Here is a 144,179-nt window from a genome sequence, read left to right as displayed (position 1 = left end):
ATAGGATATTTTTATGCACACCCTTATATGCAGCTGTTATTAAGAATGCAGTCACATCATTTTTTATTCTAATAGTGGGAGTACATAATCAGTTGAAGTGCTGCACTAGTAAGGAGAATTCAAGATAAATTATAAGTCATAGATAATTACTATTAATAGAAAATTTGCCTCAAGGGGAATGGAGTTATTAGATAAACATCACTGCAGTGCTTAGTAGCTCAGGAGTGGATAAAAGAAAGGAGAAGGAGTTGCTTTGGGATTCCTCCACCCTGTCGTAGTTGAAGGGATTTTTTTTAGAATCCTTTCTGTTCCTAGCCATAACAGGTCACAAATTTAGATGTCATTTTAGAAAAAGCTTGAGAAACTAGGGAACGGTGCTGTTGTGAAACAGTGAGATATTTGGTGTTGTTGCAGGAGACACAATAGCTCCTCTGTCAAAGCAAAGCTCATTCTTTCTCTCATACACCTCTTTGCTTTGACCAGTAGTGGTCAAACCTCCTTGTTGGGTTACTGCTAAAAATGGGAATTAGTAATCAGAAACAAGTTTGTGTGTACATGACCTGTCTGCCATTTCATACAGAACTGACTAACTGACCAATGGTACATTAAGTTTTATGCACTGAAAAGGAAGAAATCTTTCCACAGAATCACACAGAATCACAGAATGACCCGGGTTGGAAGGGACCTCAAGGATCATGTAGTTCCAAATCTACTCTCCTTCCTCTCATCCCTATTTCTATTGGAAGGCTATCATTTTCCTAATGGCAGATACTTGATTCCATACTATAAACTATGACCAACTCACATTTCCTCTGAATATTCGGTATCTGATTTCCTCTGACAGTGCTTGAGGAAGGATTACCTTTAAAGTTTAATGGAGCAAAGACCCACCAAGCCAGTCTGCTCTCAGCCTCTAAGTGGCTGGCTGCTTTACCACACTTGGGGCACACCTAAGTTGTGAGCAGAGGTCAGAAGAGAAATGCTTTTGAGGACCTGAAAAATAAATCAATATCCTACTAACACATATCCTGAAGCACCTCAGTGCTAACAAAGAACAGATAATTAACCTGACATCAAAAGGTTTTTGAAATGAATGTCTCCATTATATTGTCCAAACTATAAAAAATTGGTTTAAAACCATTTTATAGAAAGCAATTGGGAAGACATCACAATAATATTTCTTTTCCTACATTCAACACGTCTGCCATTATTACGAATCCTTTCCCACCTTCTGTAACTAAACAAAAATAATATTTTCCCCATGTTTTTAAGATCGACCTCACGTTGCTTTGTTTGCTTGTTCAGTTGGAGCAGATAGTACAGGATTTTATATAAAACTCCTATTCTTAAAAAAAGGTCTTCTTAAGTTCTGTTCTTAAAATACTTCCAATATTTCTGGCAATGACATCACACTACAGTAATTGCTTGATAAATTAGCCTGATTTCACACTGCTTTGCATTCAAAGACTGCGAAGGAGAAATGTTATCTGGCATTTTCTCTTCTGCATGTCCACAGGCAATGTAAGGATATAGAGCATTTTTCACAGAAGTCATCCTTGGCTTACAACTATTTCACATCTCACAGAAGGCTGATGTATGACCAATTTACAACCTCAGTTCAGCGTGATTTTTGTAAAAGCAGAAGATTGGGTAATGAGGCATCCAGAGGCAACAGGAAAAGTAACATTACCAGTGTTTCTGCTTGGAAAAATGAAGCTGTTACTTATAACACTGCTGATCTGCAGATCACAAACAGTGATGCAATAGATGACCAAGAGCAGCTATCTTCTGCATCCTCATCCTACTGTTAAAATATAAGAGCAAGAATATAAGGTTTCCTTGAATCTCAAATAGTTACATTAAAAATTGTCTCATTTTCTCTTCATAAACTTTTTGCTCTTTCTTCCCACTTCATTTCCAAAGCTGAACAGAGCATTCAACCAAATCAGTTGGGGCAGCTGAGCCCTGTGGGACATGGGGATGTGCAGGGTGAGCCACTTGGGCAGCAGGGACATCAGTTTGCATAATCACTCTTTTCTCCATGTTTTATAAGAGAAAAACAGTCCCCAGGGAATTAGACCATAACTCACAATCCATATAACTGTCGTTTCTTCTGACACCCAAGATGCAGATATTTTGCTTTTTGTTTGTTTGTTTTTAAATCAGTACATCTACACCAACTCACTGACATGCAACTCCCCCTTTTGTACCAAACAGCAGTGCCAAGTCTGGCACTGTTTGATCACACTCTGTGCAAAGACATCTCAGGAGGGACATCTGTGAGCCCGCGTGGATGCAGGGCTGCAGCTCCCCTGCCAGCTGGCCGAGGGCAGCGGATCTCAGCTGCAGAACAGCTGCTCTTCCACCTGCAGAAGTCATGGAGGCAAGCTGCTGTCAGAGCAGTGGGGGAAGATACAAATGTATATTTTCTAATTATGCAATTGCACTCTCCTGCCCATTTTTCATTTGGGAAAGCTGAGCAAATTGGCACAACTAGAAGTCGCATTACAGAAACAAACCAGGAATCAAAAACTATTCACTGTGATGACAAGAGTTATGATCTATAGCAGTGATGAAAAGGAACTTTAACTGTGGCACATAAGAAATGAAGAAACTTTTACAGGCTAGATTCAATAATACATAAAGATTTTCCCTTTTCATAAAGTACAGCAGTTGGAAGTAACACGATTTTGTCTCCGAGGTACTTCACATAAGACATCATTCATTAATTGAAGAATTTATGGCAGCTTTATTTCCTTGCGCTATGCCAGAGTGGCCCCAGGATGTATACCTGTGTATTCACTTCATGGGCAACAAGAAACCTGGGCAGAACCACCACAGGGCTCTGCACAGTTCTGCACTTTGATTCTTCGTAGCTCAAGCTCTGTGTTGGTGTCAGTGAGGTACACAAAGAGCTACTCAATAGAAGACACGATAGCTGAGTTTGATCCCTGCAGAATAGGCATTGTCCACCAAAACACAGGGTACTAAAAATGCCATTATCATAGTTTCAGACCCCAAAGTAATTTTCTAGGGCAAGTATAAAATGGTAATATGTAAAATCAAGTCTAACTTCAGCCAGACTTCTTACCTGTAGCACTGCAGCCAGTATCACTGTCTGAATAGGAACTAAAACTGCTAGCTGGTTATGCCCTAAAAGCCTTCATGTGAAGCAAAACTCCACTTTGAAAAAGTTATGCAGTAATAGATTACCTACTTTATTCTATTATTATTTAAAAATAGAACAAAATCTAAACAGTCTTTAAAGAGAAGATACCTTAAGAAAACCAAAACTAGAAACTTGAGCAAATAAAACACAAAAGGAAAACATACCAGTGTCCTGCCAATGGTTAGTAGGCCAAAGCCCAAACAACGCACTCATGTAGAGAGTGGAAGTATTAGAGTTTAAAAAGCTGAGTGTAAGTCATTTGATAAGAGTGGAATGTTTCTGAATGAGCTCACTTTGAATCAGGGGGTATCTGCAGACAAAGACATCTTTGAAACTGAGCTTGCCAAGAGCTCTTATAACCAGTTTGTCAGGCTTCCAGTATTGGTGTTTGGAGCAGTATTTCCAAAGGAGGAGAGCTGACAATTAAGAGCTATCATTAAGACCAAAATACGAAACTTTTCTTCCAGGAAAAACAAGCAGTGTAACAAAAATAGTTACAAATATTCAGGATTGTTTTGCTGTTGTCCTATGTTTGTTTTGTTGGCTTTCTTAAGAAGAGAATCTCTTCCAAAACTCATCTTTGAAAAAGTATCTTCACAAGGCTGACTAAAATTAGAATGAATAGAACTAGAATAAACACAATTTCATTTTGGTTTTCATCTGTTATTATTTTCAGCTCTCCATTTAACTGTGAATGATCATGAAGAAAATTTGTTTCTCTTACTAATGATACAGCCCTCTTTCATGTGGGATCACTCAGATTGAAGCACACTAATGAGGCTTTCAGAGCTGAGCTCCTGCTTCCTACTTGGAGCAGAAAGCACAGATATGCTATTCATGGAAGCAAGGAAGAAACAGCAGCTTGAGGAATGAACCCACAGGATACCCAGGATAAGACCCTTAGGATGCACCACTGACTTATGAAGGGAGGATGCTGGGGTGGAGGAAGGAGCTTGAGCTACCTGCATCTAGCAGTACTTAATTAGTAGTCCTTTAAACATATGCATATCTCCCTGGTTTGAACTCAACAAGGCAGGCAACGAGCAGTACACGTCCATGCTACAAAAACTAGTTCCAAGCCCAGTTCCTGGGACAGACCAAGAAACAGAGATGCGATATGAGTAGACATGCTAATGACAAGAACATAAGCACGATATAACTGAAAATTGTAGGAGAAGAAACAACTTCTCAGCTATTTGCACATTAGAAATGCATTTAAACACTCAGAATATATGGTGTGATTAGAAATCAAGTCTACTGTTACAGGAAATATTTGAAATATCTGAAATTTACTCAGAAAAAAAAAAAAGACATTACAAGAATATAGTTCTAAAAAAGGAGAAAAAAAAAAAACCAACACCAACAACCACAACCCTCTGCAAATATTAGCAAGAAGACAGAAAAAAAAATATGAATACCAAACATCACTCCAAAGCTTTGAGAAGGTGATTTCAAAGGAAAGAAGGAGATAAATGGATGACAGCATACATATTAATGAGCCTGAAGCAGTTCTCAATTACAGTTCATTATCATTAACCATTTGAAAAGTAAAATCCAGATAAACAACTCAGCCTACTCTAAGCAGGAGCTGAAAATTGCCTGGCAAGAGATGCTTCCCTCTCAGGAATTCTGAGTAAAGGCAATGAGCCTCTGAAAGTAGCACTTAGGATTCAATTCAGATAATGAAAAAGACTTGGGAAAAGGGGAATTGAGCTGCATTATCCAGAAGGACAAAAAGTAAGACCCAAAGTCAACATGCTATTCACACTGTTATGAAGCCTCCATTAAATACATTCACCAGTGCTGGTTGCATCTGATCTTAGCATTTCTCCCTGACCTCTCTCCCTTCATTTAAGCTTATCTCACACCTAGCCCTGTTCATTCTGCAGTAATGCCCCATCAGCAGGTTTCAGGGGCTGCTGATTGGTTTTTTGGTGTTCACTACAATAGAAACATTCCCTGAAGAGTGCTGACTAAATGCAATTCCCATGACTGCATACATGCTGGGCATCCATTCACAGCATACACTGTATAAGTTCAATGTCAGGATTTGTTGCCTTGAAAGAACAACACGAGTCACCTGTCTTGTTTTAGATCCTAAATTGAGTTTTGGAAGGAACAAGGGTAGCACAAGGAGACAGGATTTGGAAACTGAACAAACAAACTAAAGCTGGTTGAGGAATTTTGGTAGGCAAAGACACAGACTCACTGTACAGAATGCAATGTACAGTGCAGGAGTTTTGGAAACTGCCCTTTCCCTCCCAGAGATGTGTCTAACTCCTGTGAGGCCCAGGCCTTCCCTCAGCATTTAGATGCTAGAGGAGGTATTTAGAAACCTGTAACATGCAAAGAGTTGAAGGTGTTTCATTGACCCTACAGAACCGTACATAAGCGTGAAGTGCGAACTGCTTTGCAGCTTCTCATCTATGCCATTCACCAAGAGGCAGGTTTTTCCATGGAGAGCATGGCACCCAGCATTTAATTCATGGATGAGATGAAGCACCAGAAGCAAGGTGCCAGAGCAGGAGATGGGCACCCAGAGGCAATCCCAGGGCACTACCTCAGAGCCAGCTCCCATGCTGATGGAGGGCTGTGGCCATGCACTGGGGGGTTGCCCTCCTGTAGGCCTTCACACCCAGTAAATGCTGCAGACCCCCCCATAGGCCACCAGGGCCAGCAGCAGGGAGCCAAAGGACCCCAGTGTGCTGTGGACAGCACCTCTGTGCTCCAAACTCCCACTTCATCTACACCAAGACCTTGTCTGTATTCATCCATTTTTCACTTCTATTCTAAACCTATTTCATCAGTATTCAAAAACAGCCTCATCTAGGTGAAAGCTTCTTCAGCAGCCAATTTATATGCTCTTTTCCATCAGCTAATCTCTCAGACCACTCAGAGGTGGGACTCATGACTAAACTACAGTTTCAGTTAGAACAAATGTATTTGTATGCTCTGGCTGTCCCCAACATCAAGAAAACAACTGGAGAAAGACAGGCAGAGAAACACTGCAATCGTTTCATATTAGAGCAAGACAGAGATTCAATAGTGTTCTTTCTTTCCCTCTTGTTCATTCCTATCTTCTCTGATTTTTCTAATTTTCAGACTTTTAACATTTGGCATATGTACGCACTCTTGGTATTTTCATCTTCTGACGTTACAAAGTCTGCTGCTTTCAAAGTTCCATCTCATACAAAGTGGGAAGCCATTTTGCAAGTCTCCACATTTTTAATAGACTTTTCTAATTGGAGCTTGGAACAAGTCACAGCCTGTCACTGGGTCAGCAGTAAATTACTCCCTTGATGTCAGAAATGTTCATTATAACTTCTCCAGAGTAGGCTGCATTAGGCTTTTATCACCATCATGCATCTAGTACACAGGCAATAAAGTATTTTTCCAACACTAGAGGATTATAATTTCCATGAAGACTGTATTTGTTAATAAAAAGGTTAGGAAAAAGCTAGGATTTTGCTCATACTGTCAGAAACATAGTTAGAAAACATAGTTGTTTAGTGCTATTTGGGTGTGCTGAATGTCACCATGTGATGAAATGAGCAGAAGGAATTGTTCAGAATTTCTATCTCCTTAAACAGAGCAATGCATTTCTTGCTCTTTGCAGTGAAATTAGGTGATCAATCTGTTCTATACAGTACGGTTGTTTCATACTGATTTTTTTCTTTTAAATCTTTTCTTCCCAAAGCAGGTGTTGTCTAGTCCTCATTAGCATTTCAATGCATAATACTAAAGCCTGGAACACAAATCCAGAACTGTGAAAACTTTTCCCTAATGAAATAAGCAGAACCATTGCTCAGTTCTACAGAAGTACTTCCAGCTACCTCTAAGTGAAAGAAATTTGATTTCTCACAACTTTAAGAATGGAAATGTTCATCTATGCAACACCTGTGTTATGTCACCAAAATCTGGGAATTACATCCTGACATTTTCTAACTAATCAAGTATATTTAATATCTTTTTGAGACATAATTGCACAGCAGCTCCTCTGATTCTGTTTTTTAATTCAATGTTGGAAGATGGCGGGATGCTTTCCCACAAGAATTACTGTTTTCCACAGCAATTATTATTATTATTAAAATCTATGCATTCTCTACAGGTGTTGGGAGAGCAGAGCAGACATCATTAATCTGGACAAACCTCCTGGTTTTGAGACATTCATTTTTGCAGACATTCTTCAAACACTAAAACCAGATTCTGCTTATCACAAACTCTGGCTGAGAACGTCTCTGACAATTGCAGGACCTATTCAGATAAGGCACATGGCCCACACACATCAATTCCAATGGAGTTTAGGTAAAGGGGGAGAAGGATGTTCAGAACTCAAACTTTCCCCAGCATAAATTTTTATATGGAGATATTACCCATGTTAATCAGTTTGTATTCCTTCATCGCACTATTTTCTGCTTATGTATAGGAGACTTAGCAACTTCCCTGGCATCTCAAATATTTATGAAGCTTCTATTTCTCTTTACAAAACAAAAACCCAAATTTGGTGTTTTTCTTCCCGCATCTTTGATTAGGAAGCTGATATCTATGCATTGTTATAGAGCATTTTCTGCCTTATTACTTAATATCACAACAATGTTGCATTATTTCATTTCAGAAAGGTACATCAAAGTAATATCTATTAACATAACTTCTTGTTGACTACTAAACCAAAAGTCTTCCCATTGATTTTCAAAAGCATAAGTTGTCAAATTCACATTAACATTTTTTAAACAATGTTTTCATGGGATATATTGCACATCTATCAGTTCACTGCACTGCTACTGCAACAAAGCATTGTTTCTAAATGCTTTGAAGTCATCAGCATCCATGAAGAAGAAGCATAATGAATGTCTGAATGGGAGACCTCTCCAATCCAGGAGTTAATTTGCATGACATTGTGACCTTGTTTGCATTGTAGAATATCAAAACATTCCTTCTAGAAAATACAGGCATTTTGAATACCCAGGAAATGCAGTGCTGAGATCTTACTTAATAGGTAAATATAAAGAAAATAACAGTTATTTCAGCTTCCCCATTCTTTTCCAGATGGGTGTAAACTAAAAGAAAATAAATTCTTAAGGTAGAAAGGGTGTACTTATATACGTATATATATACTTAAAACATCCAGAGAACAATGTTAAAACGTATTAAGAGCATTAAGCTATTCCAAGTCCTCCTTGTTAATATTACACTACATTTTAGAATAATACACCCACTATCATTTTCTCTAAGAATTTATTTTGCCCAGGATAAAATTATTACCTGTATTTTCAGCTTCCTAAAACACTGAATGTTGTTGTTATTATATTCATTAATGAATATAATGAAATAAGTTAGGATTCCACTTAACTTGTTTTCATCTAACAGCACAAAATCTTCAGCATTTACATCTTGCTTTGAGGGAGCGATAATAGTTGGTAATGCTCTGTACTGATTTGAGCTGGGAGAAAAAAAATTTCATAGCTGTTCATATGATGCTATGCTTCGAATTTGCAATGAACACAGTGTTGAGAGCACACCTGTATTTAAGCTGTTCCTGAGCAGTACTTAAACTGAGTCAAGGCTGTGGGCTTGAGGGCTGTGGGCACACAAGGAACTGGAAGGGACGTGGCCAAGGCAGCTGACCCAGACAGACCAAAGGGATGTCCCACACCACATGGCATCATGGTCAGCAAGAAGGGATGCTGAGAATATTAGCATTTGTCTTTCCAAGTAACAATCCTGTGTGTCAAAGCCCTGTTTTCCTGGAAATAGCTGAACACCTGCCTGCCACTGGGAAAGTGTGAATGAATTATTTGTGCTTTACCTAGAAATCTGTCTATCTCAGACCAGGATTTCTGACTTTTACCTTCTGAAGAAGTGAGTATGCAGTTATGTGGGGTCTCACTGCCTCCTGGGGTTACACCACAAGACTCTCAAAGACAGCTAAAAGGATAAAGGGAATTAGTTCTATCCCTTAGTTACTAGTTGCTTTTGCTTGGACTTCAACCAAGTCACATGTCCTATGAGATTCTCTGTTTGAGGAACTGTTTCATCTGTGAAATATATAGCTGCCTCCAAGAAAAGGGCCTTTCACTCAGAAATGCAGAGAACAAATTGGAGAAAACTGAGGCCCTTCTCAAAGTGGTCTTCTATGATGTGATAAGAGGGTAGTGGTCCTGCTCATCCACACTTGTGACAGAACTGCAGGGGGGCTCCAAGATGCACCAGTATTTCTCTGCTTGATGTCATCAACGCACAGAGTCCAGTCTACACATTGACCATAGACCTCGAGCATGAAACAAAAACACTCAAGATTAAGGAAAGTCTTTACTGAAAGAGGTGATAATTTCAGATTTGTTTAGTCTGAATTAATTGCTGTTGATATGTTTACCAATCCAGCCTTTCCTTTAACTCAACACATGATTTTATCAGTGTACTGAACAACACCTTCATTTATTTACTTATAGTTTTCTAAAGGGAAAATGTCTGTGTTTCTTTATTAACCTTTCATTATTTTATTCCAGAGAGTACTGAGGGTCCCTTCTCTAAGTACAAACCACTAGAGGAAATCCTTATGGATATATACTAGTTCTTCAAAGACTTGCAAAGCAAATTCATCTAGTAGTGATATGCAGGGAGGAAAGAGAGGTTATCTTGTATTGTAACATGGTATCACCTCTCACCATGGTGAGCTTCATAAAACTGGGAGACTCCATGCTTTGATTCAGAGGCCTTTGGGAAAACATTCACTTCACCAACTGGATTTTAGATAAGAAGGGTGGTTAAGCATGGGAAATGCAGAAGCATTAGTTACCTACAGCAAGTGCGTGTTACCTCAGACATGAATTATGTCCATGGCAGATAACATATCTAAAACTTAGATGCTCTATTGCCTTGATCAGCCAATTCTCCCATCCCCCTTGAGATTATATATAGCAGGAATTATTTGTGTGCTCTGAATCATTATTTTTCTTTGAAGCATCTAAAAATACCATTGCTGGAGGAAGCCAGCCATTTGAACTATGTATATTTAGTCTTCTCCAGCTGCTGGAAATGCTGATAGGATTTGAATTTATCAGAATTTTGGTTTAGGCTGCAGTTTTTTTCTTAGCAACAGTTGCTATGCAAATTATTCAGAGATTTCTTTTTTTTCTTTTCTTTTTTTTTCTTTTTTTTTTTCCTGCTGCAATGATGCTGGATGGAGATTTGGAATAGCAGATTCTTAAAAAGAAATCTTCTGTAAAACACCTCCAGTTCTTAACCTTTTGATGTGCTGAATCAATACAATCACTTACACTTGCCTACTACTGCTCTTCAGCAGTGCAGTCTTAACACTTGCCAGACCCAGAAAAAAAGAAAGGGATTTCTAATAACTCCCATAAAAGGCAGGAAAGCAACAGAATAGATAAAAAAAGTACTTTTCCGTACTCTTTCATTACACAGTGTTCAGTACTTTGTGGAAAGGAATCACTGTATGAGATTTCTCAGGTAAAATGGAGAAAAAACAGAACTCTCATCTGTTAATATCATTTAAAACCTTGGTTCAATTTGGCATCCATTGTACAGGTGGCTAAATCAAGCTATGATGGATTATATCAATTGTGTTGGGGTTGCACAGTACAGGTAGGAATAAAACTATTCTGAACTTCAGATTTCCAAAACTTGTTGCAGGTCTATAACAGTAAAATACACTGTACTGATCATCCTTCCTCAGTCACATCTTGAAGGTGTTGAATTTTCTGCTACTACACATTCATGCTAAAGCACCTCATATAACCTACCTTCTTCTACCAAAATCCTTAGTTGTGAAACAATTCAATTGCTGCCTTTTAGAGGTAGATACTAGATACAGGCTAACTTTTGATCATATTTCTGAATAGGTTATAGTAGGGCCCAGTATTTGGTATTCTCAATCAGTCTGACTGAGTAAACAACTTTAGTTCAAAGTTTCCTACTGCTACCAAAAAAACCTCATGATGTTAATACTCAGAGCTTTTGCACTCAGTCTGCAATGGGAATTAAGTCCACTGGTAGTACTGAACCACATTCATAAGCATATCTGAGCACCCCCTCAGTGAAGGAAAAAGCCAAACTTTATAGTCCTTGAGACTTTTTATATGTCAAACATCAGTGAATTTATCCTTCTGCTAATTTCGCTTATATGAAGGAAAGAGGGGAAATAATCAGTAGCCAAGAGGCATTTGGTTGACAACATCTGAACTTGTGCAAATATGAGCAGATGAGGGAACTCTAAGCCTGTTGTTACATTTTGCATGTTACTGCAGCATTGACTTGCTTAAGGGAAAACTTCAGTTTCTAGCTGTATTCAGTGGACATTAGATGACCAGCCTGAACCTCCAAGTGGCATCCATGGACAAGAAACAATAGGGGAAAATCAGCTAACTTGTCAGAGCAAAACTACAGGGTGAAAAGAATCAAGTCTATACAGATCTTCACAAAAACTAGAAGAGAAGCCACACTACTTAGGAAAATTCCCTCTGTTATATTCTTGTGTTTCCTCTGTCTGAAGTGATATTGTGTAATAACTTTGGAGTCTGAGCTCAGCCTTTGTGCATCCTTCTGTAATCAGTGATTACTTCTGCAAATGTCATCCTGATTAGTCAGATTCTCATTGTCAGAGAATTGTGCATTTCTGTTTTGTGTAAACAGCGAACAAGAAGTCCTCTTCCAAGGACAAGACAGACAAATACATTATGTAATATCCTACTTTAAAAAGTGGGAAGTATAACATTTGGGACCTTCTACATTCACTGGCTAAAACTGGTATTTCAGCAAAAAAACCAACAACTGTTGTGAAGAGGATCATCTAGATTTCAATTATTATGTAAAGTAGTATACAATAGAAACAAATACATGATTTACATGCTCCTATCCTCAAATGCTGGAAGTCACTATAGCTCCTCAAATGGACAACTTAACCCTCCTTGTCAGCTCTAAGTGGTGAGCATTTTGAAAGGCATGAAAGGCTCCATGAAAACCTTTTGCAGAAGTAGCTTTCTCCTGTAGAAGAAGAAAGCATTGGGGAAGTACTTCAGTCACTTCTCCATGAATCATTAAAAAACTTTAAAAATCAAATCTTTTCCCCCGCATCAACTGACGATTCACAAGAATATTTGTTATTATGGCTGTAGCTCAGCAATTAGGGAGAAAATTCCTACCTGGTACATCACAACCATTCAGTCCATAGTCTTTGTCTAGTGCATATCTGAAGCTACAGCATATGCAAGTAGTAATAGAACAGACCCAGAATAACTACTTTAACAGCCATTTCTGAACAAGGCAGATTACTGGACAGCTTCCATCATTCTTTCCTCTGCTTATTTCTACTACCAGTGAAAAAGGCTTTCTGACTAAAGAATTATCTTACATTGAGCTAGCAACTTTAGCTGTATTTGTGGTAACTAGCTTCTCCCAAGAATAAGCACATTCCTCTGAAACCTTTATTTTCTTTCTTTTATGTATGACATGCTTCAGAATCTGTCACAAACAAAAGCTTTGCAATAAGTAGTCTGCAGGACGGGGAGAAATATGCTGTTGTATGGATGTTTTAACCAAACAGCACCTTTTAAGGATTAATGTTCTTTGAGGGAAAACTAATGAAAAAACTGTTCCCTGATATAACAGGGTTATATCTTGTATTCATCTGGGGCAGTTAAGAAAAACAAATATTTTGTTATTAAATTTAAGTACCATTCTCAAAACTATTACATTATGCATTGTATGCCATGGGTATGCCATGGATATGTCATGGATATGCAATTTTGTCCTCATTATCATTCCTAGAAGTGCAGTACAAGAATCATGAAAATATTACAAGTCTAGGCATAAAGTGGTAGGATGGTCCCTTGCAAAAGTGAGGAAAGATAATCCTTTCTTTGCTTGAGTAGTTCAGCAAGACAACCCCTATTTATTTAAATATTTATGCATTTCTCAAGCAAGTGAAATATTACCATGAGTTAGATAAAATACTATGTAGAATAAGATGACATGGCAAATTTAGTGTTCTTTTATGACTTTGTTATAAGACTATAAAATACTAAGATTCATCAGGAGATTTGAAAGCTGAAGAAGGATTTTCTCTCTCTCTTTATTTTTTTTTTTTTCCTTCTCATGCTGTGAAAGACCCTTGTTCCTTCTCCTTTTCAGCTCACTGCTAAGGTATATCTTGCATTTTATTTTTCATTTTACATAGCCTCAGCAAACCCAAAGTAACAAAACTAATTGCTTCGCTGTTTCTGAAATTTCTGTGAGCATTCCACTGTAGAGAAGGTGCTTTTCTAAATCAAACATACATGAATTTCTGAGATAGAAAGGCTTCAACTGATATCAGAAGGCTTAAGAATTGCTTCTTACTGTTTACATACTTTTTAACAAGTCTGAATTCCCTTTGTAGAAATCATTAGTGCAGAACTCTTTAGCAGACTGCATTCACTTCAGTCATCTCAGCTTTTATTTATTCTGAAATGATTTAACATTCAAAGCAAATGAAGGTCTGGTGCAGTAAAAAGATGACTACTTGCTGTGCAACTCTATGCCACTGCATGTAATAAATACAGAGCAGACAGTTTAACAGAATTATAGCAAGAGTGATTTGAACTGTAGCCACTTTTCCAATATGTTTACTACTGACCACTATAGCTTGTTACACTGATTTAAGTCAGTGTTGCAGGATATTTATGGCTTAGATTTTCTGTAGAAGTCCAGTCAACTGAATTCTGAATTCTCAAAGCACAATCAAAAGCCCAACTCCTACATCCAGTTAAGGAGTAGAAATTATTCTTTTCTATGACTCTGTCTCCAGTGACAACCCCTTCCCCACAGTTTACAAATGCGTAAGGAAGGTTTGGGTCTGTTTACTATCTGACTTCACTTCAACTTTCACAATTTCATTCAATGCAACTTTGACTTGATGCTGTCCTTGTAGTTCTTACAAAGATGAGTAACTAAGTCACCAAATCTGTTAATAGAGATACTTTCTGACAATGAGAAAGCCAGACACTTGGCTTTGAAAGTTATAATGGAATAAACCATCAGTCTTAAGTCTCATGCAGAGTTTCAAAAATCTAAGACAAAGGAGAAGAATTGCTTTCAGTCTTTTGTCTCTGTACAAGCACATGCTCATGCCAGCCATCAGGTACTAAATTAGCATCAAACCTGAACAAACCATGGTCTAACACAGGAGATTAAATCACATTATATGTAAAAAAGCATACAAGGCATAAAACCAAAAAGGTTTTTAGGTCTTCTTCATATGGACTAAGTCCCTACAGAAAAATGCTCCTATACAAGTCAAGCACCAGCCCACAGATCAGAATTTAATGTTTTCACTGACTGAAAATCATATTACTGCATATGAGAACTAGACACTGGGAATTAACTATAGCACTTCAACACAGAAGAAAGAGAGAGCTGAAAAGCCTGTTCTCATCAACATTCCCCCAGAACTATCTTCAGTTACCTGGAGACAGATTGTGTGGTCACACATAGCCCACCATGGCATTGTAGCTAATGGAGGAAATCAGTGCTGCCATTTTGAGAGGGAAGGGACTGCTTACTGGGGAGGACAATGTTTTCAAACAGAAGAACAGGACCCTAAAAAATGGATGTAGTGTAAGAAATTATCTTTCTTTTAATCTTCAGTTTCTTTGATGTGAATGAAGAAAACAGGGAAAAAGACTCGCCTTGGAAATTTTCATTCTTCAATAAATGTACCCAAAACTAAGGAGGAAAAAAGTCTCTGAACTGTATTTCAAAAATCTCTAAATGCAGCTGTTCCTGTTATTTCTCAACTCCTTTAACTGCTTTGCTACAGCGGCTGTCCTGAGCTTGATAAATACCACTTTAATCAGCAGGTGTCTCTCTCTATTTATGACTGAGAATAATAATAATAATAAAAATTGGTCAATCAGTCTAAAAATGTATATAAACAAATACAGAAAAACTTAAAGAAACACCATAAGACAGTGACTAAAATTGATTAATAATTAACATTCCCATTTTCAAAAGGAAGTTTTACTTTCAGAGGAGACTGATTTTCCAGTTTGAGATTCCACATAGATACTGACTGCTCCCCATCCAATACTGATTACTGATATCCTATCAGAGCAACACAAGTGCTCTTCCCAAAAATTCATAACTTTCAAATAAAACTCAAACTTACTTTAATAGTAAATTTGCTTGCTTCCCTGAGGGTAATGTGGAAACTGTTCTTTGTTTCATTTATTTCAAGGGAGATTAGATGGCTACTGTATAGGATGAATACAACCCAGGAGTGCACAAATCACTTAACTATCAATTATTAGAAGCATTATACAAACATACTGTATCTTTGCTTGTTGCAGTGCCTTCCATCTTAAAACAGCACCCATAACAAAATGTGCCGTAATTTCATTATCTCGCTTTTCATGCAGAAATATTTGGAGAACTGAGATTGGAGAATAGAGGCTTTCTTCAATTCAGAAATTAAAGAGCAGTGAAGGTAAGAAATACTTGCTATAGAGTATATAAGAGAAGGAGCTGCAGTATTTTTCCTGCAAACTGACTGACAGAATTGCCTTAAACAACTTTCATGATCTTTCTGTCCCCCTGAAAAGAAGAATCCAGTTCACATTTTTTAGTGGACCACCGTCAGTAGAAATTAATTGTATTTTCACCATCCAGAACACTTAAACACTTAAAAATCTATGACTGACTGCAAAGCACAGCATAACCTTCAGCAGTAAACCTCTTTCAAAAAGAACTCATGTGCTCAGACTGCCAAGTGAATTTAAATACCTTACTAACAGTGGGGAGAAGCAGAAATCTCCATACTGGTGTGAGCAGGCATTAGCTACGTTAAGTATCCTCCAGTCCAGTTCTTACACCACATCTGCCCGAAGGCTCTCTCTGGGGCTCTCAGAAGCCCTTTGTTAAAATACCACCACCAAATTGAAGGTAGGATTGATTTTCCCATTTCTGATAGAGTTCACCCCTCTCTGGATACTGCTTAATCATCCCTGCTAGAAATAACTTCTCCCCGGGGCTTAAGGAAAGACTTCTGAAGAGAAAATCTTTTGCTTTCAGAATGTATCAGGCTACCCAAAATGGCAGGTATTTTCAAAGGAGATGTTCCCATAGGAAGATAACCTCTTCCCACAAGGTCTTTACTCTTCTGCTTCCCCAGCTCCAGCAGCTGAGCAGCGTGCTGACATATTAGCATGCACAGCATCCCTTTATGAAAAAGCAAAAACATCTCCAGCAAGGGCATTCTGTGCAAGTTTGTCTGCTAAGAGGCTTTGCCTTCTCCTTAAGATTAAAATAAAGCAGTTCTCAGCAAAATAGATTCCCTGTTATTCCTTCCCAGTGTACATTATATAGGGCCAGAACATTTTCAGACCCTCTCTCTTATTTCCAATGAGTTTGCAACCAGTTCCTCAACCTTCTTACAGAGGAAAGATCTTGTTAGAGGCTAATGACTGCCCTATAACTGCACTTCATAGAAGCAGTGGCAGCAGAACCATCACCCTTGACTTTAAGTGGGTTTTGTATACTACAGGTAAAAGTAAGTCCTGGGAGCAGACATATTCATTGTCTCAAAGCTGCTATAGAAGATACAGGTGATCTGATGGTTATACATGACACTGTAGATCAAAGGTTCTGCAGAGAAGACATTCTCTCTATTTTTAAAAGAGAAAAAAAACTGACCTGTAGATACAAACAAGTGCACATTCCTGATAATTTTATTTTTATTATTCAGTATTGATGGCCACAGGTCAGATAACCACACTTGTTTGCTTTTAATGAATAATATAAAAAGGGCAGAACACGTATGTATACCTTACATAAGTATATACACACACGTATGTATAGACATCCTGCCATGCTGCCAGTCTATGTTGGCTTCAAAGAACAAACAGTGACATTCTGAATGTCATGTCATTGCCTTTATGTGCAGTAACACAACAGAGTCTGGTTTCATTCAATGATAAAACAGATTTGAACTACTAGAATTTAATCCCAGCAGAAATAGGCATTTATTTGCCATAAAGTCACCAAGAAAGAGCTACAGAAGAGGGCTTGGTCCTCCTACTGCACAGCCTGCCTTACTGTCCCAGAGCAGAGTAGAAACAATGAGACACAGCAGGTGTCTGCTCAACTACTCATAACTGCTTATCCTTGATTATACTAAACAGTGAATAAGAATGAGAATAGAAGGGAAAAGAAAAGAAGCTTAATGAAATCTACTCTTTAAAATACCAACTGATATCTCCTTTTAAATGTATAAATATAGACAATACAACCTCTGGCACTCCCCCCAGACCTTCAGATCTATAGTTAGCTCAGAAAGCGAACACGAGTAGAAGAGGAACCAAAAGTGACGATATATATTTTAAGAGAACTAATAAATCATTCATCAGCCTTTAATTATCACACTCTATAATCACAAAATCAAGCAATAAGCATTTCATCTCCAAATTGAACACTTCTACCTGGCCATTGACTAAAATTGGGAAGCACTTAAATACTTCTGTTTTGTTTTAATTATAAGCAGCTCAATTTCAGTCTATCCTTTTATTATATCATTTGCATCTCATCCTGAAAAAAATACATATGCATTTCATCATCTTTAATTGTGTGATTAAACCAATGACACTGCCATCAGAAAAATGTTTCTTTTATTTTTTAGTAATATTATTCAGGAAACAGAATGGATTCATTTTCATAGAACTGAATCACATTTTACCATATTTTAGGAATGCCCTTCAGTATTCAAATTTAAGGAAAAAAATGCAGTAAAATCCCACTACCTTTATTGACCTCTCCTCCTTTTGATTACGTATTCTCTGAAATGTGTTATTTCTTCTACAACTCAAAAACTATCTGGGACTCCAAAGAATTTATTCTGCTACCATGCTTGGAATAAACTATCAGCTAACAAACCTGCACATCCAAGAACTAGATAGACGGACCTACAGATTATTACCCACTACACTTGGGTGCCACAATCTACACACATGGTTTTTAATGTGGGCAAAACTACATAAAGAACTGAGTAATTAACATGTAATTTTGTTATATTTTACTAATACTTATAAAAACCTAATTCAGAGATAATGGAGAAGTGTTTTAAACAAACAACTGTGTTTCATTACCACTATTGCTACTCAAGAGCAAACCCCAATCTGAGCAATTTCTCCTACAAACATGTAAGTCTGATACCTTAGAGGTTATTTTTCATTCATTATTGTCACGCTCTGCTGCTGTAAATAAATGTTTATGTAAAAGGTCATTCAATTCTAAGCTTAAAAAAAAGAGACCAGGATTTTACTCTAGAAGGAGGAAGTATATGCGCAAAATTGCCTTTTATTATGTTAATTTAACCTCCTAGAAATTGAAAGGTTTTACTGGCACAGAACTTGAATGTGTATTTTTGATTGCTTGCTGTGTGCAGCATGGCACACAGCCTCAATTAAGATACAATCTTAATATTCTTTTTGAAGTGTAACTATGAGCAACTTTTGATATACTGTTTATACAATCACAATGAAAACCACTACAACTTCTGCAGTTTATGTAGTCAAAGTACACAAGAACTCTTTATTACAAGGTCTATCAAGACTTAAAAATTTAAGATCATTTGCAAACAGGCATCTCCTTTAACAGGAATTTTTTTTTTCCCAGGATCTTTGTTATGAATACCTTCTGCACCTCAGAATTATCTGCATTACAATACCCTCACACATTATCTCAGCTACCTTTGTTTTAAAGAAAGCTAAAGAAGTCATCCAAACCTATCAGCCTTTGATATCTACGAACATTGCTCCTCTTGGCTTCCGTTATGCTGGTGAAACAATTGGCTGGGAAGCCTTCAAGACCTATGGAGTTGTGATACTACTATAAGTTTTACCAGTCTGTACTCAGGGATACCACTGATGTAGGCCTCAGCATAAAGCTGAGGCATCCACTGCCAAAAAAAAACTTAAGAAATTTGGACCTCATCTCTAAGCATCGTATTTTTTATTCATCTGATTCTTACCATATGCCTAGAAAACAGTGTTTCCCTCTGAACACGTCTAAATATGCCAGTTAAAAAGAGAAGCACCCCACAGAGAATGACATTTTTCACAAAAGCCTAATATTAATATATTCCTTAAGTCTGATACAGAAGCAAGCACAGAAACACCATAAACTATAGACTTCTACAGATTATTTTATAGAAAACAATAACGAAGTTAAGTCAGGAACCATATATTTCATTATATCAAAACGTTCTGTTCTCAGGTTCTGTTTATCACTGCCAAATTTCAAATAAAATATGGCCTTGGGAGTTAAACCGGAAGGTGACCTGGGACTTAATGTTCACCACTTAGATCTTTCTGTTTAAAAGATGAAAAAGCTCCAGGACAGGGTCTACTATGTAGCTGTGCAACACTTGTCCACTGTTTAAACTCCTTAGGCATCTCCAAGAGTGTTAATACTAAGGACGTACTCGTCCTTCAGACTTCAGTGAACCCTGAACACGTATTCCAGATCCAGATACAATAAAGCACCAATTTGCAAAGGTGGTTTTTTTCCAGCTTTGTTTGTTTGTTTGTTTTTCCCCCCAGTAGGCAACAGGCCAATCTCATCAAAGAATACCAAACAGATATCAGGTTCTCATATTTTCTAAAGGGCGGAGAGTTGACATTACTTCCTTCCTACTGAAATACCACTCATATTATCTTTAGAATATAGTTCTTGTTCATAAAATTGATCAATAAATAACACTCTCAAAGTAGCTTGCTGATCTATGCAAGATTTCTATCCTGACATGTTAATCAGTTATTGACAATCAATATTTTCAATTACATATCAAGGTTTTTCCCTGATCTTGACAGAAATACGGCTATCACATGAAAAGCTAAGGCCATAAAAAATAAAGGTCAAGCAACATCATTTACATCTAAGTATAAATTGGGATGGTGTTGGAATAGAAATGAAGTTTCATGTTTCCTGTTGGTTCCTGTGCTTTAGTCCTGACTACCGGCTTACTGGAACTTTATCGGCTGGACCTCATGCATTAGGATCTTAATGTCAAGAAATTTCCTGGTCCCAGTGGGAAGAGTTAACCAAATTTATAAGTGCTGGATGGGTTTTAAGGTCCCTTCCAATCTGTGATTCTATGATAGAATTTACTGAGCTCCCTGAGCTTTGGTTCAGGAAGACCCTAAGTTACCCAAGACATGAGATAAAAGCAACTCCAGTTGCATCAAAAAAACTATAGATAAAAGTCTTGATCTTTTGTAATGGTTAAGTATAAAATGACTTTCATTATACAACATTGACTTTCTAAAACCTATGATCTTCTGGATAGTTCTAGTAACCTCTTGAAAAGTGAGCTGATGAAAATATTCATAGTACAAATGTTTGGAATATTCAACTGCTCCTGCAAGTAATTTGCGGTATATGGTTACTAGGTATCTATCCCTCTATAAAAAGCTAATTAACTGAATGCATTAATAGTTGAATAAAGGCACTGAGAGATTAAAACTAAGCATTGAGAATATAGCGCATATATTAAACTTATATAATGCTATCAATTTTTGTACAGTTTTTGTGGATGACTATAACAAACATTATGCCTTACAAAGATGATGGATACAAAGTCAAAGACCAGACTTGCTAACAGTTCTGAAATTCTTTTCATAACACAAATTTGGCATCGTTTCACAGTTTTGACTTGCAGTTCTCTGTGTTTGTTATGTCAAGATACAGAAGAAATTGTGCTGGTTAGATGTACTCACGGTTTAGCTTAATTCAAAAGCACACCCGTTAATCAATGGTCCTTAGACACCATTGTTAAGATTCCTGCGTTATTTTTCAGATCATTTTTCAAAGAAACAACCTCAATGCTGTGCTTGACCTTGGTTCTCCAGCTGCTGTCATACACCTCTACTTCGTGCGTAAAAGCATTGTCTTCCTTTTCCCTGGTACACATTTTACTATAATGTTTCTTTAAGTTGGCAAATCCTCATCTTATGATTGCATGCTTTAAAACATAAGAAGTTAAAGCATGTTCTCTCAGCTGTCAGAAAGTTATTTCCACAACTGTTATGGCAAGTTCAAGTCTAAAGTGTCCTTCTTTGTCAAAACAAATCCACTTGCACAGACTACTCTGCAACCAAGTCCTGAGGGTTTTGCCAGTTGGTAAAGCAAAAACAAAAAAACCCATAAATAATAATAATAAAACTTCTTCTCAGTCCAATACAGAGAGTTGAGTTACTTGCTCACTATACTAGAAAATCCTATAGAATTATTAAGAAGTAAGGTATACATCAGTTCTGATTCATGGGCAGATCAAAAGGATGTCCAAGAGATAGTTATAGCTTTGAGTGACTTAAAATTTCAATGGCAGTTAGCTTGTGCTAAATCAAGATGAAAGGACTTTGCCTATTGTACATTCTCATTGCCTAACCCACATAAAATGGATGTCTAAGCTGTCTTGTGCTGTATAGGAATGGAAAAATCCAGCAAATTATCAGTTACAAAATAAATTTAATTCTTCTGTAATTTGTTTCCTTCTAACTTTTAATACAGACTAAACGCAGCTATGTAAAATGCCTGTTCAGGTCTGATACTTAGTGCTGGCTTCCCTACCTATTGTAAAGCACAGTTTCCAAATTACTGCACATAAAAAGCCTTCCAAGCTGTTTTTACTGTATGAGTGATGCAACATCATCTGTTGTTGATGTTTAATTCTTACCTTAATTATATAATTATTACTATCATATAAACATTTGCTTACTACTCAACATCAGGGCACTATCTTTGTGTATCTTTGTGTTTTATGCTAAATTCGGTAACATGAATTCCATAAGGATGAGACATTTTTTAAACATATTTCATGTTCCTTCTCAGTACCTAAAGACCTGCTTGGATTTCAGCTGCAGCAGTTGTGTTATAGGTGAAGACACGGTTTTTATAACAAAGTCCTTGTTACACTGGCTGACTACTGCCCTCTGAAAGCTTTAGGTTTCATATTTCTCTCACCTATAAAAAAAATTAATGAGGTCTTTCCTGTACTGCTCCATATTGTCAGTCATTTTTCATTCAGTGGCCCTTTTAGGAGCTTTTCTTTCAGTGATGTTGCTCTAAAGGCGTTAACATGGCATTCTGAAATAAAAGCATACATTCACCTAATTAAAAAAAAATATTTTCCTAAGATCAAAACCTATTTGGTTGGAAGAAAATCTAAGTCACAATTTCATTTCAGCACACAGATTTTTCCAATCGATGTTCTTCTCTGCTCATTGTTAGCAGCAACATTGTTCACTTTAAAACATTAATTATTTTGTGTATGTGTTGTTTTCCATTCTTGTATAATATTTCTAATAACTCAATACTTGCAAAAGGAAAAAAAAAAATAGACTAACAGTTCTAAGAATACATTTGTTCCATCACTGAAGACACTGAAACTAAACTATGAAACTATTCTGAACTTTTCATACCTGCTACTTTACAAAAACCAATAGCTCTCTCACATAATCAAGTCTTTCAAAGTTTGCTTTTGAAGTATATTTTCTTTTTAAGCAGTATTCAGCATGTACATTGTAATAATTCCTACGTTATCTGTTCCTGATACAGTACCTCGATAACAAAAACCTACAATCCCTAATGGAAAAATCCAAATTCCTCTGCATGTATACAACAAAATATTTGTGGAAAAGAAGTTTTAGCATTAAGTGGCAGAAGTGATCATCAAAGGGAAAAGTATCTGAGTTGCTTACAGATGACCTCTCCCCCCCCCAATGTAAATTAATCAATATCAAGAACAACAAAGAAGACAATAAGAAGTTCATTAGAAAACTGGTGGCATGGGGAAGCATTCATATTTTGTTCTTTGAAGTAAAAAATTAATAGTAGAAAGACATAGAATAGGTTATATACAGAATTATGGACATAAACACCAGATATTTCTTTATTTTGTTTTTCACTTCAGGTTACTTCTTCCTTCAATCCAAGGCTAAGCCCATGCTAGTTGCTGCCTGCTAAGGATGTAAATTGTAAGAAGTTCCAGTAACTACCACGTGGCTCACGAAGCAGTTCTACCAGCAGCCACATGGTGGACTGCTTCCCACCTGGGCAGCTGCATCACCGTCCTCAGAGTGGGACTTAACTTTATACCTTGACTTGAAACACACCGATAGATCTCAGCTATCAGAGCAAATCACTGCTTCTAACACTACCAGCACTTGTGCAGTCACGAGGCTATTGACATCCCTGACAGATGAGAAGCTTGTGACACTGCTGCGCAGTAATTAAACATTTCGCTGCATGGTACTGATAGGACAAACACATCTCATACCAATTGTTTTATGATATAGACTTAACTGCTTCAACGTGGCTTCTCATTTTCTTGCTAAAATTATGTATGTTAGTAAATAACGCTGCATCTATTTTTCTACATAGAAAATATTTTGATAGTTGGCAAATGACCTCACATGTCAGTGTTCCCCCCCTTCCCTTGAAAATAAAACACAGTGGATACAGTCACAGCAGCATACCTGGCCCAGCATCAAAATACCGTTCTGCTGGATATTACTCTTTATTTTACCTTGAACTCTCAACTGATTAGATATAAATAAACTGTAGAAAAGAACTACGGAACTGTTACGAAACTGCAGCAATATTCTATAGACCTGACTCCTCAAGAAGTGAAGAATCATGACTTCCATGTAACTAAGTTTTCATTAATGTGTAGCAACATAGCGTGGAACCTCAATTGCTCATTTTATTAAAAAGACAACGATGAGAACTACAGCATTTCATAGGGCTAAACACTTCTGTGCTTTGCCTATAATTATGCACAGACTTATAGATCCCATTTTACTTTTAAATAATTATGTACAGAAAAAATATACCCAAAGAAATGGAAAGCAGACTCCTTAGCCTCTTAAGGTATCTGTTAGGAGAATAAGTGCTTGTCTGCTACCCTTAATGCTGAAATTGAGTGTCTTCTAAGGCTTTCAAATCTTTCAGCAACTTCAACAAGGACTTTAGAGCCACTTTAATTCCATTGCATAGATACTCTGCTAAATTGTAACTAAATAGCATATTTCACATTTAATTCAGTTCAGGTAGCATCTCATCGAATCACCATCTAGAAATTTGGAGTTGCACTTCTCAGATTCCTCTGTAGTCATTAGGAAGTGATACAACTTTATATTAAAAAAATGTTTCATTTCATTCCAACAATCTCATAAATAAATAAATAAATAAACAAACTGAGTCATCACTCTGCTGATGAAAGCTTACAGATCTAATTAATTAGTCATGGCTGAAGACGTGTGAGATGAACTCTGCCTTTAACAACCTGCAAGGCAGAGTTTTACTTACAAATTTGACTCCTTTTCTCACTCCTTTGCCATGATATGAGAATCAGACAATTTTCTCAGCATCATTCTCTGTGTAATTTTCCTAACAATGTATTTTTTTGCTCACAGCCTGACCCTGTTAATATTGTGCCCTCACATTCCCTTCAGTATGGGCACATGGTGGTAATTAGGGAGGTAGTTAGTTCTACAACCAGGCACTAAGTTGCTCATGAAAATACAGAAATTCTTTCCCCCCATCAGAACTGACAGGAGTGGGGAAAAAAGTGAACCTTCCCTTCCTTCACACCTTTGACTATTGCCAGTGCTCTAATATTTTCTCTTGATAGGTGGCATTAAAAAAGGAAAAAGAGCTGATAATTCTTTTTAGAGAACCACTAAAGAGTTACTGGCTAAACTCTAAAGCAAAGACAAATTAATAGTGGTACACAAAACCTCAGAAGAGGCAGGAGTACACATCAATATCCATACCAAAAGATTAAAGAAATATTAATACTTTAATGAAAGAAGCAAGTAATACTATAAAACTAAAAAATACCTTCATATTAAACTAACCACCTTTCCACATACTACCTGAGCAAGGACAGATCTTTACAGCAATTACTTCATTTGCTTAAACAGAATCATTTAAACGGATCTGGGCAAGAACCAGATCCACAGCTGCTGCGACAACCAAGATGAACTGAGCACAGCTGTGCCAGCTTGTCTGCTGGGGAACTGATCCTCACACCTACAGAGCTGTTTACTGTAGTCAACCTCAGAACTTATTAGTTTCATTCTAAAATATCACTTGGATTAGCTTGGATTACCAAAAGCCTTGAAAAGGTATTGATACAGCTTTCCCTTAGGAAAATAAGGTTTTTTATTTATTATAACAGTTTCAATTCTAACATTGACAATGTCTGTGAATAAAGAAACACTCTTGATTTTTTTGTTCGTTTCTACAGCCCAGAAATTACTTCAAGCAGCACTTGAATGAAAACAGTGATTTCCTAAAGTAACCACATATACAGTCTATTAAAAACAATTTCAGATAGTAAAATACTGGCATATAAATATAACAATTGCAGATATATTTACAGGAACTAAACGTGAAAGAGACAACATCACAATAATTAAACAACATAAACTTCACCGGGCAACATCCTAGCTTACATAAAAACTTAAGTTCTGCCCACAGGCCTCCAAGAAAGTTATATGTATACACATATATCTATGTTCTAATCCACAAGACTACAAACAAAAAAGCAGTAAGAAACCATCATAAACCAAATAAATGAGAAAGAACTCACCTTGGAAGCCAAATGCATAGGAAGTGGGAGACTTGAGCCAGAGGAGAGCTGCCTCCAGCCTCACCTGCTTACTCTGCTGGTAAACGGCTGCCACCAACACCTGAGCCTTCAATCAGTCCCACATGGCAGTTCTTATGTTTTCCTCTGTGTAATTTTCCATAGATATAAAAATAAACATGGATAATTTTAAAGTATAAGGAAAACGTGGGAAAGCAGTGTTACTGTCATTTGGATAAGGACTTTAGAAGGGAGAAATGCAAAAAATAAGCATGAAACCACATGGTTACATTGACATCAGTTTGCTAATGGCTGTCCCAGCACAGTCCCCATCTGTATTTCTGATGCCTGATTAAGATTGAAATTTTAGCACTAAGCAGGTCACATAAAAATGAAGTCTGAAATTCTAAATATCACTTAAACATTTGATCTACTGCTCCTATAGGAGGCTTCCAACTTGAGGTGAGGACGGTGCATGCAAGAGTGTTTTCACTACATATTGCCCTTAAGCACAGATATCTCCCTATAACAGCAGTAGTCAGGATGCACATGGTGTGTTCTGCTGGAAGATAAAGTCATCTGTGGATCCTCAGTGGAGTAAAGGAATTGGTGAATCAAATATGATGGGTTTCTAGATGGTCGAAGCCAGCACCTGACAAGCCAATGCGTGCATTATATTCTCTTTATATACTTTTCTATGCTCTCTAAACAGCATTTGTAGGAAAACTTCAGTTTAGCCCTAAATGCACTGAAAAAAATCCCACTGAAATCTACAAGAATTTTGGCTAATTAAACTTCACAAGTTGCAATGTTGTCATTTCAGATAAAAGCAGCAAGAGAGGGAGAGGAATTAAATGTGTCCAAGGTCACCTATGAAGTCAGCAGGGCATTTGGCTTCCAAAGTGCAAAGCAGCAAAATTCATCCCAGTATCATGCAATTTGGTTTAAGAATTCTTATGACCCGTTGGCATTAACTGCATTCTTAACTGCTGGAGTGAATAGGGATGGATTTAAGCACATTTTAAGCATATCTCTGAATTCAGGCTGAATTATTCTAACTGCATCTTTTAGTTGAATCAAAGGTAAATTTATGTACTAGGAAAATGGTGAAATTAATTTTTCCGGATGTGTGTTGTTTTGTTTTTTTTTTTTTCTTCTTCTAAATTTAGTGATGTATTTCACTGTTTCTTATCTCTGGAAGTATTTTTCTTTATATATTCACTCATTTTCCTTACCAGTAAATAATAAGTCACAAAATTCTATTAATGGACTAAACGATTTATCTCTAGATGAATTCTTAAAATAAAAAGAACTTTCATGTTCATCTGTTTACTTAGATTTTACCTAATCTAATTTTAGTAGAAATCTACATTATGAATCAATTTTATTCCTTAAGTCAATACAAAACTACAGTGCAACTCATTAGTCCACAGGGATATGATCTGCTGTTTAGGGTACCAAACCACCAGGAGTAATTCCAACGTTTGATCACCAAATAAATATTTTCTTTCAAATGTTTAGCAAAAAAAGACCAATGAGTCACAAAATCACTCATTGCTGAAGTGCAGCTGAATGATATACACACTACATTGACAAGACTGCACTCCTTCCTCTGTGGGAGAGATGTCTTGACGTAGGTTTGCTACATTTATACTAGAAGTGCGATGAAAGCTTCGGGAAGTTGTAGATATACAGCAAATACTTCGCCTCATCAGAGTTACAGCACAGGGAATGAACACATATGGTGTTTGTATTCCAGTACAGATAAATCCAGCTGTTGCAGGGAAAGCTCCCTGAAAAAGATCTCATCAATGATCTCCACTGCATTTACCAAGCTTTTGTAATCCCTGCAAGCTCTTTGATTTTGACCTTTATTCTTTTTGATAGCTCTTGTGAATTCCCCAGTGGATGCTGTTGCTTGTTTGTTTGTTTTATAAAACAGATTATTATTCAAATTCTTCCTTTCTGATGTCAGACAAAGAAATCCTACTGTCTAGGAAAGGATCCTTCATTCCTGACTTCATGGGTTGAACTTTGTGGTGATGTGGTGATGCAGCAGCATGGTTAGGCATAATCAGTGGCTGTCTCAGTGGATTAGAAAGTCTGAGAATGTTATCAGTAACTGGGCCTCCTGTTTGAAATATCACATCTGGGGACATTAAATTCAAGAGACAAACACCATCTCTCAGTTTCTGGGCACCAGCTACTTTACATCTTTATTCCATTTTTAATAGATAATGGATTCAAAGAAGTGCCACTTCCAATTTTCAACACAGCCCTAGAAACACCACTCATATTTCTTTAATGGGCGTTGTATCTCAGATGAACTCTTTGAAAGTAGTGCAACACGGTTTTGAAGATTCTCATCTTTACTTCCCTGGAAGTTCTTCTCTTTCTACTCCTTTTTTGAAAAGGAAAGTGGCGATAGATAGAATCCTACTGGGAACTAAAAGGGGCATAATGAGGGTGATGTTTAATTGAGATCATCAAGTGTGTTTTGTACCAACATTAGTTGACAATGACATGTCCTGTTTTTTTTACTGTGGTTGTAAATTAATGATAATAATAATAAAAAAAGTTAAGCAGCATTTTTTTATGACTACTTAAGAAGCAATAGCAATTGTTTGATATATTTTTGAAACACAATGAATTAGAAATCAGATCATATATTAGACAAAATATTTCTGTTTAATCACACGAGCAAGACTTGTAAATAACAGAGTTCAAAGCTCTGGAGCAGATGGGCTTTCGGTTTTAATTCTTCATCGGATCTGCTGTATGCCAGTAAATCTCTGAGTTTCATTTGCTTTATTCAAATCCCTCAGCTATTCAGGACACTTTGTGTCAAAGCATTCTGCTGTGGAACTTCAGCTGTTTTATATAGACTCAAGCTAAAACAGAACATATGTATATTTTGCACACACAAAGAACAATATTAAAAGTGAACAAATGACAAACAAACTTCTGCCTTGGTGACTTGTATAAATACCCCACATAAGCAAAGAGGAATGATGTAGGCACTTCAGTAATAGGCCCAAATTCAAGAAGTGCTTACTGGAAATTCAAAAGGAAAAGACAGCAGCAAGTTAGGGGTTAAATACTTAAAACTTTTTTTCTACTATAAAAACCTTTATCTATGCCAATTTTAGTTTGATTTAATTCATGTATTCTACCGAAATAGGATTCAACTGCTTTAACAACAGTGCTAGTAATCACTTGCATTAACATTAGGGCTCAAAGCAACACATGTAGTAGCAGTGCCAAGTTAGTTCTGGCTGACTGTTTAGGTTTAATAACATCGTTTTCAAAGGATTTAGCTCCACACTATCATGTAACATGAAAGACATCATAGCGTCTTTGTGAGAACTTTCTGGAGTCTTAAATCAGGCCAGGAAAGAAAGAGATCTTGACCTCTTCTTTTTCCAAATGGAACTACAAAATCCTGCGGTGAGATGCACATCAGCTTATATTGAGTTACACGGAAACACTGAATTCAAATGCAGCTTTCCTTTCTCATTTGGCCAATTCGCTGAAGAACAAAATCACATCACTCACAGTTAATAGAAACATTCCTATATATAGCTTGAAATTTTCAAAGGTATCTTCTTAAGTTCAGTGCCTGAAACCCATTGCTAAGTGCATTACCTTTAGTGGTGTTTGGGTAGGAAAGAGTAAGAACTGAAACAGATGTGTCTTCCAAAAGGCACTTTTCTTAGAAATAACATTCCCATTGGTAAAATCAAATTACATTTGTCTTTAAAAGACTAGCCATTTTCTTTTATGTTTTTGGTTTTTTTTTCTTTCTTAAAAGCCAGTTATTTTGTTACCACAATTCATCTTAAAACAGCCTATTTGTTTGATTACATCCAAATATTTTTAGCATTTACTATGGAATGACATGATAACTGTGATAACAGCCCTTGAAAAGAAAAAGAGAAAATCTGGGTTATGTGTGAGCACTGATGGACAGGAAGCTCAGCCATAGAGGAAAAATAGTTTTGTCCTACTTTCCGAGCAGATGAGAATTAGAGAGAGAATGAGCCACTTCCAATTTTAGGTCAATATTTTCACCAAGGGAGAACTCTGAAAAACGTATTATCCTTTGGCATGCAGCACTCATGTCCATGAAGACAGAACATGCTGTGTGACCTCTGACATGTTACTGTAACCCTTGGCACTTTGCTAAAATAAAAACCATTGTTTAGATACCAATTAAAATAAATCAAGAGGGGGAAACATGGGATTCAAGGTCATGCACCATTGGCTCTGAAACTATTTCAGCTCGTACTTTATGGCACAGACGTACATGAACCATTCACTTTTCACTCCATCTGTCCGTCTCTCTCTGTAGCCACCTATTTACAGACACACATACAGCGAATGTACATAGAATTCATATGGACATAAGAAATGAAGGGGAAATGAAATACTGGAGCTGTGCTGAGCATTTATTTATTTACTGATGCAAGCTTATAGTTTTCATCAAGAAAATAGTTTAATTGTGTGCGTCTACACTCACAAGGTCATTGTTAATTAATAATTAATGCCACAGTGACAGGGCGAGGGATCTCAACAGTTTTTCAGTACACAACTTCCATGTACTTTAATGAAAATACCTTGCACTGTTTTTGTAAACTCAGCTGAGGACCTCAGTGCACTTGTCGCTTAAGAAAAATCCTGACGTGAATAAAAACATAGAAAATTATGTTAGCAAAGAACAGAAGGTGGAAGCATTGCGTGTTTGGAAATAGTTCTAGCCACTAAGAAAGTCTCTGCATGCTCATGATTTGAAAAGCCATGACTCAAAATCCCCTTGGGAAGTCACCAGGTTTTCCCGTTCCCCACTTTCCTGTGCACTGCTAACAACCTTGAATCAAACTAAGATGAACTACCTTGGAGATGCCAAGAAACAAAGCAAGAAGTCCACCACAGATCTCTTTAAAATAACCTGTGACCATTTAGTGCTGATCATAAGGACTGTGCATCCGTGGTGCCCTGAGGGACTTTGATAAACAACAATTCTGCTTTCCTTGTGTTTAGGGAAATCATTGCAGTGTTGTAAGTCAGGCACTTATCCAAAATGACCGCCACCTTGGAAGTTATTGCCAGCCTTAGCTAGGAATGTCATCGCTTTGTTGGGTTAAATCAAATCCCTCTCATGCTCTTACAAAGCCAAAGGTACCATGCATTTTTGTGAGGATATGAAGAATGAGAAATACTTGATTTTTAAAAACTGGGTAAAGCTTGCAATAGGTGCATGAGCTGTAACAGAGGATGCCAACTCATCTCTGACAAAATATATGCATTTTGACCTCCCTTGGAGCAAAACTGTAGGAAGGAACAGAAAGTGGATCGGTGATGGCATTAAGAAGGGAAGAAGGAAAGTAAACAGTATTTAAGATCCAGTAGGTGCATATGATACAAGGATTTTTTCCTTCTCAGGGATGCTGGTAGTGCTTGGTAAGGAACGGGCACAGAGGAGTTCGTATGGTCTTTGAACAGAGCTAAGACAGCTGACCACGTTCACGGCAGTTCTCAGCGTCTGCCACTTCTGCAGAGGGCTGGGAGCGGCAGAAAGGTGCTCTGAGCTACAGCAACCTGCGGCCGGCAGGTGAGCGGCTGCTCTCTGTACCTGCTGCGCCCAACCTCCCCTCGCTCCCCCGCACAAATACCGGCACCCGCCGAGCTCTCCGCGTTCACTCCCACCCGAGGAGCGGCCAACTCCTCGCGGCGCTCCCGGTGACACGCGTGGCCAGGAGGAAGGGGAGGGTCGGGGGCGTCCGTCCAGCCTCGACCCTGGACCGTGACGAGCTGGGTTAGGGGGTCCGGGCGCAGCACCCGGCAGAGCCGAGCCCGGGGCCGCTCCGTGGGCACTCGCCGGTAAAAGGTGGGAGTTCGGGGAGCCCATTCCCCACGGGTCTGGTCCCAAACGCACGCGACCTGCGCTTCGCTGGGATCGCACAGCAGCTCTGTCCCCGCCTGGCTGCATACCCCGCTCCCACCCCGTCCCTGGGGGTACCCCGGCTCTACAGGCGCACACGAGGTGTGCTGCATCCTCTCTGTTCCCTCTACCCTTCATTCATGTGTGTACCGCGATTAAATATTTGATCAAAGGTTGAACGCTAACGCAAGTCGGTTGTATTTTTAATGTTCGACCCTTAAAATAGAGCGGTTTGTAAACGGAGAGTGTCCAAAGATTTCCAGCCCTGCCCCCCCCCTCAACCCCCCCCCCGGGCTGTGCCCCCCCCCCCAAATAATAATAACGCTGCAGATTGTAGAAGGATTTGAGGCTGCAGCCAGAGAGAAAGGGATTAGGGCGAGAGCGCTGGAAGTTAAATTGTGCTGCATATAAAAAATGGGCGGATTGGTCTCTAGATGAGAGCTTGGTACCACCTTCCTTTCTAAAATAAAATCTCTCTGGCATGAAGTCACAGCCTATTTCACATCCGGTTTACCCTGGGACGTATTACTACTGTCTTGGTAAAGAGAAAGCTTTTGTTGTATAGCGGAGGTCGGAATATCGGAATAAGAAATTCGGGTTTGTCAACCCGGACGAACGGATCGGCGGCAGCGGGCGATGGCCGAGGCGGAGTGAGCGGTGGGGCCGGAGCCGCGCAGCCTCCGCGCCGCGGGCGGGAGCGCAGCGGCGGCACAGCCGGGCAGCAGCGCCGCGGACCCGCGCCCGAGGGGCTCCGGTAAGGGCGGCTGCTGGCACGCACCGAGCGCACACACACACACACACACACACACACATACACACACAGCACCGCACACGCACACCGCGCACACCCGCACCGCTCCGGGTGCTGCCGGCTGCGGGCACCGCGTCCCGGCGCGCAGGCGGCTGCTCAGCTCAGCTCAGCTCAGCTCTGCTCTCCCCGCAGGTACCGCCGTCTCGGGGTGGGATTTTTCTACCCCCTTTCCAGCTCGAAAATCCGCAGCGATCGAGGGGCGTTTTCAACATTTCTTTTCGTTTTATTTACCTTTTTAGCGTGCTTCGGGTTTCCACTTGGAAAAGGTGGATTGGGTTTATGGATGGGGGTTTGTTATTTATTTATTTTGCTCCCAGGGAGGCGGTGGGAGGGGTGGCTCGCTCAGGGCGAGGGGGAAATACAAAGTTGAAATGCCGGGAGGAAAACAAGTCCAGATTTGCGCCTCGGAGCCGTGCAAATCTCTCAATGGGGGTCAAAATGCATCAAAATGCCTCTTTCTTCCTTTCTCTCTTTCTTTTCTTTCTTTCTTTCTTTTTTTTTTTTCCTTCTCCTTTTATTATTATTTTTTCTTTTTTATTTTTATTATTGTTATTATTTTCCAGTGGGCGCTGCTGGAATGCTCACAGCCGCGTGGCTCCTTCTCCCATTTTGAATGGGGAAAGCAGAGCTGGTGCCCAGCAGCGTGAGCCGGGGGAGGCCAGGGGCAGGGGATGCTGCTGTCCTGTGCTCCCTCAAAGTCTTCACGGTTTGGTTTTTCCAGCTGCCTGAAACTTTCCTCCTCTAGGATTTATAGCGCCTTTCTGGATTTGTTGTAGGAGGGAACGGTGTGAAGGGCTTTGGGGGGAGAGAGCGTGGAGCTCAACAGATCAAGATAGTCCCAAATAATTCACTCTCCCTTCCTCAGCCTGAGAAGCCTTTTGCAAAGGCAGAAGTTGGCGGGACTGGGAGAAGGTGATTTTGGAAGCCAAAGATGTTGCTTCTCTATCTGTGAGGGGGCTGATCCCAGAGCAAGTTCAGATGCAATCTAGTCCCTGAAAATCTTCCTCCCTGCCTTCTGTCCAGCTTCTTCCCACCCAGTCAGATTAGCTCAGCCCCACTAAATGCTTATCTGCCGATCATTTGTCTATAAACGCATTAATTATATCTCGCTGCTTACATGCGGCTTTGTAATGATATTTTATTGATTTAAATTGTCCCCGAGGGTGTGCAGTGAATTGGGGTAGCTTTATTTAAAGATACAAGAGCATTTCTATGCACAGTGCTTTGTTTTCTCAGGCAGCTTAAAAACTCAACGATTGGGGGAAAAGATGGGCTCCAGATTTTGTTTATTTAATGTAATAGATGGTAAAAATAAACTGGATTCCAGTGCTCTAGATATGCAAGGGGACCTGCAGCATCTCCTGGGCAGTCATTGGAATCTAGAACACCGATTCCACAAACGTCAGCCAACTTTGTGTTTTATGGTTCACTGGAAAGCAAAAGAAACAATCTGGTTGTGTTACTTTTTACTCAAAGGTAAACTGAGAGTAACTCACTTTGGAGAGAGGACAGGAAACGTTTGGAGGTGAGGAAAAGGCTCCAATGCAAAACCACTTCCCAGCAGCAATCAGAGCCTGCTAAAGACTTAGGAGATGGTGTGTAGGGTGTCAAAACATGGTTTCATTGTGATTTGTGCCCTTTAGCCTGACAAAAATATTACTGTGCATATGTAGCAAGAGATCACAGAGTCTGGTGATTATATTCCTTCTGTGACACAAATGTATTGTGGAAGAGGAGTTACATACAGCCAGAGAAGAAAGTTGCTGCTGCCACACCAAAGCAAAGCAGGGGCTGTGGGGGAAGCACCGCTCTCCTCAGGTGCACAGATATGCACTGACACCTTCCAGGAGCTTTGGGAGAGCTCAGGCTGGCTCAAGTCAAACAAGAGAATTACACTTGCCTACCTGGAAATGTTAGGGAGGTGCATTGTCAGGAAGGAATGGAGTAAGGACTGTCACAGAGTTTGGGGGCAGCAGCTTTGACTCATAATTACTTCTGTGGAAGTTCAAGAATAATGCAAACAAGAACACAACCTCAGTGCAACATACGTTACTCTAAAAGCTTCTGTGTACAAAGCAGAAGGAAAACAAAATGGCCAAGGCCCCCCTTAGGCTGAGTGACACAAGTGATGGCATTGTGAGGTCACTGTCTGACATCAAATTATTCTGCAAAAGTCTCCTAGATGGGATGGTTTCTTCCCATAGCTCCTGCTTTAAGATAGAGGACACTGACGATTATTTTCCTTTCAGTTTCAGAGCCCACCATGAAGAGACTCCTCGTTCTTTGCGACTGCCTCTGGGCCTGGAGCCTTCTGCTGAATGCACTGACTGAAAGAAGGTGAGGAGACGTTTTGGAATGCACTGACATGTTTTGAGAACCTTGAATTTAATGTGGCAGTGTAATATTGCATGGGCTGCACTACTGCTCAGTGTATTGGGGAAAGTTAATCCCTGTTCAAATCCCAGATAAATCTAACTAAGAGAAGATTGAAAGAAAACTGTAATTTTTTCTCATAACAACTATTTTTTTTTTTTAGCACTATTGTGAATAAACCAAAGCAAAACCTACCTAAAACAAGCTAAAAGCAAAGTGAGTTTTAAACACCTATCCAGTCTATTATATTCTCACAAAATGACTGCTCGGAACTGAAACTTTCATAGAGGATAAAAACCTGTAATTAATGTGCGTTGTTTTGATTTTTTACTTTTAATTTAAGTGCTTGTTCATAACTTTTTCTCCTGTGGGTGCTGCTGGAACACTCCCAGCCCTGTGGCTCCTTCTCCCATGTTAACCCCAGGGCAATAGAAGTCATTTTTTGTTGGGTTAGGATTCTGTGCCCTTGTGACTCCAAAACAGACCTCCTTGGTGAAGAGGGATGGCTTGGGTAAGGAACAGGCACGCTCAAAACGGACAGCTGAACTATTTGAAAGACAATGTTGTACTGAAATTCAATGGAACGTATGTAGAAATTACAACCTAAAAACAGAACAATGGTTAGTGGTACAACACATCAGCCAACAGCTATTAGGTCAACTAAAAACTGTGAGGTAGTTTGGAGTATAATGAAGTCTATGAAATGCAAAAATCAGTAAAAGGAGTTAGGAACACTGGCAGATATAGTCCTGTATTTTGAAATATCTGTGTCTTGTCAGCAGTGCTGCCTCATGACCCGGCAGCAGCTTCAGTTTTGCTCTGTTGAAAGTGATTCCTAAAAGATTCATTTGAGTCTGGATGTCCACAGTGTCTTCTCACATATGAGCAGCTCTTAGATGAACTTATCTGTTGGTACCTTGATGAATTTCAATAGATTGAAGTGTGCAAAGGGGCGAAGGTTCATCTGCACAACTGTTTTCTCTTAAAAAAGAAGAAATAAAAGGTTTAACATATACATTTAACATATAGAATAAGTGTGATGTTTTAGAAGAAATGCTTTTGTTTTGATAATATATTGAGAAACGTGAGGTTTCCAAGTGTTCATGAAGTCCTACACCCGGCCTGCCTAGGTAATTTTGTGGAAATGTGTTGAGTTTTATCAGTGTGTGTACAACTATATGTGTATGTTTATGTGTGCTCTATCTATAACTTAGGCAAGTGCATTCGTAGTGTGAGAATTAAAATGCATTGGACTAGTGTTTAAAAATTATATGGTGTGTCAGTATTATAATGACCTGTAGATGGAGTTAGTGCACAGTGTTTTATTATACTGTGGCTTAATATGAAACCACAGTCACATACAGTCACTTCTTCCACAAACGTACACATTCTACATGAATTGCATCTGTTTTTAGAGCCATTTTGTCACAGTAACTTCCCTTGCCTTTTCTTCTGGAGTGCTGTTAATTCCTTCAGGAAAAAACCCAAACAGTAGTCAGACAAAACATTGGTGATGCAGAAGCACACAGTCCTCCCCATATCATTCTTCATGAAAAACAAAACACAGAATCCAGAACAGCACTGGGGCTGCTTTAACATGGGAGTTTTGACTGAAACATCACAGTCCCTGTGGAGCTGTGGTGTGCTTTATACAAACACAAATGTTCAGATTCTTCCTCTTGTGACGATGTGTCAATTAAAACCTGCCCTAATGGCTCTTTACCTCTGAAAAAAATGGTGGAAAGAACAGGTGAGGGTTCTGACAGATGCAACAGCCAGGGTGGAAGCGCTGTGTTGTATTGCATCCACAGACTGAGCTGCCATGATAGTCCATCTTTCTGATGATGCTTCTGCAAACATACTCAGTTATCTACCCCTAGAATTTCTTAAGTTTTCTTATATCCTCTTGCCACCTCAGTTCCAATGACCTTCTGCTATCCTTGAGAGATGTATGTGCAGCAGCTTGTTTAATGACAGTGAGTGTTAATAGAGAATGTAATCCGGTGAACAGTCCTGTATTGCAATACTACATAAGACATACAAGAAAAAATGCTTTGGAAGGTAACTGTTCAAAGGAGACAGCAGGAAAACTTGATATTTAGTGATGTGTAGGAAAAATAAAAGCACATTAGCATCTTAAAATGCAACTGTGGGTATGAAAAATAATTACAAATCAACCTAATCTGTATTAAGTGAAATTGTATGATGGGACTAGAAAAAATGCACAGTATTGCTAGCATTTTTGAAAGGCTGCTAGAGATTTTTTTCTTCTTCATTAGGAACAGTGATTTATATGCATTAAAGTGAAAACTGTTCTCTATAAGTAACATACCATTGAAGTAAAACAGTGATGTGAATGTCGGTTCTAAAACTTGTTCAAATATGCAGTGATACTTATTCAAATCTGAACTGCGAAACAGCTTGGAAGCATTTGCAAAGCATCTATACTCAGAGAACCTCTCCTCCTCCTTTCTGTGTTTGATACAAGTGGAATATCCATGTGAGATATCCAAGGATGTTTGAGTTACAGAAGGATGTGCTGCTTACAGATAATAATTTTACAGCTACTTTAAGACAAATAGATTGCTTTGCTTATCAGTAATATTCCTTACAAGATGGCCTTTGCTAGTTAAAGCAGAAGTGACTGTCACAGCACTGAGAGCCATGTAGCACCAGGGTTGTACAGATAGCAAGCTGCCCAAAGAGTCATGGCTGTGGCTAGACCTGAGCCTTATGGAAGTTTCTGGTACTGCACTGTTGATCCAGTTCAGCAGAACACGTGAGAAAGTGATGTTCTGCAAAGCAGTGTTTTGTATTTCAGTCATGATGACTACACATGTTTACAATGGAAATCTTCCCAGCAATGGGTGAAAAAATGGTACTGGGATTGGCTTTAAGACAACTGTAATCTATGATTAAGGGAATTATCTATGATTGGAAAAGTTTCAGATTTAAGAAAAAAGTCGATTCTGATGCCTTTTACAGCAGACAGAAACCACTAAGCCCAAGGACTTCGTTCTGATTTGTAATGATGGAAGTAAGGTTCTGGTAGCTGAGATCAAAGAGCTCAATTCTATCCTTGTTCAGGCAGAATTTCAGGACCTTTGGCTGAGTAAGAGTTATACATTCGGGATCTGTAAGCAAAGCTTCAGAGATAGGACAGATTTCCATCTCAAGAAGTGGATCCGTTACACATTTGTAAGAGAAAATGGGAGAAATTTCTCTGAATGTAGCCACTAGAAGAAAGCAGGAAATAAAGCAGGATTATTTAAAGATTTATGATAGAATACACTCATAAGATTTACTTATTTACTCATAAAGACATCTTTGTGGGATTCTTTGATTTTGTTTTTCTAACACTTATTTTCAGTTCTTAAATATCGGTGCTCTCAATTGCTGTGTCTTTCTTAGCATGCAGTTCCTTCATTATCTGCTGTAACACAAAGGAGCCTTTTACTGAAGAACACATTGGAATATTTCAAAGATTACTAAACAATGAGATAAGCATTGAGGAATTGAAGTTATGTTTGCTCACCTCACTCTTCATGGAAAGACATTAGTTTTCTCAGATTATCCTAAAAATGTACAATTTAAAAGTAAAATGTTTAAGTGAAAGAACCCTATATTGTAATTTTATGAAGAAGATTTTATGACCATAAATCAGTATAATCAAGATTAGACACGCTTTGGAATTATTGCTTTGTAAGATTCCTAGCTGATAGCTGTATTTCAGTTTTAATTTTTCTGTATTTCAGCTATGGACAAACCTCGTCGCAAGATGAACTTAAAGACAACACCACAGTATTTACCAGGATATTGGATCGCCTGCTGGATGGCTATGACAACCGCCTGAGACCAGGATTGGGAGGTGTGTTAAAATTTTACAAGCATTAGAGAAAAAAACAGTTAAAACAATGTCATTTTTCCAAGACAAACTTGTTTACCTTCAATATATTTATATATATATATATATGTTGATATGTAATATCTGTGGTTTTTTGCTCAAAGTAAGAAAATAGTTGACAATTCCAGATCTCTGAAACCTATTAAAATTTCCAATGTAGGAAGAATAAAAGATGTGACCTGACAAATGGCAAAAGTTTATGAATCAGACCTAAACAGCACATTCAAACATGCAAAAATCCCACTGAGTAAGAGTAAGAGGATCTGGTTTTAAAAAAGAAAACATCAATCAACCTTAGTCATATAAATGTCTCAGAGAAGTTTATAACATTTTTTTTCTCCATTGGGTATGTCAGAATTTGTTTCTGTAACATTTTGTCTTTGCAAGTTGGTAAAAATGTTTTTCTTCTGCTCTCAGGGCTGAATCCATAAGAAGGTATAAAACCACATAGCAATTACATCTTTATAAAAATGTTCTTACAAAGCCTATTCCTTATCAGTATCCCTACGTTGACTCTCTGATTTGTTCGTCAGAGAAAGGAGCCCAAAACTGGGTCTCAAAAGGTTGTTGTTCATAAAGGTAGAGATACTAAATGTGCCACTGTTCCCCGCCAGCAAAACAAAGCAACGCATCCACCCCACAAAGTTTACTTAACCCAATTCATATACCAGTTCTCAGCAGAACCTGAGCCCTGTAAGAAAAACAGGGCACATTGCATTAAGTCATCTGCTGCTTATGAAAGGACAGATAATTAAAACTAATCTTATTCTGTGACTCAAGGCTACCATCTTGCAATAGTTTCTGCATTGTGAGCCAGCTTCTTCCATGGTTTGACTTCACTGACTTACAAGAATGTCTAGAGATAAAATTCTTTTTATAAAGGGTCCATTAAGAAAAAACATTTCAAAAAGGGTTGGTTTGTAAATTTCTGTGTGCAGTTTCAGATAATATAAAACAAAATAAGAATCATTTCTCTACCAGTACTTTTGCTTATTTGCTTGTAAACCTTTGGATTAGTAGAGAAACAAATGCTCCTTAATCTTTCATTAATGCAACTGTAGAATTCAGTAAGCTACTATATCACAGTAAATAAACACAGCACAGAAGGCAATAAATAAACGGAACTCTGCAAACTGTGTAAAGTCTGGTACAAGAAAAATCTGAGCACATGATGATTTCTTGTGAGTTTTGTAGCTATTAGGATTTAATTTACAGTTACTAGAAGAGTAAGCAAAAGGAGACCCACAGAAAGGAATTACTCTCCTTCTCTGAATTGCAGTCCAGAGATTGGTCACAAGGTCAGTGTAGAAACAGGCCAAGGACCTGTGAGACTACAATTTGCCTTTTACTTAATACAGTGTACGTTTCTGATGTCAGTACCTCAGAATAAATTGAATTTCCCTCTTCTATTCCTTAGTGTAGAACACTGGAACTAAGTGTATCAAGACATTTTGAGAATCCCAAATCCAAGTAAATTCTGTGCAGTAGCACATGTTTAAAATGCTCGATTCAAAAGACATCATTTTATTCCACAAAATAGAGACGTGCATATAGGCCAATAGTTTTAATTATAATGTCAACTGATAATAAAGGGTTTACTCGGGAATTCTGAAGTTCAGCTTTTCAAAACGCTGAGCTAAGAAACTCGAGATGGTGTGATTTTGATGTATTTCATTTAGGTCATTTGGTGGAATGTATTCTGACATTTTCCAGACATAGAAATATCCATCAAAAAGTGCAAATGAATGTATCAGTATAACATGGTTTTTGGAGGTGTATGTTCAACAGACTTTCATTACAGTTTGATCCACTGCTGGAAGTTCATAATGTTTTCTCTCTTCTAAGAGAGTGTCTTCTAAGAAAAGGTGAAGTAAAGCAATGCATGGTACGGTTACTTTCTCTTACAGAAAGGGCCAGATTGAAGAAAGCTCTCTGCTTATCCTGCTTATCCCTCTAACACCTCTCCTTATGCACTACACGTATACAAATGGCAAATATATGGAAAACCAAATTACGTACATGAACAGAAACAAAATAGAGAATGAATTTCTGATGAATTTTGCACCTATTTCAGCATGTGTGGAGTCAGTGCATGATTAATTTTAAAGCCTCCCTTCTTTAACACCTACTTTTGAGGTATCACTTCAAAATGAATAAGAAGAAATGCTTATGCTCTTCAGAGAATAAGGCATTTAATACTGCTATTTGTAAGAATGCCTAGCAAGACCGTACCTGAAATAAAGTGAGTAGCTCTGAGCATTCTGCCCTTAAACAAAGAACAAATTACTTCTCCTTAGAAAGAATGTAAAAAAAATATGGATTAGGTGACCCATCAGGAAAAGATGCCGAATAAATGAATAAGTCTTTATTTTAAAGAACGGCATTGTGGCTAAAATTAATCTCATTTTTCTTTAAAGGTAAAACACAGCACTCTGTTATGCATTGACAAATTTCCACCTGTTATCAATAATTATTGATATAAACTGTGTTATTTAGATGTTCACTGCCTCTGTATGTGGGCACAGTCATTTAGTCATACATCACCAGGAAACAGCATCTTCAGCATCCGTCCATAAACATGGACAGATAACTACATTTACAGTTATTTCTGCTTGGAAAACAGAACATCCAAAATGAATCTAAAAATGTTCTGAATCACACTAGAGAACCCCTATTAACTCTACAAAAGAATATTCATTTACAAAAAGGAAGATGGAGGGGTTGTACAGAGTAATGTATTGAAACTGAAGGGGTGGGAATCATGTTAGACATTAAGATTAAAAATAAACAGTGATGTCACTTAGGTAAAAGCTTAATTTTCTGTGTGAACTGTATGGATCCAAGCACTAGGGGTGAAAAGATGTTGCTCCCTTTTCAAATGCCCAGTGCTGAAGAAAATAATTAGACTGTAATTTGAAAGAGTCCTATAAGCAGGAAAACTGAAGTCAGTGTTTGGTGACCTCTCATAGTAAAATTCTATATCTATGGTGGGAGTTTAGAAGAATGGAAAAGCAATAAGAAATGATAAAAAGTTTTGCAAATAAATGAGTATTACATTGACTTCTGTTCTGGGATGTCTTTGTGTGGGGAATAGATATGAGTCCTGGCTAACTATGATGGCAGGCTTGGAGGGCCACAGGGCAGAGAGAGCTTGCACAGGGCAAGTTGTTTGAACCTTGTGCTTGAAATTCAATAACATGATACCAGGTGTAGCTACAGATTTTTATTTTTTTTTTAAACTATCATCTTAGTAGTGTACACATCTCCTCTATGAAACTAAACAATATCAGATGGTCTGTGACCTCCTAACTTAGAATTAACTGCAAATGCCTTTTATCCTTTTGAGCAGGATTTTGTAGTGTGAAGACTGGTTAATATAGAACTAAGAAGAATAAGAGCAGGTTTGATCAGGCAGGTCAGAGAAAATCTCCATAAATTGAATTTGCTTTTACTGTTGGGTTGAGTGGCCATTAGAGCATCCCAAATAGATTACAAACACTACTTTAGTATTGAACAGAATTATAGTTTTGTAATGTTATCAGCAAGGGATATTTGTTATCTGTCTTTTGTGATGGATATCAAAACTGAGTGTGACTGTCCCTAAGTGGAACTCTGGTCCATCTCAGGCAATTCATTACTTTCACAAAGGGCTTACATTTAAAATGACGGAGAATAAACTTGACAGTATTATGTTAAATAGGTATTAAAATTCAGCTTTATGAGAACACTGTCTATAAATATATGATAAACTGACCTTTTGGTGATTGTGGTCCCAATGGAAATTGTTTAATTTGAACTCCATCTAAACCAACTTATAATTTTGAGAAAATATGTTTCTAGTCTCTACATGCAATAAAAATTTAGTTAAACCAGTTTGTTTCTATTCTAAATGAAAAGAGAGACCTATATTGGAGCTTACTCATAATCCCATAATGAAGAAGCATCAGATACTGCACTTCATTCTCTAAGAACTAAAAGGGCTTATTTTGGTCTTCTTCCAACTCTGTCAGTACCACACTGATGTAAGGACAACTGTAAAAGGACAGAGAAGACCTTAGGAAAATAGCTTTGATGCAACAGTAGGGAGGCAGCTTTGAGCTGTTAATTGCTGTGGGGAGAGCAAGCATGAGACAGCATAGCTCTCAGTCATCCCTTCGTAGCAGCGTGAACTACGGCTGAGCAATCTCAGGACAGCTCATTGCTCTCCATTTTGGTATCTACTTTTGCAAAAGCAACCAGTGCAATTACTCCACGTGTAGTTTGTCGTCAGTAGGAGCAGTTCACGCTATACAGGCATCTAATTCCCCTTCTTTCAAAACCACAGGAAGACTCTTCTCCATTTCCATAATTAAAGCACACACTTTAACAAGACAGGCGGGGGGAGCAGGTGCAGTATCAAAAATAAGGAAATTAATTTAAAATACCAAAATGAGTAATTCTGATAAGTCTTGTGTTCATATACCAGCAGGTATATACATAGTTTTCTATGATAAATGGGCTTATTTCATGCTGTTAAAATCAATCTATATTCTTTATTTTGTTCTCAACTTGTAATCCAATCACCATTCAAGAAATAATAAGCTCCCTGGGAATTTAAATCAAAACACTTATTGCTTTTACGTATTAATTTCAAGAGTTTATCCTAGCATCATTACCAAAACACGGTGGCTGGAAGCAGTGACAGTAGTGTACACTGACACTTTTGTAGGCATATCTCTATCAAAATAATTTCCCCCCGATACAAACCATTTTATTGTTTGATGTGTCATTCCGTGCCGTTAAACACAGCAGTCATTTTGCTGATCAATAACCAGATGGACCTTACAGCATACATTGTTAAACATAATGTAAAGCTATTTGGTCACTAATAATTTTTATTTCATTGTTATTTATTTATTTATTTTAAATGGAATTACATGATCTACAGATATCTTTGTATTATCTATTATTATCTATTCCTGGTTCATGAGAAAGATGTTATAGTTAAGAGACATGGCCAGTGTCTTCACAATTGATTGATGGATTTATCCTCAGCAGTAAGATCAGCTCCTGTCCCGAGCCTGTTTCTAATGGCTTAGAATTTTCTCTAGTTCTTAGGGACATTGTGAAGGTTTTGAATATAGATCAGGATTTGAAGTTCTTGAAAAAAATCTCAATGCATTCTGAGCATTTGAAGCACAGTTTAAGCCTTCTCGTGGTATTCAAGCTCTAAACAGAACGTGGTTAACCTTGCTTCTAAATATATATCCTAACTGTATGCATACAGTAAACACATCTTCTGTGCAGGAGTGAGTCACAACTTTTGAAGCTCTAAACACAGCACAGTTGAATCATCTATTTAGTTAAACAGTAAACAAAAATTTCAGAATTTCCACATAGATTTGGAGGGGCTCATCTCTGTGTTCATACACATTTCCACATTTTTCTCACTCTTGAAAATGTGGTACAAATCAAAGGAAAAACTAATCATCTGATCATGCGCCCAGTGGGGTTTTTTTGGATTTGTGGAGGGTGGTGATCAGATGGCCTACAGAAGTCTTAACTGGTACAATGACAACAGTCTTTTGTGATTTCAGAATCAAGTTTTTCTATTGTTAACTACAAGTTTTGTGTCACTTGAATTATCTTTGCTGCAATACAGAAATGAAAAGCAACACTATTTTTTCTATTTATTTTCTCAAAAACTTTCCATCTTAATTTGGAAGAATTTTGTTTCCCCAAAATTATTTCCTTAAGCTTTAACCTGTACTCTATGGCCATATGTCTCCTAAATTTCTGAGTTTATACTATTAAGAATGAATCCCTTGGGGCTGAAGAGCTTCCAGCACCTTCTGTTTCCTAATGACACATGTGGGAATGCCTCAGTAGAAAGGAGGTGGAGAAGTGGCAAGTCAGAATGAAGGATTTTAAAGGGTTGCTTGAGATTCACCTTTCAATATGCAGAAAGCTAATAGATTTCATGATGATACTAGATTCCCAGTCTCATGAAAAGGTGATAGGGCATCTGTAAGTTAAAAAGTATACTCAGCAGTGTCTTACTGGACCTTGTGAAAACTACATCTTCTTTTTCTGCTGGCTGTTTCATACCAGACCATAGCCTTCACCTCTTGATCTTTGTAAAAGTGATGAGCTGAAGGAGAGAACACTCTACTTCCAATCCAAGTACTTTCTGGATAACCATACGCTTCTTCCCGTAATAGAAGATTAAATTCTCACTGTGAACTTCTTTAAGTCCAGAGTCAATTAGATGTCAAAGGAATACTTAAATTTCTCTGAGTCAGTTGAAAAGCTTGTAAACAGTGATAAGGTCATGCCTTCATTTCACTGGACAGCCAAGGAGGAAATTGCACCTATCCAGTGATTTTGTCAGATTCAAAGAACCAAAAGAACCACTATTAAGCAACTCAGCTACAGTAATTACAAAGAATAAACTGGAAATTCAGTCTTTTCAATGAGTGCTACAGATTTCTTCTCCTACTACCTGATTTTTGAACTGATCTTCTAACAGAATACAAGAGTCATTCAGCATATTACAGGAACGATGGTAGATTCAGAAGCAAATTTACATTCAGATTACCGCTGTCTTACAATGAGAGGTATTTTTTTTTGGTATATATATTGTATTATTAAACCGATTTAATATATATATTGACAAGTTGTAGAGTTTTTGGAATGCAACTGACAACCCTATGTACACGGTAGAACACTGTCAGTAGAATTTTTGGGGTTATATATAAAAATGTGTATTGCTTGTTAACCATGATTCCATATTTCACTTCTCTTTGTGTCAGAACTTCAATTAATCTTGTTTATTCCCAGATGCAAAACAAAACAAAACAAAAAACAACCAAAAAGCCACCAACAACCAAAAAAGCACATCTGAAGTGTTTTCAAATCAGAGGATTCTATTAATTATTTTTAGTTAATTATTTTACAATATCTAAACAATAATATATGGATGTTATAGGTATATGTTTCTTTGTCTTATGACAATCCTGATCTACATTCAAACCCTTCACAACGTCCCTAAGAACTACAGAAAATGACAGTTTTTGCTTTGCTGCATGACCTTCACTTTCTGTACTTTTCTTTTAGCCTCTCAAAAGTTATTTTTAGTGTCAAAAATTTCTAAAGTTATTTATTTTATTTGAAAGTTATTTGAGAAATGCAAATCTCCTTCCACATTTCAAATTCCTACAAAACAAAAACAAAAAACAAAAAGCCAAAACAAACAAACAAAAAAAACCCAACCCACACTAGTTTGTTTAGTGCTTATAGTGAATATTCAGTCTGAGATCTGTGTAAGTTCTGAGAGCTGATGGGGTTAGCTCCACTCAACACTGTTAGGATGTATGCCTTCAGGTGGTGTTACTCCCTGCAACTATATTTAACTCAACAGAGTTATTTTGATACTTGCCATCCTGGGTGAATATTTTCTGATGTGTATCCTAGAAAATACCAGCATGCTGTAGTGACTGGTACACTGAGGGGATGGGGAGAGGAAGGAGAGAGATTAAGTTTGTGAATTTCTGAAATGAACTTTAAACAGTGGATCTCCAGAAGCCAAGTATTTGGTTCTGTATGGAAATCAGACAGAGTGGATGAGATTATGTTCATTTTGAAAAGTTTTAACTTGTTTCTGTTTCTCATAATCAGGAGTAATGAAGACATCTCATGCAAAAATAAAATAAAATAAAATAAGATAAAATAAAATAAAATAAAATAAAATAAATAAACAAAACGAAAACTCACCTTTACTTTTTTATACAGGAGAATGTATTTTATCTCTCTCTCTTTTTTTTTTTAATTGTTTCTGTGTCCCAGCACTAAATAAATAATTCATAAGCTTAGGGTTAATTATTAGAGACCTTCAATCAGCTTTCCCAGCAGCACTGGGTACCCAATGAGACTTTTAAGTACACTTTAAAATATTTGGCACTGCTTGAATGTCAGACAAAAACCTTTAATAGTCAAAGAGTGACAAGATTTCTACAGCAGCAGAATTGTGTCTGCTGTGTTTCAGCACAACAAATCGTGTCTCAGAAAGTCCCACGGAAACACCATAATAAAAAATACATATATATATTGTTGCTGACCATATTCACTGTGAAATTACACTGAGAAGCAATAAATTATCAGGACTGTATTGTAGACCAATTTTAGAATTGCTAATCAAAGCCAATAATTTTTCTATTTATTGTGAGAATTGGTAATGGTTAGATCTAATGAAGACTGTTGATAGACACTCACTGTCCTAATTTCCTGCTTCATCAGAGCGTGTAACTGAAGTGAAGACTGACATCTTCGTCACCAGCTTTGGGCCTGTTTCAGACCATGATATGGTAAGTGATGGCCTATATTTCTAGAGCGTTCATTTTCTCTTGTCTTTTTAATTTGAAGGATGGAGGATGTAAGCAAGAATGTATTTACTACTTTTAAAGCCGTTGTGTTTTTTTTAAGACCTTGATTCCGAAATGCTGTCAGTGTTTACGTGCAGTGATTCTTGTTAGCCGTGACTGCATTTAAGTGCCCTGAAATTAGCATCCTCAATGACTTTAATAATGTATTCTAACACACCTTATATTTGCTACCTAATAAGTTATGAAATGCATTAAGGTTTGGATCAGTACTCCTCTGAGAATGATTGCTCAGGTCCTTGCTGGCACGTCACTGATCCAATTTGCTGAGAAAGATGATAATCTTAAAACGCAATTAACACTTGTGCTTACAATGTGACATCCATACACTCTAACCTGTGTTTTTATATTAAAAGCTACTGATCAATTGGAAGTGAGTTTCCTCGAACTTGGCTGCTGAAAGAGAAGAGAAGATTAATGGGAGAATTAGTGTCACTTCTTTATGGCATGAATATGAAAATCAAATTGCCAGATAACTGCAGGGGATTCAGAAGTTCAGAAAACTGAATGAAGATGTTGTGATCCCTGGTCTTAAGAGATAAAAAAGTGTAAAAATATGGATAAAGTACTTTAAATTTTGCATGTAAATGAGACCTTCACAAGTAGGTTGCTATTGATAGGGAAAGCCTGGTTTGCAATTACTAGTATCTGTTGGATCCTGTGTAAAGATGAATGCAGAAAACATCCTCATTAATTTAAATGGAGGGGGAAAAAAAAAAGTAAAAAAAAAAAGAAAATTCAATCTTGTAACTGCCCGCGTTTAACTGGAGGAATTCACAAAAGAAAGAGATAATAAGAACATGCAGAAAAAATATCACAGGAAGTTCAGTTTATCTCTTCAGAATTGTCAGTCGTCTAATCAAAAACCAGAACCACAGAGCAAGTAACTCTTCTAAAATAGTTTATTTTCATAAATGAGCTTTATGCAAAGCCACCATTTTCCTGACTGCTTGGATGACACCATTTATAAACCTAAAGTCAAATCTATATTTCCAACTTAGACCATCATAAGTACATGAGAAAGAGATGCTGGGGCTATTTCCAGCTTCTGCTGGGAAATCGAAAGGCAATCCCGGTAAATAGACACACTGATGACTTGTCTGCTCAGTTCACGTTGATCTGTTGAGTCATATTTACTAGGAAACTCAAACAAAGAACAGCGAGTTAATAAACAGGCACTGATGCTTTCCTACATTCAGACATAAATGTAGAGTAGCCAGTGACTCTGCTGTGTTATTTGGGAACAGTCTGTCTGAACTTCAGTGTGTACTTAGAGTTGATAGTTTTAGATGATTTCATTATTGAGTACAAGGTAAGGCTAATTTGATGTTCCTGGAAAAAACTAATATTTGCATAGGATTTGGGTTTCAGGGATAAAATATTGAAGTAAAAAATAATCTACTTTCAAAATTAGGAATAAGTATAGTTGGAAAAGATAAACTGAGCTCACTGTAGCTGCATTATTATAGCATAAGCAATCACTGCCAAAAACACACAGGCAGGTGTTCACAGCTTTTGAAAAGCAAGAGACCACAGAAAAGGATTTAGTGTAATACTCCTACTCCCCTTGCATAAAAACTAATGTGTGTACAGCCTACTTATGCTAACTCTTCTGCTTAAGGAAATGTGTGAAAATAAGAGAAAAACATAGAGAGAAAGACCAAATGAAGAGCTTATCAGAATATAAATTTATGTTAACTGCATGCACATTTAATGCAAAGCCTTCTGTGCATATTACAAGTTGGTTGTCGACACTATCATTTGAGGGCTACCCCAAATTTGGTCCAGTGAGAAGATTGACAGTCACTGTTGACTGGATTATGGGAATTGGTCACAGGAAGGCCTCACAGGCATCTATATTGGCACGCCAACAGGACGATGCACTGCTGTCTGAGCCTAGACTGATGGCTTGAGGCTGGGAATGAGCTATTCCAGCTGACGCCATATGTTACAAAACTACAGCCACAGTGAGACACCAGCATACCTAGACCATCTGTTTGCAGGAATCCAATGAGGCAGTTATATACATAGTAGGCTGATATCTCAGGCAGTACATGGTGTTCCTACCCACTCTCAAGACACTCTTTTAAGAACAGCATAGACATAACCTGTGATTCTATAAAGAGAATGCCTTCGCTCCATCTTAAACCTGGGAATAAAGTTAAAGAGGAGAAAAATACCTTTAGAAATAAATACATATAATCTTGGAAGAACTTCACAGACTTTGAAGCATGATCTCTCAGATGGTGGATTGAACTAATGAGCAGATAACTACTCATTCTCATATGCATGTCATTTTGGTGAAATTTATATGTATGTATATATATAAAGTGCAAATAGGAATCTTCTTTCTTTACTTACAAGCTAAAGACAGAAGACTCTCCTCTGTGGAGAATTTGTACTGAATTTTATCTTGCTCACCCACTTGCACATAAAACAGTGCTATGGTACACAGTTTGTTCTGATGGCAGTCCGTGGTGGAAGAAAGCTATAATCACAGTAAGAGTATCTGATGACTTGATCTTAGAGATCAGCTGTCTGTCAGGATTCATTTGAGGAGAGTTATTGTACATGTTAAAGCGGGTTGAGAAAGCTAAGGAGGTAAGACAGCTCAGCCAAAGTGGTTTATGGCACTGAAGCCTGGGATAGAGAATGATGCAGTTTATGCCAGGCATGATCTGTCAGCTCCTTTTTAACTGAATTTTGTATTCTGCTGTCACGATTCCTTTACCAAACCTCCCAGACTCCAACATCCGAATCCTATGCTCATGTAAAGGGAAGACCCAGACTCCCTTCTCTAAACCTGCACCACCTCCCACTCACCTTTGCAGTTGCAAGAGAAAGTGAATGGCTTAAATGCACACTGAAGTGGTATCACCATCTGGGCATGTATTCTACTCTTCCCAAGTGTGTAAGAAGAATCCTTGGAGCTGAGGAAATACAGTATTTTAATGCCACCTACTTCACTGCCTATTGTATCTCCTCTATTTTCTACTCTTCCACACATGTGGGACAAGATTTTGCACAAGGTTCTACCTGAGGCTCTGATCCAGCAAAGTTCTGAAGGAAGATGTTTCTAAAAGTGCACAACTGCTGTCACTGGAGCTGAACAAATCCAGCCTCCAGCAGCACACTGAGCATGTGATTAAGAAAGTGAAAATGTTATTATCTTTTCAATTAAATATGCATCAACATGATTCACAGGTCTCAGATGCAAAGAAGAAGAACAACAACAAAGATCATCCCCTGGAACTACATTTTATTGTCTATAATAAACTTATTTAGGTGTTTTGATCCCTGAAATCAGGAAAATGCCACAAGACTATCACCATCAATACTTGCTGATAGTTTCTTATGTTGTACAGTGCTGCCATTTTTTTTTTTTTTCAATAAAAATCACAAGTCTGAGGGAGACTGCTAGAGAGAGATCTGAAATGTTCATTCCACAATGTTTCTCTTTACTAATATATTCCTTGGGGAAGCTCTTTTACTTGTAGCACTGTGTGCCAGAGACACTTGCCTTCAGGATTTGCCGTCAGTCATTGGCAGGAGATCTCAGCAAACGTTCCATTTCTCAGCCAAAAGATTATCATTCAGGGTAATTTGAACAGTGTTTGGATAGCTGCTTTTGACATTTATCATAAAGTAATAATAGTGATGGAAGGCAAAGAATAATCCCATTTAGCACTTCCGCTTAGGGATGGGGTGTTTCCCCATGTAAATACTATAGTACACTGCATCCACAAGACTGTTCCATATTTTCTCCCACCCCAGTGTGAAACTATTCTGTGTTTTATTTAGAAAGCACCAACATATGTTTTCTAGCTTCACCCTCTGCCTCTTAATTTCTAAAAATGTATATTTGTAGAATGTCATCTTCATTTTCATAGTGAATGTTGGTTATTTTGATTCGCCCTGCATACACTGAACTAATCTTTTCCCCACTGGCCCAAAGTATGACTTTTGGTCCAAAAGTTGTTTCCTATACCTTGTATCTGCAATTCTTTCTAACTTCTGATATGCTATTCCTCCTAACATTTATTCTGTTCAGTGCAGTTATGATATTGTAGCTGCTAAATAGCCAGCTTCAAATATGCTGTAAGTAATCTAGAGAATAAATGTTCCGATAATTACTAATTTAATTAACAGTCTTGCTTTAAGGGAACAGTAAGATTATAATTTTCAAATTCCTGTGTTGTAACACATGGCAGCATTACCTTTTTATTATTTTTTTTCCTGAATTGGTGTAGGAATACACTATAGATGTCTTTTTCCGCCAAAGCTGGAAAGATGAGAGATTAAAATTCAAAGGACCTATGACTGTTCTCCGGTTAAACAATTTAATGGCCAGCAAAATTTGGACACCTGATACCTTTTTCCACAATGGAAAGAAGTCAGTGGCTCATAATATGACGATGCCAAATAAATTATTACGAATTACAGAGGATGGGACACTGCTGTACACAATGAGGTGAGCCCTCAAATATTTCATCTTTTCATTTAGTCTGACAGCTTAAGTTGGTAAAGCAAGTTATTTTCCAAGTGGGAAACAGGTTCTTTTTTGAGGGTTGATTCTTGTTTAATCATCTTTTTTCACAATAGGTCATACAATGATGGACAAAAAGATATTTGCAAATGTTTTCCTTCCGCTGTGCTACCTTTAAAGATGCTGCAGATTTGTTGACAACTGCTTATGAGAAGATGCCTAGAGAGTTAGGAAACAATCAATTTGCAGAGGACCTTAATTTTGAGTTGCTTTCAAGGATTCTATCAGCAAAACAGAATTACAGAATAGTTTAGGCTGGAAGGTACCTTAAAGATGACCTACTTCCACATCTCCAGTCATGCTCTGGGACACCTTCCTCAAGACCAGGTTGCCCAAAGCCCCATCCCAACGTCACCTTGAACACTTCCAGGGAAAGCTGAATGAAGACTGAAAGTTCAATGTAATCTAGCCTCCTACTTCACATAAAAGGGTCTTTCTGCATCCTATAGAAGTTTCATTCTAAGATTAGCAAAGAATTAATTGCACATTCTAATTTCTTGTGCTTACTGGAAATACAGGACACGAGAATTTAAAGAAGAACACTTATTATTCCATTTGTAGAAAGAAAAACATTTCACTAACGGATTTGAATTGATTAGGTGTTTATTTATTTTTGTTCTGGGATCATTCTTATTGTTAACATATTATTCTTTTTATGACTGTAGTAACTTGAATTAATCATTTGTAAGCAGAGGTCGTTATTTCAAAATAATGATGATGCATAGTGGTGGAAACATTCTGAATTGAAAAGAGCCATGGACTGAGCAATGAAAAAAATGGCACGTTGTCTCTATATAGCTATATTTATGTGACTCTTTTGTCTGAAAGTCAAGATGGATAAAGCAGTCACTTTCATTGCTGTGTTTACAAAGGTCCATCTGCATCCCGAGATAGGCCATTCAGGTCCTGTTTTAACTGCTTATTAATCACATAACAGATGCTAGACGATTTTATGTGTCTAAATAGTAGTCTATTTACTATTTCTATGAAAGTAGAATAAATGTGTCTTTTTGCTCACTGATCCTTTATAGATTGACTGTGAGAGCAGAATGTCCAATGCATTTAGAAGACTTTCCTATGGATGTGCATGCTTGCCCCTTGAAATTTGGAAGCTGTAAGTGTATTTTTAAGTTGAGATTTCTCCATTTTTAAGGCCACTTTATAGATGTGTTGTGCAACTGCGTAAACATCAAGGCTTTAATTTTGGGTACTTTTAATGGTAGTCTCATTCTTATGTATGTTTATATTTCAAACAAATAATCCATGTAATGAATAAGACAGAGAGGTGTCTTAAACATGATCCAGTGTCATGCCTGGAGATTCACAAAGGAGGAAAATGGTATCACCCTTAACTTCTAGAAAAGTAGTTTGTCATGCACAAGATGTTGTTATTGTTAGGGTTACTTTGTTGTTGTTACTTGTTTATTTACATATTTAAGTCGCAAAGTCAGTTTTAAAGATAAGTAATACAGACCATGGATAATTCAGTTGATTTAGGTAAAAATAATTTTCCTACCATGATTTTGCATGTTTAGAAGAAAATTACATCTAAGATTACAGTACCATTCACACTTCAATCACACAACATTTCTGGAAGTGGAAAACATCACAGAACTCCAAAGAGAGAATGTAACTTGCAACAGTTTTAACCTTACATTAGAGAACGCACTGAACAAAACACAATGTAATTGAAATCAGAGTAATAGCTGACCCCCCTCCAGGTAACGAGAGAATTTCTCCCCAAATCTATAATTTGAGTAGCAGCCCACATGACACTGATAGTTAAAAGTTTACTAAACTTATTATTACCTTAAAGTAATGCCTCCTCTTTTACTTCATTTGCCTGCAATGTCAGAAACAGATGCTGGTGAGATAGCAGCAGAGGCTGAACCTTCCTACCAACATTCCATTACATTTTGTTGCCATGTGACAGATGGCAGCACAGGGGCAATATGTCATAATGGCATCTGACATGGAAGCGTCCTTTTTTTTTAAGGAAAGGAGGAAAAAAAATTTGAAGATCTGCTTTATTTCACTCAGTTCAACTGGGAAGATAAAACGTGTGGAAAATATAATATTGTACAAATTGTTTTCTCAGTGGCTATTTTTTTCTAGTAGAAATGGGCCATTTCACTGATAATAGGTACTTAGTGACTTGATCTATTTTAGAAGCCAACAAACAAAACATTCAGTTCATTCTTCACATGGTTCCAGACTGGATGATAGTTTATTTGCACTGACTACCTCTATGCTTCCTATGAGAAAGCACTGGAGTTTTCTCTTTAAAGAGCTACAAGCCTCCTAGATACAATTTAAAGAAAAGAAGCTTATACAGACTTGAAGTATAACTGACAGAAATAGCTTAGTACTTGAATGTCAGGCTCTCTTATAGCAATTCCAATAAACCTTTTGAAATTTCCTGTAAAACAGAAAGGGGAAAAGAAGCCTTAGTCTGAATAATAAAGAGAAGAAAGCTGCAACGGATCTTTGATCAATAACAGTGTATCTGGGCACTTGGGATCACCTGGGATCCCACTTACACTAGAAGCAGATGCAGGACTGAATTTCTTTTGAAATGCATATTGAATGTATGCTGGATCTGGAAGACAGAAAGATGGATAAGCACGCATAAAACCTTCTGATAGAAAGCTAAACCATCAACAGTTTTTGAACAAACGTGAACTAGCAGACTGAATTTTTAATGACTTGATAAGACATCTGTCAGCAGATCTGTATATCATTAAGCAACAGCCTTAAACATCAGACACTACAGTGTGTACAATGGTTTCCATTCTTTTCCTGTATTCAGCTATTTTTGGCTCAGCGTGGCCCAGATTAGAGTACTCTTGGCTCAATGAGTGCATGGTTTCTCAGATTAGTAAGGATATTGCCTTGATTAAATGATGAAGAGATAAAGAAATTATGAAAAAGACAGATAATATCCATGCCAATACAGCCCTGGAGTCACACCATAAGGTGAAAACAAGATACCAAAATATGTACAAGTATTACTGAATATCATTTGTATCTAAATTAATTTGTTTCCATTTTATTCTGCACTACATTGTTATCATAATATATATATTATTTGCCTAAAATAATTTAAGGAAAAACCAAAGGATAATCACAGTGCTATTTCTGACTGAAATATCATTTGCTACCCTAAATTCGTAAGTGATAATTAGTATTCCAGTCCAGAGTGTGGGCCATCTTATTGCACAAATTATTTGCATTATTTTTTCCATTTTGAACACAAGCTGGCTAGAATCATGCCAGCCGTCCAAAACAGGACCTAGCAAAGCAAGCGCTTCCAAATTCTGGGAAGTGTTGTGAGACAAGATCAAAGCATTTTCAGGGAAACTCTGCATTCTCCTAATAATGCTAAAGGACTTTATATAATCTGGGGTAGCGAGTTCTGCAGCATGCTTGTACTGCAAACACTGCAGAGGAATTCACTATCCAAAATAGAACCTTAAATCTGGACCTCCACCATCCGTCTCCTTAGATTATATATCGTAATTACCAGATTATTTTTGTCTCAATATTTGGTTATTTGTAAGTAGAAACATCTCTCACTGGACAAGTGGCTAGATTTGGACAAGTTATGGAAACCGGTCTCACCGCTGTACACATAAAAAGAGAATAAATTTATTCTTCTAAAGAGAATACATTTTATCTTAAACTTAATTGCTACTTTTTCAGTGAGAATCACCTTCCAATACATTTGGGGTATTCCCTTCAGACAACTAAAGTAATTCATGAAATTAATCTTAATGGACTGAAGAATTTACTGAAAAAGACCTTTAATTGTAATGAAAGCCACTTTTTATGTGCAAATTACAATACTAGACTTAGTAGCTCCCCAAGGTAGTGTTTGCCCAGCAGTATTTGTTTTGAATTAAATTGGATAAGAGTTTTTCCATATCCTCCTTTGTTGCTCATTTCTTTTTGGAGCTGGATTCAGAAGAGCCCCACACTGAAGGAGTGGCTCATCTCCCATGGATTCTGCCTGTACTGTACAGGCCAATAAATGCTTGACCCAGCTCCAAGGCTAAAATGATTTGCCAAAATAGCAGCTTAAGCTAGAGGTTATTCCAATGTAAATTCAATGTGACAAATGCTAAAGAGGCTCCTGGAACAACAAAAAGCCATATGTTGGCATAACAAAATCAGAAAGGCAGCTGCTGTCCTCAACTCTTCCCACAAAAATCTGATTGTCCTCAATTTTTCCCACAAAGATCTGATTGTCAGTATAAAACAATGGCAACTCTGCAAAGCAATAATGAAAGGAGCAAAAGAATATGCTGCTACTTATGCAATATGTCAACTGGATCCTGAAGATAGGAGGGGGAACACACCATCTGTGGTGCATATAGTGAACCAAACATGGCTGGATGTCAGTCACTCGGCAGGGTAGAGCCCATTTCCAGCACTGGAGAGTGTGCTGCCTTCCCTCCAAGTTCTCATCCAGTGGTCCTCAGCAGTTCAGGAAATCAGCCCACTCTCACAGACTTCATGTGCACTCCATAACAAGTAACGTGTTTCTAAGCTGATACTATCCCCTTTTCTTTGTTTGGCTAGAATCAGACAAACTCTTGTACCAACTGCGGCTGTTATTTTTAAGGTCAGAATTATAAATAAGTAGATTTGCTTTTACAGTTGCCTCCAAAAGAGCTATGTATAGGTTACAGTGCCTGGGGAATGTGAAGTCTGAGGGCAAAAGCAACCTTGCACTTTAATAACACAGGATCAAATGCCATGCAATTAATTTACCAGTACGCTCCATCTAAAATCACCTCTTCAATTACTGTTATCTCTTTTACTGATAAGATAAAATTATTAACTCACAAATGAGGTCAAGTGAATCAGATTTCTCCTTTCACTTTCCTGCTTACCAGTTCTGAAATGTACAGGGAAGATCTCATCTAGCAGGTAGGAGTCAGTTAGTCATTTAAATATACATTTATAGTGGCATTTTAGATGCCCTAAGATGTCCCATCTGGCTTCCAGCTGCCTCTGGTGGGAGCAAGCTTTACGTAGGTTCTAATCACACATTCAGTCCCATACATGTCTTGGATACTCCTAGGTGTCAAGAATGACACTCAGTGCCTCTATGTAGACAGCTAACTCCCACCCCAACTGCTCAAAGCGAGAGCTGTCAGACCACAGACTACACAAAATGACAGAACAGTATTGGAAGACTAAGATAAAAAACAGTATATAGTTTAATTCCTGAAACAATATAAATAATATACTAATAATAGCACAGAACATCTGGATGGAATATGTAGGATGCTACTAAATATCTATATAACGTGCTTGATTAATTGAGATTGGAGTATCCAGAAATCCAGCCTCAAAAATATTTGCTATGTTTGTTACAGAGCAAAGGCAGTGTGAGAGGGGGATGCCAAAGTAGAGAGCTCTGGTCAGGCTAATAAAGAGTTCAGTAAAACTACTCTGAGATGGACTTATTTTATTACAGTGGATCAAGCAACACCACAGCACCACAACCTGAAGATGCTGGAGCTCATCTTTTTTGATAGTTGATAAAAATTAGAAAAAAGAAAAAAAAAAAGCTTGAGTTCTTCAATGCCCCTGAAATTCCATAACTAACACTCCTTTCTGATTAGTTAGATTTCCTACAGTTAGGAATGATGTAAGAATGAGAAAGTCCCTCATACCTTAAACTCTCCCTACAGCATCTATTTACATGACCATCAAAAGGACAGGCATAGGCAGTTACACTTGCCATAGTCAAAAAGTTGCAGTAAGCTAGTCATCTTTGGGTTTTCTGTAGCTGGTGAAAGAGAAATTAACACTCAATCTACTGCTCAAAACAACGGTCTGTTAAAGTCATATGGCAACAGGTGAAAAGCTGAAATGTGCTGTATTTGTTTTAAATTAGATGCTTATACCAGAGCAGAGGTTGTGTATGAATGGACACGGGAGCCTGCAAGGTCAGTGGTTGTGGCTGAAGATGGCTCTCGACTGAACCAATATGATCTGCTTGGACAAACGGTGGACTCTGGAATCGTTCAGTCCAGTACAGGTCTGTGAAAAAGGTTTGCTGGGAAGGGTTTTGTGGTTTTGCTTTAATGGAAGATCTTTAACATCAGAGGAGAACTGAGAGAAGAAAAACTCAAAAATCAACAGATGAAAGAGTGAGTGAGAGAAATTGTTATAAAAGGCTTTCAGGTTAGGAAAACACAGCTCTGAAAAGGTAACATATCCTGGATTATTTCCTACTTCAGTTGGTTGTTAAAATAGTTCAACAGTTACAAAGCCTCCTATAGTGGTGAATCTAACAAAAAATAAAGAAACAAAGCAATCTACACTATAAAGAATCTTTCCTTTTTCAAGATTTCAAGATTTAATTTTTGGTATTTTACTTCAATTACTTTGGAAAGGCAGAGAGATCTAAACACAGACATAAGCTGAACACTGAGAATGAATAAGAGCTCAAAGTGTTGTCTGGCTTGATCATTCAGTGGATCAGAGAGAAGCACTCCATTAGAAGTAACTGTATGGTTTCGAATGCCCATGCAGTTGTGACAGAGCTCAAGAAAAACAAACGTGCCTAAACCAAACTTTCTAATGTGTCATTTGTAAGGTAAAAGGACATTTAAGAGAAAATGAATCAATTTAATGTGAGCTGTAATTAATGTCTGATTTATTTTCTGTTTAGTTTGCATTTATTTGTAAGTCCACCTAAGATATAAAATTTATCTTATACTAATAAGCATAATATATTTCCGGTGCTCCAATTTTCAGTTTACTACTTGGAAGCTTCTGTTCAGTAGATGTAATCTTAAAAACTGGAATGGCAGAAAAAAGGACTTAGCATAAGAACAATATCAACAGAACTGCTTCCGCAAACTTGTTGCTTCCATTGTTGAGAAATCTGTTCTGTTTCCTTACACATGTAAGTGCAGGTTCTAGAGGCTTAACTATAGCATTCAGTAAGCAAAATAATACTGTTGCTGCCATTTTGCTTAAGCAGGGAGCCAGTCATTTTTAAGTTGTATGTGCAATTTCTGTCACTCTTCAACTATCAAGTCCTATTGACTCAGGTGGACTTTAAAATCATATTATTATAAGTACTTGAACAAATGCATAAAGGGCTTGGGAAAATTTGCATTTACATAGAATTACTTTGCCTCCTTGAAAACATTGTTTTGCATAGAGAATCAGCAGGGCTCTACTCACTAAGTGGTATATTCTTCTCCTATTGTTCTAAAAACCAGCTGAGAGCTTATTTCTTAAGAGGAGTTATTTTCTGTTGGGTTACACAGCATAGAAAGAGAAATATTTTGCTTTAAACTAATGTCAAGAAAAGCCTTATTTCTACCAATGGTGATAGGATAAGTATTATTATAGTAAATTTATTTCCCGCTTCAAACCTCATGTCTGCATGTCATTAAAATTAATGTGATGCACATTAAGTTTACGTGCCCACCTGATTAACTGGGTTTATTAAAAATAGTTTAAAGAGCATAAAGTAATAAGTATGATTTGACTTTACTGAGTATCAACCATTTCATTATAAGGACACGGGTTAATTTACAATACCCGAACACTGACTCTTAATTGTGAAACATTGCGGAATTAAAGACTGCTTAAATACTACAGGAAAAGTGCTGAGCACAGATACAGACTCCCAGAGCACTGGGAAGACTGAAATGGTGGACACAGTTCAAGACATTAGGCTAATGTAAATGGAGGAGTTGTGTGGCCATTTTTAAAGGTTTCGTATTGTGTAACATGTATAAATTAAATGTCCTGTAGTTTTTAAAATAAATCTCATTAAAAGATCTACAGTGTTTTTATAAATCAGTGCATTGGTATTTTGAGGACTGAAAGAAATGCCTCTGATTTTTAACTGAAGTGTATTATTCTAGGCCCATGCTTTGCTTAATACATTTCTCATGGTATTATCTGCCTTCTAACTCAGACCTGTTGTAGCACTGAACTGATGAGAGTAATCTGGACTTTTTAATTGCCTTATTGCTTTGAATCCTGTTCTCATTTCTGGAGGTTAAAAATACTTTCATAATTTAAGCAGCTAAATAAAGTTTCAGAGCAGAGCAATGTGTTCACTTTGTATTCTTAGCTTGCCTTCTATGATCGCTGAATTAATTCTGGCATTCCATTGTGAGCATTCTATATGAGACTGCATTAAAATAGCTATAGCAGATAAAATTAAGTTACTATTTTTTTAAGCTAGGATTGGCATTCTTCGTAAGATTACAATCACTGTTGCAGGTTGTTCAGGTGAAAATAAAAAAACAATTGGTAAAAATCATGTCAACAACCACTGTATCACTCTGGACGTTCTATTTTTGGATAGAATTTTTTCCTTGTATAGCCTTTGCTCTACCTTTAATTTTTAATTGATTCTCTTTTCCCCATTTGCTACTGACTTCCATTTTATATTGAAACAGATCAGCAGTATTGTCACATCCTGTCTATATGATTTCCTCAGGGTTATACATTGAGCAAGAATGCTCAAATGGAAGTTCTTTTAGACTTTCTTTTAAAGAAAAGTGCATTTAACATGCTCAGTGTATAAGCAGTCAATGTCTAGACATAGTTTTTCAATCCAATTTAAGCCTTTTCTGTTCAGGAGCAATGGTTTCTTTCCAGATGCCTGTATATTAAAAGAGAATAATGGTGATTTCACATCATCTCTAATCTAAACAGAGGTTTTCATCCAGTTACATTTCCATCCATTCCATTCCTAAGATAGCATCCATTGTATAAAGAATCAGTCTACACTGAACAAAATGTCATAGCTATAGGTTTGCCAGTCTTTTGAGAATATACTGTTCTTCAAAATATGTTTCCAATGATGTTGTAAATAATGGTCTGAAAATAAGGCATTATTTGCTACTGTCTGGAAAGAAAGATTTACAGAGTTATATAAATGCTAACAATGCTTTCTGTATGTAATTGGAATACACAAATCATATGTTTTTGTAGCACCTAAAACATTATTGGTAATGAAAATATTCTATATTATTCTTGCACTAGCCATTTTCTGGGCAAGAGGATATTAATTTAGTAAGGTATGGAATTCAGTAGGGTAGAGATGCTTAGTATTCAGAGTAGATAAAGCCCAAACATTGATAATAGAAACATAACTGCACCAAAAATTACAGTTTAAGCTTGAAACACTTCTGACTTGCTGTCATCACTTGGTCTTTGGATGATGTTTCTCTGTGTATATTGCAGCAGTTTTCCAGCTTCTAATGGAATGAAATCTTTCACAAGAGGCCTAAACAGCCTCCAATTACTGCAGACATTCATTCACTACTCAGTAAAGATGAAAAGATGCAAATTTAATTAGAGTTTCCCAGAACTGTATAACTTTGTTGTTATTATTGGAACTTCAGAATTTGCTTTATTAAACGTTTTCTTCAGAGCTAACCCAATATAATTTGAGATTTTTTCTTTTCCTTAATCATAGTTGTACATATAATGAACAGTGATGTCATTTAAAGTCTCCTGATTTTCATATTTATGAAAGCTTTACAGTTTTTGTATTTCTTTAAAATTATTTTTATTTATTTTTAGGGGAATATGTTGTTATGACTACACATTTTCACTTGAAGAGAAAGATTGGCTACTTTGTCATTCAGACTTACCTGCCATGCATCATGACAGTGATACTGTCACAGGTGTCCTTCTGGCTCAACAGAGAATCTGTTCCAGCAAGAACCGTATTTGGTAAGAAAGACTTAAAAACTCCTTGGCAATGACATGCCAAATAAATGTAAGAATGTTTATGGTAAAACTGTTATGTACAGAGTGACATGAACCAAGACCTCATGAACCAAGTAAAGACTTTTTGTAGACATATGGATGTGCATTTACAGAAGAATGGTTTAAAGCACAAGATAATTACATATTATTTACATAGCGTGATTTAGATTAATGTCTACAATTACTTCAGAAGTTTTATCACTGACTGCACTGAGAATTGATCTGGGACTTTTATGAGCCTGTGTACTCAAAGCTACTGAAATTGTATCTATTTTATCTCTCTTCACACATGCCATTTAAAAGGAAATGTCAGGTCAGCATTTTGCATTGCCGTACTTCATTGTCCCTAGATAGAGGACAACATTTCCTAGTCTCACAATGAATAATATATAATACTGCATGATCTCCAGCTGCTATCTTGAGAGGCTCCAGAGCCTGTGTATTTTTGAAAGTTCTCCTTTTAGAAGACAGTTATTTAGTAAACACCCTTGTGTTTACTCCATCATTAGGTATCGAGATAGGTGATTTTTCCACTTCCTAATGGCAGTAAAAAAACATCTCAGGATATTTTTCATGAACGAATGTATACAAAAGCACATCTTACATCTTTTAGCCCACTTACTATCACAGATAATATAAATTATAAATCCTGCTTTGCACAAGAGAAACACACGCTTGCTAATAATGAGTCAAATAGGAGATTAGGTTGTCTCTCAGGGAAGGGAAATTGCTTCTTCACTAGGCATCAAAATTTCCAGCTCTTTACACAAGTGTATGTAAATACACTGTTCATTATTTGGCCTATTTTAAACCACTGCGTATTTTCACTAACACTCAGTGCAGCAAAGATGAACTTCCAAAACATTCAATGCAGGATACTGCAGTTGTCAAGGTAACTTGTGGCCATATGACTTGATGTAAACGTCCAGCCTACGCTTGCAGATTTTGCAGAGTGAGTTTGGTACAGCCCTACCACCACCAGTGAAAGCTCCACAGGGAGCTAAAGTGTCATCAGCTATTGGATATCACAGTTAGAGATAACATTATTGCTGTTCTTAAATAAATTCTCTGCTATTTGGGGGGCATCAGGGAACATCTGTAACAATATGAATTTAAATAAATGTAATGCTACATAAAACTTCTTGAGTTTATGTATGAAGGAACATATACTTTGTAAACGATTTTAGCATTAACAACAACCAGGCTAAGTAACACAAAATGAATAAGCTTTTAAGGTTTACGCTTAAATATATTAGAACTACTACAAGAAGTACATGTGTGAATTGATATATTTTTAGGGCAATTTACACAGTTTGGGTAAGGAAGAGCAGTGATGATTCCTCATGCTCCATGAAGCTTTACGTATCATCCAGTACAAAACTTAAGAAATTATTTACATCCCCATTTAAAAATTACCATTGTATTAAAGCAGCATGAAAGAAGAAAAGTATAGAACACATGTTTCAAAGATTCCACGGCATCTATAGAACTTGAAACTTGGTATCATCAGATAGCAAATGAATTTAAGTGGAGAGGTCCACAGGAATGATGGGTGCAGATGAGGGTTTTCTATCTGTTGTAGTAGTTGAGAACTGAAGTGCAAAATAAAACCGCTGATAAGATGACAAAACCTGTTTGCTTTGCAGGAGTGACAACTGTCTTAACAATGACCACGCTGAGTATCAGTGCAAGAAATTCACTCCCTAAGGTGGCCTACGCCACTGCCATGGATTGGTTTATAGCGGTGTGCTATGCCTTTGTGTTTTCTGCACTCATCGAATTTGCAACAGTGAATTACTTCACCAAGAGAGGTTACGCATGGGATGGCAAAAGTGTTGTTCCTGAAAAGGTAACGCCACTTAGTATCTACTCCAACAACTCATATTATGTCACACGTGATCTCCATATGTTTTATAATAAGTGGGTTTTTTGTTGTTGTTTTTGTTTATGCAGAGGAAAAATCTTGTGGCTGCTGTATTTCTCTGCAATACTCTTATTTCAGAGTATATTGCTCCTTAACTTACAGAAGATTGCCAAGTGATAGTGATCAATGCAGGGCTTTTTCTTGCCCTTGCCTACTACTAATTCCCTGTTTTTTTTTTTAAAATAGAAATATTTTTATTTTTAATTCTTAGCCTATATATGAAATTGGGCTGTTTTGGGAGTCAGTAACCCCAATACACACCTCCCTCAAGGCAAAGAAGAACATCAGATTGTCTCCTTGTTGGGATCAGACTGTGTAAGTCACATATGCATCAACAAATTGTTGCAGATGTACAGGGAATGAGAGTTTCCTATTTCCTATGAAGTATCATGTGAGCTTCTTCTGTGAGGAAGCTCATTTGGGTTATTTTTTAAGAGATCTTGAAAGAGACTTTTAACTTGCCTAATTACTTATTGCCTAATTGCTTATGAACATTCACAGATTAGAGAATCAGCAGAATAAATATTTGGAGGAGCAGATGTTACTCATTGGTATGCGAATATATGTGTTTAATTCAGGAATGTACGGATAGGATATATATAAATTCTTCGTTACTGTTTTTCTATTTTCGTTGTGTAAGTCATTCAGTGATAAATTAGAAATAAACTTTGAACATTTACACAACAACAACCAACATAAAAGCATTGTGGAACAAAATGAAGTAACTAACTTACAGGTTCGAGTGGTGCCACTGCGGGTCAATATTTTCAGTTACTGACGTATCTTCATTGAAAGTCATTCTTTTCTGTTTTTCAGCACTCTTACCTACGTGACACATATTTTTAAAATGAATTACATTAACAGAAAATATTAAATATTAATTATTCCCTTTTTAATACTGTCTATTTACTAATATCAATCACTGTAACCGGACATAAATTTCAAAGAAAATTAAATTTTCGTACAAAAAACCTAAAACAAAACACAAACCCAAATCAGTAAAAGCACAACAATCAAATACAGCCTGAAACATTGGAAGATGTATGATTTTAAGTTCCCTAGCAGGTAAGGGTCTTCATACATGCTTTGTTATAAGGCAACAGTACCCAGAAAAGCATGTTACCTGCAGGCATCAAAGAAAAGCAAGCAAAGTAACCTAACAGTAAACAAAGCATCACATATTAACAAAGTTTAAGGCTGCTGTTAGCTATTCCATTATCTTCTCATAAATTCAAATTTGACATAAAGTATCAGGCCCCTGATTGGTGTCAGGCCTTCCTTTGGATCAAATTCCTCATGAAATTTGTATCTGTAGGCTGAGTGTCCCCTGACACTTCCATGATCTGGTTCTTCACCCTGCTGGATTTAGAGCTACTCTTAAGCACATCTTGCTGATGGGGAAACAGTACAAGCTACCAAGCAACCATGTCAGCAGCCCTCCTGCTCATGAAGAAGGGAAAGGACAGGCAACCAGAAAGCCTTCTGATTTTGTCTTTTCTGAGTATTATTTTTTTTTTTCAGCTGTTTGTTCATCTTACTCAGCAAATACATTCTAGGACATTTTGAAGCTTTTCCTGAGCTTCAAGCTACAGTGAATATTACTGCCTTGAAACAAAGAGCATCTACACCACAGGCACTATCTGAAGCCCCTTTCCTATGAAGAAATAGATTTAACATTTCATCAGTACACGTTTCCTTCCTGAAGCTCTGTCATGCTTCAACAAGCCTCTTCCCACACGCCATCATGCTTTTGCAGCTATTCTCAGGTGTCCTTCAGGTGCCTTTTTGTTCACATAAGTGTTCACCTCTTTATTTCTTTGTTTATAAACTAAAGTCCTTCCTCTCCCTCTCCCTACCACCTTGAATATTTAGCTATTAATCTATAGTCAATCTGTCATAAATAGTACTGTGACTATTTAAATAAGTACTTCCTCTCTGGGACAGCTGCATGTTGATAACAGTTCTAATTGTTATTCTGTGAAATGATGCAATAAAACCACTCATACTGTTTTCTATTTATCCTTATTATCATCTTCTGACTTCTGAAGGACCATGGGGTCAACATTCCCCTTTATTTTCCCCCTCAACAAGCACTGCATAATGATTTTCCAACCTCTTAGTATTTTATTGTTAACTGCTTTTGTTTTCTGATAAATCACGTTTTTATTTACACTTCTTTATCCATCCACTACATGTAACATCTGCATTTATTCTTGAGATGTTACTGGAGGAAGAGCTTGCATTCTATACAACAGTTGAATTTCAGCTGATAACCCCACACGACAAAATGTATCTATTTTTCTCCCCCACTAGTAGAAAACTAGAAAACATAAAGACCCATCTGAAAATCTACATATACCTTCTGATTAGTAAATTCTTCACCACTGAGAAACATTCAAATCTTGCTTCACAAAATGAGTTGGCTACAAAAATCGTGCAACTGCTTAAGACCCTCACTTCATAATGGCATTTCAGCCATTATGATCCAACTGCAGTATTAAAGTAGGAAGTGAAAATTTCCCTTAATTCATATGCTTCTGGTGTAAATCCATAGTATCAAAATAAGACGACTGGTTTGGCAATGTTTCTAAATAATCCACTCTTCTGTGTCATGGTCAAATGATATTTTTATTTGGTATTTTTAAAATGGTATTTTTTCTATGTAAGTACTGTATTAGAATGAACCATAAAGAACGCTGTTTGTCTTAATACTGGAAAATTACATTACACAATTCAGCATCTTTTAAGGTTCTTATGCTGGTCAAGTGGCAGAGCTGATTAAGAGAGTGCTGAATTACGAATGGTTCATCACTGCTCATTACCATTAAAGGTAATTTTGTCTAACTGTGAGCCTATCAGGGTAAGTCTTCACTATCCATCATATACTTTCATTTAAGTAATACAAATAATCCAGGATAAGTGATTCTGTCCCTGTCTTCATCTAAGTATTTTGCATGTGTCGTGTACCCCTGATGTTAGCTTGTCATTTACAGGTTATCACAACTTGTGATATCAAGTTAGTTTATACCAAAATTTCATTGTGCTTTTTTACCTATAGAGAAGCCAATACAAATAAAATATTTTCTTCTTTCTTTAGCCAAAGAAGGTGAAGGATCCTCTCATTAAGAAAAATAACACGTACACAGCTGCAGCTACAAGCTACACCCCTAATATTGCAAGGGACCCTGGGCTGGCAACCATTGCTAAAAGTGCAACGATAGAGCCCAAAGAAGTTAAGCCAGAAACAAAGCCTGCAGAACCCAAGAAAACTTTTAACAGCGTCAGCAAAATTGATCGACTATCAAGAATAGCTTTCCCATTGCTTTTTGGAATCTTTAATTTAGTCTATTGGGCTACCTATTTAAACCGGGAGCCTCAGTTAAAAGCCCCGACTCCACATCAATAACCTCATTTATTCATCTAGCTCTGTTTTGTCTTTTGCTCTGGGAATTGCTTCCAGTTTTCACATACAGTAATTCCCATTCGGAATATCATAAAGGTTTCTTCATTTAACCAGAAGTAAAATATATCTGTATATTTAAGAACCCTATATACAAGGGAGAGAACAATATAAGCTATATACTTTGGGAAACTGATTCTTTAAAAGGGAAAGTAAGTTCTAGAAATGGGAAAAAAAAAAAAAAAGCAAGCATTTGTAGATAGCTTAATACTGAATGTCCCCAAGATATATTGTATATGTACGTGAAAAAGATATTTTTATTCAATGGATTGTGAGGAGCAGGAAAATATTCTTTATGATGTCCATGTTGCACATACTATACTGCACCACCTTTTCAACCACTGTTTATAATCTTTTTAAGGATTTAGAGCTTTCCATTTGCTGAATCCCATAAGGTTATTTTCCTATTCCTTTTTCTCTTCTACATTGTGAATGACCTAAGTTAAAATATTAAATGATCGTTAAAGAAAAAAAAATAAAAAAATCTCAATGTAGATACAGTTCATCACTGTATAGCACATAAAAAATGCTTTAATCTGCTCCCTTACTGCAGTCTTATTCTAAGTGATTAGTTGTTACTAGACTAGATTTCAAACCAGTTGCACAATCAAGTTCAGACCCCAAGTTCCTCTATCTACTGTGTAATCCAAGCAAATCCCAGATGCTTTTACAGATAGCTTTTACTCATCACTGTTCTAGAGATTTAAAAGAACAGACAAACCAAAACAAAACACAAATTTTGCAAGCTCTAGATATGTTGAATGTATTCTTTTATAAAACGATACATTAAGAAAAGCTTTAGAATGAAATTTATGGATAGCAGAAAGACAAAATATAGTATTTAAATAATATATGTAAATATGCAGCATGAGATTGTACATTTTTCTTATTTTCTTTTTCTTTTTTTAAAAAACTTTTTAAAAGTTTTGTTCTTAAAGCATTGTTTAGAAGTCACCTCTTAGCTCTTAATATGTTGGTAAGCGCTCAGTAAAACATATTCAGAGCCTAAATAAAAAAAAATCATCGGCATTGGAAAGTCTAAAAGATATGTAGGAAGTGCTTGGAATTAATTCCATTGGTAAAGTGGCTAAGTGTACAGTAACTTGCAATTTGACAATGTCATCCAATGTTTACTATTAGATTAATGACTGGTCTGCTCAGGTCATGCATAAATACTAAAATATGGGATTATATTTGGTAGGTAAAAATGGTGAAATATTTGTTAAGACAGAAATTCATCTGTATATTACTGCTATATTTGCTGATACACAACTGTTACAATAAGTGATGTAATATATGTAGCATTAAATACAAAAAAAAGTCATACAGAAAAGAATGTACAGGAAAATAGATTTTATTGAGTAAACTTATAACATTTCATTTTTACTGTAGCAATATATTTGTAGGAACAATATGTAAGGGCTTTAAATACAAGATGTCCATTTTGCAGGTATCGTGCTCCCTTAAAAACAATTCTAGTCAGTATCGCTATTCCTGATTGCTGAAATAAAACTGAAATAAAATTTCAGATCAATCTTTTTCAAAGAGACGGGAATAATGGTGAGTGTTGGCAAGGATCAACTCAAAAACCACAGCGCATTGTACTGAGTCAGTTTCGAAGAAATGCTACATAAGTCTCTAGAGAAACAGCTAATCAAAATCCAATTTCACAGTCATATTTCAGGCAATGTCTTATGAACTTTCTCAACCAGTCAGAAAGTTGACGTTCTCTATTTACAAAAGGAAGTAGTTGATGTTTAATTTAGTTGCGTTTTTGTTTTTTGTTGGTTTTTTTTTTCCTCCTTAATATTGCTTCATTGTCTAACATTTAGTCCTGTCTCAACTTGATAAGTTATCTGATTGGAGCTTATTAAAGGGGGATGTTTTCATCTTCTGATATCATGTGTAGATATATGTATAGAAAAAAATAAACTATGGCTCTTTAACTTCAGTGTACTTGTTTATCTTGTTATTTTTGGCGTTAAACTAGTGTGTTCATTTAGGACATTTTATCCTTCTAGTAATTCATAGCTACCTTTCGGTCTGCATTTTGCACACTAGATGTGAATATTACTTAACTAGTCTGCTTTTTGCTATGCAATGACCGCATTATATCACCTCTTAGTTTGTTAGTCTATGCCAATAGTATTATACTGTACAAACTTGATTGCAAAGTTTATCAAAGACAAGGTATTCTCTATGTAGCTTTTTTACAGTGCTTTGCTAAACCATGTAATAATAGTAAGTCTTCCTTGAAAATAATGATACACTCTTATAGAGGACAGTTTGTTTACTCCCGGGATAATTTTAAAAAGATGACATTGAATGTTTATTGCACCTCAGTGCAGTGATGTGGCAATAAAACCTAAATCTAATAGAGGTTGTTTATGGCAGAAGCATGTATTGCTTTACAGAGTTTAGCAAAAGCTCTTTATTTTATGTCAGACTGTAATTCTATTATAATAATAAAGCTAAAAATAATGAAAGTGAATGTTTTACTTTGGTTTTCTTTAGTTACTCTTTTTTACAACACATCACTTTATGAACTGCTATTCATTGAAAAGTAAAGTTTCATTTGGTAAAGAATGCAGTTTAATGGATGTAGTTTTCTGCTCAGTGTTTTCAACAGGAGTGTTTCTGAAATCTGATTTGACATTAAAAGAAATATTGCTCAGTCTGTATAATGTGCATCCAGTGAAATAATAACTCAAATCAGATGAATAACTGGTGAGGTTTAGTACAATGAACATGATATAGGATAGAAAGAGAATGAAATACACTATCTCCCAGCTAAAATGGCAGATAAATCAGAGAGGAAGAGAAAAAATTGGGATTTTTTTTTTCTTTTTTAAACTAGAGATGTCACAGAAATACAGAAAGACTGTTAGGATGGGACCTTAAATTATATAAAATAACACTACTTCACTTCTTTAATGAGTTGTGGGGATAGCATTTAAACAAATGTATGCAAAGGTAGAAAATATTAATTCAAGCACTCTTTTTTATAAAGAACAAACAGAGGGAAGTCATTCCAGTATATTCAGCCCTCTGATTTTCTTGGGAAAGTTCTTGGGAGCAAAACTTTCATGCTTTGAGACAAGACGAAGAGAAACAACCTGTGGCAGATGTAGTTCTAGAGGATCCAGTGCAGGAAAGGCTTTCATAAATGCTATGTGTACATAGTAATATTTAGAGTGTTCTTAAGTAGCTGAGTTCCACAGAAAAATTCATCACAATGTTAAGAAAGATTGTATTAACACAGGCACAAATTCTGTTACCTTATTCCGCTTTCCTCTAATTCGAAGAAGAATATTGCATTCCAAATCCTTGTTCCTTGCTTCCTACTGATAACTACGTGGAGTTTGAATCCCTATGGAAACTCATGCAGGATTTTCAGGAGAAGCAGTGAAATGGCAGGTGACGCTGAACACCCACCTCCTATGTTCATATGCCAAATACAGAGTACATATGAGGACTCTCACATCTCCTTTGTCACTGCTCTGATGTTCTGGGCAGAATTTTACTTAAATAAATTGAGTGGAAATGACTAGATGGAACAGAACTTGGCTCAGGGAAAAGCACGTAGCAGCTTTCAGCCTCAGAATGAAGAACAGCCCTGTCAGAAGGAAGGTTCAGACAGTAGGCAGTCCAGCATGACATCCTGAAATGGAGGTGCTCTGTGATACTACACCAGGAGAAGAAAAACCTCCAGTTCTTCTGGGATCATACCTTGATGATAACACAAGAATGTGGGGGAACAAGAACAGTTCAATCTGAAAACTGCTGGTGCCTCACACTTTCTGTAACTACTGGCAGAGTATAAAATGTTCTGCCAGAAGCCAGCTCTCGTGGAAATGAAGATGATTGAGGATCCCTGTACGTGGAGGCCAGTATTACCTAACCATAGGCTACAGAAAGACTTCTTTAGACAAGCATTCTGCTGGCTTGGTCTTCCTGGGGTTGATCACAGTATCAGAATCACAAGTGGTAATTCAGACAACTACATTTAACAGCATGATGTTACATCACGCTGAGTAGGGCTGTCTGAGCAAGTAAGTGCCTCACTTGGTGTAAAAATGTACAGCTGAGCTTGGCTGAAGCATCCTCCAGCAAGGAGGTAACCCTTTGGTTCAGCAATCCAAGCTCTCAAAGTGTTAAAGGCAGTCAGACTTTATACAGTCTTAGTAGCAGAAATGGGTGTATTAGGTGTATGTACGCCTATTCAAAAGGTTAACAAAAGCGAAGAAAATCTCTGACCATTTGATGGTATCTTTTGGACTGACAGATAAGGACCTGAAAAACCTCCCCATTCCTTTTTATTTTTTTTTATTTTTAAACTCCTTCTATTTTCCACCCATATGGTAAATAATAAAAGCTTATGAAACATCCTAATGGCCAGAAAATGGGGCACGCATGCTTCAGGGAGCAAATAATAAGAGAACTTCTCTCAGCCTGTACTTTGTATCTGAATGTCCAAATAAATTAGCGTGACTGGGGAAAGTCTATCTTCTTCTTAGAGGCTTGAAAAATAGCAGTCACACTTATAAATATAAAAACCTCAAGATCTCCGCAGACTTTCTCCAGCAGATCCACAGGGAAAAACAAACAAAGCAAAACCAACAAAAATAGCTCCTCCTATGCATAAAAACAACACAGCTCAAATAAAATGTGTTTGCATTCTTAGCAGATGAATTTTGCAAGTGAAGTGTATTGTCAGCTTGTCAAGCTGTTGCTGTCAGGTTACATCTGATTACAAATCACACCAAATACAATAAGAGAGGCAAAAGCCTCCCAACGCCAAGTTTCTATAGGCTCGCTCACTCAGGCTACAGCCCCATCCAAACAGGCAGGATGACAAAGTGGCTGCTGATAAAGTCGTCTGATTACACAGCTCTAGGGCATCTGAAGATGCAGAGAGCAGATTCTACGCTTGCAGTACAGCTGTCTGTTACATGAATTTCACCCAAAGACTAGAGACATTTTCTCCCAAAAACCTGCACACCAACTAACAAATAGAAATGATTTTTTAGTGTGCTGTCATGGGAAGATTGATGAATTCTGGTGAATCAAGGGCATTTGACTATAAAGAGATCAGATGAATGTTTCCAAGTGCTTTCACAAAGTATACACTTAACCTCAAATTACACAAGCCTAAGACCTGAACTAGGACTAAGGTACTGAATTTGTCTAGAAAGAGTTTGCTTATGGCTGCTCAGAATGCACTACCTTTGCTACATGATCATTTTATAAGTATTCACCATATAATACTTATAGAAGAAAATACCTGCTAGAGGATCCATGCAACTTAAACACAAACAACAGCTACTAAAAGCAAAACGAACAAAGCTCCTATTCCATTACTTCCAGCAGCAGCAGAACAATACTTTTAAATACGTGATTTTCAAGTTTCAAATCTGCTTTCTATTACAGTAAGACACATTAATACATTAATGTAACAAGTTGTCCACAATATGAAAAACTCCAATTATATATATATATTTATGATCAACAAAAATAAAACCCATTGAAGCTAAAATACAAATATCCTTATTTTCCTCTTGAATTAAACTAGCTGACAAAGAAAGAAAAGCTCATTTAAAAAGAATCTTGACTGAAATCAATGCACTTTCTGAATAAGAGAATAAGCCATCAGAGACCATGGTGTAAGTAAATATCTGCCAACTGTTAGGACCTGCTGGAGGGCCATGAATTCAAGAAGGAACAATAACACCTATGAACAAAGTGTAATCAAATAAGAAGCTTTCTACTCTGTAGAATAATAATACAATTTCAGTAGTTTCAGTGGGCCTTTTCAACAGGGTTTTTTTGTTTGTTTGTTTTTTCATTGAAAAAATACAGCAAAATACAAAAAAAGCCAAACCACCCATGAAATTCAACTCCTGCTTCCTTTCATCCCTGTCTGTGTAAGGGGCTAAGGCAGGCACGGAGATGTGAGGTTCAGTCCCCAAAGGTAATGGTGCACAGCTCAGGAAATAGCAGCATGGGTGTCTTAAATCAAACAGTTCTAAGACAGCAATGTGAAATAATTTTTAACTACAAATAAAGCTCAGCTGAGCCTCTCAGATATAACAAAATAACATGCAGATTAACATAAAACTCTGAGGAATTGAAAAGATTTTGATTCTTCGTTTGTACCAGAGAGCTAAAGCAAACTTTGAAGAAAAAAATATGCTACAGATAGCTATTTTGAAGACAGTACCTACTGTACACTAGTCTGATTTCTGCACATTTTCATCATCACATCTCTAGTTTGCTTCATCTGCAAGGAACTTGGCTAACTTAGACCAAGCAAAACTGGTCCTTGGGTCATGAGGGCCTTTACCAGCTTGTCTGTGATTATCCTCCCTCCTGAGTCTCTCATTTAGGAAGACACAAAAAACAAATGAGAACACATCTCATTTCAACAGTTTAATACACTGTGTATTATGAAAGGGATCTATATACACCAGTATAGTATTTAGGTAACTGCAAAATCAGAATTTACACATTGGAGCATACTTACACCCATATGTAAATACCAGATTACAGATCCCCAGAAAATGAGAGCATTTTCAGCAGTTCCACAATAGGCTTAGTGTATCAGCCACAATTTCACTAGCACTTAAGAATGCAGAGGAGTTGTTCTCTGGTCTTTGAGTTAATGAATCTTAATAGTGATTTCATTTGTAAATAGCTCTAACTTTCTTTTCTAAGGGAGTTGGGGCTGGAAATGTTCACTTCCTACCTACTAGTTTGTGAATGGAAGGATGCTTCCCTTAAAGCTCACTAGTAGAGAGGTTTAAAAATTGAGCAAGTGAATTAAAACAACCAGAGAAAGAAAGATTATTGTGAATAATAACAGATTAGGTAACCCAGAAATCCAGTTTCAGATGTTTATCATAGATTTAGTACTGATGTTCAACAGCTTCTTTTTCCCCGCACAAAGCCTCCTAGACACTGACCTCCTAACAAATGCATTAATAAAATACAACAAAAACCCCTTCAAGTGGATGAGAGCTGAATAAAGCCAGCATTGGGTGCATTTGAAAACTTTACCAGATATCTTAGCCATAGAAAGGACAACTTTTAAGTACTCTAATGCTACTAAAGAAAATGTAAGAGAAAACAAAGGAAAACAGTATTTGACTCCACAGCAAGCACGGCTTACAGTTCTATTCCCATTTTTCCAAGGTATGGGACTAAAAACCTACTTTTACGCAGCATGCCACACAAACACAGGTTTCAAGTGATTGAAAGAGGAAAACAACCATTTTTAATCAAGCCAATATCAATCCTTTTTTATAACTCGACATTTATATTGAGAATTGTCATAGAACTGTGTGGAGACAGATTAGAAAAATTAGAGACACTAATTAATTGTCTTACTCTGCCAGGCCTTAAGAGCAGACATATATATACGTTATATAACAGGTAGCTCAGATTTGTGAAGCACACCATTCACATTCTTCTAGAACTGATGTTATTTCAATACTTTTTTTTTTTTTTTTTTTTTCCTTTTCCTAAATATAATCCCTGGTTCAATGCAAAGTAAAACTTACAAAAGGTAAGACTACTATTGTTACAGGTTTAGGTTCAAAGGGTAGGAATAAGTTTATGGTCATACTTCTTGAATTCCACCTGAAGAAATGCATTTTTACTTGGCTAGTCCAATAAGTAAATGGAAGGAAGTCTATAAATGAATAAGATTCACTTATAAATGTAGAGATATAAAATAATAATAACAATTATCTGGTGTGGCACAATCTGGCATATTTATTACTAAACATAGTGTACTTAAAAACAAGAGCTGTAAGACAATAGGCTGTTTTACTACTGCCTCTTAATGGGAATTACATGAATAATGAGTCTCAGGAGGCACTTATCAGTGATAAAGGTAAATATTGGCTCTAAAAAATGTCAGACAAGCTATTATACCTCTGCATTGCAGGCAAGCTAGATAGGTTATTAGCCATTATTTTGTTTTATTATATCTAGCATTTAATAGCTTGGAATGTACATTTAAAAGATAAAAAGACTGATGAGATCAGAAAGAACGGTGAGTGCAAATGCCAAATATACATCCATTTCTCTTCACTTCATAACTGTGACTGGATGGTGTGCATCAGTGAAGAAAACTTGTCTTGCTTCAAGGTCAGCAGCTTGAACAGAAAACCAGCACAGCAGAAAATGAGTTGCAGAATGTTTCGTTCCCAGTCTCAGACCAAAAATACACTTGATTCTCCTGTTATTAGATTTTCTCTTGTAAGAAGGAAGTACTTGCCCAAGGCTTCAGCTCCATTACCTGAGGCATGATACAAAGGTTGCCAGCCTTTTGCACAGTCAGAGGAATGGACACACCATTCTCAACAACGCTTACAAAGCAAAAAAAATGATGTGACGAAACTCAGCCTGCTCAGCTCCAGCAAGAATCGAAGGCAAGAAGGCTGTATTTACAAGTGGAGCAGCTTAATTTGGGTGGGGAGGTTGGTAAACCATGGACACGTGTGTCTGTGTAACATGGGAGGAGGTGATGGCACAACTGTCAGACTGCTGCTCAGAGCAGGGCCCAGGTGACGAGGGCTACATGATGCATACTGCTCGCTGCCAAGCTTGCCCTACTACTGACCTACTACTGACTACTACTGCTGGCCCTGCAGGAGAAGCCCAGCATGTCACAGCATCCCACCAGCCACATGTTTGTGGGGAAAAACCTGACTTGGCATGGGGTTGTCTCTGTGGTCCAATCACAAAGACAACAAGGAAAAAAATAAGGCTGAAAGGGATGCAAGAGGCAGTCCCAAAGGTTGGACATTAGGAGAAATTTCTTTCTCAGAAGGAGTGGTAAAACACAGGCACAGGTTACCAAGGGAGAGGGTAGAGTCACCATCCCTGGAGCTGTTCAAGAAATGCAGAGATGAAGAAGTAAGGAGCATGGTTTAATGGGCATGGTGGTGGTAGGTTGAAAAAACAAAAGGTGCCTATCATTTAGATATCATTTAGTTTCAGCAGTGACTGGAACATGCAGTGAATTATCAGTAGTTCCCAGCAGTGAATAATGTACAGAGACATAAGCAGCAGATTATTACAAAAAGTAGGAAATGCCTGAAATTTCACCACAGTAAAAGCACTGGCATCAGAAACAACACTGGCTTACATTTTATGGAGTTTCTTTTTTCTTTTTCAGTCCTGGTATGTATCTGAGTAGAAATCCAAGGTTTTGAGGCAGATGGTTCTCACCCAGTTTATGAAATCTATAGCATAAGTCTAAAATATGTTCAAAATTACTTTGAGTTGTGTACTTAAAGGGTAGATGCATTCTCTCTCTTGCAGGGGATTTCTCCATAAACAGAAAAGTTTCCTGTATGTTTGGACTGACTCTTTGGCGACTGGTTCCCAGTAGTAATATATTTGAGAAATGCCTCTACTCACTCTACTTGTGAAACTGTCAGCCCCACAGTCCTAAAATTCACTAACTGGACTCACATTTCTGCTACTACTCACACTGATACTGGCCACTTCCACACAGTGGGTCAGGGGACAAAGCTGTAAATATACCCCAAGATGAGGAAAACCAATCTTGGAGCCCAAGAAGCAAAACGACTAATGCAGAAGATTACTAAATACAAGTAGATGCCTCATGGCACTGGAGTCTTTGGAGAGAATACCATGGGGCTACTTTTCAATAAATACAAAATAAAATCTTATGGCAAACCACAAAGAATAAGATATACTGCTTTTTTTGTTCATCGCTCCTAATTACTATTTGCTTAAGGGGAAAAAATGGGAGAGATTATATTTGTATAAAATATACTAAAATATTTATATGGCTAATATGACAGAAACTATAAAAGATGATGACCCTTAGACAAATTTGCATCCTCCCTCGGACTTCTGCCAAGGGCAGCATGTCCCGTGGTAAAAATAACTCTGAACTAAGTATGTATATTTAAAGCCAAAATTGTACAATTATGAGGAGATCCTCTTGATTCTAACTAATGAAACAGTACTAACCCTCCAGTCAATTTATTAGAATACTCTTAGTAGTTTATATATACTAGCACACAGCTTTTATATATGTATTTTTCACAGATTCACAGTTATAGGGGCTGGCAGGGGCCTTGGGTTGGAAACCGACAATTGGGAAGCCAATTGTAGGTCACATAGAAGCATGTCTTGATTGTGCCTTGCTCTATTGCTGCATGCCACTGAAAAGAGGGGACCCCTATTGACTTGACTCCCACATATTAGCAATTTATAAACAGTTGAGATCCCCTCTCAGCCTTCTCTTCTCCAGACTGACAAAGCCCTGGTCTCTCAGCCTTTCCTTATATGGGAAAAGTACACATGAAGACATACACATGTATGAACTTCTTCCTTAACATCAGGTGGTACTTCTCTCTGCCTTAGCTTCAGTGTTCATTTCCACTTGCTTAAACTCCAATGCCTAGTTATCTACAATCACAGATGCCTTCGTGTAAAAAAAAACCTAGCAACTCAACGTAATATCTAGAAAACTGAGAATATTGCCACAAATGGGATTGCCTGAACAATTTTGGGTCTCAGAGCACTTCAGCTAATATGGAGTTTTGATTTGCCATTCATGATGCAGCTTGCTCAAATAAGTGGTGAGGAAGCAGTTCTTTGAGATATTAGTGGAACACAAAGTAGAATCTCCGTGCAGATTTCTTCAAGTTTTCTAAAGCTTCAATTACCTGCTTTTGCTTCAGTCTTCCCTTTGCCAAGAGTTGTGAGGGCTAGCTATGGGAAACAGACCTGGGACAAAACTGAGATGACAGATTGTTTTGTGCCACAGGGGACTGCTAGATTAAAAACCACAAGGAGCTTGTGGAAAGATTTAGTAGCTGCAGGCAACCTATGTCAGAACTAGGAAGCAATAGTCCTGGGACAGCAGTGCCTCACAGCTGTGACTTGTAACAACTGTATTTGGCCTAAGTGCCAGAAAGTGTTTAATCATCTATGAAGTATTGAAAGTAGACAGTAAAACACAGAAAGGAATAAGCAAGCAGCTACTGCACATCCCATTCTTAACAATGTAATTAACATCTCGATAATACTGTCACTTTCTTGGATTTGATAAATAAGAAGCTTTTAAATGGCTTTTAATCTTTGCAAGACACTAAGACATTATAACACATCATCAAATTGGACCATCAGCTTTGGAACTATTTCAACTTCTTTTTTGATTTTTATTTTCTTCCATGTGGTCAATTTTACTCGCAGTCAAGAAATGGAAGGGGAGGGGAAAGTTGCAGCTTTCGTTTTGATTATACCGGAAAATTAACCTTGTTTCCATAACGAGTGTCACCCCTGAAATGATCATTCCTCCCACAAGCCTCCAGCAAGGGAAGCAGTCATTTGCAAAAATAAGGAGTGGGGAGGGAGGTGAGGATGCTTTCCATTTCCCAGAGTGAATTACCTTATCAAAATAAATGAATGTTTATTCATGTGCGATTTGAGATCTAGAAACATTCATGTCCCTCATCGTAGAGAGCAGCAATTGCATTAGTCTCATTGATCATAATTTGTAGTGGTTGGTGCAGTGTAACGTCTTAAAATGCTACTCTACTCTAACAAAGAATAAGAGAACATAATATATTTCTCACTAGATCTTCTGGAATGTTTTTTTCCTAATGCATGAGTTTGTCCATAATGACCAGAATTTACTTTTATTAGATTATATCTACTGAAGAGGTACTCTGAACATCAAGCATTCTCAACACCAAGTGTTTGTGCATCAATACTGTACAGTTGGTTTTGAAGCCAGGAACCGGATTTAAGAACATCACTGTAACACTGTTCTAGTCTGAAGAAGCACAGCATGGGATATCATATGGGCTGTACAGCTCTCATCTATCACTATGAAAAACAGCTTGTTAAATACTGGAAGATAAAATCTGAATGTGCTCACAAGGTTTTTATTCTGCAGGCTTTTAAACATACAGATGTACTTTATTTTGAGCAATATATTCTTGCTGTAAAAGAACTGAAATAATAAAAAACTGTAAGAATTTTATTTCCAAGTGCATAAAGGATAGAATATGCTATGAAAAGAAATGTGAAAGTCTAAATACGATGACTAAAATTCAAGGATGATAATGCAGTAATATTAATACAGTATCAAATGATTCACAGGGAATGAATAGCTGACAAAAAATAAAAAAAATCACTCAATTCCCCCCAAATTAATAAAACTTACTGTAAGAGATAAATAACTTCTGCTATATGAAACGAATTGTCATCTGCTGTCTTTGTTGTGTTGTTTGAATACATCAAAAATATATATTATGTGCAAAAGGCAAAGTGATAAGCAGTGAAATCCCCAGTGGCAAAAAGCATGACAGTACTGGATTTTGGAGACTTGAGTGGGAGTAAAAAGTAATAACAACAAAGAAGCCCTATATGTTAGAAAGGGAAATCCAGGAGTTTATTATTTAGCTGCATTTGCACTTCTTCATTTCACGTAGAGAAATTAAGAACTAAGCAGTGATTTTACCTAAGTAATCAGGTCCCTTTCCAGTCAGATCACAAAACTTTTGTTACTGTAGGAATTGAGCCAACACTTACATAATCCAAACTGAATTTAATTCTAGATTCATTCGGAGTAAAGATGTCTGGAAAAAAGAAAAAAGCTGCACTTTAATCAAGATAATTGCTACGATCATCTCCTGTCTGGTCCGAAGATCTGATGAGAAACTGTATTCCTAATTAGGAAAATCAGTTCCAAACTAAATACAGAACTTTACGCATTCAGAGACTGAAATTATGTGGGTTATAGCTGTGGGCTTTTTGCACCTCAGCACCAAAGAGAGATCTGAATAATGTGAAACAGTTTGCAGGCTCTGAGTATGATGCTGAGTCATCTGTGGGGAAAAAAAACAAACCACACAGAAAAACCTGTCTCCCAGCCTGACTCCAGCATGCAAATGAAAGTTGTTCTGTGAAGTAATGTCTTCAACTGTGGATAGAAAAGATTTCAAGGCTCTATTTCAGATTCAGAGGGCCCATGCATGACCGGAGAAGCAGTTATTAGGCAAAGATTATGAAGATAGATATTATGAGGTGATTAAAAACCCAGACTCAATTAACAAGGATTGTTATAATATGATTTGAAGTGGATTATAGCATCATTTTTCTTCCTTGGTCTATGCAATCAAGATAGCAGATGAATACAGTATCTCTGTCTAGTGGTGAGAGGAAAACCTGCAAGCCACAACCGGAAAAGTAAGGAAATACTGATGTGAAACCCAGGCTTTCACTGCTGCATACTGACTAGGAGAGGGATTTGGGAGTTACTGCTGAAAATTAACAGACTTAACTCCAATGCACTGCTGAAAAGGAAAAGGAAAGTGAAAACCAGAAGAGAAGCTCCAGAGAGACAGAAATGGAATATAAATTAAAAAATAAAAAAATAAAAGGAAAAGAAAAAAGAAAGAGGTGGTGTTGTCTATTTTATTCTACTATTTAGAAATCCTGTTCACTTCTGAATGAGACAACTGAAATAAGGAACGAAAGTTACTCAGCAGTAACTGAGCAGCATACCTAAGCGTACATCACATTACTTGAAGATACTCAGAATTTATTTTTTTTTAAGTAAAAAAAATACATCTCTAGTAGGAAAGTTTAAAATGTAGTGACAAGAATAAGGAAAGTCTGTACGGCAGGGAGTTCCTAGAGCAGAGGGTTAGTAGATGGCGAGGTTGAAGTTGGACTTTATGATCTTAAAGTCTTTTCCAACCTGAGCAATTCTATGGAATGAAAGAGAAAACATTACCTATTTCATTATGAAGCTGTAATCAAACCAGTTAACTAGACCAATTATAATTACATGTAAATTCAAATTAATATGCCTACTGGGATAATTTCTTTAAGGGTAGAATTATTGCTAATCAAAAAATTCACATTCCAAATCTAAGGTGAAGGAAATTACCTCCCAGCCAAATCTTTCTGACAGGCCAAGTGTGAAATGCTACAGGCAAATTTTTGCTCACTTCACTGCTGAGAAGCATATAGAAAAAAACCGTATGTCATACTGGTGGATGACAGCTAATCATCATTAAGAGGGATTTGGAAATACTTTTTTCCCCATGTCCAAAAGACATTTGGTCCTCCCTGGGAGAAATATGACAATTTTTCCAGCATGATATATAGCGCAGAGCCCCAGATGACACTGAGTCTCTAAACAAATGAGAGGTCTGAAATAGACTCGGCACTAATAAAGTCTTAAGGGGGAATCACACACACAGATAAGAGGACAGATCAATATCAGATTGAGAAGCAGATTTGACCACTGCCTAATATTTCCTCTCAGTACCACACAGGATCTATCACACTGTGAATACATAATTAATACCAGTAGTTCCCCTTCTGTTCTTCTCTCGCTGTCCCAAATAACTTTTGTTTACCTGCACCCTCTTGTCCTGTGAGATACAAGAAGACTTCTAGGTAACAGATTGTAGGCTTACTTCCCAAGCTGTGCAAGAACAACTTTCCAGATAATAGAAAGGCTGAAAAAAATCGTATAACCATTCTGAAAAATTAATCTCCCCAACCATCCCCCACTACAGCACAGACCCTTATCACTCTGAAATACAAAGCAAGTCTCTCCTGGATCTCTGTAATAATGAAAGTGCTATAACTCATAAATAGATTTGAGTGACCTCAGCTCACTGTTACATCACTCTGCCAGATAATCTCACTCTCACAAAGGACTTACAATAAATTTATGTTAACCCACAATGGCTCCAGACTTGTTATAGAACAAGACACTTCCAGTAGTTAATTGTATTCTATATACATAATGATAAACGGGAAACATGTACTTCTTGTTATTACTTCTATTTCCCTAGAGTTCACTTATTTCCCAGAACAGGAACATCCCTAACAATAAAAACATAGATATTATGAATAAAAAAGCCCAACATTTTACCAAATTTTGACTTAAAGATAAGAGGAGTCAAGGTAAGTTTTAAGTTTTTGGTTTTATTTGAATAGAATGCCTATGTTCTTTGTTGGACTATTCTCAACTAGACAAAGTTTGATCAAGGCCTTATTTTGCTGTGCTGATTCACTGAGCCCTTAACTTTAAATTATGACTACTGATGCTAAAGTGTCACAAAGAAATTCTGGATCTTCCTTCTCAGCAACAAAAACAAAGCTCTGTTTATTCAACCAGGGGAAGGGTTTTTGACACACAATACCCTTCTCGCACATATTTAATGAGCTCATTTTCTGGAGAGACTTAACTGATAGGGTGTTTGAATGGAACTTAATTATTCTTAGAGAGATAAAAGAACAGTGTATTAGTAAATAAGTCATTCATTTTCCTATAATTAAGTCCTGACATAGAGCAATTTAAAATCATTTGTGTTATCAAGAGACAGTAAGCTACATTTTTCCTAACATTTCTGAGTCTGAGCATATTAGTTTAGAATAGGGTATTTAAGGGCATTTAAGAGAAGATACAGTTAGTAAATGAGCAGGTAAGAAATAAGCTGCAATGTTACACGATAAATATGGTTATTTATACATATTTGAAGGCTTTCTAATCAGATTATAGAAATATTAGAATTGAGAAGGACCAGCTACTTGGAGATCATGAGAAGACAAAATAATTCTCCTATAGCAAATCTACTACTTATGCCTGTTTTTCTTTTCTTTTTAAGATAAAGAGGCAAAAATAAATTAGCTCTGCCTATAATACAAGAAGGTAATTAATACAGATCACACAGTTGTTTAAATATGCTAGTAATACTGCAACATCTATTATCAGATGCATTATGCAATATCACTCAGTACTCCACCATCAAGCTAGAAGCCCTAGACACAACTTCTGTGATTGTCAATGGTGAGATTTTTAAGCCTGAAGTTACAAGAAATATTCCAGATCAGTGACAGCTCTTGTTTTATCTTGGTAACCTGCGCCTCTAAGGTTGGAATACTTATTATTATAGGACTGAATCAGGGCCAGAGTTTATAACCTACTCCATGATGTCATCAGTAGCAATGAAATTAGACCTACTGCACACTGCTCGATCTGTATCTCAAAGCAAACAGAAAAGGCATTGACATCTACCCAGCAACCACTTTTTACCCTGCCAGGAAGCCAAAGGAGCAGTATAGAACAGGCAAACTAATAACTAGTCAATAATAGTCTCTTCTAGGCTCCTAAAACTCACTTTGTGCTACTGCATTAGCATTTACACTTGTAATCAAGCTGTTAGCTGTCATTTCTGAAAACAAGTACATAAATAACAATTGATCATGCAAATTATAATAAATCAATTTGCATATGCTAAACATAGAACATTTCTGTTTCTCCCCTGCTTGGCAGAAAGGTAGGAAAGGACATAATGTTCCTAATGCACTATGTCATTAGAACTTGAGGAGCTGCAGTAACTCTGAATAGTATCCCCCACTTCCAACACTCAACAGTAACCACTGGAGAGTAGAAGCATACCTACTGCCTTCCAACATCCAAAAAAAAATGCAGCTTTATTTCAAGGTTTTGTTAACTCTCAGTATTTGAACTTCAGATTAATTCACTACTAGTATTTTCTAAACAAACCCTACATTGCTGACAACCAGCTAATCAGGCAAGATGACCACCAGACTGTGATACACAGTCAAAGACTATGAGCCAAAAATGGTACAAAGACAATACTTGAATTTCACTTTTCCACTAAAGCCTCAGTATCTAAATAACCATAACAGCTAAATGCTTATTCGCTCTTATTTCAAGGGGATATTAAATTTTTATACCTTGATTAAATGTAGAGATCAACTAGAGACAAAAGCACTGTTAGTTTTCGGTCCTCATGAGCTTATGTGATGTCCTGAAAACATTTACTCTAGTTGCTCCAGGAGATAACACAAGCAGGACGTCTGGCAAATCAAGTTTTATTAGCCAAACTATTGTGCAATAAGTCAGCAGCACAGTGGGAGAGATGAAGCCCAGTTTGCCTCCACATCCTACCTTGCTTTCCACAGAAACACAACTCAACATTTTGTCATTTAGTTCATGACTATTAGCATATTCTATTCATATCTGGCTGTATTCATTTGCAACCTTATTTATTTCTTTTTTCCTAAAAGCCGATTATTGCTTTTCCACAAGAAAACAACCTTTATCTCAGTGAGCTATGGTTTTCCTAGCACATTTCATTTCAGTAACTCTTATTTTACATTTGTATGCTGCTGTTTTGCCCTACAGCTTTGATATTCTTTTCTCAGGTTTACTGCAGACACCTGAATCCCAATGTTTATATCCATATACTTTGTTCTGTTACTAAAGCTTCATGCTTTCCAACACCAATGACAAATATAGAGGTAAAGTACAATTTAGTCACCACAGGGAGTTATATTAATAGAATTTTTTCTGGCTATCCTGTTACCTTACTCATCCACCCCAACTCTTAAGTGAGCATTTTTCCAGGGACAGTAATGAATTCTGCTAAAATATCAATACCTGTTTTACTAGGCATTTGAAATGACCATAATAAAATGCATATACTACTCCTTCATAACCACCATCCAAAGAACCTGATTATTTCTGTACTGACGAGTCTTTCTATATTTCCTTTACTACTTCCTTGTTTTGTCTCATATGTAGGCCACTTCAAAAGTAATGCCTCCTATATATATCCATAGAAACTACAGCAGTAAAAAATAAAAAAAAAAATTAAAAAAAAAGGCTGCAATAACATGATTGGACATAGGAAATCTTAGCTACAAAACATCATTTTTAAGAGTCACCATCATTTTTTGCCCGTGATGAACAAAAGCCTCATAAAAATCTGTATCAGCAGAGGTGACCCAATATTGCTGTAGTCAGTGCTGAAACGCTCCACCACCTCACTGTGCTCACAACCACTGTTTGTTCGCCATAAGCATTCAGCAAGCATCAATGAATGTAATGGGGGCAACTTTTTCCATATAGAGGAATTCAGTCTCACACCTTTGCTTCATGCGCAATTCCACATCAGAAGCCAGTGTGACAGTTTGCCTTTCTGCTGCCATCTATCAAACTACAACAAAATGAAATGAAACATTGATGAAGTGAAGGTTCAGCCTCCATGGCCATTCTAACAAAGTCCACCTTTGACATAGGGGGCCAACAAAGTAAAACAGGAGGCATTACTTCCAGCCCTTGTACAAAACCTTCTGAGAAATACTTTTATACTCTCTATTTGATTAAAAGAATAGTGGAAGCTATACTTCACTGTAAATAATTGCTTTGAGACTTTGGAAAAGCATCTAAACCATGATGAATATTTCTTCTCCTTTTATGTTACTAGTTTGTACTTTAAAAAAATCCGTTTCAAGCATGTTATATTGAATTTCAATTTTAATAACTTCCAATTAAAAATACAATATACTACCTGGTACAAGCCAAATACAACAAGGGAGCTCTGTGTGAAACTATCTACACTTTCTGTAGCTCTTCAGAAAACTGTATTAAATTTTTATACAATTTGTTTTCATTCCCATGAGCAAAATTTCCATGAACTGAAGTCCAGCCCTGCAGTTCTTTCTCTTGAAGCATGCTCTGGGCTTTTGTCAGGTCTATCTTTCTGGACATTTTGGATTATTTTGGTATTAGGACAGGAACAAAAGAAGAAAACACAAGAAGGAAACCAACTTATTTTAACCAGGAACTCATCCATAAAATTTGCAGCATGCTACTTCATTTCAGAAGAAATATTTTTATGCATGACTGAGGTTGCAGGTTCAGAGTTTCACCACAGTATATTCAGTGCAGTCTTCTTTCACTACATTAAAAATCTTATTGAGAAAAAGCAGAGCTGCACAATACCAGCTGCCTAACAATGACCTGTTTGCATTATAGATTTGCTTAGCAGATAGCCATACAATCTCTTACCCTCCAGAGAAGATAAACTCTGAAAGGTCAGGCTGTGAAGTGAACCAGCACAGGAAAGGTGCAAAGCAGTTATTTACATGGTGCATATTTGTGAAAAGAAGTGCAATTCTCCCTGCTTATCTCAACTCCTTGTGATAGGTGCATAGTGAACACAGAAATACAAAATATGCACACAGAGGGAGTGACAACCATTGATTATCTTATTAAAACAAAGCACAAACTGGATATCGGACAGACAAAAGGAGAATCAAAGAAAAACAAATCCAATGTAATTATGAGCTTGAACATATTTCTATGAGAAAAGCACTGTAATATATAGGCCTAAACAGAACTGTATTTTGCATTGCTTCCATGACAAAGAAGTACTATATATTTCATAATTCTATATTTGGAAACATGGGACATCAGAACTCAGAAAAAATTAATTCAGAGGATTTGGAAGAGGCCAAGATTTATTCAATATTGTCATCTCCACCTGAACAGAATTCCACACTATTATTCCCTGCTGATATTGGGCTACTCCCTGCAGTCCTAGTAGTACAGTACATATTATATGAAAGTTATGTACAGGCTACTTTAAAAACATAAATATATTACATCTTATATATATATATGCACATAGATTTGGAGTTATAACTATAACTTTATATTTTTAAATACATATCTTAACAAACATTTTGAGCTATGTGTTTTAATTTTGCCAACTATTTCCACAGTAAAGAAAATTACTGAATTAAAAGTAACTTTCCAAAAAGCTTCCACGGAAACCTAAGATAATTTTCCAAGGTTTTAAGAAATCAGTGCTGGAAAATACAGTACTGTAACCATTTAATTTGACCTTCCTGCCTCCATGAGAAAAATAATAAATCACTAGTGATCTTACAGAAGGCGGCAGAACTCCCTAAAAATGAGAAAAAACAACAATAGATGATGTGTGTATATATATATTTTGAAAATATACACTCTACCATTGTGAGAAGGTGATTTAAGGGTGCAAAGGAAAGGATGAAAAAAGGATTTTACAAATGCATTTGGCAATGCTGGGTAGGTTACCTGGCTTGGTGACCTTCTTAAATTAGAACTCCCTTTCAAGAGAAGAAAAGAAAAAAATCCAAGACATGCCTGTGGATATTGCTACTACTTCTCCAAACAGATGTGGCCTTTCCCAAAATAAACCTATTCATTTTAGCAGTGATTTTATCTTGCTACACTACAGAAACAGAGCAGAAAGGCACTTTGTTCACTAACTCCAGTTCAGCCTGCCTTAATGTTCTAAAAAGCTCCATGCTAGGGATGAGATCCACCAATTCAGCTCAGCAATCCTAAGAAACTGAACACTTAACTGAAATCTGCAGCAGAGTGCCTTGTTCAATTTTCCCCATCCTCTTCGAAGAGTTTATTATTTGACGATTCTATGCTATGAAAAGACCAAATTAAGGATCCAAAGGATCTTCCTCCCCTCCCCAATATTGTGATTACTGAATTTGGTTTATTTTCTTAAAAAAATCTAATTTAAAATGACTTAAGTAATTTTCTTCCCCTCCTTCCTCCCCTCCCTGAATTGAGTCTTTTTCCAGTATACAATTCAAGGAGTGGAGAGAACTGATTCTACTCAAGTCAGCCACAAATTATCACTGACTTCAAGATGATTTCATGCTTGAAAGATAACTCCATGCATATTTATTTAATGTTACTCCCAAATTTCCCATATTTCTGTAGAAATAGGAAGAATATGTAACAGGTAGAATGGATCTTCCTATTTCTTTGAGGGTCCTCTTTCAAAGATAACATTTTTTTAATTGAACTTTGAAGCTACATTAGAAAGTATATAGGATTAGAATACAGCAAAGACTCAAAAAAACAGAAGGTGTTAGAAAGGAACAAAAACTAAAAAGAAACAGTTTTTTATAGAATTGCTTCTCTTCCTTGTTTTTTTAAAACCCCGTATTGTACAAAATAAACAAATCTCATGTTCCGAAACAAATGCTTATACATTTTAAATGCATCCACTTACGTAAGTGTTTGCTTATCACAAATACTGTAGCATACAAGCCCAATAGCAGAAAATTTGCAGCAGGAGCATCAGTATGAACACTATGGAATATTGTAGAACTGAGGTCATGAAATCACAGGCATAAATAAAAACACGCATACAAACAACTTTATTTTCCAAACCAAAAAGAAGCACAACTACATCTAAGTACCTGTGAGCATACAAAGATCAAATCCAACTATCTGACCACTCCGAGGGTAGCCAAAAGGTGAAGAACATAATTGAAGGCCTTGTATAACTGCTTCAATAAAGGCTTAGAAAGCAAATGTCTACTGTTGAAAGTAAGTTCCACTGCATCTTTACCCAAGCCAAATTAAAGGTATCAATAATGGAATATGCACCATGTGAGAGACCCCAATGACAGTGGTCAACAGCAAGATCCTGAAAAATAAGTGTATTCCTCTCAAATTTCCACTATTTAATTAAATCCCAAGCCCTTATTTTGATGTTCACTGCATAAAAACATGTTTTCTGTGTCCCTCTCCGAAAAATAAAATACTTTAACATTCACAGATGAGAAAAAAAAAAATCATGTGTAGCTTCCCTGACTTCAAAGATGCCGAACTTAATTACCCATTCAAGTCTCTACACACTGTTAGCACTACCGCATATTAAATAATGACAAGAACTGTGCAAGAAGAAAAACTGCATGCCTGCACTTATTCATTAAGCTCAACATTGCTATATTCTACACTGTATTTATAACTAATACTGCCCTTTAAAGCTCCTACAGCACACAAACTTTTTTATTACCATTAAGGAGAAACCTTGGAAAAGAAAACAAAGACCCTGCTGTTGGCAGAGAACATCTCTACTGCTCTGCACTGCTAGATGCAAAGGCTAGAGCTGAAAAAACTGAAAACAGTAGCCTAGAGGCTGGGAACGTCATCTATCTTCATTAACCACCATCTCCAGCACTATGGACTCAGAGACAGCCCAAGGGGAAACAAAGTGCCACAGAAAAATCTCCTCCAAATAAATCACATTTTTAAAGAAACAAGTGAAGCACTGAAATGGCATCCAGCTGCTAGTGTTAAAAAAAAAAAAATAAAAAAGGAAAAAAAAAAAAAAACAGCCTTTACTTCATGTGTACTTTTCAAAGCTTTTCAGTTCGTAATTGGAAATTATTGCCATTTGGAAGGAAAAAGAAACCAGCAATAACAAACCTATTTAGCATCATCTTGCATTATGCCACAAATCAGACTTTCAGGGGAGTTACAGTGTTTACAGCTCTCGTTATGAACCAGTCAGAAAACTCTATTTGTAGATGTGTGTGATTAAAGGATTTTAGTACTGCGCAGTCCTGCGGCTACTTTATCTGTACTCCTAATTTAAAAGTTTCATTAGCAAATGATGTCTCTTGAAAGTCCTTCCAATTTCAATCACAGGAAAGCAAAATGAATGAATATGCTAAAGGATTTCAGAGTACACTAAGACTCCATACCTTCAGGTTTGTCTTTCTATATAATACATAAGCCATAGAGCTTTTCAGATGTGTTTTTACCTCAAGCATGACATTTCTTTGGGACCTCTGATTTTACTTCAGAGTCAAAGGAAGGACTTAAGAAAAAAAAGCAACACACCCAAACATAAAAGCAACACTCAAACTCTTCCCTACCCTCAACCAGTCTCAAAAAATACTCCAAACCTTCAAGATACTTTAAAGGAACACTGCTTGCCCAAGATACATTCTCCAGAGGCCAGTTATCCAACATATTAGAAAAAGAATGCAAACGGGACAGCTGAGTTTGTGCCACTACACGTTGCATTTCTCATGGATTAGTCTGCCAGTATTCTGAATTACATAGACCTGACTAGTTTTATGCTGTTAACAGTTCCATCAACCTTATACTTTCAGAAGTGATTCACAGCATTTTGAACCCCTTTTAATTATCTTATGAAAAAATTACATTGAGCAATCAGCCTGTAAAAGAAAGACCTTCAAAAGGTCCTGTAAATGAAAATAGAAGAAATACTGAAAAAGAAATGTTGCAAGTGGCACGTCTTTGTGCACCTGTCTCCACAAAATTTGATTAATCTTCCTTCTATTCTCCTTGGTAGGGAAGGCAAAGGGCTGGGGGAAAGCTTTGTAAGCCGATTCAAATCCTTGCACAGTTACTGTAATTTTGCCAGCTCCATTTTAGCTGCCTAACCCTATTTAGCAGCCAAATCAAATGCCAAGTTGTTCTGCCCACTCTTGACAGCTGATCTATCTTTAGGACTCCTGTAGATCAGTTCACTGATCTTTCAGTGTCCAGCTTCAAGAAATTGTGCTGAGAAAGTCAAAGTAAAGACCAGCTAGGTATATGAGCTGCAGCATCCTTGTCTAGAGAGGTGTTGGCATGATGCTCACGATGAGAAATCGTTATTCTTAGAACGTGTTCTTCTCTGGTGTCTGCTAGAAACATGACGGCTTGTCTCTAATACCAAACAGCTGTCATCTCATAGACTGAGGGAGAATGAGCTGTGCTGAAAGAATAAGTGACTAATCCTCATTTTGTGGGTTTGAAGTGATGTGATAGTCACCTCCGTATGACTGTTCATTGCTCTACAGACACATTACCTCCTCGCTTCCCCAGCATATGGCTGTGGAGATGGCTGCCTGCTACTACCTGTTGATGAATTGTCCCCGCTTTTCTTCCAAAAGATTTCAGCTTACTGCCACTGGACTAGTTCACAGCATCCAGCATTCAATAAACACACACATCACACTTCCTGCAGTCCTAATCTGTCAACTGAGAGCATGCAAAACAAACTTCAGTCTCAAAGTAATACTAGATATATTTACCTTTGCTTAATAACATGAGAGCAGGACCTAACAAGAATACATTTTTTGACAGGAAGAGGAAATTTTTACTTTGAAAAGAAGATCTACGTTCCTGACATTATGACAAACTGCCAAGGAGCAAATCAACTTCTAAAATACCGTTCTGTTCTTGGATTGCTTCCTTTCAAATTAAACCAGGAATCTTATAGTGCGGTACTCCAGAAGTAGTTACTGCAAGTTTGAGCATCTAAAATAAAAAGCCACACAACCCTCCCCCTGACTTTTCTAGATACCTTTTTTTCCCTCCCAGAGCCTGTTTATAAAACCAAGGGAGCTTTCTTGAGATACACTAATTGAATTTGACCACAACTGCATGTATTTTACAAACAGAAACATCTGCTTAGTTACATGTGAGCTGCAAATTTACATCAACATCAAAACCAGGTTTGACCTGGCCAACAGCACTGCATAGAGCTGGAAGGAAGGAATGCCTGGGAATATGGTCAAGACACAGATGAGGATGATTTATTTCAAAATTACAACATTTCATACTCTTATTTAAAGGTTCAATAGTACTACAAGAGAAATTTTGGAGACTCCTACTCAGAGCAGTGCTCAGACTAGGACTTAATGCAAACACTAAAATGCATCAATTGCATCAAATCTTGCATTGATAAGACTTTGCCCAGCAAGATAGCTAAGACAGATAGGTGACTGTATTGAAATGTCTGGAAATAGGAAGACAAGACATGCTTTTACACACATAAATCAACTCTTAAAACCTAAGACAAATGAGAACGATGCTGTGCTACCTGCTGAACCAACACAGATTTCCATTTTTAGCAAGTCTAAGTAGGAGGAAAGGGTGGTTCAACAATAAATAAATGCAGAAAACTGAATAACTTCATTGTGAGACCTGTCCAACTAAGTGAGAAATAGAAATGTTCACATGGCACCTTACTCCCCTTGATTGCTCTTAAATTGGGTTGCCTCTTACACTATAGACAATGGAAGGAAACAAAATCCAGAAGTCTGTCAGGGTGAACCAAGCAACAAATTCAACACTGCTCCAGTATTGCTTTTAGTCCTCTGACTCTAAAGGCTCTGTGTAACAGACAGAAACTAAAACATTCAGCTGACTTCTGTCCTGCAGGTATTATATTTAGAAATACCAGATAAGACTCCTTTCTAATTGCTTGGGGTGTGTCATTGTCATCTGCAGAGGTGATGCAAGTAGAAGAATAAATAAGATAAAAGGGCAAATATAATCACACCGGGAGGAGGTGGCAAACTGCAGACTTGTTGAAAAAAAAAAAAAAAAAGTTGACATAAACTTAAGAAGGCTCACTGCTTTCATCAAGTTAATTTTTAAGAGTCTTTCTATAGATATAAAACTTGCAACGTTATTAATCAGCTCATGCTTTTTGGAGAATCAGACAATCTGATCTTCTCTCACATTCACAGTGTAATGTATTGCATTGCCCTTTATTAGCCAAACCCACCTCATCCTTGCAGGCATTTTCACTATGTCTAATGAGGAAGAATAGAAGTTAAGCAGAAAACACACTGTATAAAACATTCTGCAAAAGATTTTGCCTGGAATATTCATAGAGTCAAAAGTTGCACTTTATTTTTACCACGCTCACAGCCAGAACAGTGGTAGTCCCCATTCAGGCCATTATTTATGAAAGAACAGAGACATTTAGATCCTGAATGCTGCTTATTGTCATGCAGAATGTGATTATACAGTATTTGCCTCATCTTAACACTGCTTCTGGGAATTGGATGTTTTTGCTCATCTCAAGTCCTTTCCAATCAATAAGTTTTAAGGATAACATTTCACTTATAAAACATCAAATGCTGTTAGAATAGTGATCAACAGAAGTATTTCCTCATGACTGTTCATTTCCGAATGCAAAGTCAGGAGCAATATTTGCAAAAAAAATTAGACATCTTTCCCAAGCTGTAGTGCAGATGTCTACCTGCAAGTCATACAAGTGTACTAGGATGGGGAGAAAGTGTTAATGTTTGACAAAGAGGAAGGTGGCACAAGAACAAAGGTATGTCAAAGCGACAGACTACAAAAAGGCCCTTTGCCCAAATGGAGGAAGAAAATGCAAAAACTGTCCTAATAGAAATGGGAAAATTATAAAGAATACTGTTAAGTTTGTCATAGGATGAACACGGATGAGAAGTGTATGGAAATTAAGTACTGATACAAGTTTGTAGTTAGTAGGTCTCTTGCCATATTAGCTTTGAAGTGAAAGTAAGTCTTGTACTTCTTCATTCTGGAATTGATTAAAGTGACTCATTTCACTACTAGAGCTGCACAAGTTAATTGTAGCAAATATTAGTTTAATTCATTTACAAAAAATAATTTAATAGATAAATTAACTGAACTTACAACTAAGCTATACAAATTTGCTCATTTAAAATTTAGCAAATGGTTTACGCATAGTAATTACACTGAATAAGTAGTAGATGTTAAATTTAAGTTTGCCATCCAGGCACCCAGTATATAATGACTTTTAAAATGACAATCCACCCTAATTCTTTTTGAAACATCATTCTGCTAAAACAACTTGAGAGGAAGTTTCTATGCCATTCAAGTTTAGATGATTTACATGAAATCGATTAATTCTTTTGCACAGCACTCACTCCATGAATGAAGAGCCTTTTACTTCAGGAGACCCGGCAAGTTTTAAGAACTAAAACTTGCTGGAAAAAAAACATTAAAGAAAAGCATATTGGCTGATAGGCTGTTGGAGCCCTTGTTCAGCGATAGCAAAATTCTATTTCGTGACTACACCTCAATTCTGACTCAGTAAGAAAAAAAATACACTATTGCTACTTCTCTGGGTTGCAGAGCTGCACTGCTTAAAAAGCCATTTGCTGTTTGAATGAAGTAATCTGCCTGCTCTGAATTTAGCAGGCTTCTTTACTTCACCATTTTTTATTTATTTATTTTAAATTTAATTTTACGCACACACACATACACACTTTCAACCTATTAGATCATCAGGGAGATGACCATGCCCTCATGCAGTGTCATAGCTCAGTCATTTCTCCGAATTTCCAAAAGCCTGAAAACAGTTAGGCCTATAATGCCTTAGCAGAAAATTACCAGCTGTCTTCAAACTTTGATGCTGGCAACACACGCCATTTTTATTTAATCACAGCTACCATTCTGGAACATGCAAGAACCAAACATATGCACACACTTTGGCCAGGGAGTTAAAAATACCCATAGAAAGAGTTGGAGAAGTGACTTGGCTTGTGTTACATCTGCTTTTTACTTAGCACAGATCTAACTGCACAAGTTAAATGTAGCAATTATCCAAACAATTATATATGTCACAAGGTTCAAAAAAGGGGTGGAGAATCTCAAAGTCATACACGCTCCTTTAAACATTCTTAAGTCTATACTGAAGAGAAAGAAAACAAAGTGGAAAACAGTCTCTTCCTATCAACCTGCCACAGGCTGCTATATCCAGATAGCCCATTATTTATTGGTGACTCCTTGAATTAAAACATGTTCACCTGTTTATTGAGAACATTTTCTCAATTTAAATTAAGATTCTGTTCTGTCATCTTCTCTCAGAGTAGTGAGTAGAGGGATACAGTCAACTGAAGAGGTAAAAGAGGACTGGAATCTATAAAACCTTTTTTAAAGCTAAACATTGAACTAAGCCCAACCAGCTTCTCATTGTGTAAATAACCATTGCACACAGATTGACTTTGCAAAAAAGAATAGGTTTGCATTTAATTTTCCACACACTAATGATAATCAGAAAGAGAAAGCATTTGTGATCAGCTTAGTGTGTCACTCAGTCTTTACATCAAAACCCTTCCAAAGGAAAACTGCACAGACTTATTTTTATCTACATGCTTAGGAAAAAAAAAAAAAAAAAAAAAAAAAGTAGAACGCTTTTCTCCAGGTAACAAGATACGAATTCCACTCTAAAAACATCTGCAAGATAATTAATACTTTACTCTGAAACATTCCCAAGTTCTTTAAAGTAAATATACACTTAAGTCTTACAGTAACACAATGAGAGCATTCAGAATAGAGGGAAAAAAAACCCACAAACAAACAAAAAAGAAGTGCTGCTGGAAAAAACAACAACAACAACAACAAAACAGTAAAGAAAGACACTACAAAATTCTCCTTCATTCCTCCCCCCCTCAACGTTGCTCCATTAGGAGGAGCTCTTGCAGTATTTGGCCTAGATGGGATTCTAGTTAATCTAGTCATATTCAAACTGATCATTACCTAGTCAGAAGGGATATACTTGCCTTTAAAAATGAGGGTGACTACACTTCAACATGCTTTAATTTTAATGAAAGCTGTATGGGTGAAATAGACAAGTGAAAAGCAAAAAACCTGCTGTGATAGTAGTTTGCTTGTCTAGGGTCACACATACAGACTTTCCCACGACATACCAATCCTAAAATGGCATTGCATGCACATGCTGGGAACATGAAAGTGATAGTAAGACATTGGCACTGTCAGTCATGAGCCATACTCTTTAGTATGACCACAGCTGTCACAGTTCAGCCTAAGTCCCATGACAAGGGGAAAAAGAACCCAGGGATCCACACCCAAGGAAATGGGGGGAAGCAAAAAGGCAGGGAAATGGGCCTAGATAAGGAAAACAGCAGCAACAAGATATTGGGGAAAAACAAAACAAAACACAAAAGACTTTGTTTACCAAATAGAACGGCAAAATGATTTGCACTTGCTAGTTCATAGCAAATGTTTAAATTTTAGCATGCATTTTTGTGATGTGGTACATCTAAATAACAACAATGTTAATTACTTTCAGAAGGCCCGTTTATTTAAAAAAAAAAAAATCCAAATACCTCGGTTAGTCATTATTAATCATTCAAGTAATTCAGCTTAATGTGAACATCAGTTTTTGCATGACAAGTTATGAAGAATGTGGATCGCTGAGGTGCTATTTTTCTCCTTGACTCAGTACTATTGCTTTGATTTTCAAGCTAATTTTATGCTAGATAATATTTTCAGAGACTCCATTTTCATTAATTAAGTAAATGTTTCACAAAGACAAGTCTAATGAGAGACTGTATCTTGTGAGACAAGCTGAAAGAATAGCCCAGTTCTTTCTGTAGTCAGGGCTATTCTCCGGTTAGATTTATATAATATATGTAGTGCCACTGTCAAACATCAAGTACTATGGAAGTAAAAGGTGCAGTCATAGGAGTATTGGAATAATTATAACGTTTTGATTTAGCAAGTATCCTCCAAAATGAAGAGGTTAGTGATACCCTGCTGCGTCTTGACAAATGAAAGCTTTTGGCAGAACATGATAAAGTATACTATCTTGTGAACCTGCAGAGGCTTCGGAAAAATACAGCTTAGTGACTTACTGGAATTAGTTGCACTATTGAGTGACTGTCTCAATGAACAACGATGAAGATACAGAAGATGTTCTAAACTTAATTCAAAGTACACAAACATAACAATGCCTCATTATTCAAGGGTTCTGAGTCTGAAATACCTTGAAGACAGAAACCACCACAGGGATAATATTAGCCAGCAAGGTTATCAGAAGTCACAGTGCTTCAGCAAACATTCACACGATCCTATTAACCATTTAGTGAAATAAATAAAGGATCTTTAGCCTTGAAACTTTTCTCTGCAATAGTTACCACATCCTCATAACTGGTTTGGTAAAATTTTAAATCCACATCTGACAGAAATAAGTCTCTATGAAGAAAAGGGTGTTTGCAGAAAATAACCTGCAGCTATATGGCATGGAGTGACCATAAGCTGCTGTACGTACACTAGCAATGTCAGAATTTATTCTAATGGATGCACCTGTGAGCTAGAAACAAGATGAACAGACTGGCTGGCAATAAATACACAAAGACCTTCAGAACAGTTATTCCTAAACATTTCATTAGTTGCAACCATTTATAATAAATAACTGCCTGATTAGTCTACTCTTTGTTTTGGACTCGAAGCACAAGAAAAGAAACACTGCCCAAGTAAAGTAAATGAAATGGTAAACAGCAATATAACAGTGTCTCAAAGAAAAGAAAACAACAAAAGCTGTCTGCTCATCCAATGTGGTTTTATACTGCTCCTATTGTTAATTTTAATGGCTAAATAATCTTTTATAAAACTGGAAAGGTGAATGGCATTAATTTCTCCTCCTTTTGGTAAATTCTCTATGTTTTGAATCTATACATCCTTTTCCCTTGTAACAATAATTCATCTAAAAAACTTTCACAGTTCTTCCTCTATCAAATCTGCTTGCTAGAAGGAGTTTCAATTGATCAAATTCAAGACAGCCCTAAATGTAGAAAAAACAACTCTATTGATTTCATCACACATTCCTTGATTCCACATATGGCTCACTGTAAATATTCAGGGCAAAACACACATGGAGACAAACAAGATTATCCAATTCTAAAATAAACCTTGAAGTTGTCATTTCTGAAATTAAGAGAAAATAATATGGCTGCTATTAAATTTGTTAGTGTAAGTAGCCTCATGGTACACAGCTGGGACTTTCTGCAACTAATCTAAGAAGCTAAATGGTGAGAGAACATGAGGAACAATCTGAGGACAAATGATTATAGTATTAAGTGAATACCATCACTAATGTTGTTCTGTATCCATGTTAATAATAAATCAATAAATATCAATTGTGAATGGAGTAAAACCTATGTACATTCAGAAATGGCTTCCTGGGAATGTGATAAAAGCAAATCCTGATATAACAAAGAGCATATATTTAAAAGTGTCTTCATGTTGAATCTTACATATATTTTATTTCAGGAACTATTTTATTTCAGCAGATGATGGGCAAGTTTTAAGTGAAAGGGTTGAAAAATTATTTTCAACACAGCAGAGCCGGTGCTGTGCCTCCTCATTCATGGTGTATTTATTTCAAGCTTTTCAATGGACCCAGATGCAGAAGAAAATTAAGGCCAATGCACTTGTGTCCGGAATTAGGTTTCTCCATTCCATATGACTAGCACAGAAATAATTACACAACAAATTTGTTCCATGCTGTTCATAGCTGGAACTGACCATGGATTGACGTATATTTCAGAATAAGAATAAATTTTGAAGCTAGAACAGTCTCTTCCTGTAATAATCATTTATTTCTTCTTGAAATTTTGTAGTAGATATTACTTGTGAATCCTTAACCACAAAATTACTTTCTTTGACTGCTCCTCAGACTTGGAAAACTTTTTCCTACCTTTGGATTATTTCTATATCAAGTGGAAGACAAAAGTATTTTTTTTCCTGGTCTTTTCATTAAACTCACTGAATAGTTTCCTCCTGACTATCATAGAGAAGTACTTACAGAGGTTGTCTTAGAAATATGTACTATCTAGTTACTACTATTTGGAACCTACAGACTATGTTTCATAAGAATGATATGGAAAGGAGAAGAAAAATTCCAGAGCACAAGCAAATCACTGGGGAAAAAACCCACAGTTCATAAGGAAGTGACCTTTAATATCGAGCAATACACCCCCTAAAGGAAGCCAAAGCACAATTTAAAGTTGAAGCAAAATGGATTAAAATTCAAAGAACTGCCTCAATGCCTGCATGGCTTTATTCTACTAAGAACATGTTTTGCCAAAGGAATGAAACAGGAAGCAGTAGAAATCAAAATAATCTTTTTAATGCCTAATATTTAATAGTGTGGAATGTTCTCTTGTCAAGGTCACCTAACTGTTGTATATTATTACTGAAGGGGAACATTAATTAAAACCACTGATGATGAATACTGCATCTTTAGATGTTAATAAATGAAACTAAATGCTTGTTAGATTTTCCAGAAGTCAATCATAGCTTTAAATTAAATATCACACTAAATGCACCAAACTGGCAAAGAGTGCTTCTTCTAAAACTGGTATCAGAATACAAATTTAACAGAACAGTAAATTTATACAGCATTTTGAGAATAATATTTTTATTTCTTCTATTTCATAATGCTATTTTAGATCCAGTACATATTCTCAATTTCTCTCTCTTTATTAGAGCCAAGATTGTGGGTTTTTTTTCTTTCATTTACTTTTATTTTTTGCTATGACATAAGACATTCAATGGACTCGATCTAAGTTAAGTATTCCACTTTTCATTCAGTAATCTATTGTGGAAGTGCAAGATTTAAATTTCTACAGTATAAGCAGGTTTCTTGCACTGATTGCCCATGATGAGGAGCAGTTCTGTTCTGACAGCCACACTGAAAAAAGCAATGTGCTGTAACGTAAGTAACACGAACAAATCCAGTTACTACTATTTATGTACATTGCTCTGCAAGTAATGCCTCCTATGTATTTCCATAGAAACTACAACAGATACAAAGACCATAATAATACTACTTGATAGATCAAATTCTCAGCTATGAAACACTTTTTTTTTTTCATCATAGTCACCACCACTTTTTTCCCTCATGCAAGGACTGTTTCACTATTGTTCCTCTGTTTAGACTTCAGAGGAAAGGACCAGCAATGAGGTATTCAGTTTAGGCCCAGAGAAGCCGGATTTCAACTACATACTCTTCTGTTTACTTCCTGGTGACCAAGGGACAGATGTTTGCTCCGAATATCCAGCATTAGTCTGCTAACTCCTACTGATTTCAACAGACCAATAGACTATTAGATAATTGTGTTACTTGAATATGAAGCTAATCTTAAAAACATCGTGGATTTTGGGTGACAGCTAGCACATCCCATCTGCTCATTATTTCATTATTTTTTTTCAAGTATTTAATAATCTATGTCTACATTTTCCTTCCTTGTACATCACCTCCCAGGTTCAAGCAAGACTGAAGACTACCTGAGAGCAGCAAAGGTGAGCAAGCACCCAGGCAACAAAGGTGTTGCTGAGAGAGAGAACAATAGTTAAATTGAATATTATGAAATTACACTTTCTGTGGGTTGGATGTGTATTAGACCATTGTAAAGATCACTTCTAGTTCTCTGAAATCTCCCAGCTGAGAAAATTTCAGTTTAAAAAAAAATAAAAAATAAAAAAAAAATTAAAAAAAAATTACAATTAAGAAAGAAATCTGGAGTGAACTCTGAAGAAGTGGAAATTAAAGAATTTTGCTAATTTCCCTTATCTCTGCTCAATTCTTGAAAGACTATCCCCAGTCCAGGACTTTTAATTCCAGATACTTAATTTGAAATTCCACCTTTTACTACACATTATACCTCTAGCACCTGTGGTAGTAAGAGTGCTGGGATCATGCTTCTTAGAAATAATAACACAAAAAACTTTTCCAGCTGCAAGAATTATTAAAAAACAGGTGAATCTGGAGACATGATAAAAGATTAGCTGTCATACACAGCCTCTTTGTTCCCTCCAACCCTTACACCATCACCTGCACCACCGTTTGGATAATTACCCTTGTGCAGAAGCATGTTTTCTCAATTAACTGTGACCTTCTAGTCTTGCCAATGTTTGCAGAATAATATGCTATCAAGTTCTGTACCAGCTGGGCGCAACTCTTTTCCTTACTCTCATGTGGAATTCACCTAATGCTTCAGAACTGGGAAGTCACTGCAATGAATAAATCCCATCTTTCCACCAGCAAGTTCAAATGACCCTATTAATTCCTGCCCGAGTACTGGACAAAGCAGCCAAAAACACTGTAAAATCTCTTCATTTACTTGCTGACTGCAAAGGAAGAAAGACAGAAAGACCTCAAATTGTTGACAAACAGGATTTTGCTAGGGAAAAACAAAACAAAACAAAAAAAGGATGTGATTTGCAATAAATTATCTAAGCCCCCAGATAAGTCATTGACCATCTGGCACTTGGCAGAATTCTAACTCATAAAATTACTTTGGTGAAGCTGTGGGTTGATACACTACATTCTTTCTCTCTTTTGCTTTTAACTGACTTATAAAGCTGAATAGGTTGCAAATTCCATCACAACAAATGAAATAATGACGCCAGTCTTCTTCTCCCTCTTTAATCTATTTTTGAACAGCACTTTTCAGCAATCCACAGTGACATGCTGTAGGTGGGCTACCATCTTAGAATAACTTTTATATACCTTCTGATTGCATGAAGCATTTGAAATAGCAGACTGTAGGAGGGAAAACCCTTTGCACAGACGTTACTTTCAGGTTATGCTGTATATGCCCCTGTATAGTTGCAAGATGACAATCTTAGTGGTACTAAAATTAGGGATAATATTTAGAACAAAAATTTTCACAAGAGGCTTAGCAGTTATGGCTTTCCAGAATATCATGCATTTGGCAGATGATACCAAGAACAGAGCTGATAATTTTAAACATAATCTAAAATTGAATTTGAGCTACAAAATGAACAAGTAACATACTGTAGACATCTGAACAATAATAGTGCATGTTCCCAGCCAAAAGAACAGAATACATGTATTTCTTCATTTTTAAAAGAGCTGATGTTGCCAGAAACTGAACAGTTCTGAACTTCTAAAGTTGACACAAGTTTTCTCTGGTGAGCGTGCCAATATTTATTGCTTTGGAAATTTCTTCCATCAGTTTTGGAGTTTTCTGAAAGCTTATGTTGAAATATGTTACTGTGTTTACATAATATGAAAAAAAAACAAAGGTTGAGTAAACAACAGGAAAAGAAACATGCTGTTATGAACAAAGAAAAATAAAGGTGTACAGATTATTATAAGGATTATTCAGGATCATGTGAAAAAAGGCATATTATTGGCAATGAATTAAATCAAACTCCTGCTAGTGCAGACAGGACCAGAACAGTACTCCACAAGTTCCATTGTAGTGGGTATTTTAAAGGAGGCAAGGTAATGGAAAGTAACTCAAATGAGCCTGAAAATATTATTTCAATATAAATACTGAATAATAGAATAATACTTGAGTTTATGAATGCTGCAAATATTACTGCTACAGGCACAAACATTTACAATTTAGGGTTCTGAAAACCGAACACAGTTTCCTAGCATTTGTCTGTGTGAACTGCTTTTATGTGACAAGGATCAGTTCTCAAGGATGACTGAGAGTTTGATATAACTTCCTTTTTTACAAACAGAAATCCTAGCTTTTCTAACAAGAACAAAAAACAAACAAACCCATAAACACCTACAAAACAGACCTACCCAAAGGTCATAAAATATATATGGATGAAGATATGAATATTGTTATCTACAGACACACTGTTCCTATTTTTATGCCATATATGATTACATCTTACCTGCCAAAGTAAAAACAAAATCCATTACTGCAGCAGCTAAAGCATTTTTTCCCCCAGAAAGTAGAATTCAGCATTTGAACATCAAAGGAAAACAAATAAATATTTACCTGAAAAATCTATCATACACTGACTTGTCATTTCAATATATAATTATAATCAAGTGGGTTACAAGGCAATATATTCTGTTTTCAATGAAAATTAGTCGTTTTGTGATTCATTAAAGATACTATAATAAGAAATACAACCCATGTTTTCTTAGTACCTACAATCAAATATTGAACGAAGGTAACAAGATGGGATTTCCTTGCTGTGAACAGCTTTTAGACATGATGTGAATAACATTTTGGCGTGATGACAGTAAAAAAGAATAATTATCATTTTGAAAAAATACGATAACACCTGATATCACAGTGATGGCTGAAAACATGGAAACAAAACAGAAATACTAATTGAATCAGCATATTCGACTTCCTTTTTCCTATCCTGCTATATTATTCATAACGATTGTCAGGATTGCCTCTGGTAGAAAAGTACTTAACAGTCAAATAAACAGGCTGGAGAAAATGTGCTAGAAGTTATGGAAACACTTTAGAAGTGGGAAAAAATAAAGCAAAACTCTGAACCAATTCCACCACACCTGCCATAAATGTGCCAAGTACAGAACTTCTGTCATTATGTCTTGATTTGCATTCTTCATGGAAATCAGAAAATTATGTGCTTGTTGTGAAGAACAGCTCGTTTAATCATCAAGATTACTTATAAGCGTCACTTAATAACGCTACCAAACTCATAGAGGAAATGATAATTTGATTAGAAGTGGTAGATCTGGATACAGTCAATCCTTTTATGATGTCACAGGTTTACTAAGCTTGATTTTGAGCGAGAGAGAGCCCCTGTGATACTGTGCACAAGGAGAAAATGCAAATAGCTGACCTCTGGTACTCAAAAGACTAATCTAAGTTCTTGCTTGATAATTTATCTGTGCTCTATCAGTGCTCACACCTGAGATTAGAACTGGCAAATGTAGTTCATACACATATCAAGAACATTTTTCATCTAAAACATTACAGAACATTTTGAAGGAATAGAGAAACATTTGTTCTGCATTTTATGGACAAGGAAATGAAAACAGAAAGTCCGTGGGACAACAGGTAGAACCCATGAAAACATGTCACATCTCACTTACTTGTACATCAAGATCTTCATTTGTTCTCTTGGATCAATCCTGGTGCTGTGAGAGAAGCAGACTGCGGAAAGCCCCTGCTTAGGAGCAGAGGGTTGTGAGGTCAGAAAGCCCCGCTTTAAGGCTGTTCAGAAACTTAGGATCACCGCGATCTGCTGTGAGGAACCACGAGGCTGATGGGATTCAAGACAAAGTTCGAAATAAAGGCTGAAGAACAAGTTTGACGGGGTGTGGAAGAGAACAATGAGAACAAAGGCTCTCTCTAGGAGACAAGAGCTGCAATGGGGCACATAATCCCCACCTGATGGCGACCTTGACTGGAGGAGCAGCATGTGAACAGAAGAAACAACTTGTCCCTCTGATTGAATAAGCACTTGCAAGGACAGTTATGTGAAGGAGATTTGTTAAGTGTTCTGTTGACAAGTATGGGGATCGCGAGCTACGGGATGAAGCTTGAGATGTATGTAAAAGAGTCACCTTTCTTGACTGGGCAAGAAAAAAATGTCCCTGAATTTCCAGCAACAGATTGATAAGATTGAGTCCAAATCCTGATTTTCAGGCAGATGAACAACGAGGCTGCTATCAAGCAAACCGAATTACACCTAAGTCTTCAAGATTATGGAGAGGAGGTGGACGAGGAGGAGGAATTGATTTTTTGAGAGAAAAAAAATAAATCAAAGATGGTTTTTAACACAGAATCAGGAATTTCTCGATTCTTGCCAACAGATTTTCACTTCTCCTGTGTGGGCTGTATGGCACACCAGACGCCTGGAGTCTAGGGAAGTTAACCCCAAGTACTATAAAAACAGATAATGGACCTGCATATATTTATAAGGCCACTCAAATTTTCCTCCAAGGTTAGGGGGTTACACTTGTTACAGGCATTCCCATTCTCCCATTGGGCAAGCTATCACTGAGTGTGCTGATCAAACACTGAAATGTACTCGTAATAATGAAAAAGGGGGAGTATGGAAGACACACCACAAGAAAGATTATGTAAGGCTTTGTTTGTGTTAACTATTTTGAATCGCAATCAGACGGTTTCTGCTTGAGTAGCTGTTAGTTTTGGGCCTCCCCAGTGCTCCTTCACGCATATGAGTCCGTGCCTTCCGACACTGCATGAGGTCACCATGCCTGCGTGAAGCCGTGATGTCACAAAGCCCCATAGTGAGTCTGTGCTGGGGCACAGGCACTATTCCGGCACTTGCAGTGGCTGCTGCAGTGGTGGTAGCAGTATTGCGTGTGTGTGGGTGACCATGGTCCTCAAACACTTTCTCCTCCTCCTCCTTGTGGCCTGGCAGGCCTCTGGCATCCAGGCTGCTCCATGGGGAAGATCGAGAGTGGGTGAGTGAGTAGAGATGTGGCCAGCATCGATGGGCAGCACACGGTGCTCTCCGTGGATGAAGCCCAGGCCCTCCACATAAAGACCCTGCTGCGGCCCTGAGGAACAGCCTGGGGCAGCTCTGGAGCAGTCTCTCACTGCCCAGCTGCAAATCTTCCCCACAAGAAGCATGGAAGATCGTTTTATTTTCAATTGCTTTAACTTGGCCTTACTGCAGATGCCATCTGCAAGCCAACAGGTCACCAGGCCGCTCTGCAGCTTTGAAAATCCTTATCCACATATAAATTTCCTGTCCAACCTATAACAGGTCACTACAGTGGGGATATTTCTCCTCTGTGCTTGATTGTAGGTTCTCATGTTCTCATGTTTGGTTACAGATGTGCCCCCGGAGCGGGCTTTTCCAGTCCTTCCGCGGCCTCCTCTTCTTGATCCACGCTGGAATCCCAGGGGTAGGTAGTCAATCTTTACTGATTTTACAGATCCACATTTGCATCCTCTGTCATTACCCAGCCACTAAAGGACACTTCACTAAGGACGAAGGAGATCACAACATACAGTGGGGATATTTCCCCTCTGTGCTTGATTGTAGGATCTCATGTTCTCATTTTTGGTTACAGATGTGCCCCCGGAGCGGGCTTTTCCTGTCCTTCCGCGGCCTCCTGTTCTTGATCCACGCTGGAATCCCAGGGGTAGGTAGTCAATCTTTACAGATTTTACAGATCCTCATTTGCATCCTCTGTCATTACCCAGCCACTAAAAAACACTTCACTGAGGATGAAGGAGATCACACCATACAGTGGGGATATTTCTCCTCTGTGCTTGATTGTAGGATCTCATGTTCTCATGTTTGGTTACAGATGTGCCCCCGGAGAGGGCTTTTCCTGTCCTTCCGCGGCCTCCTGTTCTTGATCCACGCGGGCATCCCAGGGGTAGGTAGTCAATCTTTACTGATTTTACAGATGCACATTTGCATCCCCTGTCATTACCAAGCCACTAAAGGACACTTCACTAAGGATGAAGGAGATCACACCATACATAGGGAATATTTCTCCTTTGTGCTTGATCACTGCTGTACTTGTTGGTGATGAGTACAGAGTTCTGTGGCCTAATCCTCCCCATAAGCCTCAGGGTGATTCTAAAGGTAAGCTGCTGAAGAAATGAGCATTTCAGTGTTCTTTTTGTGTGAAATATAACTTCCTCTTTCCTTGGCCAATGCACAGACATGGAAAAGAGCAGAGTAGGAAAAGGTTACGTTTGGTGGTTTGCCAAGTGCTTTGTGAAAATGTCCTTGCTAGCCACTGCTGTACTTCGTTACTGCCAGCACCTACTAAGCAAACAGCTGGCAGACTGAGGCTGAATTTAGAGCTGGTGTGGGCTCCAGGGAGCTCCTGGCATCCCACGTGATTAGTTTTGTACCAGCATGTTGCTAGTGTAGGTAACTCCTTGAAAGATGCTCGTCAGTAGAAGAGAGAGATGAGCACTGTAGAACAATCTTGTGCTTGAACTGCATTCACTGTTATTTTGATCCGAAGAAATCTACTGACATTGCTCACTGGAGGTTCTCTGTCCTGTGTTTGTTTAAAGATGCAGCAGTAGCTGATGGTTTTCCATTCTTCCAGCTGCGTTCCGTTGCTGAACATCCAAAAGACCATACAGGTATGTGGTTTTTTACTTCCCCTGAGAGCTTTCATGCCAAATACAAGACAGGTATCTCTGCAGGCATGAAAACTGCATCCTGCTTGTATGTGTCCTCTCACTGCATAATCCCAGATATGCACTGCTATTCAGTTATGCTGATGTTGATCACAGTATGTGATGGGAACTTCTTATGCTCTCAGGTTTGGTTACAGATAAGCCCTCAGAGAAGGCTCTTCCAGCTCCTCTGCGGCCTCCTGTGCTGAATCCAAGCTGGCCTCCAAGAGGTAGGCAGCCAATCTTTATTGACTTAACAGAATGAACACTACTTTTCTATACTTTTTTCATGCAAAATTTAACTTTATGTTAAGGTACTCAGAGAGCACGTTATACATCTAGAAGAGGGAAAAAATCTCAAAAGGCATCTGATGTCTTAGACAAAACTGTGAAGAAACTGGTGCAGATAGACTACGGTGAGCCCCAGATCTTTTTTTCTTAAACTTTATTGATTCATTTGTGGCAGACTGCCTCCTGAAGATATCATCCTCCTGATGAGGAACAGATACTTATAATCTAACTCTTATGCTTTCTTTCTAAAGTCCCACCTGCAAAAAGTAGTCAGAAGAAAGGAAGCTATCGCATGCCTCCAGTTTCTGATGTAGAAAGAAAGGCAATGGATGAAAACGGCATGCCAGGTAAGTACTCTCCCCTGGCCACCCAGTGTCACGAAACAGAAATACTGTGTGTCAGTACGCTCTGGCCTAGTCAGCTCTCATGTCAGCACCTAAACCTGAATGTTTTAGAACACAACAAGGGCTGTAGAAGAAGCCAGGTATGGTTCATGTGGATCAGTACCACCAGTGTGCTAGAGAGATGCTTGCAATCCTCTATGGAGTGCTCAGCCATTTTCAGCTTCCCACTGTACCGAGTTCCCAGGGTTTCGGGAACATCAGGAATGCTCCCTTTTTAGAACTAGACAATTAGAGGGCTGTGACCTAAGCTGTACTGTGCTGAGGTCAGCTTTCCCTCTGCTACTGCCAAGTTAGAGTCCAGCTTCCAGCCTGGAGGACATCCTCACAGGGTGCTCAGGAGATGTGCGCTTTGGAGAGCAAGAGCATTTCTGCTCTAGCTCTGCTCCCCTTGGACAAAGACTGGACTCTCAACACCCATCTCTATCCCATAGTCCAGAGAAGCAGACAGGGGCAATATCGGTGTAGCCTCCCACTGCAATCCTTCTTGTCCTTTGTTGCTAAGACAACATAGATGGAGGAACCCACCACTGCGTGAGATGTTTCAGGCATGTCAAGCAGACTTTGAGATTATCTGTAGCAGAGAACAGAATATTGAGTTGAATTTTTTTCTTTTCCTCTAGTGGTGGACTCTGGGACAAACACAAAGGCAGGCAGCAACATACGTGAGCGGTTATATATTACAATGTCTTCAGTGGTCCCAATGGTGCTGCTGTCTTTGCGTCTGACGTTTTTACTTGGTAAATTGTAAGTTGGCTTTTCCCCTGAAGTCCTCATTGCTTCGATTGGCAATGAAACCCCTGAAGTTACAGTATACTGCATGGCCAAGTCAGCTGTTGGCAGTACTCTGCTGAATTCCTGTTGTAAGATTTTTTAAACTGGCTTCTTAATTCCCACATGATCAGTAGTATTTTCTGAAATCCATTCTTACAGAATTAAAGCGATAGAAAAGCGAAAACAGGGACAAGCTGACACTGCCACTACCTCCACTGGAGAAGATCAAACTGGAGATGCAGGGTCAAGGAAAGAACAAAATGATACTCTTACCCAAGAAGATGAGGACATCAACAACGGCCTCAGCCCATGACCCTGCACTTTTCCACCAGAGTTCACTCAGCTTTACAGCAACATGAGTGCAGGAGCCTCGCCTGTAACAGCATGTACCAGCAGCTCTCCTATTAGGTGGCTATTCTCCAGACCTCCACATCTTGCAATAAGACTCTATCTTATCTAGGAGGCAAGAGGTGGAAGGTGTGTGGTGCGTGTCACTGTACGGCAGTCAGCATCACTTTGTGGACCATTTCGCTGGAGCTGTTTGCCTTCGGAAGGGAGTGCTCAGAATGTTTACTGGTGGAAGATCTGGCCTGTAACCAAGTAACTCCAGCTTGGTACTGGAGATTGGTGGATGATAACATTATATCCTGAGAAGGCAAGATACAAGCGGACACCTCCCTGTTAATTCTTATCGGATGACAAGGCCCAGAAGATGGGAACAAAAGGAGTTCCTGCTGCGATCCAAAAGCCGGAAGCTGTCCCTCCAAAGAGCTGACTCAGCCACTTTGGACTTAGAAATAAGTCTGAACTGTCACTGGACAAAGTTGTCATTGTCTTCAACCAAGCAACAACTCCGATGACCCACCACAACTGAAAATCAACAACTGTACTATGAACGCTAGACGCAAGGTGGTGACTATCTCTCTTGCTTTCTACAAGGACTCCTTGCTTTTATTTCCTATAATCTTTTCTATCACTTGTCTTCTCTTCCACATCTCCTTAGGATTTGTAATAAACTTGTTAAACTAACATTTGACCTGTTGTGTATTAATAGTGCCATCGGGTATATGTATATTAAAAGAACCTCCTCTCCCTCCTATAAATTGAAGTGAAACAGCTGCCACCAGGCACTAATCCACCAGAATGGATGTGCCAGGGAGACCTGATGTCCAAAAGGCTTCCCTGAGCTATCATGGGCTGCTGCTGTGAATCAGGACAGGAAAGAGGCACTCAGAAGGATGGCTGACCACTGCTGACCACATCAGAGAGAAACAATGCAGTGGCAGAGGCTGCAGGGTTGGAGCTGGGAGGTGATAAATGAGCAGAAAGCAGGTGCTGGGCTAGGAGGGTGAGAGATGTGTCATCAAAAACAAGAATGGACATAAAGGTGGAATAGAGAATAATGAAATAATTAAAAATTAAATGTCCCTTGTTCCCCAGCCTGGAGAGGTGAGAATGTAGTCAGAGGAGCCCTGGCCCTGCAGCCTGGCCTTAGAGCACTTCCACTCAGAGCCTGAGAGGACAAGTACCCTGGCCAGGCAGCAAATGGGAGCCTCAGTGTCCCCCAGCAAGGAGTCCCCAGTTACTAAGACTCTCTGCCCCTTTTTGGTGGCACATGTATTGATGCAGCGTTCCGATCAGCCTCGCTCCCTGTGTTCGTTACTTCCTGTGTTCTCCTTCTGCTTCCAGAAGAGACATAGGACCAGCCCTATTCCTCTCATGGGTTGTCAAGTCCTCTGACCTGTAGGTGAGCATCTGGATTGGCTATTCCACTTGCATAGACTTAGGAGAGGGCTGCCAGTCTGCAGTAGCTGTAGGTACACACCTCCTCCTATGTGTCTCCCTGAGATTCCCAGGAGCCCCTTATGCTGCTGATTTCTCACAGCAGCCTGGATATCTGCTGAAGCAGCTCCTTGAGCAGGACACACCTGCACCCATGACATCCCTCTTCTTCCTCAGCACCCAGGAAGACTTCCAGATTCCAGAGTTTCTCACAGTCAACAGTCTGGACTGCCACAGGACTCCCTGGCTTGTCCACCTGGCTGCCCACATGAGCCCAGAGAGGCCGCATCCGCTCGGTCTGGGTCGGTGCCTCTGCTCGGCCACTGCGATGGGTGCCCACCATGCTAATTATAAGAGGCAGCAGCCTCTTACAGATCTCTCTAGAGCTCTGAAAGGAGGGGAGGGGAGAGGAGAGAGAAGAGGGGAAGAGAGGATCCTCCCTGCTCTCCCACCGTGCCCCAAGGAAGCCCAACGGACAGCAGAGGAAGAGCCGACTTCGGCCGTTACTGACAGGGCCGGCTCCTGCGGCGTGAGAGCTGCTGGGCAAGTGGGCAGTGCTGCAGCGAGACAGCTCCGCCCGGGGGCAGCTCCTCGGTACGGCGCAGCAGGGCAGGTAGCACTGCCTGCTGGTGACAAGGGGAGCAGAGAGAAGTCAGAGAGATGACGAACACACCCTGGAGAGAGAGAACAGCTGAGAGCTCACTGTAGGAGGAAAGAAAGGCTTGCGTTGGAGAGGACCTTAAAGCCCACCCAGTCCCAACTCCGGATCAGGATGCCCAGGACCCCCTCCAATCTGGCCTTGGGCATCCTTAAAGGATGTCCTGTGGGCTGTATGGCACGCCAGACGCCTGGAGTCTAGGGAAGTTAACCCCATGTACTATAAAAACAGATAATGGACCTGCATATATTTATAAGGCCACTCAAATTTTCCTCCAAGGTTAGGGGGTTACACTTGTTACAGGCATTCCCATTCTCCCATTGGGCAAGCTATCACTGAGTGTGCTGATCAAACACTGAAATGTACTCGTAATAATGAAAAAGGGGGAGTATGGAAGACACACCACAAGAAAGATTATGTAAGGCTTTGTTTGTGTTAACTATTTTGAATCGCAATCAGACGGTTTCTGCTTGAGTAGCTGTTAGTTTTGGGCCTCCCCAGTGCTCCTTCACGCATATGAGTCCGTGCCTTCCGACACTGCATGAGGTCACCATGCCTGCGTGAAGCCGTGATGTCACAAAGCCCCATAGTGAGTCTGTGCTGGGGCACAGGCACTATTCCGGCACTTGCAGTGGCTGCTGCAGTGGTGGTAGCAGTATTGCGTGTGTGTGGGTGACCATGGTCCTCAAACACTTTCTCCTCCTCCTCCTTGTGGCCTGGCAGGCCTCTGGCATCCAGGCTGCTCCATGGGGAAGATCGAGAGTGGGTGAGTGAGTAGAGATGTGGCCAGCATCGATGGGCAGCACACGGTGCTCTCCGTGGATGAAGCCCAGGCCCTCCACATAAAGACCCTGCTGCGGCCCTGAGGAACAGTCAGGGGCAGCTCTGGAGCAGTCTCTCACTGCCCAGCTGCAAATCTTCCCCACAAGAAGCATGGATGATCGTTTTATTTTCAATTGCTTTAACTTGGCCTTACTGCAGATGCCATCTGCAAGCCAACAGGTCACCAGGCCGCTCTGCAGCTTTGAAAATCCTTATCCACATATAAATTTCCTGTCCAACCTATAACAGGTCACTACAGTGGGGATATTTCTCCTCTGTGCTTGATTGTAGGTTCTCATGTTCTCATGTTTGGTTACAGATGTGCCCCCGGAGCGGGCTTTTCCAGTCCTTCCGCGGCCTCCTCTTCTTGATCCACGCTGGAATCCCAGGGGTAGGTAGTCAATCTTTACTGATTTTACAGATCCACATTTGCATCCTCTGTCATTACCCAGCCACTAAAGGACACTTCACTAAGGACGAAGGAGATCACACCATACAGTGGGGATATTTCTCCTCTGTGCTTGATTGTAGGATCTCATGTTCTCATGTTTGGTTACAGATGTGTCCCCGGAGCCGGCTTTTCCAGTCCTTCCGCGGCCTCCTGTTCTTGATCCACGCTGGAATCCCAGGGGTAGGTAGTCAATCCTTACAGATTTTACAGATCCACATTTGCATCCTCTGTCATTACCCAGCCACTAAAAAACACTTCACTGAGGATGAAGGAGATCACACCATACAGTGGGGATATTTCTCCTCTGTGCTTGATTGTAGGATCTCATGTTCTCATGTTTGGTTACAGATGTGCCCCCGGAGAGGGCTTTTCCTGTCCTTCCGCGGCCTCCTGTTCTTGATCCACGCGGGCATCCCAGGGGTAGGTAGTCAATCTTTACTGATTTTACAGATGCACATTTGCATCCCCTGTCATTACCAAGCCACTAAAGGACACTTCACTAAGGATGAAGGAGATCACACCATACATAGGGAATATTTCTCCTTTGTGCTTGATCACTGCTGTACTTGTTGGTGATGAGTACAGAGTTCTGTGGCCTAATCCTCCCCATAAGCCTCAGGGTGATTCTAAAGGTAAGCTGCTGAAGAAATGAGCATTTCAGTGTTCTTTTTGTGTGAAATATAACTTCCTCTTTCCTTGGCCAATGCACAGACATGGAAAAGAGCAGAGTAGGAAAAGGTTACGTTTGGTGGTTTGCCAAGTGCTTTGTGAAAATGTCCATGCTAGCCACTGCTGTACTTCGTTACTGCCAGCACCTACTAAGCAAACAGCTGGCAGACTGAGGCTGAATTTAAAGCTGGTGTGGGCTCCAGGGAGCTCCTGGCATCCCACGTGATTAGTTTTGTACCAGCATGTTGCTAGTGTAGGTAACTCCTTGAAAGATGCTCGTCAGTAGAAGAGAGAGATGAGCACTGTAGAACAATCTTGTGCTTGAACTGCATTCACTGTTATTTTGATCCGAAGAAATCTACTGACATTGCTCACTGGAGGTTCTCTGTCCTGTGTTTGTTTAAAGATGCAGCAGTAGCTGATGGTTTTCCATTCTTCCAGCTGCGTTCCGTTGCTGAACATCCAAAAGACCATACAGGTATGTGGTTTTTTACTTCCCCTGAGAGCTTTCATGCCAAATACAAGACAGGTATCTCTGCAGGCATGAAAACTGCATCCTGCTTGTATGTGTCCTCTCACTGCATAATCCCAGATATGCACTGCTATTCAGTTATGCTGATGTTGATCACAGTATGTGATGGGAACTTCTTATGCTCTCAGGTTTGGTTACAGATAAGCCCTCAGAGAAGGCTCTTCCAGCTCCTCTGCGGCCTCCTGTGCTGAATCCAAGCTGGCCTCCAAGAGGTAGGCAGCCAATCTTTATTGACTTAACAGAATGAACACTACTTTTCTATACTTTTTTCATGCAAAATTTAACTTTATGTTAAGGTACTCAGAGAGCACGTTATACATCTAGAAGAGGGAAAAAATCTCAAAAGGCATCTGATGTCTTAGACAAAACTGTGAAGAAACTGGTGCAGATAGACTACGGTGAGCCCCAGATCTTTTTTTCTTAAACTTTATTGATTCATTTGTGGCAGACTGCCTCCTGAAGATATCATCCTCCTGATGAGGAACAGATACTTATAATCTAACTCTTATGCTTTCTTTCTAAAGACCCACCTGCAAAAAGTAGTCAGAAGAAAGGAAGCTATCACATGCCTCCAGTTTCTGATGTAGAAAGAAAGGCAATGGATGAAAACGGCATGCCAGGTAAGTACTCTCCCCTGGCCACCCAGTGTCACGAAACAGAAATACTGTGTGTCAGTATGCCCTGGCCTAGTCAGCTCTCATGTCAGCACCTAAACCTGAATGTTTTAGAACACAACAAGGGCTGTAGAAGAAGCCAGGTATGGTTCATGTGGATCAGTACCACCAGTGTGCTAGAGAGATGCTTGCAATCCTCTATGGAGTGCTCAGCCATTTTCAGCTTCCCACTGTACCGAGTTCCCAGGGTTTCGGGAACATCAGGAATGCTCCCTTTTTAGAACTAGACAATTAGAGGGCTGTGACCTAAGCTGTACTGTGCTGAGGTCAGCTTTCCCTCTGCTACTGCCAAGTTAGAGTCCAGCTTCCAGCCTGGAGGACATCCTCACAGGGTGCTCAGGAGATGTGCGCTTTGGAGAGCAAGAGCATTTCTGCTCTAGCTCTGCTCCCCTTGGACAAAGACTGGACTCTCAACACCCATCTCTATCCCATAGTCCAGAGAAGCAGACAGGGGCAATATCGGTGTAGCCTCCCACTGCAATCCTTCTTGTCCTTTGTTGCTAAGACAACATAGATGGAGGAACCCACCACTGCGTGAGATGTTTCAGGCATGTCAAGCAGACTTTGAGATTATCTGTAGCAGAGAACAGAATATTGAGTTGAATTTTTTTCTTTTCCTCTAGTGGTGGACTCTGGGACAAACACAAAGGCAGGCAGCAACATACGTGAGCGGTTATATATTACAATGTCTTCAGTGGTCCCAATGGTGCTGCTGTCTTTGCGTCTGACGTTTTTACTTGGTAAATTGTAAGTTGGCTTTTCCCCTGAAGTCCTCATTGCTTCGATTGGCAATGAAACCCCTGAAGTTACAGTATACTGCATGGCCAAGTCAGCTGTTGGCAGTACTCTGCTGAATTCCTGTTGTAAGATTTTTTAAACTGGCTTCTTAATTCCCACATGATCAGTAGTATTTTCTGAAATCCATTCTTACAGAATTAAAGCGATAGAAAAGCGAAAACAGGGACAAGCTGACACTGCCACTACCTCCACTGGAGAAGATCAAACTGGAGATGCAGGGTCAAGGAAAGAACAAAATGATACTCTTACCCAAGAAGATGAGGACATCAACAACGGCCTCAGCCCATGACCCTGCACTTTTCCACCAGAGTTCACTCAGCTTTACAGCAACATGAGTGCAGGTGCCTCGCCTGTAACAGCATGTACCAGCAGCTCTCCTATTAGGTGGCTATTCTCCAGACCTCCACATCTTGCAATAAGACTCTATCTTATCTAGGAGGCAAGAGGTGGAAGGTGTGTGGTGCGTGTCACTGTACGGCAGTCAGCATCACTTTGTGGACCATTTCGCTGGAGCTGTTTGCCTTCGGAAGGGAGTGCTCAGAATGTTTACTGGTGGAAGATCTGGCCTGTAACCAAGTAACTCCAGCTTGGTACTGGAGATTGGTGGATGATAACATTATATCCTGAGAAGGCAAGATACAAGCGGACACCTCCCTGTTAATTCTTATCGGATGACAAGGCCCAGAAGATGGGAACAAAAGGAGTTCCTGCTGCGATCCAAAAGCCGGAAGCTGTCCCTCCAAAGAGCTGACTCAGCCACTTTGGACTTAGAAATAAGTCTGAACTGTCACTGGACAAAGTTGTCATTGTCTTCAACCAAGCAACAACTCCGATGACCCACCACAACTGAAAATCAACAACTGTACTATGAACGCTAGACGCAAGGTGGTGACTATCTCTCTTGCTTTCTACAAGGACTCCTTGCTTTTATTTCCTATAATCTTTTCTATCACTTGTCTTCTCTTCCACATCTCCTTAGGATTTGTAATAAACTTGTTAAACTAACATTTGACCTGTTGTGTATTAATAGTGCCATCGGGTATATGTATATTAAAAGAACCTCCTCTCCCTCCTATAAATTGAAGTGAAACAGCTGCCACCAGGCACTAATCCACCAGAATGGATGTGCCAGGGAGACCTGATGTCCAAAAGGCTTCCCTGAGCTATCATGGGCTGCTGCTGTGAATCAGGACAGGAAAGAGGCACTCAGAAGGATGGCTGACCACTGCTGACCACATCAGAGAGAAACAATGCAGTGGCAGAGGCTGCAGGGTTGGAGCTGGGAGGTGATAAATGAGCAGAAAGCAGGTGCTGGGCTAGGAGGGTGAGAGATGTGTCATCAAAAACAAGAATGGACATAAAGGTGGAATAGAGAATAATGAAATAATTAAAAATTAAATGTCCCTTGTTCCCCAGCCTGGAGAGGTGAGAATGTAGTCAGAGGAGCCCTGGCCCTGCAGCCTGGCCTTAGAGCACTTCCACTCAGAGCCTGAGAGGACAAGTACCCTGGCCAGGCAGCAAATGGGAGCCTCAGTGTCCCCCAGCAAGGAGTCCCCGGTTACTAAGACTCTCTGCCCCTTTTTGGTGGCACATGTATTGATGCAGCGTTCCGATCAGCCTCGCTCCCTGTGTTCGTTACTTCCTGTGTTCTCCTTCTGCTTCCAGAAGAGACATAGGACCAGCCCTATTCCTCTCACGGGTTGTCAAGTCCTCTGACCTGTAGGTGAGCATCTGGATTGGCTATTCCACTTGCATAGACTTAGGAGAGGGCTGCCAGTCTGCAGTAGCTGTAGGTACACACCTCCTCCTATGTGTCTCCCTGAGATTCCCAGGAGCCCCTTATGCTGCTGATTTCTCACAGCAGCCTGGATATCTGCTGAAGCAGCTCCTTGAGCAGGACACACCTGCACCCATGACATCCCTCTTCTTCCTCAGCACCCAGGAAGACTTCCAGATTCCAGAGTTTCTCACAGTCAACAGTCTGGACTGCCACAGGACTCCCTGGCTTGTCCACCTGGCTGCCCACATGAGCCCAGAGAGGCCGCATCCGCTCGGTCTGGGTCGGTGCCTCTGCTCGGCCACTGCGATGGGTGCCCACCATGCTAATTATAAGAGGCAGCAGCCTCTTACAGATCTCTCTAGAGCTCTGAAAGGAGGGGAGGGGAGAGGAGAGAGAAGAGGGGAAGAGAGGATCCTCCCTGCTCTCCCACCGTGCCCCAAGGAAGCCCAACGGACAGCAGAGGAAGAGCCGACTTCGGCCGTTACTGACAGGGCCGGCTCCTGCGGCGTGAGAGCTGCTGGGCAAGTGGGCAGTGCTGCAGCGAGACAGCTCCGCCCGGGGGCAGCTCCTCGGTACGGCGCAGCAGGGCAGGTAGCACTGCCTGCTGGTGACAAGGGGAGCAGAGAGAAGTCAGAGAGATGACGAACACACCCTGGAGAGAGAGAACAGCTGAGAGCTCACTGTAGGAGGAAAGAAAGGCTTGCGTTGGAGAGGACCTTAAAGCCCACCCAGTCCCAACTCCGGATCAGGATGCCCAGGACCCCCTCCAATCTGGCCTTGGGCATCCTTAAAGGATGTCCTGTGGGCTGTATGGCACGCCAGACGCCTGGAGTCTAGGGAAGTTAACCCCATGTACTATAAAAACAGATAATGGACCTGCATATATTTATAAGGCCACTCAAATTTTCCTCCAAGGTTAGGGGGTTACACTTGTTACAGGCATTCCCATTCTCCCATTGGGCAAGCTATCACTGAGTGTGCTGATCAAACACTGAAATGTACTCGTAATAATGAAAAAGGGGGAGTATGGAAGACACACCACAAGAAAGATTATGTAAGGCTTTGTTTGTGTTAACTATTTTGAATCGCAATCAGACGGTTTCTGCTTGAGTAGCTGTTAGTTTTGGGCCTCCCCAGTGCTCCTTCACGCATATGAGTCCGTGCCTTCCGACACTGCATGAGGTCACCATGCCTGCGTGAAGCCGTGATGTCACAAAGCCCCATAGTGAGTCTGTGCTGGGGCACAGGCACTATTCCGGCACTTGCAGTGGCTGCTGCAGTGGTGGTAGCAGTATTGCGTGTGTGTGGGTGACCATGGTCCTCAAACACTTTCTCCTCCTCCTCCTTGTGGCCTGGCAGGCCTCTGGCATCCAGGCTGCTCCATGGGGAAGATCGAGAGTGGGTGAGTGAGTAGAGATGTGGCCAGCATCGATGGGCAGCACACGGTGCTCTCCGTGGATGAAGCCCAGGCCCTCCACATTAAGACCCTGCTGCGGCCCTGAGGAACAGCCTGGGGCAGCTCTGGAGCAGTCTCTCACTGCCCAGCTGCAAATCTTCCCCACAAGAAGCATGGAAGATCGTTTTATTTTCAATTGCTTTAACTTGGCCTTACTGCAGATGCCATCTGCAAGCCAACAGGTCACCAGGCCGCTCTGCAGCTTTGAAAATCCTTATCCACATATAAATTTCCTGTCCAACCTATAACAGGTCACTACAGTGGGGATATTTCTCCTCTGTGCTTGATTGTAGGTTCTCATGTTCTCATGTTTGGTTACAGATGTGCCCCCGGAGCGGGCTTTTCCAGTCCTTCCGCGGCCTCCTCTTCTTGATCCACGCTGGAATCCCAGGGGTAGGTAGTCAATCTTTACTGATTTTACAGATCCACATTTGCATCCTCTGTCATTACCCAGCCACTAAAGGACACTTCACTAAGGACGAAGGAGATCACAACATACAGTGGGGATATTTCTCCTCTGTGCTTGATTGTAGGATCTCATGTTCTCATTTTTGGTTACAGATGTGCCCCCGGAGCGGGCTTTTCCTGTCCTTCCGCGGCCTCCTGTTCTTGATCCACGCTGGAATCCCAGGGGTAGGTAGTCAATCTTTACAGATTTTACAGATCCTCATTTGCATCCTCTGTCATTACCCAGCCACTAAAAAACACTTCACTGAGGATGAAGGAGATCACACCATACAGTGGGGATATTTCTCCTCTGTGCTTGATTGTAGGATCTCATGTTCTCATTTTTGGTTACAGATGTGCCCCCGGAGCCGGCTTTTCCAGTCCTTCCGCGGCCTCCTGTTCTTGATCCACGCTGGAATCCCAGGGGTAGGTAGTCAATCCTTACAGATTTTACAGATCCACATTTGCATCCTCTGTCATTACCCAGCCACTAAAAAACACTTCACTGAGGATGAAGGAGATCACACCATACAGTGGGGATATTTCTCCTCTGTGCTTGATTGTAGGATCTCATGTTCTCATTTTTGGTTACAGATGTGCCCCCGGAGCGGGCTTTTCCTGTCCTTCCGCGGCCTCCTGTTCTTGATCCACGCGGGCATCCCAGGGGTAGGTAGTCAATCCTTACAGATTTTACAGATCCACATTTGCATCCTCTGTCATTACCAAGCCACTAAAGGACACTTCACTAAGGATGAAGGAGATCACACCATACATAGGGAATATTTCTCCTTTGTGCTTGATCACTGCTGTACTTGTTGGTGATGAGTACAGAGTTCTGTGGCCTAATCCTCCCCATAAGCCTCAGGGTGATTCTAAAAGTAAGCTGCTGAAGAAATGAGCATTTCAGTGTTCTTTTTGTGTGAAATAGAACTTCCTCTTTCCTTGGCCAATGCACAGACATGGAAAAGAGCAGAGTAGGAAAAGGTTACGTTTGGTGGTTTGCCAAGTGCTTTGTGAAAATGTCCATGCTAGCCACTGCTGTACTTCGTTACTGCCAGCACCTACTAAGCAAACAGCTGGCAGACTGAGGCTGAATTTAGAGCTGGTGTGGGCTCCAGGGAGCTCCTGGCATCCCACGTGATTAGTTTTGTACCAGCATGTTGCTAGTGTAGGTAACTCCTTGAAAGATGCTCGTCAGTAGAAGAGAGAGATGAGCACTGTAGAACAATCTTGTGCTTGAACTGCATTCACTGTTATTTTGATCCGAAGAAATCTACTGACATTGCTCACTGGAGGTTCTCTGTCCTGTGTTTGTTTAAAGATGCAGCAGTAGCTGATGGTTTTCCATTCTTCCAGCTGCGTTCCGTTGCTGAACATCCAAAAGACCATACAGGTATGTGGTTTTTTACTTCCTCTGAGAGCTTTCATGCCAAATACAAGACAGGTATCTCTGCAGGCATGAAAACTGCATCCTGCTTGTATGTGTCCTCTCACTGCATAATCCCAGATATGCACTGCTATTCAGTTATGCTGATGTTGATCACAGTATGTGATGGGAACTTCTTATGCTCTCAGGTTTGGTTACAGATAAGCCCTCAGAGAAGGCTCTTCCAGCTCCTCTGCGGCCTCCTGTGCTGAATCCAAGCTGGCCTCCAAGAGGTAGGCAGCCAATCTTTATTGACTTAACAGAATGAACACTACTTTTCTATACTTTTTTCATGCAAAATTTAACTTTATGTTAAGGTACTCAGAGAGCACGTTATACATCTAGAAGAGGGAAAAAATCTCAAAAGGCATCTGATGTCTTAGACAAAACTGTGAAGAAACTGGTGCAGATAGACTACGGTGAGCCCCAGATCTTTTTTTCTTAAACTTTATTGATTCATTTGTGGCAGACTGCCTCCTGAAGATATCATCCTCCTGATGAGGAACAGATACTTATAATCTAACTCTTATGCTTTCTTTCTAAAGACCCACCTGCAAAAAGTAGTCAGAAGAAAGGAAGCTATCGCATGCCTCCAGTTTCTGATGTAGAAAGAAAGGCAATGGATGAAAACGGCATGCCAGGTAAGTACTCTCCCCTGGCCACCCAGTGTCACGAAACAGAAATACTGTGTGTCAGTACGCCCTGGCCTAGTCAGCTCTCATGTCAGCACCTAAACCTGAATGTTTTAGAACACAACAAGGGCTGTAGAAGAAGCCAGGTATGGTTCATGTGGATCAGTACCACCAGTGTGCTAGAGAGATGCTTGCAATCCTCTATGGAGTGCTCAGCCATTTTCAGCTTCCCACTGTACCGAGTTCCCAGGGTTTCGGGAACATCAGGAATGCTCCCTTTTTAGAACTAGACAATTAGAGGGCTGTGACCTAAGCTGTACTGTGCTGAGGTCAGCTTTCCCTCTGCTACTGCCAAGTTAGAGTCCAGCTTCCAGCCTGGAGGACATCCTCACAGGGTGCTCAGGAGATGTGCGCTTTGGAGAGCAAGAGCATTTCTGCTCTAGCTCTGCTCCCCTTGGACAAAGACTGGACTCTCAACACCCATCTCTATCCCATAGTCCAGAGAAGCAGACAGGGGCAATATCGGTGTAGCCTCCCACTGCAATCCTTCTTGTCCTTTGTTGCTAAGACAACATAGATGGAGGAACCCACCACTGCGTGAGATGTTTCAGGCATGTCAAGCAGACTTTGAGATTATCTGTAGCAGAGAACAGAATATTGAGTTGAATTTTTTTCTTTTCCTCTAGTGGTGGACTCTGGGACAAACACAAAGGCAGGCAGCAACATACGTGAGCGGTTATATATTACAATGTCTTCAGTGGTCCCAATGGTGCTGCTGTCTTTGCGTCTGACGTTTTTACTTGGTAAATTGTAAGTTGGCTTTTCCCCTGAAGTCCTCATTGCTTCGATTGGCAATGAAACCCCTGAAGTTACAGTATACTGCATGGCCAAGTCAGCTGTTGGCAGTACTCTGCTGAATTCCTGTTGTAAGATTTTTTAAACTGGCTTCTTAATTCCCACATGATCAGTAGTATTTTCTGAAATCCATTCTTACAGAATTAAAGCGATAGAAAAGCGAAAACAGGGACAAGCTGACACTGCCACTACCTCCACTGGAGAAGATCAAACTGGAGATGCAGGGTCAAGGAAAGAACAAAATGATACTCTTACCCAAGAAGATGAGGACATCAACAACGGCCTCAGCCCATGACCCTGCACTTTTCCACCAGAGTTCACTCAGCTTTACAGCAACATGAGTGCAGGTGCCTCGCCTGTAACAGCATGTACCAGCAGCTCTCCTATTAGGTGGCTATTCTCCAGACCTCCACATCTTGCAATAAGACTCTATCTTATCTAGGAGGCAAGAGGTGGAAGGTGTGTGGTGCGTGTCACTGTACGGCAGTCAGCATCACTTTGTGGACCATTTCGCTGGAGCTGTTTGCCTTCGGAAGGGAGTGCTCAGAATGTTTACTGGTGGAAGATCTGGCCTGTAACCAAGTAACTCCAGCTTGGTACTGGAGATTGGTGGATGATAACATTATATCCTGAGAAGGCAAGATACAAGCGGACACCTCCCTGTTAATTCTTATCGGATGACAAGGCCCAGAAGATGGGAACAAAAGGAGTTCCTGCTGCGATCCAAAAGCCGGAAGCTGTCCCTCCAAAGAGCTGACTCAGCCACTTTGGACTTAGAAATAAGTCTGAACTGTCACTGGACAAAGTTGTCATTGTCTTCAACCAAGCAACAACTCCGATGACCCACCACAACTGAAAATCAACAACTGTACTATGAACGCTAGACGCAAGGTGGTGACTATCTCTCTTGCTTTCTACAAGGACTCCTTGCTTTTATTTCCTATAATCTTTTCTATCACTTGTCTTCTCTTCCACATCTCCTTAGGATTTGTAATAAACTTGTTAAACTAACATTTGACCTGTTGTGTATTAATAGTGCCATCGGGTATATGTATATTAAAAGAACCTCCTCTCCCTCCTATAAATTGAAGTGAAACAGCTGCCACCAGGCACTAATCCACCAGAATGGATGTGCCAGGGAGACCTGATGTCCAAAAGGCTTCCCTGAGCTATCATGGGCTGCTGCTGTGAATCAGGACAGGAAAGAGGCACTCAGAAGGATGGCTGACCACTGCTGACCACATCAGAGAGAAACAATGCAGTGGCAGAGGCTGCAGGGTTGGAGCTGGGAGGTGATAAATGAGCAGAAAGCAGGTGCTGGGCTAGGAGGGTGAGAGATGTGTCATCAAAAACAAGAATGGACATAAAGGTGGAATAGAGAATAATGAAATAATTAAAAATTAAATGTCCCTTGTTCCCCAGCCTGGAGAGGTGAGAATGTGGTCAGAGGAGCCCTGGCCCTGCAGCCTGGCCTTAGAGCACTTCCACTCAGAGCCTGAGAGGACAAGTACCCTGGCCAGGCAGCAAATGGGAGCCTCAGTGTCCCCCAGCAAGGAGTCCCCGGTTACTAAGACTCTCTGCCCCTTTTTGGTGGCACATGTATTGATGCAGCGTTCCGATCAGCCTCGCTCCCTGTGTTCGTTACTTCCTGTGTTCTCCTTCTGCTTCCAGAAGAGACATAGGACCAGCCCTATTCCTCTCATGGGTTGTCAAGTCCTCTGTCCTGTAGGTGAGCATCTGGATTGGCTATTCCACTTGCATAGACTTAGGAGAGGGCTGCCAGTCTGCAGTAGCTGTAGGTACACACCTCCTCCTATGTGTCTCCCTGAGATTCCCAGGAGCCCCTTATGCTGCTGATTTCTCACGGCAGCCTGGATATCTGCTGAAGCAGCTCCTTGAGCAGGACACACCTGCACCCATGACATCCCTCTTCTTCCTCAGCACCCAGGAAGACTTCCAGATTCCAGAGTTTCTCACAGTCAACAGTCTGGACTGCCACAGGACTCCCTGGCTTGTCCACCTGGCTGCCCACATGAGCCCAGAGAGGCCGCATTTGCTCCGTCTGGGTCGGTGCCTCTGCTCGGCCACTGCGATGGGTGCCCACCATGCTAATTATAAGAGGCAGCAGCCTCTTACAGATCTCTCTAGAGCTCTGAAAGGAGGGGAGGGGAGAGGAGAGAGAAGAGGGGAAGAGAGGATCCTCCCTGCTCTCCCACCGTGCCCCAAGGAAGCCCAACGGACAGCAGAGGAAGAGCCGACTTCGGCCGTTACTGACAGGGCCGGCTCCTGCGGCGTGAGAGCTGCTGGGCAAGTGGGCAGTGCTGCAGCGAGACAGCTCCGCCCGGGGGCAGCTCCTCGGTACGGCGCAGCAGGGCAGGTAGCACTGCCTGCTGGTGACAAGGGGAGCAGAGAGAAGTCAGAGAGATGACGAACACACCCTGGAGAGAGAGAACAGCTGAGAGCTCACTGTAGGAGGAAAGAAAGGCTTGCGTTGGAGAGGACCTTAAAGCCCACCCAGTCCCAACTCCGGATCAGGATGCCCAGGACCCCCTCCAATCTGGCCTTGGGCATCCTTAAAGGATGTCCTGTGGGCTGTATGGCACGCCAGACGCCTGGAGTCTAGGGAAGTTAACCCCATGTACTATAAAAACAGATAATGGACCTGCATATATTTATAAGGCCACTCAAATTTTCCTCCGAGGTTAGGGGGTTACACTTGTTACAGGCATTCCCATTCTCCCATTGGGCAAGCTATCACTGAGTGTGCTGATCAAACACTGAAATGTACTCGTAATAATGAAAAAGGGGGAGTATGGAAGACACACCACAAGAAAGATTATGTAAGGCTTTGTTTGTGTTAACTATTTTTAATCGCAATCAGACGGTTTCTGCTTGAGTAGCTGTTAGTTTTGGGCCTCCCCAGTGCTCCTTCACGCATATGAGTCCGTGCCTTCCGACACTGCATGAGGTCACCATGCCTGCGTGAAGCCGTGATGTCACAAAGCCCCATAGTGAGTCTGTGCTGGGGCACAGGCACTATTCCGGCACTTGCAGTGGCTGCTGCAGTGGTGGTAGCAGTATTGCGTGTGTGTGGGTGACCATGGTCCTCAAACACTTTCTCCTCCTCCTCCTTGTGGCCTGGCAGGCCTCTGGCATCCAGGCTGCTCCATGGGGAAGATCGAGAGTGGGTGAGTGAGTAGAGATGTGGCCAGCATCGATGGGCAGCACACGGTGCTCTCCGTGGATGAAGCCCAGGCCCTCCACATAAAGACCCTGCTCCAGCCCTGAGGAACAGCCAGGGGCAGCTCTGGAGCAGTCTCTCACTGCCCAGCTGCAAATCTTCCCCACAAGAAGCATGGATGATCGTTTTATTTTCAATTGCTTTAACTTGGCCTTACTGCAGATGCCATCTGCAAGCCAACAGGTCACCAGGCCGCTCTGCAGCTTTGAAAATCCTTATCCACATATAAATTTCCTGTCCAACCTATAACAGGTCACTACAGTGGGGATATTTCTCCTCTGTGCTTGATTGTAGGTTCTCATGTTCTCATGTTTGGTTACAGATGTGCCCCCGGAGCGGGCTTTTCCAGTCCTTCCGCGGCCTCCTCTTCTTGATCCACGCTGGAATCCCAGGGGTAGGTAGTCAATCTTTACTGATTTTACAGATCCACATTTGCATCCTCTGTCATTACCCAGCCACTAAAGGACACTTCACTAAGGACGAAGGAGATCACAACATACAGTGGGGATATTTCTCCTCTGTGCTTGATTGTAGGATCTCATGTTCTCATTTTTGGTTACAGATGTGCCCCCGGAGCGGGCTTTTCCTGTCCTTCCGCGGCCTCCTGTTCTTGATCCACGCTGGAATCCCAGGGGTAGGTAGTCAATCTTTACAGATTTTACAGATCCTCATTTGCATCCTCTGTCATTACCCAGCCACTAAAAAACACTTCACTGAGGATGAAGGAGATCACACCATACAGTGGGGATATTTCTCCTCTGTGCTTGATTGTAGGATCTCATGTTCTCATTTTTGGTTACAGATGTGCCCCCGGAGCCGGCTTTTCCAGTCCTTCCGCGGCCTCCTGTTCTTGATCCACGCTGGAATCCCAGGGGTAGGTAGTCAATCCTTACAGATTTTACAGATCCACATTTGCATCCTCTGTCATTACCCAGCCACTAAAAAACACTTCACTGAGGATGAAGGAGATCACACCATACAGTGGGGATATTTCTCCTCTGTGCTTGATTGTAGGATCTCATGTTCTCATTTTTGGTTACAGATGTGCCCCCGGAGCGGGCTTTTCCTGTCCTTCCGCGGCCTCCTGTTCTTGATCCACGCGGGCATCCCAGGGGTAGGTAGTCAATCCTTACAGATTTTACAGATCCACATTTGCATCCTCTGTCATTACCAAGCCACTAAAGGACACTTCACTAAGGATGAAGGAGATCACACCATACATAGGGAATATTTCTCCTTTGTGCTTGATCACTGCTGTACTTGTTGGTGATGAGTACAGAGTTCTGTGGCCTAATCCTCCCCATAAGCCTCAGGGTGATTCTAAAGGTAAGCTGCTGAAGAAATGAGCATTTCAGTGTTCTTTTTGTGTGAAATAGAACTTCCTCTTTCCTTGGCCAATGCACAGACATGGAAAAGAGCAGAGTAGGAAAAGGTTACGTTTGGTGGTTTGCCAAGTGCTTTGTGAAAATGTCCATGCTAGCCACTGCTGTACTTCGTTACTGCCAGCACCTACTAAGCAAACAGCTGGCAGACTGAGGCTGAATTTAGAGCTGGTGTGGGCTCCAGGGAGCTCCTGGCATCCCACGTGATTAGTTTTGTACCAGCATGTTGCTAGTGTAGGTAACTCCTTGAAAGATGCTCGTCAGTAGAAGAGAGAGATGAGCACTGTAGAACAATCTTGTGCTTGAACTGCATTCACTGTTATTTTGATCCGAAGAAATCTACTGACATTGCTCACTGGAGGTTCTCTGTCCTGTGTTTGTTTAAAGATGCAGCAGTAGCTGATGGTTTTCCATTCTTCCAGCTGCGTTCCGTTGCTGAACATCCAAAAGACCATACAGGTATGTGGTTTTTTACTTCCTCTGAGAGCTTTCATGCCAAATACAAGACAGGTATCTCTGCAGGCATGAAAACTGCATCCTGCTTGTATGTGTCCTCTCACTGCATAATCCCAGATATGCACTGCTATTCAGTTATGCTGATGTTGATCACAGTATGTGATGGGAACTTCTTATGCTCTCAGGTTTGGTTACAGATAAGCCCTCAGAGAAGGCTCTTCCAGCTCCTCTGCGGCCTCCTGTGCTGAATCCAAGCTGGCCTCCAAGAGGTAGGCAGCCAATCTTTATTGACTTAACAGAATGAACACTACTTTTCTATACTTTTTTCATGCAAAATTTAACTTTATGTTAAGGTACTCAGAGAGCACGTTATACATCTAGAAGAGGGAAAAAATCTCAAAAGGCATCTGATGTCTTAGACAAAACTGTGAAGAAACTGGTGCAGATAGACTACGGTGAGCCCCAGATCTTTTTTTCTTAAACTTTATTGATTCATTTGTGGCAGACTGCCTCCTGAAGATATCATCCTCCTGATGAGGAACAGATACTTATAATCTAACTCTTATGCTTTCTTTCTAAAGACCCACCTGCAAAAAGTAGTCAGAAGAAAGGAAGCTATCGCATGCCTCCGGTTTCTGATGTAGAAAGAAAGGCAATGGATGAAAACGGCATGCCAGGTAAGTACTCTCCCCTGGCCACCCAGTGTCACGAAACAGAAATACTGTGTGTCAGTACGCCCTGGCCTAGTCAGCTCTCATGTCAGCACCTAAACCTGAATGTTTTAGAACACAACAAGGGCTGTAGAAGAAGCCAGGTATGGTTCATGTGGATCAGTACCACCAGTGTGCTAGAGAGATGCTTGCAATCCTCTATGGAGTGCTCAGCCATTTTCAGCTTCCCACTGTACCGAGTTCCCAGGGTTTCGGGAACATCAGGAATGCTCCCTTTTTAGAACTAGACAATTAGAGGGCTGTGACCTAAGCTGTACTGTGCTGAGGTCAGCTTTCCCTCTGCTACTGCCAAGTTAGAGTCCAGCTTCCAGCCTGGAGGACATCCTCACAGGGTGCTCAGGAGATGTGCGCTTTGGAGAGCAAGAGCATTTCTGCTCTAGCTCTGCTCCCCTTGGACAAAGACTGGACTCTCAACACCCATCTCTATCCCATAGTCCAGAGAAGCAGACAGGGGCAATATCGGTGTAGCCTCCCACTGCAATCCTTCTTGTCCTTTGTTGCTAAGACAACATAGATGGAGGAACCCACCACTGCGTGAGATGTTTCAGGCATGTCAAGCAGACTTTGAGATTATCTGTAGCAGAGAACAGAATATTGAGTTGAATTTTTTTCTTTTCCTCTAGTGGTGGACTCTGGGACAAACACAAAGGCAGGCAGCAACATACGTGAGCGGTTATATATTACAATGTCTTCAGTGGTCCCAATGGTGCTGCTGTCTTTGCGTCTGACGTTTTTACTTGGTAAATTGTAAGTTGGCTTTTCCCCTGAAGTCCTCATTGCTTCGATTGGCAATGAAACCCCTGAAGTTACAGTATACTGCATGGCCAAGTCAGCTGTTGGCAGTACTCTGCTGAATTCCTGTTGTAAGATTTTTTAAACTGGCTTCTTAATTCCCACATGATCAGTAGTATTTTCTGAAATCCATTCTTACAGAATTAAAGCGATAGAAAAGCGAAAACAGGGACAAGCTGACACTGCCACTACCTCCACTGGAGAAGATCAAACTGGAGATGCAGGGTCAAGGAAAGAACAAAATGATACTCTTACCCAAGAAGATGAGGACATCAACAACGGCCTCAGCCCATGACCCTGCACTTTTCCACCAGAGTTCACTCAGCTTTACAGCAACATGAGTGCAGGTGCCTCGCCTGTAACAGCATGTACCAGCAGCTCTCCTATTAGGTGGCTATTCTCCAGACCTCCACATCTTGCAATAAGACTCTATCTTATCTAGGAGGCAAGAGGTGGAAGGTGTGTGGTGCGTGTCACTGTACGGCAGTCAGCATCACTTTGTGGACCATTTCGCTGGAGCTGTTTGCCTTCGGAAGGGAGTGCTCAGAATGTTTACTGGTGGAAGATCTGGCCTGTAACCAAGTAACTCCAGCTTGGTACTGGAGATTGGTGGATGATAACATTATATCCTGAGAAGGCAAGATACAAGCGGACACCTCCCTGTTAATTCTTATCGGATGACAAGGCCCAGAAGATGGGAACAAAAGGAGTTCCTGCTGCGATCCAAAAGCCGGAAGCTGTCCCTCCAAAGAGCTGACTCAGCCACTTTGGACTTAGAAATAAGTCTGAACTGTCACTGGACAAAGTTGTCATTGTCTTCAACCAAGCAACAACTCTGATGACCCACCACAACTGAAAATCAACAACTGTACTATGAACGCTAGACGCAAGGTGGTGACTATCTCTCTTGCTTTCTACAAGGACTCCTTGCTTTTATTTCCTATAATCTTTTCTATCACTTGTCTTCTCTTCCACATCTCCTTAGGATTTGTAATAAACTTGTTAAACTAACATTTGACCTGTTGTGTATTAATAGTGCCATCGGGTATATGTATATTAAAAGAACCTCCTCTCCCTCCTATAAATTGAAGTGAAACAGCTGCCACCAGGCACTAATCCACCAGAATGGATGTGCCAGGGAGACCTGATGTCCAAAAGGCTTCCCTGAGCTATCATGGGCTGCTGCTGTGAATCAGGACAGGAAAGAGGCACTCAGAAGGATGGCTGACCACTGCTGACCACATCAGAGAGAAACAATGCAGTGGCAGAGGCTGCAGGGTTGGAGCTGGGAGGTGATAAATGAGCAGAAAGCAGGTGCTGGGCTAGGAGGGTGAGAGATGTGTCATCAAAAACAAGAATGGACATAAAGGTGGAATAGAGAATAATGAAATAATTAAAAATTAAATGTCCCTTGTTCCCCAGCCTGGAGAGGTGAGAATGTGGTCAGAGGAGCCCTGGCCCTGCAGCCTGGCCTTAGAGCACTTCCACTCAGAGCCTGAGAGGACAAGTACCCTGGCCAGGCAGCAAATGGGAGCCTCAGTGTCCCCCAGCAAGGAGTCCCCGGTTACTAAGACTCTCTGCCCCTTTTTGGTGGCACATGTATTGATGCAGCGTTCCGATCAGCCTCGCTCCCTGTGTTCGTTACTTCCTGTGTTCTCCTTCTGCTTCCAGAAGAGACATAGGACCAGCCCTATTCCTCTCATGGGTTGTCAAGTCCTCTGTCCTGTAGGTGAGCATCTGGATTGGCTATTCCACTTGCATAGACTTAGGAGAGGGCTGCCAGTCTGCAGTAGCTGTAGGTACACACCTCCTCCTATGTGTCTCCCTGAGATTCCCAGGAGCCCCTTATGCTGCTGATTTCTCACGGCAGCCTGGATATCTGCTGAAGCAGCTCCTTGAGCAGGACACACCTGCACCCATGACATCCCTCTTCTTCCTCAGCACCCAGGAAGACTTCCAGATTCCAGAGTTTCTCACAGTCAACAGTCTGGACTGCCACAGGACTCCCTGGCTTGTCCACCTGGCTGCCCACATGAGCCCAGAGAGGCCGCATCCGCTCCGTCTGGGTCGGTGCCTCTGCTCGGCCACTGCGATGGGTGCCCACCATGCTAATTATAAGAGGCAGCAGCCTCTTACAGATCTCTCTAGAGCTCTGAAAGGAGGGGAGGGGAGAGGAGAGAGAAGAGGGGAAGAGAGGATCCTCCCTGCTCTCCCACCGTGCCCCAAGGAAGCCCAACGGACAGCAGAGGAAGAGCCGACTTCGGCCGTTACTGACAGGGCCGGCTCCTGCGGCGTGAGAGCTGCTGGGCAAGTGGGCAGTGCTGCAGCGAGACAGCTCCGCCCGGGGGCAGCTCCTCGGTACGGCGCAGCAGGGCAGGTAGCACTGCCTGCTGGTGACAAGGGGAGCAGAGAGAAGTCAGAGAGATGACGAACACACCCTGGAGAGAGAGAACAGCTGAGAGCTCACTGTAGGAGGAAAGAAAGGCTTGCGTTGGAGAGGACCTTAAAGCCCACCCAGTCCCAACTCCGGATCAGGATGCCCAGGACCCCCTCCAATCTGGCCTTGGGCATCCTTAAAGGATGTCCTGTGGGCTGTATGGCACGCCAGACGCCTGGAGTCTAGGGAAGTTAACCCCATGTACTATAAAAACAGATAATGGACCTGCATATATTTATAAGGCCACTCAAATTTTCCTCCGAGGTTAGGGGGTTACACTTGTTACAGGCATTCCCATTCTCCCATTGGGCAAGCTATCACTGAGTGTGCTGATCAAACACTGAAATGTACTCGTAATAATGAAAAAGGGGGAGTATGGAAGACACACCACAAGAAAGATTATGTAAGGCTTTGTTTGTGTTAACTATTTTTAATCGCAATCAGACGGTTTCTGCTTGAGTAGCTGTTAGTTTTGGGCCTCCCCAGTGCTCCTTCACGCATATGAGTCCGTGCCTTCCGACACTGCATGAGGTCACCATGCCTGCGTGAAGCCGTGATGTCACAAAGCCCCATAGTGAGTCTGTGCTGGGGCACAGGCACTATTCCGGCACTTGCAGTGGCTGCTGCAGTGGTGGTAGCAGTATTGCGTGTGTGTGGGTGACCATGGTCCTCAAACACTTTCTCCTCCTCCTCCTTGTGGCCTGGCAGGCCTCTGGCATCCAGGCTGCTCCATGGGGAAGATCGAGAGTGGGTGAGTGAGTAGAGATGTGGCCAGCATCGATGGGCAGCACACGGTGCTCTCCGTGGATGAAGCCCAGGCCCTCCACATTAAGACCCTGCTGCGGCCCTGAGGAACAGCCTGGGGCAGCTCTGGAGCAGTCTCTCACTGCCCAGCTGCAAATCTTCCCCACAAGAAGCATGGAAGATCGTTTTATTTTCAATTGCTTTAACTTGGCCTTACTGCAGATGCCATCTGCAAGCCAACAGGTCACCAGGCCGCTCTGCAGCTTTGAAAATCCTTATCCACATATAAATTTCCTGTCCAACCTATAACAGGTCACTACAGTGGGGATATTTCTCCTCTGTGCTTGATTGTAGGTTCTCATGTTCTCATGTTTGGTTACAGATGTGCCCCCGGAGCGGGCTTTTCCAGTCCTTCCGCGGCCTCCTCTTCTTGATCCACGCTGGAATCCCAGGGGTAGGTAGTCAATCTTTACTGATTTTACAGATCCACATTTGCATCCTCTGTCATTACCCAGCCACTAAAGGACACTTCACTAAGGACGAAGGAGATCACAACATACAGTGGGGATATTTCTCCTCTGTGCTTGATTGTAGGATCTCATGTTCTCATTTTTGGTTACAGATGTGCCCCCGGAGCGGGCTTTTCCTGTCCTTCCGCGGCCTCCTGTTCTTGATCCACGCTGGAATCCCAGGGGTAGGTAGTCAATCTTTACAGATTTTACAGATCCTCATTTGCATCCTCTGTCATTACCCAGCCACTAAAAAACACTTCACTGAGGATGAAGGAGATCACACCATACAGTGGGGATATTTCTCCTCTGTGCTTGATTGTAGGATCTCATGTTCTCATTTTTGGTTACAGATGTGCCCCCGGAGCCGGCTTTTCCAGTCCTTCCGCGGCCTCCTGTTCTTGATCCACGCTGGAATCCCAGGGGTAGGTAGTCAATCCTTACAGATTTTACAGATCCACATTTGCATCCTCTGTCATTACCCAGCCACTAAAAAACACTTCACTGAGGATGAAGGAGATCACACCATACAGTGGGGATATTTCTCCTCTGTGCTTGATTGTAGGATCTCATGTTCTCATTTTTGGTTACAGATGTGCCCCCGGAGCGGGCTTTTCCTGTCCTTCCGCGGCCTCCTGTTCTTGATCCACGCGGGCATCCCAGGGGTAGGTAGTCAATCCTTACAGATTTTACAGATCCACATTTGCATCCTCTGTCATTACCAAGCCACTAAAGGACACTTCACTAAGGATGAAGGAGATCACACCATACATAGGGAATATTTCTCCTTTGTGCTTGATCACTGCTGTACTTGTTGGTGATGAGTACAGAGTTCTGTGGCCTAATCCTCCCCATAAGCCTCAGGGTGATTCTAAAGGTAAGCTGCTGAAGAAATGAGCATTTCAGTGTTCTTTTTGTGTGAAATAGAACTTCCTCTTTCCTTGGCCAATGCACAGACATGGAAAAGAGCAGAGTAGGAAAAGGTTACGTTTGGTGGTTTGCCAAGTGCTTTGTGAAAATGTCCATGCTAGCCACTGCTGTACTTCGTTACTGCCAGCACCTACTAAGCAAACAGCTGGCAGACTGAGGCTGAATTTAGAGCTGGTGTGGGCTCCAGGGAGCTCCTGGCATCCCACGTGATTAGTTTTGTACCAGCATGTTGCTAGTGTAGGTAACTCCTTGAAAGATGCTCGTCAGTAGAAGAGAGAGATGAGCACTGTAGAACAATCTTGTGCTTGAACTGCATTCACTGTTATTTTGATCCGAAGAAATCTACTGACATTGCTCACTGGAGGTTCTCTGTCCTGTGTTTGTTTAAAGATGCAGCAGTAGCTGATGGTTTTCCATTCTTCCAGCTGCGTTCCGTTGCTGAACATCCAAAAGACCATACAGGTATGTGGTTTTTTACTTCCTCTGAGAGCTTTCATGCCAAATACAAGACAGGTATCTCTGCAGGCATGAAAACTGCATCCTGCTTGTATGTGTCCTCTCACTGCATAATCCCAGATATGCACTGCTATTCAGTTATGCTGATGTTGATCACAGTATGTGATGGGAACTTCTTATGCTCTCAGGTTTGGTTACAGATAAGCCCTCAGAGAAGGCTCTTCCAGCTCCTCTGCGGCCTCCTGTGCTGAATCCAAGCTGGCCTCCAAGAGGTAGGCAGCCAATCTTTATTGACTTAACAGAATGAACACTACTTTTCTATACTTTTTTCATGCAAAATTTAACTTTATGTTAAGGTACTCAGAGAGCACGTTATACATCTAGAAGAGGGAAAAAATCTCAAAAGGCATCTGATGTCTTAGACAAAACTGTGAAGAAACTGGTGCAGATAGACTACGGTGAGCCCCAGATCTTTTTTTCTTAAACTTTATTGATTCATTTGTGGCAGACTGCCTCCTGAAGATATCATCCTCCTGATGAGGAACAGATACTTATAATCTAACTCTTATGCTTTCTTTCTAAAGACCCACCTGCAAAAAGTAGTCAGAAGAAAGGAAGCTATCGCATGCCTCCAGTTTCTGATGTAGAAAGAAAGGCAATGGATGAAAACGGCATGCCAGGTAAGTACTCTCCCCTGGCCACCCAGTGTCACGAAACAGAAATACTGTGTGTCAGTACGCCCTGGCCTAGTCAGCTCTCATGTCAGCACCTAAACCTGAATGTTTTAGAACACAACAAGGGCTGTAGAAGAAGCCAGGTATGGTTCATGTGGATCAGTACCACCAGTGTGCTAGAGAGATGCTTGCAATCCTCTATGGAGTGCTCAGCCATTTTCAGCTTCCCACTGTACCGAGTTCCCAGGGTTTCGGGAACATCAGGAATGCTCCCTTTTTAGAACTAGACAATTAGAGGGCTGTGACCTAAGCTGTACTGTGCTGAGGTCAGCTTTCCCTCTGCTACTGCCAAGTTAGAGTCCAGCTTCCAGCCTGGAGGACATCCTCACAGGGTGCTCAGGAGATGTGCGCTTTGGAGAGCAAGAGCATTTCTGCTCTAGCTCTGCTCCCCTTGGACAAAGACTGGACTCTCAACACCCATCTCTATCCCATAGTCCAGAGAAGCAGACAGGGGCAATATCGGTGTAGCCTCCCACTGCAATCCTTCTTGTCCTTTGTTGCTAAGACAACATAGATGGAGGAACCCACCACTGCGTGAGATGTTTCAGGCATGTCAAGCAGACTTTGAGATTATCTGTAGCATAGAACACAATATTGAGTTGAATTTTTTTCTTTTCCTCTAGTGGTGGACTCTGGGACAAACACAAAGGCAGGCAGCAACATACGTGAGCGGTTATATATTACAATGTCTTCAGTGGTCCCAATGGTGCTGCTGTCTTTGCGTCTGACGTTTTTACTTGGTAAATTGTAAGTTGGCTTTTCCCCTGAAGTCCTCATTGCTTCGATTGGCAATGAAACCCCTGAAGTTACAGTATACTGCATGGCCAAGTCAGCTGTTGGCAGTACTCTGCTGAATTCCTGTTGTAAGATTTTTTAAACTGGCTTCTTAATTCCCACATGATCAGTAGTATTTTCTGAAATCCATTCTTACAGAATTAAAGCGATAGAAAAGCGAAAACAGGGACAAGCTGACACTGCCACTACCTCCACTGGAGAAGATCAAACTGGAGATGCAGGGTCAAGGAAAGAACAAAATGATACTGTTACCCAAGAAGATGAGGACATCAACAACGGCCTCAGCCCATGACCCTGCACTTTTCCACCAGAGTTCACTCAGCTTTACAGCAACATGAGTGCAGGTGCCTCGCCTGTAACAGCATGTACCAGCAGCTCTCCTATTAGGTGGCTATTCTCCAGACCTCCACATCTTGCAATAAGACTCTATCTTATCTAGGAGGCAAGAGGTGGAAGGTGTGTGGTGCGTGTCACTGTACGGCAGTCAGCATCACTTTGTGGACCATTTCGCTGGAGCTGTTTGCCTTCGGAAGGGAGTGCTCAGAATGTTTACTGGTGGAAGATCTGGCCTGTAACCAAGTAACTCCAGCTTGGTACTGGAGATTGGTGGATGATAACATTATATCCTGAGAAGGCAAGATACAAGCGGACACCTCCCTGTTAATTCTTATCGGATGACAAGGCCCAGAAGATGGGAACAAAAGGAGTTCCTGCTGCGATCCAAAAGCCGGAAGCTGTCCCTCCAAAGAGCTGACTCAGCCACTTTGGACTTAGAAATAAGTCTGAACTGTCACTGGACAAAGTTGTCATTGTCTTCAACCAAGCAACAACTCCGATGACCCACCACAACTGAAAATCAACAACTGTACTATGAACGCTAGACGCAAGGTGGTGACTATCTCTCTTGCTTTCTACAAGGACTCCTTGCTTTTATTTCCTATAATCTTTTCTATCACTTGTCTTCTCTTCCACATCTCCTTAGGATTTGTAATAAACTTGTTAAACTAACATTTGACCTGTTGTGTATTAATAGTGCCATCGGGTATATGTATATTAAAAGAACCTCCTCTCCCTCCTATAAATTGAAGTGAAACAGCTGCCACCAGGCACTAATCCACCAGAATGGATGTGCCAGGGAGACCTGATGTCCAAAAGGCTTCCCTGAGCTATCATGGGCTGCTGCTGTGAATCAGGACAGGAAAGAGGCACTCAGAAGGATGGCTGACCACTGCTGACCACATCAGAGAGAAACAATGCAGTGGCAGAGGCTGCAGGGTTGGAGCTGGGAGGTGATAAATGAGCAGAAAGCAGGTGCTGGGCTAGGAGGGTGAGAGATGTGTCATCAAAAACAAGAATGGACATAAAGGTGGAATAGAGAATAATGAAATAATTAAAAATTAAATGTCCCTTGTTCCCCAGCCTGGAGAGGTGAGAATGTGGTCAGAGGAGCCCTGGCCCTGCAGCCTGGCCTTAGAGCACTTCCACTCAGAGCCTGAGAGGACAAGTACCCTGGCCAGGCAGCAAATGGGAGCCTCAGTGTCCCCCAGCAAGGAGTCCCCGGTTACTAAGACTCTCTGCCCCTTTTTGGTGGCACATGTATTGATGCAGCGTTCCGATCAGCCTCGCTCCCTGTGTTCGTTACTTCCTGTGTTCTCCTTCTGCTTCCAGAAGAGACATAGGACCAGCCCTATTCCTCTCATGGGTTGTCAAGTCCTCTGTCCTGTAGGTGAGCATCTGGATTGGCTATTCCACTTGCATAGACTTAGGAGAGGGCTGCCAGTCTGCAGTAGCTGTAGGTACACACCTCCTCCTATGTGTCTCCCTGAGATTCCCAGGAGCCCCTTATGCTGCTGATTTCTCACGGCAGCCTGGATATCTGCTGAAGCAGCTCCTTGAGCAGGACACACCTGCACCCATGACATCCCTCTTCTTCCTCAGCACCCAGGAAGACTTCCAGATTCCAGAGTTTCTCACAGTCAACAGTCTGGACTGCCACAGGACTCCCTGGCTTGTCCACCTGGCTGCCCACATGAGCCCAGAGAGGCCGCATTTGCTCCGTCTGGGTCGGTGCCTCTGCTCGGCCACTGCGATGGGTGCCCACCATGCTAATTATAAGAGGCAGCAGCCTCTTACAGATCTCTCTAGAGCTCTGAAAGGAGGGGAGGGGAGAGGAGAGAGAAGACGGGAAGAGAGGATCCTCCCTGCTCTCCCACCGTGCCCCAAGGAAGCCCAACGGACAGCAGAGGAAGAGCCGACTTCGGCCGTTACTGACAGGGCCGGCTCCTGCGGCGTGAGAGCTGCTGGGCAAGTGGGCAGTGCTGCAGCGAGACAGCTCCGCCCGGGGGCAGCTCCTCGGTACGGCGCAGCAGGGCAGGTAGCACTGCCTGCTGGTGACAAGGGGAGCAGAGAGAAGTCAGAGAGATGACGAACACACCCTGGAGAGAGAGAACAGCTGAGAGCTCACTGTAGGAGGAAAGAAAGGCTTGCGTTGGAGAGGACCTTAAAGCCCACCCAGTCCCAACTCCGGATCAGGATGCCCAGGACCCCCTCCAATCTGGCCTTGGGCATCCTTAAAGGATGTCCTGTGGGCTGTATGGCACGCCAGACGCCTGGAGTCTAGGGAAGTTAACCCCATGTACTATAAAAACAGATAATGGACCTGCATATATTTATAAGGCCACTCAAATTTTCCTCCGAGGTTAGGGGGTTACACTTGTTACAGGCATTCCCATTCTCCCATTGGGCAAGCTATCACTGAGTGTGCTGATCAAACACTGAAATGTACTCGTAATAATGAAAAAGGGGGAGTATGGAAGACACACCACAAGAAAGATTATGTAAGGCTTTGTTTGTGTTAACTATTTTTAATCGCAATCAGACGGTTTCTGCTTGAGTAGCTGTTAGTTTTGGGCCTCCCCAGTGCTCCTTCACGCATATGAGTCCGTGCCTTCCGACACTGCATGAGGTCACCATGCCTGCGTGAAGCCGTGATGTCACAAAGCCCCATAGTGAGTCTGTGCTGGGGCACAGGCACTATTCCGGCACTTGCAGTGGCTGCTGCAGTGGTGGTAGCAGTATTGCGTGTGTGTGGGTGACCATGGTCCTCAAACACTTTCTCCTCCTCCTCCTTGTGGCCTGGCAGGCCTCTGGCATCCAGGCTGCTCCATGGGGAAGATCGAGAGTGGGTGAGTGAGTAGAGATGTGGCCAGCATCGATGGGCAGCACACGGTGCTCTCCGTGGATGAAGCCCAGGCCCTCCACATTAAGACCCTGCTGCGGCCCTGAGGAACAGCCTGGGGCAGCTCTGGAGCAGTCTCTCACTGCCCAGCTGCAAATCTTCCCCACAAGAAGCATGGAAGATCGTTTTATTTTCAATTGCTTTAACTTGGCCTTACTGCAGATGCCATCTGCAAGCCAACAGGTCACCAGGCCGCTCTGCAGCTTTGAAAATCCTTATCCACATATAAATTTCCTGTCCAACCTATAACAGGTCACTACAGTGGGGATATTTCTCCTCTGTGCTTGATTGTAGGTTCTCATGTTCTCATGTTTGGTTACAGATGTGCCCCCGGAGCGGGCTTTTCCAGTCCTTCCGCGGCCTCCTCTTCTTGATCCACGCTGGAATCCCAGGGGTAGGTAGTCAATCTTTACTGATTTTACAGATCCACATTTGCATCCTCTGTCATTACCCAGCCACTAAAGGACACTTCACTAAGGACGAAGGAGATCACAACATACAGTGGGGATATTTCTCCTCTGTGCTTGATTGTAGGATCTCATGTTCTCATGTTTGGTTACAGATGTGCCCCCGGAGCCGGCTTTTCCAGTCCTTCCGCGGCCTCCTGTTCTTGATCCACGCTGGAATCCCAGGGGTAGGTAGTCAATCCTTACAGATTTTACAGATCCACATTTGCATCCTCTGTCATTACCCAGCCACTAAAAAACACTTCACTGAGGATGAAGGAGATCACACCATACAGTGGGGATATTTCTCCTCTGTGCTTGATTGTAGGATCTCATGTTCTCATTTTTGGTTACAGATGTGCCCCCGGAGCGGGCTTTTCCTGTCCTTCCGCGGCCTCCTCTTCTTGATCCACGCGGGCATCCCAGGGGTAGGTAGTCAATCCTTACAGATTTTACAGATCCACATTTGCATCCTCTGTCATTACCAAGCCACTAAAGGACACTTCACTAAGGATGAAGGAGATCACACCATACATAGGGAATATTTCTCCTTTGTGCTTGATCACTGCTGTACTTGTTGGTGATGAGTACAGAGTTCTGTGGCCTAATCCTCCCCATAAGCCTCAGGGTGATTCTAAAGGTAAGCTGCTGAAGAAATGAGCATTTCAGTGTTCTTTTTGTGTGAAATAGAACTTCCTCTTTCCTTGGCCAATGCACAGACATGGAAAAGAGCAGAGTAGGAAAAGGTTACGTTTGGTGTTTTGCCAAGTGCTTTGTGAAAATGTCCATGCTAGCCACTGCTGTACTTCGTTACTGCCAGCACCTACTAAGCAAACAGCTGGCAGACTGAGGCTGAATTTAGAGCTGGTGTGGGCTCCAGGGAGCTCCTGGCATCCCACGTGATTAGTTTTGTACCAGCATGTTGCTAGTGTAGGTAACTCCTTGAAAGATGCTCGTCAGTAGAAGAGAGAGATGAGCACTGTAGAACAATCTTGTGCTTGAACTGCATTCACTGTTATTTTGATCCGAAGAAATCTACTGACATTGCTCACTGGAGGTTCTCTGTCCTGTGTTTGTTTAAAGATGCAGCAGTAGCTGATGGTTTTCCATTCTTCCAGCTGCGTTCCGTTGCTGAACATCCAAAAGACCATACAGGTATGTGGTTTTTTACTTCCCCTGAGAGCTTTCATGCCAAATACAAGACAGGTATCTCTGCAGGCATGAAAACTGCATCCTGCTTGTATGTGTCCTCTCACTGCATAATCCCAGATATGCACTGCTATTCAGTTATGCTGATGTTGATCACAGTATGTGATGGGAACTTCTTATGCTCTCAGGTTTGGTTACAGATAAGCCCTCAGAGAAGGCTCTTCCAGCTCCTCTGCGGCCTCCTGTGCTGAATCCAAGCTGGCCTCCAAGAGGTAGGCAGCCAATCTTTATTGACTTAACAGAATGAACACTACTTTTCTATACTTTTTTCATGCAAAATTTAACTTTATGTTAAGGTACTCAGAGAGCACGTTATACATCTAGAAGAGGGAAAAAATCTCAAAAGGCATCTGATGTCTTAGACAAAACTGTGAAGAAACTGGTGCAGATAGACTACGGTGAGCCCCAGATCTTTTTTTCTTAAACTTTATTGATTCATTTGTGGCAGACTGCCTCCTGAAGATATCATCCTCCTGATGAGGAACAGATACTTATAATCTAACTCTTATGCTTTCTTTCTAAAGACCCACCTGCAAAAAGTAGTCAGAAGAAAGGAAGCTATCGCATGCCTCCAGTTTCTGATGTAGAAAGAAAGGCAATGGATGAAAACGGCATGCCAGGTAAGTACTCTCCCCTGGCCACCCAGTGTCACGAAACAGAAATACTGTGTGTCAGTACGCCCTGGCCTAGTCAGCTCTCATGTCAGCACCTAAACCTGAATGTTTTAGAACACAACAAGGGCTGTAGAAGAAGCCAGGTATGGTTCATGTGGATCAGTACCACCAGTGTGCTAGAGAGATGCTTGCAATCCTCTATGGAGTGCTCAGCCATTTTCAGCTTCCCACTGTACCGAGTTCCCAGGGTTTCGGGAACATCAGGAATGCTCCCTTTTTAGAACTAGACAATTAGAGGGCTGTGACCTAAGCTGTACTGTGCTGAGGTCAGCTTTCCCTCTGCTACTGCCAAGTTAGAGTCCAGCTTCCAGCCTGGAGGACATCCTCACAGGGTGCTCAGGAGATGTGCGCTTTGGAGAGCAAGAGCATTTCTGCTCTAGCTCTGCTCCCCTTGGACAAAGACTGGACTCTCAACACCCATCTCTATCCCATAGTCCAGAGAAGCAGACAGGGGCAATATCGGTGTAGCCTCCCACTGCAATCCTTCTTGTCCTTTGTTGCTAAGACAACATAGATGGAGGAACCCACCACTGCGTGAGATGTTTCAGGCATGTCAAGCAGACTTTGAGATTATCTGTAGCAGAGAACAGAATATTGAGTTGAATTTTTTTCTTTTCCTCTAGTGGTGGACTCTGGGACAAACACAAAGGCAGGCAGCAACATACGTGAGCGGTTATATATTACAATGTCTTCAGTGGTCCCAATGGTGCTGCTGTCTTTGCGTCTGACGTTTTTACTTGGTAAATTGTAAGTTGGCTTTTCCCCTGAAGTCCTCATTGCTTCGATTGGCAATGAAACCCCTGAAGTTACAGTATACTGCATGGCCAAGTCAGCTGTTGGCAGTACTCTGCTGAATTCCTGTTGTAAGATTTTTTAAACTGGCTTCTTAATTCCCACATGATCAGTAGTATTTTCTGAAATCCATTCTTACAGAATTAAAGCGATAGAAAAGCGAAAACAGGGACAAGCTGACACTGCCACTACCTCCACTGGAGAAGATCAAACTGGAGATGCAGGGTCAAGGAAAGAACAAAATGATACTCTTACCCAAGAAGATGAGGACATCAACAACGGCCTCAGCCCATGACCCTGCACTTTTCCACCAGAGTTCACTCAGCTTTACAGCAACATGAGTGCAGGTGCCTCGCCTGTAACAGCATGTACCAGCAGCTCTCCTATTAGGTGGCTATTCTCCAGACCTCCACATCTTGCAATAAGACTCTATCTTATCTAGGAGGCAAGAGGTGGAAGGTGTGTGGTGCGTGTCACTGTACGGCAGTCAGCATCACTTTGTGGACCATTTCGCTGGAGCTGTTTGCCTTCGGAAGGGAGTGCTCAGAATGTTTACTGGTGGAAGATCTGGCCTGTAACCAAGTAACTCCAGCTTGGTACTGGAGATTGGTGGATGATAACATTATATCCTGAGAAGGCAAGATACAAGCGGACACCTCCCTGTTAATTCTTATCGGATGACAAGGCCCAGAAGATGGGAACAAAAGGAGTTCCTGCTGCGATCCAAAAGCCGGAAGCTGTCCCTCCAAAGAGCTGACTCAGCCACTTTGGACTTAGAAATAAGTCTGAACTGTCACTGGACAAAGTTGTCATTGTCTTCAACCAAGCAACAACTCCGATGACCCACCACAACTGAAAATCAACAACTGTACTATGAACGCTAGACGCAAGGTGGTGACTATCTCTCTTGCTTTCTACAAGGACTCCTTGCTTTTATTTCCTATAATCTTTTCTATCACTTGTCTTCTCTTCCACATCTCCTTAGGATTTGTAATAAACTTGTTAAACTAACATTTGACCTGTTGTGTATTAATAGTGCCATCGGGTATATGTATATTAAAAGAACCTCCTCTCCCTCCTATAAATTGAAGTGAAACAGCTGCCACCAGGCACTAATCCACCAGAATGGATGTGCCAGGGAGACCTGATGTCCAAAAGGCTTCCCTGAGCTATCATGGGCTGCTGCTGTGAATCAGGACAGGAAAGAGGCACTCAGAAGGATGGCTGACCACTGCTGACCACATCAGAGAGAAACAATGCAGTGGCAGAGGCTGCAGGGTTGGAGCTGGGAGGTGATAAATGAGCAGAAAGCAGGTGCTGGGCTAGGAGGGTGAGAGATGTGTCATCAAAAACAAGAATGGACATAAAGGTGGAATAGAGAATAATGAAATAATTAAAAATTAAATGTCCCTTGTTCCCCAGCCTGGAGAGGTGAGAATGTGGTCAGAGGAGCCCTGGCCCTGCAGCCTGGCCTTAGAGCACTTCCACTCAGAGCCTGAGAGGACAAGTACCCTGGCCAGGCAGCAAATGGGAGCCTCAGTGTCCCCCAGCAAGGAGTCCCCGGTTACTAAGACTCTCTGCCCCTTTTTGGTGGCACATGTATTGATGCAGCGTTCCGATCAGCCTCGCTCCCTGTGTTCGTTACTTCCTGTGTTCTCCTTCTGCTTCCAGAAGAGACATAGGACCAGCCCTATTCCTCTCATGGGTTGTCAAGTCCTCTGTCCTGTAGGTGAGCATCTGGATTGGCTATTCCACTTGCATAGACTTAGGAGAGGGCTGCCAGTCTGCAGTAGCTGTAGGTACACACCTCCTCCTATGTGTCTCCCTGAGATTCCCAGGAGCCCCTTATGCTGCTGATTTCTCACGGCAGCCTGGATATCTGCTGAAGCAGCTCCTTGAGCAGGACACACCTGCACCCATGACATCCCTCTTCTTCCTCAGCACCCAGGAAGACTTCCAGATTCCAGAGTTTCTCACAGTCAACAGTCTGGACTGCCACAGGACTCCCTGGCTTGTCCACCTGGCTGCCCACATGAGCCCAGAGAGGCCGCATCCGCTCCGTCTGGGTCGGTGCCTCTGCTCGGCCACTGCGATGGGTGCCCACCATGCTAATTATAAGAGGCAGCAGCCTCTTACAGATCTCTCTAGAGCTCTGAAAGGAGGGGAGGGGAGAGGAGAGAGAAGAGGGGAAGAGAGGATCCTCCCTGCTCTCCCACCGTGCCCCAAGGAAGCCCAACGGACAGCAGAGGAAGAGCCGACTTCGGCCGTTACTGACAGGGCCGGCTCCTGCGGCGTGAGAGCTGCTGGGCAAGTGGGCAGTGCTGCAGCGAGACAGCTCCGCCCGGGGGCAGCTCCTCGGTACGGCGCAGCAGGGCAGGTAGCACTGCCTGCTGGTGACAAGGGGAGCAGAGAGAAGTCAGAGAGATGACGAACACACCCTGGAGAGAGAGAACAGCTGAGAGCTCACTGTAGGAGGAAAGAAAGGCTTGCGTTGGAGAGGACCTTAAAGCCCACCCAGTCCCAACTCCGGATCAGGATGCCCAGGACCCCCTCCAATCTGGCCTTGGGCATCCTTAAAGGATGTCCTGTGGGCTGTATGGCACGCCAGACGCCTGGAGTCTAGGGAAGTTAACCCCATGTACTATAAAAACAGATAATGGACCTGCATATATTTATAAGGCCACTCAAATTTTCCTCCAAGGTTAGGGGGTTACACTTGTTACAGGCATTCCCATTCTCCCATTGGGCAAGCTATCACTGAGTGTGCTGATCAAACACTGAAATGTACTCGTAATAATGAAAAAGGGGGAGTATGGAAGACACACCACAAGAAAGATTATGTAAGGCTTTGTTTGTGTTAACTATTTTGAATCGCAATCAGACGGTTTCTGCTTGAGTAGCTGTTAGTTTTGGGCCTCCCCAGTGCTCCTTCACGCATATGAGTCCATGCCTTCCGACACTGCATGAGGTCACCATGCCTGCGTGAAGCCATGATGTCACAAAGCCCCATAGTGAGTCTGTGCTGGGGCACAGGCACTATTCCGGCACTTGCAGTGGCTGCTGCAGTGGTGGTAGCAGTATTGCGTGTGTGTGGGTGACCATGGTCCTCAAACACTTTCTCCTCCTCCTCCTTGTGGCCTGGCAGGCCTCTGGCATCCAGGCTGCTCCATGGGGAAGATCGAGAGTGGGTGAGTGAGTAGAGATGTGGCCAGCATCGATGGGCAGCACACGGTGCTCTCCGTGGATGAAGCCCAGGCCCTCCACATAAAGACCCTGCTGCGGCCCTGAGGAACAGCCTGGGGCAGCTCTGGAGCAGTCTCTCACTGCCCAGCTGCAAATCTTCCCCACAAGAAGCATGGAAGATCGTTTTATTTTCAATTGCTTTAACTTGGCCTTACTGCAGATGCCATCTGCAAGCCAACAGGTCACCAGGCCGCTCTGCAGCTTTGAAAATCCTTATCCACATATAAATTTCCTGTCCAACCTATAACAGGTCACTACAGTGGGGATATTTCTCCTCTGTGCTTGATTGTAGGTTCTCATGTTCTCATGTTTGGTTACAGATGTGCCCCCGGAGCGGGCTTTTCCAGTCCTTCCGCGGCCTCCTCTTCTTGATCCACGCTGGAATCCCAGGGGTAGGTAGTCAATCTTTACTGATTTTACAGATCCACATTTGCATCCTCTGTCATTACCCAGCCACTAAAGGACACTTCACTAAGGACGAAGGAGATCACAACATACAGTGGGGATATTTCTCCTCTGTGCTTGATTGTAGGTTCTCATGTTCTCATGTTTGGTTACAGATGTGCCCCCGGAGCGGGCTTTTCCAGTCCTTCCGCGGCCTCCTCTTCTTGATCCACGCTGGAATCCCAGGGGTAGGTAGTCAATCTTTACAGATTTTACAGATCCTCATTTGCATCCTCTGTCATTACCCAGCCACTAAAGGACACTTCACTAAGGACGAAGGAGATCACACCATACAGTGGGGATATTTCTCCTCTGTGCTTGATTGTAGGATCTCATGTTCTCATGTTTGGTTACAGATGTGCCCCCGGAGAGGGCTTTTCCTGTCCTTCCG

General features: G+C 40.2%; 6 protein-coding genes and 1 long non-coding RNA gene across 10 annotated transcripts in view; all 7 read left to right on the top strand.

Moving 5' to 3' along the window:
- Positions 1-32,101: 32,101 nt before the first annotated feature.
- GABRA1 (gamma-aminobutyric acid type A receptor subunit alpha1) lies at positions 32,102-69,443 on the top strand. 3 transcript variants are annotated; one of them, XM_015876366.2, is made up of 10 exons: positions 32,102-32,506; positions 34,813-34,900; positions 38,692-38,804; positions 47,115-47,182; positions 51,508-51,728; positions 52,835-52,917; positions 57,712-57,855; positions 61,380-61,532; positions 63,215-63,417; positions 66,590-69,443. In XM_015876366.2, exons 2-10 carry the CDS (start codon positions 34,827-34,829, stop codon positions 66,896-66,898), a joined length of 1,368 nt encoding a protein of 455 aa, XP_015731852.1. In that variant the 5' UTR covers positions 32,102-32,506; positions 34,813-34,826; the 3' UTR covers positions 66,899-69,443. The 3 variants fall into 3 exon arrangements, with proteins under 3 accessions (XP_015731852.1, XP_085374963.1, XP_015731853.1); XM_085518837.1 differs by having other exon boundaries at positions 32,114-32,291; positions 66,590-69,438; XM_015876367.3 differs by having other exon boundaries at positions 32,387-32,695.
- Positions 69,444-106,640: 37,197 nt separating this feature from the next.
- Positions 106,641-108,582, top strand: LOC146757925 (uncharacterized). The gene is made up of 3 exons (XM_085518836.1): positions 106,641-106,725; positions 107,403-107,526; positions 107,713-108,582. Exons 1-3 carry the CDS (start codon positions 106,671-106,673, stop codon positions 107,864-107,866), a joined length of 333 nt encoding a protein of 110 aa, XP_085374962.1. The 5' UTR covers positions 106,641-106,670; the 3' UTR covers positions 107,867-108,582.
- Positions 108,583-109,148: 566 nt separating this feature from the next.
- LOC107320259 (uncharacterized) lies at positions 109,149-114,944 on the top strand. Its single transcript, XM_085518834.1, has 7 exons — positions 109,149-111,686; positions 112,342-112,413; positions 112,596-112,679; positions 112,764-112,865; positions 112,992-113,087; positions 113,765-113,888; positions 114,075-114,944. Exons 1-7 carry the CDS (start codon positions 111,593-111,595, stop codon positions 114,226-114,228), a joined length of 726 nt encoding a protein of 241 aa, XP_085374960.1. The 5' UTR covers positions 109,149-111,592; the 3' UTR covers positions 114,229-114,944.
- Positions 114,945-115,667: 723 nt separating this feature from the next.
- LOC146757924 (uncharacterized) lies at positions 115,668-121,546 on the top strand. Its single transcript, XM_085518830.1, has 7 exons — positions 115,668-118,288; positions 118,944-119,015; positions 119,198-119,281; positions 119,366-119,467; positions 119,594-119,689; positions 120,367-120,490; positions 120,677-121,546. The coding sequence occupies exons 1-7, from the start codon at positions 118,195-118,197 to the stop codon at positions 120,828-120,830; spliced, it is 726 nt and encodes a 241-aa protein (XP_085374956.1). The 5' UTR covers positions 115,668-118,194; the 3' UTR covers positions 120,831-121,546.
- Positions 121,547-123,544: 1,998 nt separating this feature from the next.
- LOC146757923 (uncharacterized) lies at positions 123,545-127,886 on the top strand. 2 transcript variants are annotated; one of them, XR_014935442.1, is made up of 6 exons: positions 123,545-124,890; positions 125,546-125,617; positions 125,800-125,883; positions 125,968-126,069; positions 126,196-127,092; positions 127,279-127,886. XR_014935442.1 is itself a non-coding variant. In XM_085518832.1 (5 exons), the coding sequence occupies exons 1-5, from the start codon at positions 124,797-124,799 to the stop codon at positions 126,564-126,566; spliced, it is 723 nt and encodes a 240-aa protein (XP_085374958.1). In that variant the 5' UTR covers positions 123,545-124,796; the 3' UTR covers positions 126,567-127,886. The 2 variants fall into 2 exon arrangements, 1 of the variants encoding a protein (XP_085374958.1); XM_085518832.1 differs by having other exon boundaries at positions 126,196-127,886.
- Positions 127,887-130,138: 2,252 nt separating this feature from the next.
- LOC146757922 (uncharacterized) lies at positions 130,139-134,750 on the top strand. The gene is made up of 7 exons (XM_085518831.1): positions 130,139-131,492; positions 132,148-132,219; positions 132,402-132,485; positions 132,570-132,671; positions 132,798-132,893; positions 133,571-133,694; positions 133,881-134,750. Exons 1-7 carry the CDS (start codon positions 131,399-131,401, stop codon positions 134,032-134,034), a joined length of 726 nt encoding a protein of 241 aa, XP_085374957.1. The 5' UTR covers positions 130,139-131,398; the 3' UTR covers positions 134,035-134,750.
- Positions 134,751-143,105: 8,355 nt separating this feature from the next.
- LOC146757921 (uncharacterized) overlaps positions 143,106-144,179 on the top strand; it is a 2,101-nt gene continuing 1,027 nt past the window's right edge. Inside the window, exon 1 of the long non-coding RNA XR_014935719.1 lies at positions 143,106-144,179. This exon is cut by the window's right edge and continues 37 nt beyond it. This is a non-coding gene — a long non-coding RNA (uncharacterized LOC146757921).

Source organism: Coturnix japonica, chromosome 18 (genome assembly GCF_054131305.1).
Source record: "Coturnix japonica strain WE chromosome 18, WE-NBRP24, whole genome shotgun sequence".
Classification (NCBI taxonomy): domain Eukaryota; kingdom Metazoa; phylum Chordata; class Aves; order Galliformes; family Phasianidae; genus Coturnix; species Coturnix japonica.
The sequence above is the reverse complement of the archived record's forward strand: the minus strand, read 5'-3'. Positions and strand labels throughout refer to the sequence as shown.

Coding starts and splice junctions, on each gene's coding strand:
- LOC146757923 (XM_085518832.1), top strand. CDS start 124,797: ATGTTCTCATTTTTGGTTACAGATGTGCCCCCGGAGCGGGCTTTTCCT. Junction 125,618..125,799: donor ACATCCAAAAGACCATACAG/GTATGTGGTTTT, acceptor TTATGCTCTCAG/GTTTGGTTACAGATAAGCCC. Junction 125,884..125,967: donor TCCAAGCTGGCCTCCAAGAG/GTAGGCAGCCAA, acceptor CTTTATGTTAAG/GTACTCAGAGAGCACGTTAT.
- LOC146757924 (XM_085518830.1), top strand. CDS start 118,195: ATGTTCTCATTTTTGGTTACAGATGTGCCCCCGGAGCGGGCTTTTCCT. Junction 118,289..118,943: donor TCCACGCGGGCATCCCAGGG/GTAGGTAGTCAA, acceptor GTTTGTTTAAAG/ATGCAGCAGTAGCTGATGGT. Junction 119,468..119,593: donor ACTGGTGCAGATAGACTACG/GTGAGCCCCAGA, acceptor TTCTTTCTAAAG/ACCCACCTGCAAAAAGTAGT.
- LOC146757925 (XM_085518836.1), top strand. CDS start 106,671: ATGCCTCCAGTTTCTGATGTAGAAAGAAAGGCAATGGATGAAAACGGC. Junction 106,726..107,402: donor GGATGAAAACGGCATGCCAG/GTAAGTACTCTC, acceptor CTTTTCCTCTAG/TGGTGGACTCTGGGACAAAC. Junction 107,527..107,712: donor ACGTTTTTACTTGGTAAATT/GTAAGTTGGCTT, acceptor CCATTCTTACAG/AATTAAAGCGATAGAAAAGC.
- LOC107320259 (XM_085518834.1), top strand. CDS start 111,593: ATGTTCTCATGTTTGGTTACAGATGTGCCCCCGGAGAGGGCTTTTCCT. Junction 111,687..112,341: donor TCCACGCGGGCATCCCAGGG/GTAGGTAGTCAA, acceptor GTTTGTTTAAAG/ATGCAGCAGTAGCTGATGGT. Junction 112,866..112,991: donor ACTGGTGCAGATAGACTACG/GTGAGCCCCAGA, acceptor TTCTTTCTAAAG/ACCCACCTGCAAAAAGTAGT.
- LOC146757922 (XM_085518831.1), top strand. CDS start 131,399: ATGTTCTCATTTTTGGTTACAGATGTGCCCCCGGAGCGGGCTTTTCCT. Junction 131,493..132,147: donor TCCACGCGGGCATCCCAGGG/GTAGGTAGTCAA, acceptor GTTTGTTTAAAG/ATGCAGCAGTAGCTGATGGT. Junction 132,894..133,570: donor GGATGAAAACGGCATGCCAG/GTAAGTACTCTC, acceptor CTTTTCCTCTAG/TGGTGGACTCTGGGACAAAC.
- GABRA1 (XM_085518837.1), top strand. CDS start 32,234: ATGAAGTCACAGCCTATTTCACATCCGGTTTACCCTGGGACGTATTAC. Junction 34,901..38,691: donor AATGCACTGACTGAAAGAAG/GTGAGGAGACGT, acceptor TCTGTATTTCAG/CTATGGACAAACCTCGTCGC. Junction 57,856..61,379: donor AATCGTTCAGTCCAGTACAG/GTCTGTGAAAAA, acceptor ATTTATTTTTAG/GGGAATATGTTGTTATGACT.